The sequence below is a fragment of the Podarcis vaucheri genome (genome assembly GCF_965113315.1).
Source record: "Podarcis vaucheri genome assembly, chromosome: 7".
Lineage (NCBI taxonomy): Eukaryota > Metazoa > Chordata > Lepidosauria > Squamata > Lacertidae > Podarcis > Podarcis vaucheri.
Genome location: NC_138765.1, coordinates 89,478,755 through 89,599,616, shown reverse-complemented (window position 1 = coordinate 89,599,616; position 120,862 = coordinate 89,478,755). Strand labels below are relative to the sequence as shown.

The 120,862-nt window shown below is 45.5% G+C and overlaps 3 protein-coding genes and 1 long non-coding RNA gene across 10 annotated transcripts; 3 read left to right on the top strand and 1 right to left on the bottom strand.

Moving 5' to 3' along the window:
* Positions 1 to 43,361: 43,361 nt before the first annotated feature.
* LOC309535822 (S-adenosylmethionine synthase) lies at positions 43,362 to 52,108 on the top strand. Of its 2 annotated transcripts, none has more exons than XM_082229241.1 (9): positions 43,362 to 43,598; positions 46,751 to 46,828; positions 46,942 to 47,064; positions 47,162 to 47,274; positions 47,385 to 47,528; positions 47,679 to 47,897; positions 48,317 to 48,499; positions 49,289 to 49,422; positions 50,634 to 52,108. In XM_082229241.1, the coding sequence occupies exons 1-9, from the start codon at positions 43,517 to 43,519 to the stop codon at positions 50,734 to 50,736; spliced, it is 1,179 nt and encodes a 392-aa protein (XP_082085367.1). In that variant the 5' UTR covers positions 43,362 to 43,516; the 3' UTR covers positions 50,737 to 52,108. The 2 variants fall into 2 exon arrangements, with proteins under 2 accessions (XP_082085367.1, XP_082085366.1); XM_082229240.1 differs by lacking the exon at positions 43,362 to 43,598 and adding an exon at positions 44,028 to 44,217.
* Positions 52,109 to 62,191: 10,083 nt separating this feature from the next.
* Positions 62,192 to 86,191, top strand: VDAC3 (voltage dependent anion channel 3). Of its 4 annotated transcripts, none has more exons than XM_082230512.1 (10): positions 62,192 to 62,348; positions 70,284 to 70,407; positions 71,446 to 71,517; positions 73,394 to 73,443; positions 79,005 to 79,157; positions 79,925 to 79,977; positions 80,290 to 80,517; positions 81,410 to 81,560; positions 83,763 to 83,820; positions 85,662 to 86,191. In XM_082230512.1, exons 2-10 carry the CDS (start codon positions 70,377 to 70,379, stop codon positions 85,751 to 85,753), a joined length of 888 nt encoding a protein of 295 aa, XP_082086638.1. In that variant the 5' UTR covers positions 62,192 to 62,348; positions 70,284 to 70,376; the 3' UTR covers positions 85,754 to 86,191. The 4 variants fall into 4 exon arrangements, with proteins under 4 accessions (XP_082086638.1, XP_082086641.1, XP_082086640.1 ...); XM_082230513.1 differs by lacking the exon at positions 62,192 to 62,348 and adding an exon at positions 66,927 to 67,073; XM_082230515.1 differs by lacking the exon at positions 70,284 to 70,407 and having other exon boundaries at positions 62,221 to 62,348.
* A 1,206-nt stretch (positions 86,192 to 87,397) lies between these two features.
* Positions 87,398 to 115,540, bottom strand: IKBKB (inhibitor of nuclear factor kappa B kinase subunit beta). 3 transcript variants are annotated; one of them, XM_082230002.1, is made up of 21 exons: positions 115,360 to 115,539; positions 113,770 to 113,864; positions 112,849 to 112,966; positions 110,525 to 110,594; positions 109,188 to 109,276; positions 106,259 to 106,348; positions 105,350 to 105,474; positions 103,587 to 103,694; positions 101,918 to 102,047; positions 100,443 to 100,637; positions 99,793 to 99,907; positions 97,075 to 97,198; positions 96,068 to 96,219; positions 95,098 to 95,159; positions 92,901 to 93,010; positions 91,146 to 91,195; positions 90,336 to 90,435; positions 90,001 to 90,148; positions 89,468 to 89,511; positions 87,979 to 88,069; positions 87,398 to 87,640 (listed from the first exon to the last, which is right to left on the bottom strand). In XM_082230002.1, exons 1-21 carry the CDS (start codon positions 115,459 to 115,461, stop codon positions 87,569 to 87,571), a joined length of 2,190 nt encoding a protein of 729 aa, XP_082086128.1. In that variant the 5' UTR covers positions 115,462 to 115,539; the 3' UTR covers positions 87,398 to 87,568. The 3 variants fall into 3 exon arrangements, with proteins under 3 accessions (XP_082086128.1, XP_082086127.1, XP_082086126.1); XM_082230001.1 differs by having other exon boundaries at positions 89,468 to 89,595; positions 115,360 to 115,538; XM_082230000.1 differs by lacking the exon at positions 87,398 to 87,640 and having other exon boundaries at positions 87,674 to 88,069; positions 89,468 to 89,595; positions 115,360 to 115,540.
* LOC309536544 lies at positions 93,024 to 96,077 on the top strand. Its single transcript, XR_014221602.1, has 2 exons — positions 93,024 to 94,691; positions 95,809 to 96,077. It is a non-coding gene; the product is annotated as an uncharacterized lncRNA (long non-coding RNA).
* Positions 115,541 to 120,862: the final 5,322 nt, after the last annotated feature.

The window sequence follows — 120,862 nt, the reverse complement described above, 5'->3', positions numbered from 1 at the left end:
GGTACTCCGTGTGGGAATGTGTCGGGATTTTGACGGTACCTTTTTGTGTAATTAAACAGACTATTTGGGACAGACGCACAGAGGGGAATAAGGAGATTGTGAGCCCCTAAAGGGAGAGAATTAGCATTGAAAAGTTTAACGATTAATCAGGTGTAAAAATGCAGGGGAAGAATGGGAAAAGGGGAGGGGGAACACCAGGCGAAAGGAAAATCTCTAGACAGGAAGAAATTAAAGACCTGGATTTTCTGTGGCTAAAAATTAAGGAGGAACTTAAGCAGAACGAAAATAATATAGAAAATAAATTAGAGGAAATGCAAGAGAGGATAGACAAAAGAATAGAGGGAGCTATAGGAGAGCTTGGAAAGAAAGTTCAAGAGTTAACAGTTAAAGCAAAGACATTTGAGGAATCTAACAAAAAAATTCAAAAAGACATGAGAGAACAGAAAAGGGAGACAGAGAAAATGAAGGAGGAGATGCGAGAGCTGAACAAATCACAGGAGCAGATATGGGACAATATAGCGATGACTGAAATGCGACAAAGACAAATGCACTTAAAATTTAGAGGCATAGAGGAAGAAACGAAAGAGAATATCAAAGAAAAAATAATTACCGAATTAGCAAATTGGTTAGAGACCAAAGAAGAGGAGGTCGCGTACACAATAGAAAACGCCTTTAGGATTAAAATGAGAACACACCAGAACAAAACTAGGAAATCCATAGGGGATTGCCTAGTAATGTTTAACTCAATAGGAATGAGGAACCTGATACTTAAAACAAGCTACCATAAAAAACGAATCATAGGCGGTAGACCAATAATTGTCCTGAAAGAGATCCCGGTCAGGCTACTACGTAAGAGGGAAGGTTATAGACATATAATAGGTGTCCTGAGAAGGAACAACATTCAATACAGATGGGAATTCCCTGAGGGAATTGCTTTTTTTTTCAAGGACAAGAGATTTAAACTGACCAGCTCACTAGAGGTAGAGAAGTTCCTGAGAAGATACGAGAAGGAGCTTACCAAAAAGGAGAGTGGAATATTAGATAGGAAGGATGTGAGGGAGGGGGGAGGTGAGGGAGGGGGGAGGGCGAGGTTACAGAGAGGGGAGGAGGAGGGAGAAGGAGAGGAGGTCGAGGGAGAAAGTGTAGCGGAAGGGGAAGAAACAGAGGAAGAGGAAGAAACAAAGAACTAAAAATTGGATATAAACGCTACGCTTTTCCTAAATAATGTCTTTAACTTTTTTAACATGGAATGTTAACGGTCTAAATGAGAAATCAAAAAGAAATAAAATAGTGAAAGTTTTGAAAAATAAAAAATGTGATGTGGTGTGCTGCCAAGAGACCCATGTGGCCAAAAAACACAAACATATATTGATTAATAAAAAGCTGGGAAAGGAGTTTATTAACTCAGAGGTGAATAAAAAGAGAGGGTTGGTCATCTATGCTAAAGAGAAACTGGAACCCAAAGTAATATGTAAAGATGAGGAGGGGAGGATCCTAGGGATCCAAATTACCCACCAAGGGGAAAGATTTAATGTAGTATCGATATATGCCCCTAATACAAATAAAACCGAGTTCTTTAAAAAACTGGAACAAATACTATTAGAATTAGAAAATTATAAACTAATTTTACTCGGGGACTTGAATGGAGTACCGGAACCCAATATTGACAGAAGTGAAAAAAGAAGGAAAGGGAAGCAGGGGAAACTCCCAAAAACCTTTGATGATCTCCAAGAAAATTTAGATTTAATAGACATTTGGAGATACAAAAACCCTACAGAGAAATAGTTTACCCACTTCTCTGGAGTACATCAGAGCTGGGGTAGAATAGACCAGATCTGGGCCTCCAGGGAGCTATCGCTGAGAGTGGGGAGGTGTATAATAGAGCCCAGAACACTATCGGACCATAATTCAATTTTTCTGGAAATAAAGGGCTCTCCATCAGGTCCTTACAGATGGAGAATGAACAATTATTTACTGGAACAGGATGAGATCATTGATAAGGCAAAGAATGTTTTGAAAGAATATTTTGACCATAACCTGCATAAAGAAACTAAAATTAATGTGGTTTGGGATGCTAGTAAAGCAGTCCTTAGAGGCTTTCTGATCCAACAGAATAAATATAGGAAGAATTTGAGAGAAGCAAAGAAGGAAGAGTTAGTTAAGCAATTAAAAGAAGTAGAGGACAAATTAACAACAAACCCTGGGGATGAGAGGTATATTCAAATCTATAAATTATTACAAACCCAATACTCAACACTGCTGAATCACGAAATAGAGTGGGAAATAAAGACGATGAAACAAAGGTACTTCGAATCAGCAAATAAAACTGGTAAGCTGCTAGCGTGGCAACTGAGGAAAAAGCAAAAGCAAAAGGTGATTAACAAAATCAAATTTGAAGATCAAATAATAGAGGATCCCAGTGAGATTAAGGGAAAGTTCCTTCAATACTATGAAAATCTGTACAAAAAGAAAGAGGCAGAAGATACAAATGAGATAGGAAGGTATTTGGAAAGGAACGGGAAGGAAGATCTGTCAGATGAGGAAAAGATAATGCTAAACGAACCAGTAACCATGGATGAGGTCAGGGATGCAATCAAGAAAATGAAACCTGGAAAAGCCCCTGGCCCAGATGGCCTTCCTCAAAAATATTACAAAACCCTAGAGGAACATCTGATCCCGGTACTCTGTAGTGTAATTAATAACATCCTCCAAGGAGGGGAAATACCTGATTCGTGGAGAGAGGCACATATCACACTAATACCCAAAGCAGACTCAGATACACTTAACATATCAAACTACAGACCAATATCACTGCTCAATAATGATTACAAGATTTTCGCAGGAATAATGGCAAACAGATTAAAGAAATATCTGAATAGAGCAATCCATAAAGACCAAGCCGGATTCCTGCCTGGCAGGCAGATAAAGGAGAATGTGAGGCATGTAGTTAACTTAATCGAATATCTGGATCTTAGGATTGATATCCCTGCCGCCCTAATCTTTATAGATGCCGAAAAGGCCTTCGATAATGTATCTTGGGAATTCCTCATTAAATGTATGGAGAGGGTAGGAATAAGAGGGCCATTCTTAGAAGGCATTAGAGCAATTTATTCAAACCAAAGAGCGAAACTTATCATTAACGGTAATTTAACAAACTCATTTAAGATCACAAAAGGTACAAGGCAGGGGTGTCCATTATCACCCCTGTTATTTATTATGGTCCTGGAGGTTATACTGAATAAGATTAGGAGAACTTCGGAAATAAGAGGGATTAAGATAGGCAAAAAAGAATATAAAGTCAAGGCTTACGCCGATGACCTAGTAATATCAATAGAAGAACCTCTAGAGAGGATAAATGCAATCATCGATGTAATGGAGGAATTTGGGAGACTATCTGGGTTTAAACTGAATAAAACAAAAACAAAAATGCTGGTAAAGAACTTAGATGAACAATCAAAAAATAAAATTGAACTAGAATCTGGGATAAAGATATCAAAAAAGGTTAAGTATCTGGGTATTTGGCTTTCAACGAAAAATATAAATTTGGTGGAGGACAATTACAACAGAACGTGGGGAGAATGCAAAAGAGATCTAGACAGTTGGAGTAGACTACACCTCTCATGGGAGGGGAGAATGGCTGCCATCAAGATGAACATCCTCCCCAAAATGATATTCCTATTTCAGAACATCCCGGTAATCAGGGGTACAACAATGTTCAAGAACTGGCAGAGGACCCTTTCCAGATTTATCTGGCAGGGTAAAAGGGCCAGAATCAAATACAAGTTGCTCACTGATAAAAGAGATAGAGGTGGGTTTGCGCTCCCGAATTTACAACTATATTATGAGGCCTCGTGTTTATGTTGGGTGAAGGAATGGATAGTACTGGACAATACCGACTTGCTGGACTTGGAGGGTTTTAATGCTAGGTTTGGGTGGCATGCCTACCTATGGCAAGATAAGGGAAGAGTGCACAAAGGTTTTTCTAATCACATCATAAGAGGAGCGCTATTGGAAGTGTGGAATAGATGTAAGAACTTGGTAGAAAAAGAAACCCCATTATGGCTGTCACCCATAGATATTCTAGTAATCAAAAAAGTGAACATGGAAGATAGAAGATGGACCTATGCTGAACTCTTGAAAAGATCTGAGAAAGGATGGGAAATTAGACCTTACGAAGAGTTAAAAGACAAACTAACGGGGTGGATACAATTCCACCAAATTAATTCTTTATGGAATGAACACAAAAAAGCTGGAATGAGTAAAAACAAATCCAAATTCCAGTTAGAAATAATAGAAGGGAAGTCTAAGCTCCTAACTAAAATGTATAACCAACTACTAGACTGGGATACTATGGATGAGGAAGTCAAAGAGGTTATGATCAAGTGGGCCATAGACATAGGACACCCCCTAGAATATGAAAAATGGAAAAAATTATGGACCAAGGATATGAAATTCTCAGCATGTGTCAGCCTCCGAGAGAACATGGAAAAGATGATGTACCGTTGGTACATCACCCCAACAAAATTAGCTAAAATGTATAAAACCGGAGATAAGACCTGTTGGAAATGTAAAAAGAAAGAGGGAGACTTCTTCCATATGTGGTGGTCTTGCACCTTCCATGTTTCCGTCTCATTGGTATTGCCTGAAGTTGTGCTTTTACTATCTCCCTCTTAACAAACTCCCAGCCATCATGAACTCCCTTTCCTTTTAGTATTACTGTCCATGGGATCTCACCCAGCACTTCCCTAAGTTTTATGAAGTTGGCTTTCTTAAAGTCAAGAAATTGAGTCCTAGTATGCTTGGCTGCTCCTTTCCGCTGTATAGTAAACTTCAGAAGAGCATGATCACTCGCGCCCAATGATCCTTCCACTTCTACCCCACTAACCAGGTCATCAACATTGGTTAGGACCAGATCTAAAATGGCTGTTCCTCTTGTTGCTTCTCCCACTTTCTGGACAATGAAGTTGTCTGCAAGGCCAGTGAGGAATCTCACTAGATCTTGCCTCTCCAATAAGGGACAGCAAACAAAACCCCAGAGGGCCGGAACCTTTCACAATTCCTTGTGTTTTCTTCGCCAGGACAAGATGTTACATTTTCTGACTCGTGATTCGACATATTTAGGCAGTCCTCCAACCGAGCGCAGCTCCTCAGCAGCAACAGGCCACTCTAAAGAGGCACCAAGACAGGGCCTGGATCCTACAACAAATCCAGTCACCAACTTTGTGCCCATATCTATTCAAGGAACACTTTTACAGGACCTTATAGTGTCTGCAGCAGCATCAAAAGGTTCAGTTCACTTGAGCCGCCTGTCGCACACTCTTAATCTAGCCTACCCTGCAGGGACCCTGTGAGGATGAAATGTGGGTGTGGGGAGGCCTCAGTGCACAGCACCTTGAAGTATTCAGACTGCTATAGCACAACAAAACTGGGAGAACACAGCAAGAGAAAGGCATGGAAAGTTTTGGGATTTCAGCAGGATGTTACAGCATAGGCACTGAATGGAAACGAAGCAGTATGAAAACCACAAAACCTTTACAAGCGCAAGAAGTATTGAAAGTAGAACTGTGTGTGACCGCCCCAAAAACACCCTGAATGTGCAATGTGGAGGGGCTGCATTTATTTTATTTGTATTTTATTTATTTATTAAGTTTGTACACTGCCCTTCATCTGAAGGTCTCAGGGAGGTTCACAGCATAAATATACAATATAAAAAACACAAAATATATCATAAAAACAAGAACAGAACAAACTAATTACAGGAGGTTAATCAAAGACCTGGTTGTAGGGAAACATTTTTGCCCAGTGTCTAAAGACCCATAATGTCTCCCTGGGGAGAGCATTCCACAAGCAGGGGGCCACTGCAGAAAAGGCCCGTTCTCATGTTGCCACCCTCCAGACCTTGCTGAGGAGGCACACAAAAAAGGGCCTCACATAGTGTTTGCAGGGTCCAGGTAGGTTTGTATGGAGAGAGGCGGTCCTTGAGGTATTACTGAGAGGTTTAAGACCTTCTAGGTCAAAATGAGCCCTTTAGCGTGGGCCCAGAAACTATTTGGCAGCCAGCCGTCAGGTCAGGATTGGCATAATCTGCTCAAACCGTCTTGCCCCGGTGAGCAGCCTGGCCACCAAATTCTGCACCAGCTGAAGCTTCTGAACCGTCTTCAGAGGCAGCCCCACCTGTAACGTGTTGCAGTAATCTAACCCAGAGGCTACTAGAGCAAAGACAAGAGAAGTAAAGCTGTTTCTCTCTGTTCAGATGGGGCAGAGCTGGTCCACCAGCTGAAGCTAATGGAAGGCCCTCTGGGCCGCTGAGGCCACCTGAGCCTCAAGCTTCTCCACATTTGCTATTTGCCTTTCTTCCGGCTACATATGCCTTTCTTCCCTCCCCCCACCCTGTCCACACAGTTATGGGTGACCACTGGTGCCTGCACCTTAGTCAATGGTAACAAATGTTCTCTCTCCATTTACTGTGTAAATTAAAATTATGCTCAGAGAGATATTTTATTTATCAACATCGCTTGGTTGTCCTCAGACAATTCTATTGGAAGGTAACCAGGGTTGTTGTTTCCAAATGCCAAGATATATTACAAGGTGTGTTAATAAGCTTGACCATTAGGCAGTAAAGAGATGTGAGCAGCTGCTGCTGAGCCCATGGTCAGTTTGTTTGAGAGAGGTATCCACTCCACTTTTCTTGAGTTTTCTGCGAAATGTGTCAAATGTGCATACTTGGTTGCTTTTGTGACACAGTTCACATATAAATGCACATGCGCTGTTTGTTTGCTCATTCATTCTTTTACTCATTCATCCATTTAGTGAGTTGTTCAATGAGTGTGCGTGATCAAAGGCTGAATAATTTTTGGAATCAGCCTTAGAGCACATTTGGCTCTAAAAAGCGCACTGACAAAGGACAAGAGGAAAGGCTATCTGTGCCATCCTTACAGCTCTTTTGTTTCTTGGCAGCCCAAACAAACCCCAGGCAGGGATCTCGATGCCAAATCACCTGACGCTGAGCCACCGTGTTGCCTTGGCAACGAGGGGAAGGCAGCTTGAGAAGGGACTTGGGCAGGGAAAGCTTTGGCCAGGGTGGAGGTAGGACTGAATCATCGCCTCATTTGAGCTCCCCCTCCGCCTGCCACCTTCTTACTGCATCCCGTGATGACATGGTTGTTGTTTATTTCTACGGGAGGGAATACCCTAGATCAGGCTTGTCCAGCTTCCAAGAGACTGTGATCTATTCCCACAATAAAAAAAACTGGATTGACCCTATACTCCCCAAATAAGGGGCAACAAGGTGAGTTTGGTAGGTCAGTCTGGATGATGTCCTGAGTCCCTTCCAGCTCTTGGGATCCTGTATCTGTGGGGGTAGAATGTGTAAGAGCACGTTTTCCAGACCAGTTCCTTCTCTGGGCAATGGCTTTGGCTGACTAGTTAAGCACCATGAAGTTGCTCTGCACAATAGAACAGAAGAGTGGGCCTCCCCACACCCCAGCCAGCTCACCTAGCAGCTAGGTAGGAGAACAATGGCCACAGCTGTGTGTGAATGAGCTGGGAAGAGGCTGGAAGGTGGAGACACAGAAACATGCCTGCTTTGTGCTGGATCCAAAGCTGTGACTAATGGAGAAGCAAGATCATTTGGTGTGTTAATGCTGTGAGCCCCTCCATCCTATGCTCAGGGTGTGGGTGTGGGTGCATAAAACCAGATATCCTAAAGACTCCACAGTCTCCACTGACCTTCATTCCAAGGAACCCGAACCCTGGGAAAGTGCTGGCGCCCCTGGAGTCTCTTGACACTCAGATATTGGGATGGTGTGTAACACATAATTTCCCACGCTACAGTAAATACAAGGATAAATGTAAGCAGTCGGGGACTACAGTTCGATTCCTTCGCAATATGTATAGCTGCAAATTTAGAAACAATTTCCATACTTCAAAAAGAAATACAGTGGTACCTTGGTTTTCAAAAAAGCTTAGTTCCCAAACAACTCGGAACCCGAACGCTGCAAACCCGGAAGTAGGTGTTCTGGTTTTTGAAATTTGCCTTGGAAGCCAAACCTGCTCTTGAGCTTCCGTTTTCACTGTTGCGCAGCTTATTTGAGGGCCCCCCCCATCATAATAAAGGCTTTTTTCATTCTGTTTGTTTCCTTGAGCAGCTAATTTAAGCCCCGCCCCCATCATAACTAAAGCCTTCCGTTTCTGATTGCAGTGTTCTGAGGTGATATTTGGTGCTTTTGTTTTTGCTATTTTTTGCATTTTTGTTTGTATGGCTTTTTCATTTTTATGACTGTGGCTTGTTTTTCGTTTTATGGTTGGTTGGTTGGTTGGTTGATTGATTGATTGATTGATTGATCGATTGATTGACTGTGGAAATCAATAAAAGCCCCCCATCCAAACAATGACTATCATCATGCAGGTAAGAAAAAAAAATAATTTTAATTTTTATCTTCTACAATACTGTCTTATTTATTTTATAGTACAGAACATTGATTATTGCTTTCATTTTAGGGATCAATGGTCTAGTTAAATAGTAAAATTCATGTTAAATTGCTGTTTTAGGGGTTGTTTTTAAAAGTCTGGAACGGATTAATCCATTTTCCATTACTTTCTATGGGAAATGTGTGCTTTGGGTTTGGAACAGACTTCCAGAAAAGTTTAAGTTTGAGAACCAAGTACCACCGTACAATACAGCTCACCACAGTGAGGAAGAATGTGACCAGGTGAGTCATGTGCCAACTCAGTGTGTTGTTGATGGGCAACATAAAGGGTTTATGCTCTTTGGTTCTTGTGGTTCCTAAACTTTAAGATGGACTTGGACTGGGAAGCCCTGCAAACAGAGGGCAGCTTCAAACAGAGGACTGTCCTCTGCAGAGTAGGATTCCAAGCCACTCTCCTGCTGGGGGAAGGAAAAGAGGGATGGGAGACTGCCTTCCACGAACTTCCTTAAGTTCATTTACCTTAAGATCCAAGGGAATCAATGACTGGATTTGCTCTTCACCCATGCCATCAGTAAATAACATAAACTTCTGTGGCAAAGGTAACAGTTTGCATTTGAGCTAGTAAGTATTCCTTGCTGCAATTGGCTGTGTTTTCCTACCCTCCAGCCACCTGCTAGCCTAAATGAAATATATTTAAAGTTTACAATTGTTGGAGTGCTCCAGAATTCTTCATCAGGGCAGAATAGGAGTGGAAAGGAACTGGCTGGGCTGTTACACAGGCTTGGAAGGGACCCATAGGTATTATGCAGAATCACCTTTCTGAATCCTATAACAATATTAACGCAGCTGAAGGTTAATTTCAAGTTAAAAGCATTAGAGGCCAAACTGGGTAGCTTGGGGAATGTGTTGATTAGATTTGCAGGTCAAGCAACAGAATGATAAAGACAGATCCCCTTCAGCGTGCTCAGGGCTCCTCAGATCACCTGTTCAGTCAGCATTCATCATGAGTTGCTTCCACAACACTCTGCAGTGGTCACACTTATGTCTTTATCGAGTATTCTCGTTTGTTTATGACAATCATCCTGAATTTATACAGATTTGCTTGCAGGGTCTTTACACATCTTCCTGTTAATTATTTGTTCCCCATGGTAAGCATAAAACGTCTGTTCTTTTTTTAAATCTGCTTTAACTCAGCAAAGCTTAACTTCTGGCATGAACTGGAATCCCCCCTCCCCTTGACCCAGCAAAATGTCTGGAGGCACCTTCAATGGTCGCAGAGAAGCGGAGCTGGGGATAAAGGCCAAGTATTGAAACGACTCCTGTTCCTGAGCTCACATTTTCCCTGAGGAGTGTTATTGCCTTTGGAAGGACGGGGATCTGATAATTTCAAACACTAAACATTGTACTGTTTGTCAAGACTGCACAGACTGTACTTTTCGCATTTCACTGCCTATTTAACCCCATTGTTTACAGCTCCCTGCTCTACCATACACAGGTGTGTCTATGGTTGCTGCAGAAAACTGCTAAGTTTATGCTTTTCAAATCTGGTGAAAATAATTCTAGTCCATGAATGTTTGTGCCATGCATTCTGTCTTTAAAGTGTCACAAGATTCATCATGGCTTTTAATGTTTATCGGTGGGCCGTTTCTCCTGGGCCGTGTCCAGAAAGTGGTGTTGGGGGATGAGTGTTCAGACCCCTGGGCTCTCACTTGTGGGGTGCCTCTCCCCCATGCTTTTCAACATCTACATGCAGCTGCTGGGAGAGATCATCAGGGGGGTTTGGGCTGGGTGTTCATCAGTATGCCGAAATCAGAAGCAGTGAAAGCAGTGAAGGTTCTGTATGAGTGCCTGGAGGCGGTTGGAGGATGGATGGCGGCTAACAGATTGAGGTTGAATCCTGACAAGACAGAAGTACTATTTTGGGGGGACAGGAGGCGGGCAGGTGTGGAGGATTCCCTGGTCCTGAATGGGGTAACTGTGCCCCTGAAGGACCAGGTGCGCAGCCTGGGAGTCATTTTGGACTCACAGCTGTCCATGGAGGCACAGGTTAATTCTGTGTCCAGGGCGGCTGTCTACCAGCTCCACCTGGTACGCAGGCTGAGACCCTTCCTGCCTGCGTACTGTCTCACCAGAGTGGTGCATGCTCTGATTATCTCCCGCTTGGACTACTGCAACACACTCTATGTGGGGCTACCTTTGAAGGTGACCCAGAAACTGCAATTAATACAGAATGCAGCAGCTAGACTGGTGACTGGGAGTGGCCGCCGGGACTACATAACACCGGTTCTGAGAGATCTGCATTGGCTCCCAGTATGTTTCCGAGCACAATTTAAAGTGTTGGTGCTGACCTTTAAAGCCCTAAACGGCCTCGGTCCTGTATACCTGAAGGAGCATCTCCACCCCCATCATTCTGCCCGGACGCTGAGGTCCAGCGCCGAGGGCCTTCTGGCGGTTCCCTCATTGCAAGAAGTAAGGTTACAGGGAACCAGACAGAGGGCCTTCTCGGTAGTGGTGCCCACCCTGTGGAACACCCTCCCTTCAGATGTGAAGGAAATAAGTAGCTATCCTATCTTTAAAAGACATCTGAAGGCAGCCATGTTCAGGGAAGTTTTTAATATTTAACACTGTATTGTTTTTAATACTTGATTGGGAGCCACCCAGAGTGGCTGGGGAAACTGGGCGGCGTATAAATTATTATTATTATTATTATTATTATTATTATTATTATTATTATTATTAATCGGTGCAGCTGTTGCTACCTCCATGTGTGATGCTTGAGAAAACAGGCCCCAGGGGCTTGGGAGGAGATGGGCTCTGGGCAAGCAGGCTACGCAGGGTGTTTATAGATGCTTATATGAGCCGAGAGGGCTCTGCCATTAGGCAGAGTGAGGGGGCTGCCTCAGGCAGTTGGTGGGGGCAGTGAGAGAGCAGGTTGTGCCCCTCTACCTGCCCTGTGCCTCTTAAGAAAGCCTGTTGATGCTGCTATCTTGTCTCTGGTGTGGAAATATGAGATTCGTAAGATTCATTTGTCAGTCCTGTTGAATTGCACGCGTGTATCTTCTCAGGCAGCAAAATGTCTTGAAGCAGCCCTGCAGAGTAGCTGGTGTGGGGTTCACTGGCCAGCGCTGCTTCCATGCCTTGCCCCTTTCCTGAACCTTTGATCTCTTTGCCATCCACAAACTTGCCTACCTTTGATCTCTTTCCGGCTGAAAAGAGGCCCAAACAAATGATTCATGCAGCTGGCTATCAAAAGGAAAAAGAAAAGAGAGGGGGGAGAGGGAGAGGGAGAGGGAGAGGGAGAGAGAGAGAGAGAGAGAGAGAGAGAGAGAGAGAGAGAGAGAGACTGCATGTACAGGGTCATAAGAGTTCCTGCGTGAGAAACAGCAGCACACAGGAATGAGATAAGGCCTAATGCAATGCCTGTCTTGCCTGCCTGCAGAGGGAGGTAGCACAGTAAGTTGGTGCTCACAGGCATCTGCTAATTTTGAAAGCACCTTTGAAAGCGCCTTACAGTGTTTGTTACACACCAAGGAGCAATCATGTCTTATAGTGTGGCATCAGCTCTGGAACACCCTGCCTGCTCCAGATAATATTGGGTTGGAACCTTTGTTGCATTGTTTTAGGTGCCTGCTAAAATAAATTGTTTAGGCAAGCCTGACTAGACATGCAATTTTATGATGTATATTTGTTCTTAAGCTCTGTAGATTTTATCTCCATTTTGATCATTTTAATAGGTCTACTTATTGTTAAAGTCTGCTGATTTTATCAATGCTTTCCTTATGAATAAACCACTTAGAGCTTTATTGATATTTTGATTAAACAGGCTATAATTCTTTTAAAAAATGAATAAATACAAATTTTATCAATGCCTGGTTTCTAGAAAATGAAGCATCCAATGGCAGCTCATCATCTGATCTGTAAGCACAGGAGAACTGGTCTAGGACGAACATTATCTTTGGAACACAAACATTTGTCAAATTGCTTTAGCTGAAAAGTTGTCAGGAAGAGTGAAGGCTGTGAAAGGTGAAAAAAATCACTTTGACACTGTTTGGTTTTACAGTGGTACCTCGGGTTACATACATACATTATAGGAAGCTGCTGAAGAACGCCCTGGGGCCAAAAGGTGTTGGGCTGTTGATAAAAATCCCTCAGCATCTTGAAATGTGGCCTCATTCTTGTGTGATCTGCAGGTGGGTGGGGACACAGGAATTGGGGCTTTTGCCTTCCGTGGTAGAGGTGGTACACTTTCCTTGTGCACAGAGACACAGTGCTTGGTCAAGCTTTACCCGCTGAATTTCTGCTTGTCCTAGAGCTCCTAACAGCACAGGATAGCAACACTATTCCCTTGGAAATGCTGCACTTTGAAGGCTGGCGCATGGAGGCATGCTGGGGCGATACAGTAGGAAGGGGAGGGCCCTCCAGGCATGTTCAGAGGCTCTCTCATCCAGATGGCGGAACATGAATGGCAGTCGCAGACTGACAAGGGAGCTGCTCCCTGAGCAGAGGCAGGCCTGGGCAGCTTGTAACTGACCAGGATGAATGCAAGGTCACCATGTGGGGAGGCCCACCGGGGAGCTAAGCAACCACCTGTTTCTTTGCTGACTGCAAAAAGGGGACAGCGCGGAGGAGGCTTCTTAATGTGCAGCTGCCTTTGGTTCTCCCCCCCCCCCGCCACCCCGTCACAAGGAGGCCCAGCACGAGGGTGAAGACTGGCCTGCAACATGAATCTGGAGGCTGGCACCAAACGGCTCTGCATCTGACGCAGGTGTCGGTTTCACGGCCTCCCCGCTCACACCTCCCAGATCTGTCCTCTGAGCTGCTGGTGCTCCTGGAACGAGAGGGTACAGTAGCAGACGTCACTTTGCCAAGGCTGGCAGATTCCTGGACACGTGCCTTTCTCCTCTCTCCAGGAACTCAGCCTGAACTCTCTTTGCCCTGAGCTGCTTGTACCGTAAGTGGATCCCAGGAATGAAGACGTGGAGCACAGGAAAGGACAGTGTGTGTGTGTGTGTGTGTGTGTGTGTGTGTGTGTGTGTGTGTGTGTGTTTGACTGCAGAAAGGTGCTTGGCAGAGTTTGCCCAGCAAGTAAAGTACTAACACCCAATGCAGAATATAGATTCCTCCCACATATGAAATGCCAGTGTTCCAGTCCACACAGGCATTATCCAATAACTTTGCAAGAGCTTGGAGTCTGTAATCAGATTTCCATGTGTGTTTTCCCTTTAGAGCCCCCGCAGACGCTCTCTTTGATCAGATCAGTAGCGCTGAAGGGGTGCATGCTTAACCCTTTCCAGAGTTTGTGGGCACAAGGCACCCATAATTTATGGATTTAGTAACTGTTAGAATTTAATCAAGGTTTGGGGTGTTAAACTGCCAGCCCTGAGCTCCCAGATCCAGCAGGGATTCAAGGCTGAAATAACAGAGGCCAGCTTCCTCACGAGGTGGGCACCTGATGATGGCCAGGTGCTTAACCTAACAAAAGATGAGCCATCAGAACATTCAGTGCTGGGCAGAGACAAAAAGGGGTTAGGATTTCAGTTGTGGATGGTGTAGGCTGGGGAGAAATCCTTTTCAGTCTGTAAATGGTGACAAGGAAGAAGAAGAGGGGCAAAGAGCACCACATGGGCCAACTGTGACAGAAAGAGAGAGATCGAGAGAGAGAGAGAGAGATCGCACATGGCTGAATTCTCTGTTCTAAAGCCTACGCCTGCTGTGTCTATGGGAGAAACCAGAGACCCTTTTGGAATGTGAATGCTCTGAACTGTCTGCATTTAGATGCAGGTTGTTTATGAGTGTAAATAAACCATATATAACAAAGACACCACTGTCTCCACTAGGCCTCATTTCCAAAGGAAACAGACCTGGGTAAAGTGTGCCTGCAGCCCCTGGAATCTTGTGGAGATTGGGGAGGTGTGTAACTCTATTTTAATGATCTAAATGCTTTTTAATATCTACATGAAGCTGCTGGGAAATGTCACCAGGCGATTTGCCATGAATATGCGGATGACTCTCTAGCTCTCTGTCCCAACTGAATCAGGAGAGGCGGTTCAGGTGCTGGATCAGTGGAGGTGGAAGTGAGCTGGAAGTGGACCAAGAAACTTAAACTAAATGTAGACATGATGTGTTTCGAATTCTTGGGTCCAAGAGGTGGGGTGGCAGCCTGCTCTCGATGAGGGCATAGCCTGGGGTTACTCCTGGATCCCACATGGTCACCGCAGGCTCGGATTTGCCTCTGCAGCAAGCAGAGCCTATTTCCAGCTATGACTGGTTCGCCAGCTATGGACTCTCTTAGAAAGAGATGACGTAGCCACACTGTAACTACAGCCAGACTGTAGTTCCTTGCAGATTAGAAGGCTGCCTGTGCTCTGTGTGATATTGTCCTTGAAAACTGGTGCGGAAGGCAGCAGACAGGTTTTGGTGGGGCAGCTGCTCAAACACATTTGAAACATGTTCTACAGCAGCTGCATTGGGGCTCTTAGTTTCCAAGCCCAATTCACGGGGCTCATTTTAGTCTTTAAAATCCTAAATGACTTAGAAAGTAAAGTCATGGATTCAGAATATATGCAAGTTAACCAGTTAGTCATTTCTCACAAAGGTCATGTCCTTTCAACTTCAAACTGGGCAAGGTGAACAAAATAGCAAAAAGACAGGAACTGGCAGGAAATAAACAATGAAGCAAAGGAATAAAGTTGTTATGACACTTATCCAGGAAACCTCCCCCCCCCATCACCATAAGTTAATATTAGCCCCAAATAGTACTTAAACACCAGATTTGTAATTGTTGGGTAGCTCATAAGCTCCAACAGGACCCCCTTTTTGTCGTACACTCTCAAGAATCCGTTTCATGCTGCACTGGACAAGGGGCCAAGAAGCAGGTGCGAGAGATGCTGTAAACCTTCCTGGAGGACAGGCTATTGGAGGGAGAGACTACTCTCAGCATGGAAGGCACACATCCCTGACCCCTGACTTGGATTCCATTTACTCAGGACAGGTATACAGCCCCCACCCTCTTTAGTGTGGGCCTGTGGCAAGTTGCTGTGCCTACTCTTCAGGCTTCGGGGCAGTTAGGAATTTGTTTACTCTTAAAATCAAGGTATGCATGATTTGCTGGCCACAGAACTGTAATACTGTCTGAAGTAGCACCTGTCATTTTCATTTCAAGCAATAAACCAATCTTTTTTTAGTTCCTGATGTGTGTAACTTCTTTACAATGGTACCTCGGGTTAAGTACTTAATTCGTTCCGGAGGTCCGTTCTTAACCTGAAACTGTTCTTAACCTGAAGCACCACTTTAGCTAATGGGGCTTCCTGCTGCCACCGCGCAATTTCTGTTCTCATCCTGAAGCAAAGTTCTTAACCTGAGGTAGTATTTCTGGGTGAGTGGAGTCTGTAACCTGAAGCATCTGTAACCTGAAGCGTATGTAACCTGAGGTACCACTGTATTGGGCATAAGGTTAAAGGCTGAAACACTTGGAAACAAGTTCAATTGAGTTCCATGGGATTTGCTCACAACACAAGTAAGTGCACATTGAATTACAGTCCTAGAGTCACAAAGCAAAAGTCACATCCCCTGGAGGCAGTGAAAGATTTTTACATAACAGGTCCTTTTCTTGTGCACCAGACCGCACCAGATGCCTTGAAACAGCTGCTGAGCCTAAATCAAATGCTCCATGAGCTTGTCTGCACAGGAGAGGAGGGAGGTTGCTGTGCTGATAGAACAGGCTCCTACATTAAATAGGGCCCGAAGTCTGGAATGTGGGGGCTTTCCCTCCCACTGAACATCACCTATGGCGTTGCTGTGTGCAATTTGTTGGCTATGACTCAGCAGAACTCAGCAGAAAATAGGTTTAAACCTTTCTCTTTTTCTCCCTCTCTGTCTCTGTGTGTACAGGGAGGAATTTTCAGTCATGATGACTCAGACTCTGTGCTTTCAATCTCTATCCACTTTCTTCGTTTTCACACAGTTCATAATTCTATTACCTCTGTCACATTCCACCTCTTAGTTCTCTTTTGTCTGAGCTAAAGAGCCCCAAATACCTCAAGCACAATGAAGGGGCTTGTTCTTCGTCTTCTTTGGCGATCCCTCGTAGCCGAGTAAGATTGTCTTCCATAAACACGGTTTTAACAATGAGTCCATAAGTGACTGTGGAGGCCAATTCTGAATCCACACGTCCTTCCACAGTGGGCTTGTGACACCCTAAAGACAACAGAAAGCTTTTTGCACCAATCTTCCTTATTAGGAAAGGTGCTCCAATCCCTTGATCATTTCCTGCGCGTTGTTTGCTCTCCAAGGTCCTTTCTAAGATGCAGTGGTCAAAACGGTACCCAGTGTTCCGAAAGGGGGGGGGGTGCTGCACCTTGTAATAACCTTGTAGCAACATTATCAGCTCAAGCCCAGCAGCAAAGCCATATGTGCCCTTGCATTCATTATTATTATAATATTTTTTATTTGTATCCCACATTTCCCCCAGACTGGGAAACAAGGTGGCTTTTAGATGAATATGCAACAATGCAGCTAAATTAGAGAAAGCTAAAAACATAAGAATATAATAATTTAAAAGTAATTCAACAATAATAGATCCTTTTAATATATTATTTTAATTCTATTAAAAATAAAAATAATACCAAGAATAAAATCATCACAGCATTAAAAGGGTGTTGGAATAAAAAGGTCTTCATCTGCTGGCAGAAGGAACAAGGAGGGAGCCAGTCTAACTTCTCTAGGAAGGGAGTTCCAAAGTTTGGGAGCAGCCACCAAGAAGGCCCTCTCCCTCTTACCTGTGAGGGTGGAGGCCTGAGAGAAGGGTTTCCTCTGACCTCAGAGCCTGGGCAGGTTCATATGAGAAACTATGGTCTTCCAAATAGCCTGGACCTAAGCCATACAAGGCTTTGTTGGTCTGTGTCCGGAACCAGACCATTAGCCACTGGAGCTGTTATAACAAGGCAGCCCTATTTATTCCTATTTAATTGCTTGTGACAGCAGACTGACAGTGTGTAGAATCTCTGGGTCATCTAGAAATATCGTTGGCCCTCTGGCCCTTTGGGGAAAGCTCATAGCCCTGCGGCAGAGCACATGCTCTGTATCCAAAAAGGCTCCACTTTCCATCCCTGCATGTCCAGGTAGAATGGGGAAGGATTCCAGCCTGAGATCCGGGAGAACTGTGACCACCAGTGTCACCAATATTGAACTAGATGGATTAATGGTTTGACACAGTAGAACACATCTTTTTGTGTTTCTGTGTGTCATCACATGCGACCTGAAACCAGGCTGAGAAGGAAGAACGGCCGCAGGCCTGGGACAGTTTTGACCACATGCAAAAGTTTGTGCCGCTGATATGAGGGGCTGGTTTACATCATAGAAGCCCTTCCCTCATGCGCTTCCTAAAACAGGGTTGCCATACAGTGGTACCTCGGGTTACATATGCTTCAGGGTACATATGCTTCAGGTCACAGACTCCGCTAACCCAGAAATATTACCTTGGTTAAGAACTTTGCTTCAGGATGAGAACAGAAATCGCGCAGTGGCGGCAGCAGAAGGCCCATTAGCTAAAGTGGTGCTTCAGGTTAAGAACAGTTTCAGTTTAAGAACGGACCTCCAGAACGAATTAAGTTCTTAACCCGAGGTACCACTGTAATTCAAAAAGTGAAAATTCAGACACAAAAGTTGTTGAGTTGTTGAGATTTTTTGTGGAGTTTGTTTTTGGGCAATATCTCAAAAAATATAGTTTTTAGTCTTTACCATTTTTGTAAGGAAATCGTAAAAAAAAAAACCACCTACGCTTCTCATATGGGCTGCCATACACATGAGATTCCCTGGATTGTTTAGACACTTTTCGTTAATTCCGCCCGGATGCCATTTTTGACAGATGAATCCCAGCTGTGTCAGGGAAATTCCAGATGTATGGCAACCTAAAGGCATTTCTTCTTAGTCCTGGATTCTCTGTTATCCGACAGTGTCTGCACTGCAGCATTTCCACCATCTTCTCCATACTGTTACATTGCTATTTTAGAACCTCTTTCCAGGGCTGAAGGAGAATTTCCTTGCTCCACCAGCCCCACTTCCACGTTCAGGCACGGGACATGGCTGCTGTCCCTTTGCAATGGCCTGCAAGGGGAAAGCCTCCCTATCTTATTACACTGAGCAGGCAAGCAGGGCCAGTCAGAGGGAGACAAAGGCATTAACCGCAAGGGGCAGAAAAGAATCACTGGAATGGAAACTGTCACACATGTTCTTTGGGGAGGTGAGGGTCCTGTTTGTGCAACCTCTGCTGTGGTTAATCAGAAGTCCAGTTTATTCAGCAAATTCTCCTCTGGTCCAACTCTAGTTAGTTGGGCCCACTGAGGTGAGAGCTGCATGTTACTTTTGCAGAGGTTTGCAACACAATGTTGCAGTGTATCCTAACTTTGGTCAGCTTCAAGCTTCTTTTTGACGTCCTACAGACATTACCTGGAATTAAGGCAACTGGAGCAGAGGGAAGCAATATGACTGGGGATGTACACAACTGGGTGGGTGAACTACCATGATGTATTTTTGCTTTGTAGGCACAACACAAAGTGCTGGGAAGGCAATGTTTCTCAAAGTTTTTGAACAGAGGTGTGAGGGCTTCTAAACATCCAAACTGTTAATATTTTACTGGAGAGACACATTTATTGGAGAGACACAATTGCAAACCATAAATGTAGGTTTGCACAATTGAAGTTGATTATATAAAAAGCCCAGATTTTATTGCAATTAGAATAATGCACTAAAATGTGGGATAAACACCTGGTTGATAGGAAGATGTATCACTTCATTGGGGCAAAATTTTCATTTCCCCCTATGTAAAGCACCATGTACTTTGGCTATATAAATAAATAATAGCACCCAGCTCTTATACTTTCCAGTCTATCTTTGAAGGGAAAAGTGGTGGTGAAAAATATCAGCATCAGTATGTGGGAGTTGAGCTCCTAGGAATAAAATAACTGCCAGGCTGTTAAACTCATACCAGCAAATTCAGGGGAGGAGAGAGAGAGAGAACATTGAAACAATTTGCATTTAAAGGTTAATTTGCACTCTCTGAAACAATATGAGAACCAAGGCTGGATCTAGACACATTAAAAAAAGTGTTTCAGGGAAATGCATTGTAAACCTCAAAGTGGGAAAACACGTTGGCAAACGACGGAACTCCACAGCACCATCTGGTGCCCCAGTGTTAAACGTATATACTGTAAAATGCTTTTTCTTTACTAATGTAGCTGAGTCCCCAAGCAGAGCCATCCTTTTGCAATGCAGTCACTGTCAAATTCCAGAAGCAAAATTATTGTTTTGCAACAAACCAGGTTCCCCAAAAGATTGGACTTTCCTCAGTAAGGAACAGGAAAGTGGGGGAAATAAGTCTGGCTTTGGTGCAGCATCTAACCTCCTCACAAACAAATCAGGATGAATGCTCAGTAAACAGTTTGGCTGGAAGTGCCCGGCATTATTAACTCAGGAGAAGAAGTAACAAAACACTTGCAATCCATATGTATTGTGCAAGGCCTCATTCAGAACAGCAATTATACCTCTTTGCCCAGATAATTTGTGGAGCAGTAAAAGTGATAGCAAGAAGGAGGGGTGGGGAGGGGGCAAATATTCCTAGGAACTGTCTGGGATAGATTGGGCTGAATGCCAAGTCTTAATACCACCTTGTTCTTTTATTGTGCTGCAAAGAAAACTCGTCAGCAAAATTAGGACTTTCTCCCCTCTCTCTAATGTGATTTATTTTACAGTTTTGAATAGGATTAACCGCAGCCCATCTGTAAGAGATTAGAATGATCTGCACTGTCAACAGAAGAGAGAACTCACTGCAACCCCCTCTTTCCTCACCTCGGCTGACGGCCTCCTTCCTTTTAGCCCTGCTTCCATAGGCACACTCCGAAAGGCCTTTCAAATCCTCAGTTACCAGGGCAACGGAGATGTTCTGAAGCCTGAGGCTGCTGGCAGTGAGGAAGAGAAGCTGGACCCCAGTGCTGGGGTAGCCAGGCTAGTCTTGGACATGCAGAGGGAGAGAGCTACTCCCCTGAGGGGACCTGTGATTTGGAAAATGTAAAAGGTGGGGCAATCAGCTAGATGCCCCCTTGGCCTCACCCCACAGATTCTTCTTATACCACTTAGTTGTGGCATAAGAACTTAAGAAGAGCCTGTGAAAAGCTTTTGGGCTGGTTGGTGCAAGCCAGTAATACCAATAATTTAGGAACCTTCACCACCGTCATGACTGTTAAAATAGTATGTGCTGTGTTGGAATGTTAGCCCCAGCAACGAGAGTGGATTATATATGAAATTGGATAATATTTATGAAAGAATCAAAGTTTAAATGGGTAAAAACGACAATATGTTATATTTTTAGAGTAAATGGAAAATAAGGGAGTTAAACTTAAACTGCAATTGAAAGTACAAAGAAACACATGAAACAAGGTTATAATTTGCTGATAATTTTATTGTTAAGAATGCACTATGTGGGAGATGCGGGGAAGTCCGATAGAAATCTGAAATAAGTTGTTGAAATGGTTGTGATTTTCTGTTTTTTCTTTCTTTCTATTTTCTATGTTCTTTCTTTTTTCTGTTTTATCTGTAATTTGGAAAAAAATGTAATAAAAATTATTATAAAAATAAAATAAAATAGTATGTGCTGTGGAGATGACTTGGGAGCTAACATTTTGAGTAGAGGCCATAGCTCAGGGGTAGAGCAACTGCAGTGCATGCAGAAGGTCCCAGGCTCAATGCCTGGCAGAGACTCCCTGTCCGAAATCCTGGAGAGTTGCAGCCAGTCAGTGCAGACAGTATTGAGCTAGATGGACCCAGGCTCTGACTATAAGCATTTCCTGTGTTAGGTAAAGGTAAAGGGACCCCTGACCATTAGGTCCAGTTGCAGACAACTCTGGGGTTGTGGCGCTCATCTCGCTTTACTGGCCGAGGGAGCCGGCCTACAGCTTCCGGGTCCTGTGGCCAGCATGACTAAGCTGCTTCTGGCAAACCAAAGCAGCGCACAGAAACTCCATTTACCTTCCCGCCGGAGTGGTACCTATTTATCTACTTTCGAACTGCTAGGTTGGCAGGAGCAGGGACCGAGCAACGGGAGCTCACCCCGTCACAGGGATTCGAACCGCCAACCTGATCAGCAAGCCCAAGAGGCTCGGTGGTTTAGACCACAGTGCCACTTAAAATAGGAAAATAATGGGTAGCCTCCATTAATGGCTAATAAGAATGAATTTGATGAGAAAAGAAATTAATTTTTAAAAGAAATTACAGGGTAGCTTTAGACACATCTTTTGCCTGTTACCATCTTATACTCACAAAACGTGTTGATGGGTAGAAGTGTACCATGACATTGTCCAGTGGGAAGATTTATGTGAAACAGAAACTGAAATACACATTTCTGTGATGTGACACTTTCTCATTTTCTGAATCGTTAAGTTCAGTTCTTGCACTTCCACAATAGTTTTCAATTTTTTTCCACAAAAGGAAGTCTTCAAGAAAATTCACCAGCATTTTAGCAGTTTTTAGATTAATATATGCCTTTTTTGCAAAGCAATTTCCCGAAATACAATTTATTTTTGTATGATATTTTCACTAATACATGCACTTTTATGCATACTTTACTGCAGTATATGCATTTTTGTACACAAGTTGGCTGGGGAGCTACACTGCAAAATTCTGAGGATATACCAGAATGGCTTATTGTTCTCATATTGTATCAGATATTGCAAATTATGTAGATTTGCCTTTAAATGTGAGCTGCATCAAATTTCTTCTATCTGCTCAAGAAATGTTGCAGTGCAGCAGTGGTACTAAGGTTTGTCACATGAGCCGAACAACAGATTCACAACGTCTGCTGGAGAGCCTGGCCTCAGCTGGCTGTCTCCTTCCCTCCTTGCGGCACCTTTTCCAACCATACTGTGTTAGGAGACAGTGCCCAGGCCAACGTCCAGTGGCAAGCGTCACTGCCAGAATGACGCCTCAAGACACCTGAAGGCAGACCTGCAGTGGGACGTTTTTTATGTGTGGTGTTGTGTTATGTTTTTATATGTGTTAGAAGCACAGAGTAGCTAGGGCAGGAGTCCTCAAACTTTTTAAACAGGGGGCCAGTTCACTGTCCCTCAGACACTGTTGGGGGCCGGACTATAGTTTGAAAAAAAGAGTGCCTTCATTATACACCTTTAGGCAGCAGGCAAAAGCGTTCCATTTTAGCCAGGCTTTCAGTTAATTTGATTGACATCCTATGCCCTTTTTAAATGTGGTTCTTTTTTTTGGGGGGGGGAGATGTGTTATTGGGTTGTTGTTTTTATTTTGATTTTATATATATATTGTGGTTTTAGATTTTGTTCTGTGAACTGCCCTGAGACCTCCGAGTATAGGGCGTATATAAATTCAATTAACAACAAGAAGACGAACTCAGCGGCAGTCCCAAATTCAACCCCGGGCATCCCCAGGTGGCGTTGGGAGAGCCTCCTGCATGAAGCCCCGGAGTGCTGCTGCCAGCCAGGGTAGGCAATACTGAGCAATGGTCTGGCTCGGTATAAGGCAGGTCCCCGTGCCTCTTTCTCTTCCTCCTCCTCCTGTTGCAAGAGCTGGCTGCTTGTCGGGAGAGGCTGCCCCTTCTCTCCACCTCCAGCCCATGGGATCCCGCTCTGCAGGGAGGCGCCTGCGGGCTGAGGGGGCTCCAAGGACTAAGCAGCGTAGCTGGGCCTGCGATAAGGCGGGTGGAACGGAGAGTCTGGAGCCAAAGGGTTTGCGGTGCCATTGCCTGGCTGGCACCTCTGCCTTAGCGGGAGCGGGCAACTACGGGAAGGTGGAGGGGTCAAGAACAAAGTTCCACGGAACCTCGACAGGCAAGAGAAGGGAGGGAGCTATGCAGAGACACCCCTCCGCCTTAGCCGGAAACGACAAATCATCCCAGCATGCAATGCGGTCACAGAGAGGATGATTAGGCCGGGCGTGGAGTTGTTGCCAAATGCTTTCACTGCGTTCAGTCAGAATGCTTTGCCCCCGCTTTGCCGCTTGCTGTAGGCCTCCCTCCCCCGCCCCTCCCCCCTTCGTTCACCCCTGCCGGAGGGCCGGGTTCAGGACCCTGGCGGGCCGTATCTGGCCCGCGGACTGTAGCTTGAGGACCCCTGGGCTAGGGCAACCCAGCCAGATGGGCCAGGTATAAATAATAAAAAAATATTATTGTTGTTGTTGCTGTTATTATTACTATTATTAACAGGAACAGCTGAGCTCCCCACCCACCAGCATCTGCTGCCTGTGGCAGCTGCTCATTTTGCCTCCTGGTAGGGCCAGCTCAGAAGCTACAGTTAGAACTGGATATGGAACAACTGATTGGTTCAAAATTGGGAAAGGAGTACGGCAAGGCTGTATATTGTCTCCCTGCTTATTTAACTTATATGCAGAATTCATCATGTGAAAGGCTGGGCTGAATGAATCCCAAGCCGGAATTAAAATTGCCGGAAGAAATATCAACAACCTCAGATATGCAGATGACACAACCTTGATGGCAGAAAGTGAGGAGGAATTAAAGAAGCTTTTAATGAGGGTGAAAGAGGAGAGCGCAAAATATGGTCTGAAGCTCAACATCAAAAAAACGAAGATCATGGCCACTGGTCCCATCACCTCCTGGCAAATAGAAGGGGAAGAAATGGAGGCAGTGAGAGATTTTACTTTCTTGCGCTCCATGATCACTGCAGATGGTGACAGCAGCCACGAAATTAAAAGACGCCTGCTTCTTGGGAGAAAAGCAATGACAAACCTAGACAGCATCTTAAAAAGCAGAGACATCACCTTGCCAACAAAGGTCCATATAGTAAAAGCTATGGTTTTCCCAGTAGTCATGTATGGAAGTGAAAGCTGGACCATAAAGAAGGTGGTACATGACCCCAGTCAAGCTAGCAAAAATTTATCATTTGCCCGACAATAAGTGTTGGAAATGTAAAGAAACTAAAGGTACCTTTTATCACCTTTGGTGGACGTGCCCTAAGATTAAGGCTTTCTGGGAAGTGATATATAATGAAATGAAAAAGGTACTTAAATGTACTTTCCCTAAGAAACCAGAGGCCTTTCTCTTGGGCATTGTCGGCCAATTGGTGTCAAAGAAAGATAGAAATTTCTTTATGTATGCTACGACAGCAGCAAGAATACTCATCGCAAAGTATTGGAAGACACAAGATCTACCCACTCTGGAAGAATGGCAGATGAAAGTGATGGACTATATGACACTGGCTGAGATGACTGGCAGAATCCGCGACCAGGGGAAGGAGACGGCAGAAGAAGAATGGAAGAAATTTAAAATCTATCTTAAGGACTATTATAAACTTGATGAATGATAGAATGTCGAGGTTTTGAGGAAGAAAGGGTTACAGTGATATAAGATTAGACTGAAGGAAAGATTAAGAGGACATATGTTTGACAGAACTATTTGGAGGTTGCTGGAAAATTTTGGACATTGGGATGCTGAAAGGGGAGGTATGGGGGAGTCCGAGAAATAAGGTTTATGGAAAAAAAAGTTATGAAATTATATGTGTTTGTATGTCCTTTTATATGTTTGTATTGTTTTAAAAACTTTGTAAAACCAATAAAAATTTATTTTTTTAAAAAAAGAAAGCTGGACCATAAAGAAGGCTGATCGCCGAAGAATTGATGCTTTTGAATTGTGGTGCTGGAGGAGACTCTTGAGAGTCCCATGGCCTGCAAGAAGATCAAACCTATCCATTCTTAAGGAAATCAGCCCTGAGTGCTCACTGGAAGGACAGATCATGAAGCTGAGCTTCCAATACTTTGGCCACATCATGAGAAGAGAAGACTCCCTGGAAAAGACCCTGATGTTGGGAAAGATGGAGGGCACAAGGAGAAGGGGACGACAGAGGACGAGATGGTTGGATAGTGTTCTCGAAGCTACCAGCATGAGTTTGACCAAACTGTGGGAGGAAGTGGAAGACAGGAGTGCCTGGCGTGCTCTGGTCTGGGGGTCACGAAGAGTTGGACACGACTAAACGACTAAACAACAACAAAAGGGCCAGCTCTGTCGGGCAGAAAGAATCATCATCATCTACCCCACATCTGCTCACTAGAGCTTCCTCTTTAACCAGTGGTGTAGTATAGTAATGCTTTGTGTTCTGATTTCAGGATCCACTGAAATTGGTTATTTATGCTAATCACCTGTTCTTACACCTTCTGAGGCAAAGCTTTGTCCATTTCTGGTACTTCCACTTCTGCAGTCTTTCTATTCCCTTGAGCTAAGAAAGCGAAAAGTGCCATGTTAGCAGAAACAATCTGAATGACTGACAATCTGGGCGGATACGAAGGTTCTTCCTTCTACCTCTGTTGGTGAATATCGGCCTCAGTTGAATTCCGCTATAAAAATAGCTTTATAGATCAGCAGAACACTTAAAGGGGTGGGAGCAAGTATCCATCTCAGCAAGCTGCCCTTTGTACTTCTTGGTGTTGCTGTATTTCATAAACATAAGGTTGGATAGGAAATGTTGGTTTACTGATTGAAATTGTCTGCCAATAATTGCCAGGGCTGCTACTCAACACGTTTTTTTATGGGTCCACTTAGAGTTCTGTGCAATGGCAATTTCCAGAGGGATTGCTGTCTTAAGTTTTTTGCTGCAAAAACAATGAAGAGACAGTAAAAAAGAGACTGAAAACATTGAGAAGCACCTTAAAGTGCAATACATTTTTATCATTGCATAAGTGCCTGGCATGCTCTGGTCCATGGGGTCACGAAGAGTCGGACACGACTAAACGACTAAACAACAAACCAGGGGTATCCAGCTTTTTTTTAAGACAGTGGGCCTATCTGAGAAAGTGTTGTGGTGACCAATCACAAAACAACTGTGGAGGTGGGTGGCTTAACATTAAAAGGTTTCTGTGGGTGACATGGGCATAGCCGGGGGGGGGCAACTGCCCCCCTAAATCAATACAAATCAGTGCAAATCAGAGGTTCTGCCTCCACTAACAAAAGCCTGTCCCCCTAACAAAAGCCTACATAACACATAAGACTTCTACATTTTAAGGAGCAGAAAGAGAGACAGTGCCACAAAATGTTGTGGGCAGGCTCCTGCATCAGTCTCCCCTGTCTGAATCAACAGGAAAAAGGGCACCAACATCAGCTGCCACTGTGCTCACTCACTCTGCCCTTCTCCTCTGTTCAGAATGGAAAGGGGAGTGCAAGCAGGAACTGAGCAGGAAAAGCAAACTGTATCGAGTGCATTGTGAATTTCTAAGGGGGTGTTTATCTGATACAATTCTCCCAATTGGAGAACAGAGTGTTTGAGGACCAGAACATTCGCAGGGACACAAAAATGCTTGTTTACAAAGCTATTGTACTACCAACTTTACTGTACGCTTATACAGTACCACTTACAAACACCTCAAAAATAAGTCATGCCAGACCAATCTGATTTCTTTTTTTGATGGAATTACAAACTTGGTGGATCAGGGGAATGCTGTGGACATAGTGTATCTTGATCTCAGTAAGGCTTTTGACAAGTCCCCCACGATATTCTTGGGAGCAAGCTAGTAAATGTGGGTTGAACAAGGTAACTGTTAGGTGGATTTGTAGCTGGTTGACTGGCTGAACCCAAAGAGTACTCATTAATGGTTGCTTGGCATCCTGGAAAAAAGTGACAAGTGGGGTGCTGCAGGGTTCTGTCCTGGGCCCGTTGTTGTTCAACATTATAAATGACTTGGATGAAAGAATTGAGGGGATGCCCATCAAATTTGCAGATGACATCAAACTGGGAGGGGTAGCTAATGCCGCAGAAGACAGAATCAGAATTCAGAATCTTTAACAGACTGGAGAACTGGGCCCAAGCTAACAAAATGAATTTCATTAGGGACAAATGTAAGAGTCTGCACTTAGGCAGGAAGAACCAGATGTACAAATATAGGATGGGGGACACCTGGCTTACTAGCAGGACCTGTGAAAAGGATCTAGGGGTCTTGGTGGACCACAAGCTGAACATGAGTCAGCGAACACGCTATTCTAGGATGCATCAGCAGAAGTGCTTTCCAGGTCTTTGTTTACTTTGCCTTTTTGCTTTTTTAGCCATGGGGGGTCCCTCCTGGATTGTTAGCAGGCTCTGCATAATTAGCTGAGCTCTAAGTGGAACGCGGGTGGCGCTGTGGGACGCGGGTGGCGCTGTGGGTAAAAGCCTCAGCGCCTAGGGCTTGCCGATCGAAAGGTCGGCGGTTCGAATCCCCGCGGCGCGGTGCGCTCCCGTCGTTCGGTCCCAGCGCCTGCCAACCTAGCAGTTCGAAAGCACCCCCGGGGTGCAAGTAGATAAATAGGTACCGCTTACCAGCGGGAAGGTAAACGGCGTTCCGTGTGCTGCGCTGGCTCGCCAGATGCAGCTTTGTCACGCTGGCCACGTGATCCGGAAGTGTCTCCGGACAAGCGCTGGCCCCCGGCCTCTTGAGTGAGATGGGTGCACAAACCCCAGAGTCTGTCAAGACTGGCCCGTTCGGGCAGGGGTACCTTTACCTTTACCTAAGTGGAAAGATACCTGTGAAGCTGAAAGCATTTGCTGGTTTGTGTGAGGGCTTATCTTCATTTCTTATTGGTTAGGAGGGAGGAGGGAGAGAGCAAAAAAAGCTGGAGACACTGTGCCTGAAAATTATTTGCAAAATTTGTATTCAGCTGACCTACCCCTGGGAAGATGTTATGTCTCCACCGGTATATTCAACTATATGATGATTTATTGCACAGCCCTACCGGTCATGTTGTGCGGATGCCTGATTATTGTCTTCCAAAGCAACTACTCTATTCCCAACTTAAGAATGGAAAGTGAAATACTGGTGGACAACAAAAGAGGTTTAAAGACACTCTCAAGGCAAATCTTAAAAAATGTATTATAAGCACTGATAACTGGGAAACACTGGCCTGCGACTGCTCCAATTGGAGAACAGCCGTTACCAAAGGTGTCATGTACTTTGAAGAAGCATGAACTCAGGGTGAAAAGGAGAAACGAGCTAAGAGGAAGGCACATTTGGCAAACTCTCACCATAATCAACTACACTGTGGAAGGATGTGTGGATCCAGAGCTGACTTCCACAGACACCTATGGACACACGGTTAAGACCATATTCATGGAAGACAATCCTACTTAGAATCATAGAATCATAGAGTTGGAATAGACCACAAGGGCCATCGAGTCCAACCCCCTGCCAAGCAGGAAACACCATCAGAGCACTCCTGACATATGGCTGTCAAGCCTCCGCTTAAAGACCTCCAAAAGAGGAGACTCCACCACACTCCTTGGCAGCAAATTCCACTGTCGAACAGCTCTTACTGTCAGGAAGTTCTTCCTAATGTTTAGGTGGAATCTTCTTTCTTGTAGTTTGGATCCATTGCTCCGTGTCCGCTTCTCCGGAGCAGCAGAAAACAACCTTTCTCCCTCCTCTATATGACATCCTTTTATATATTTGAACATGGCTATCATATCACCCCTTAACCTCCTCTTCTCCAGGCTAAACATGCCCAGCTCCCTTAGCCGTTCCTCATAAGGCATCCTTGATAAAGATGTTGAATAAGACCGGGCCCAAGACAGAACCCTGTGGCACCCCACTAGTCACTCTTCTCCAGGATGAAGAGGAACCATTGATGAGCACCCTTTGGGTTCAGTCAGTCAGCCAGTTACAAATCCACTGAGTGGTAGCATAGTCAAGACCGCATTTTACCAGCTTCTTTACAAGAATATCATGGGGCACCTTGTTGAATGCCTTACGTGGCTGCAAGCGATTGCCAAAGAAGAAGAAGATTTCCCAAGACCCTTCATGAATGCCACAGGAGGTACTGGATTGGACACTGGCCCCCCTAGGGCACCACTTTGGCAATTCCTGCTTTTGTGGATTAGAGTCCGTATCATTAGCTGGTCAGCAGCTACTCAGTGCTGGATGTTCCATTTAACCATGGTGGATTAAGCAGGCTCAGAGTTGGCTTGCATCAGCTTTCCTGAGCGGCTGTTCCAAAGAATGACTTTTTCCTCTAAAGGAAAAAAAAGTACAAAGTCTTGTGGCATCTTAAAAACTAACCATTTTATTATGGCATCAGCTTTCATGTCTAAACAAATCAAGATTGTATCATACAACCGTGAGTTCTAAAGAAAGGGGGGAAAGAGACATAATTTAGATGAGAACATGTTCAGAAGACAGCAGTAAATGACAAAATAGCCTTTGCCAAAAGTGTTTGTGCCATACAAAGTGAGAAGGTAACCTAAATAAGCTTGCTTCATGAACCTTGCTGGCCCTTGGGCAGGGTGGGCATGTGCCCTACTTTAAAGGGCAGTTTTGTGTTTGAAGGCACCCTCTTGTTTTAAGGACTAATCAGTCTAATTAAGATTAAAGATAAAGAACCTCAGGAAGAGAGAGCGGAAGGGTGGGGCCTTAAAGTAGCCCATCAACACTGAGCAGATGGCTGCAGGCACACAGCTCACCTGGGCACAATTTCTTCCCAGCTATGGGAAATGTGCTGCATTTCTGTGTACATTATAGTAACTCTTTCTAAATGTGAATCTGTATGCTTAAAGAATATGCAAATCTGTGCCCTACTTTGCTTGCAGAAGATCCCAAGTTTGATCCCTGCATTGATCTCCACATAGGGCTGGGAGAGATCCCAAAGAGTTGCTGCCAGTCAGTGTTGACAGCACTGAGCTTGGTGGACCAAGGGTTGGACACAGTGGTGGGAGAAGGCAAGAAAAGAGACAGCTTGAATTTGTTCAGAAAGAGAAAGGAATCTGAGATTTTCAGGTAGCAATCTTGGGAGGCTTTAAGTGTGTGCAGTTGTGGCAGTGATGGGTGGGCGGGTGGAAAGACAGAAGTCTGAGATGGCTTTGAAGACCAGCACTGAGAAATGAATTAAATAGACAAATACTACAGAGGGCACCCTAAGCCCCCAGAATTCTCTTCTTGCATAGAAAATGACCTTGGAGAACGCTCTCTGAAACTACCTACCTACTAGGGAAGGTGAGGGAAATAATACCCCTGGTTGATGGATGCCTTGTTTAATAACTATAGTCATGTGCCCACATGGGCCAAACAGACAATTCTGTCAGAATCTATGTGCTTTTTTTCATGCACACCCATCAGGGAAGACCACTGTACTGTGGGCAACTCTTATTAATTGCTCAATGTCAGGGCTGCCTCAGGTCTCAGCTCACAAAAGACCAGCGCCAAGTTCTTCTTATATACAAGGATGTTTATTTCAGTTCATTATTGGTTCCACAACCGAGGCGTGCAGCCCCTTGTCTGTTAGCCTTAGACCGTAGAAGTCCCTTCTGAGTCGGTCCCCCCCCACACCAGCTTAAGATGCTCCACCTCCTCCTGTCTTTCCTTTTCCGCAGGGTCTTTCTCCCCGCTGGAGTTCCGCCCCTCCTAGATTTTTCTGACGCTGAATCTCCCGACGGCTCTCCCTCCCTCCTGCGGGCTTTGGGACCTGGCTCCTCCCCCGGGCTCTCCGTTTCCCCGCGTGCTTCCACATTTGAACTTGGCGCGCGCGCCCAGTTTCCAACCCTTCTCCTGAAGGTAACGTCACTCCTCTCACTGCTCCCCTCCCCTTCCGGGAGAGTGGCTTGTTCTGACCTCTCCTCCGTTCCAGCCAACGGAGCTGCTTCTCCTGACACACTGGAACTCCCCCCCCCTTCGCTACGCTCTGGAGGGGAAGCCGGCTTTGATCTCCAGCTGCTGCTTCGGGATTCCCTGTTGGCTCTTTCCCCCTGATGAGTCCCCCCTGGGGCTCCTCTCCCCCTGGCTACAGGCGCCCCCTCCTGGGAATCCCCTGATTCGCTGGAAAAGCTCATGGAGTCCCTTGGGCCACAGTCCTCCTCCTCGCTGTCCTCGGAGTCTGTCCAATGGTCCTCCCTCTCCTGCCTCCCATGTGCCTCTGCCCCTGAACCCCTGACACTCAATATTCCCAAAGAGTGAAGCATGCACAGGGAGAAGTTCTCCTATGGCAACTTTCCTCAACCTGGTGCCCTCCAGATGTGCTGGATCACAACTCCTACCAGCCCCAGTTATCACAGCTGGAGATTCAGTCCAGCACATCTGGCGTCAAAGGATGACAAAGGTTGTATTAAGGAATAATCACATGTGCTCTGAAATCTCTCTGCTTAGTATATTTTGACCTTTCTGTCTGTTTTATGGGGTGTTTTCCAAAGCTTGCTGGAGTATGGGGCATATTCTGAAAGGAATGTTGCTCCTTTCGAAACAAAGGCTATCCAACAATTAAACTTCTGACCCTATAAACTAAAGCACAAGCCATTTCTCTCCTGGGGCCTTCCTTGAGTCACTTCCTGTCTGTGTGCAGCTGCTTCTCCCCATCTTCAACGTCAGTAATTATAACAAAGGTGTGTGCTTGCATTTTGAAGCATGGAACCAAAGACGTATGTATCACACAGTGAGATATTTATCTGTACGTACAGGCAGAATTACTTCTCTGATGCAACATGTGCCTGCCAAGAATTAATTTGAAGTATTTCTGTAGTTAAATATTACCTAATCCTTTTTAGTGATGTATACACTGAACAATTGTTATAGAAGATTTATTTAGGATGTAAAGAGCAATGCTTCAAAGTGTTGTTCGGTCAAACGAGTATGATTCTTTCCTCTGATGTCTATATGTGTTATTTCTTTAGCATGGCCAACTTTCTTACTGCCAGGCTATCTTTAACAGCAGCCTCACAGGCCAAAATCAAGCAGGATAATATTTTCCCACCTTTTCATCCTCCACTCCCATGTTGCCAGTTTGTGACCGAGGTATTCCCTCAATTCACATGTGACAATGAACTGGGAAATGCATGTTTTCCCCAGGATCCTTTCTGCACTCTCTTCTGAGCAAGACACCAGGTGTGCCTGCCACACAGCAAGCTGGCAATCTTGGAAGTGGAGGGTGGGAAAAACATTAATCCACTGCATTTCCCCATCACTTTCCTAACTGCAAAAAGCTTTTTAAAAGTGAATTTGTTGCACCAGGACAACAGATCACTTTAATCAACTGTGACTTTGCAGACCAAAGTATTCTTGTAAAGAAGCTGGTAAAATGCGGTCTTGACTATGCTACCACTCAGTGGATTTGTAACTGGCTGACTGACCGAACCCAAAGGGTGCTCATCAATGGTTCCTCTTCATCCTGGAGAAGAGTGACTAGTGGGGTGCCACAGGGTTCTGTCTTGGGCCCGGTCTTATTCAACATCTTTATCAACGACTTGGATGATGGACTCAAGGGCATCCTAATCAAATTTGCAGATGACACCAAACTGGGAGGGGTGGCTAACACCCCAGAGGACAGGATCACACTTCAAAACGACCTTGACAGATTAGAGAACTGGGCAAAAATAAACAAGATGAATTTTAACAGGGAGAAATGTAAAGTATTGCACTTGGGCAAAAAAAATGAGAGGCACAAATACAAGATGGGTGACACCTGGCTTGAGAGCAGTACATGTGAAAAGGATCTAGGAGTCTTGGTTGACCACAAACTTGACATGAGCCAACAGTGTGACGCAGCAGCTAAAAAAGCCAATGCAATTCTGGGCAGCATCAATAGGAGTATAGCATCTAGATCAAGGGAAGTAATAGTGCCACTGTATTCTGCTCTGGTCAGACCACACCTGGAGTACTGTGTCCAGTTCTGGGCACCACAATTCAAGAAGGACACTGACAAACTGGAACGTGTCCAGAGGAGGGCAACCAAAATGGTCAAGGGCCTGGAAACGATGCCTTATGAGGAACGGCTAAGGGAGCTGGGCATGTTTAGCCTGGAGAAGAGGAGGTTAAGGGGTGATATGATAGCCATGTTCAAATATATAAAAGGATGTCACATAGAGGAGGGAGAAAGGTTGTTTTCTGCTGCTCCGGAGAAGCGGACACGGAGCAATGGATCCAAACTACAAGAAAGAAGATTCCACCTAAACATTAGGAAGAACTTCCTGACAGTAAGAGCTGTTCGACAGTGGAATTTGCTGCCAAGGAGTGTGGTGGAGTCTCCTCTTTTGGAGGTCTTTAAGCAGAGGCTTGACAACCATATGTCAGGAGTGCTGGGCTCTGCTTCATCCAAAAAATGTTTTGGACTGGCATTGCCACCTCAGCAACTTGTGTTGCTATATTATATTTACTTATTTTTAATTTTTAAATACAAATATAAATTAGTACCTTAGCAATTACTACTAAAAAATGGTAAATAATAATACATCAATAATGTAAGATACAGTATATAAATACAATACTATCCTAAAAGATAAGAGATATCTATTTTCAAGATAAAAACTTTATTTTCCTGAGTTTATAAAAAAGAATTGGACACATTGCACTGCACTGCACATATTGCACTGCACAGCACGGGTCTTTCGTGCCAACAATGCAATTACCTAATTTTTGCCTTCTTTCCAGACATATTTTAATAAGATATCTCCAAAATAAAAAGAAAATAGGGGCCATAATTAACCAGACAAAGTATGTATTGTGAATAGAAACTAATGGAAGTATGAGGCCTTCTCCCAAAGCAGTTTATTTATCTGGAAATAGTATTAACACAGCGATCACTAATCTGGTGGTCTCCAGATGTTGTGGACTACAACTCACATCACCCACAGCTAACATTGGAGGATCGGGAGGGCAAAACATCTCTAGGGTGCCGGTATTAATAGAGTGTGGTATTAATCTGTTCCTGGCTTTTAAACGCTAGCTCATTTGGCTGCATGTTGTAGGTAAGAATTGTCTCATCCCTGTCATGACCTCAGAGTCCACAAACAACCAAGATGGTGTGAGGGTTGCAGAGTCTGTTGCTAAAGAGCCAGACCAGGTGCAGGGCTCTGCTCCTGGTGTTGGAGATCAGAAGATACCGGTAATTGCAGGGAGAGAGCCTGGACCCTTGAGTTTGAGGAAGCAAGCAGCTCCCACTTCGCCTCACCAACCCAGCACTGCAGGGAGTGCATTAGGTGAGAGGCCAGGGAAGTAGTACAGTATCTTTGGGGGGGTCGAGGAGAAAGGGTCTGTGGGCAGAGGCTTATAAAGGCTTGGAATTCTCTCAAACTTTGTTAGACCAAGTTGCTTGCTCAGATGTATCCATGATTCCGTAACTTTAAAACCACCACCACGCAACCCATCCCAAAACTTTCCATCATGGTGGCTGCAATCTTTTGTTCTCGGAGGAAAGTGTCTGCTACTTTGGTGATTTAACGGATGCAAAAAGTGCCAGTTCCATTTCTTGATGACTTGTTTTTGGTGTGACCATATGTATGTCACACTGGGTTGAGAGTGGATGGCCATTTTGCCAGAGTATAAAAGGTAGCTGCTCCCCACAACTTGTGGAAGAATTGTCACTCCGTGGTAGAGCACAACCTTGGGTTGCTGAAAGACCCGGGTTCATCCTCTGGTGTCTCCAGGCAGGGCTGGAAAAAGGCCCGTGTCTGAAACCCTGGAGAGCTTATATCACTAAGAGCTTATGCCAGTGTAAGGGCCGCCTCATTTGATCCCTATGGCTTAAAAACTGGGCTTGGCAACTGGCATCTGAAATGCTACATATGTCAGTATTTTGTTTTCTCCTCTGTTCACTGATCTCTGTAAGAGCTGGGACCCTGATATGCCACACCCACAAGCATATAATAAAAAGGGGTCCGTTCCGAAGCATATCTGGTACATATGATGAGAGTCCTGTTGCTCAAAGCTTAAGAACACAAGACAATAATAATTGGTTTGAGGGATCAGAGCAAGCAAGACCCAGCTAATCTGCTGTTCTGCTTCCAACTGCAGTCCGCTGGGTGCCTCTGGGCCGCCTCAGGCAAGGCAGTGAAGGGAACGCACTCCCCCTCTTGATCCTCAGCACCTGCTATTCCATATCAACTTCCTCTGTGCTTGTTTGCCTCACTCTTGAGCTGCTTACAAGGCTTTCACCACACTAGACCTGCATGACTGTGTCCCACCAAAAGGGGTCAGACTTTTGTCTTTCAAATTTCAGTGGAGCTCTGTGGGAGAACACCCCCCCCCAACTCTCGCCTTCCATTCTGGGCATGCGCTAGGTCATAGTTGTGACACCCAGTGGTGCCCCCCTTGGCTTGGCATCCAATGCAGAGGAACCGGTCATGCTGCCCTAAATCCGCCTCCACACCTAACCAAACTCCAGAGGCAGAGTTAGGGCAGTGCAAGCAGTTCTGCCACATTGGGCTCTGAGCCTAGGGGGCACTGCAACTATGGTGTAGTGAACTGGGCAGAATAGAATGAGAGAGGTGGGCGGAGGTGCCAAGTTTTGTCCTCGCACAGGGCACTACTGAATGTTGAAAGTCTTCCCCTGTAAACACAGAGCACCAAATGTATGTTGTGGCCTCTCAGATACTTGAGGCAAGGGCTGTCGCTCAGTTAGAGCATTTCCTTTGCATGGAGAAGTTTCAGGCTCCATCTCCAGGTAGGGCTGGCAGAGACCTCTGCCTGAAACTCTTGAGAGCCGCTGCCAGTCAGTGGATGATACTGAGCTCTGAGCTTCCTGGGCGCCTGCTTTTCCCCTTTAAGGCAGCAAAAGCAGAAGGTTTGTTGAGCTCCTGGTCAGCTGTGTTTGGCTTGGCAGGCCTGTGCCAAGAGAATATACACAATGGTGTAAAATAAGATTTTGTGGAAGGTTCCATGATCTTTATGGGCACACAGTGATGCAGCTGGATAATTTTAGTTACAGAGGAGCCCTTTACATGGTAATGCCATTAAAAAAGTCAGCAACCTAAGGTGCCTCCAGCCTGTCACTATTTTGCATGACAGATTTAAGCACATACTGGAAATGTGGGTTTGGGCAAGTAGTACTTGAGTAAAGTAAAGTACTCCATTGCTCCTGCAGAGCAAATCCACTTAAAAAAACCCAGAAACAGATTTTTTTGTGGTTAGGAAAGTGATGAGAAAATACACTGAAAAGTATGGGACAAGCAAATGATTAACAGGAGCATCCTGTAAGCATCCTGTAAGCAAATTGTCACATAAACTCCTTGCAAAATCAAATGTTCAGTAAAGACTGGTCATAGTCTAACCACTGCGTAAGCTTTGTGCAAGCAAATCAGGATGAATAAGCAGGTCATGTGGAGCAGCCCTTTCTAGTTACATATTCTATTGATGTTTGAAAACCTTTTGCCTCCATGTGCTGGGCTCCTATTTCTCTTTACTCATTGTCTGCATTTGGCAACAGTTATCCTGTCTTACATCAGCCCAGATGGACTACCTGCATTGCCTCAAGGTATCCTAACCTGCCTACTATGGCAAAGCAGGTCTGTCTGCTTCTTTGAGATCTTGCAGACGCTACCTGGAACTAAGGCAGCTGGTTCATCCGGGGATATATGCAGCTGGAGTGCCCTGACCTATTTTTGCTTTGTGGATGGAACAGAAAGTGCTGGGAAGGCAGAGGCAGTTCTTCTCAAGCTTTCCAAGCGGAGGTGTGGGGGCTTCTAAACTTCCTCTGCTTTCTGCCTCCCAACCCAAACAACACAGCACCAATCATATATGCTCCACAAGTACAGAGAACCTTATACTGTACACTGGGGGGAAGTGACAAGTAGGGTGCTGCAGGGTTCTTTCCTGGGCCTGTTGTTCTTCAACATCTTTATAAACAACTTGGACAAAGGAATTGAGGGGATGTTCATCAAATTTGCAGGTGACACCAAACTGGGAGGGGTAGCTAATGCCACAGAAGACAGAATTGGGATTCAAAATGACCTTAACAGATTGGAAAACTGGACCCAAATGAACAAAATGAATTTCAATAGGGACAAATGTACGATTCTGCACTTAGGCAGGAAGAACCGGACACACAAAAATAAGATTGGGGACACTTACTAGCAGTACATGTGTCAGGAACTGAGAAGAAGAGGAATGGTGGAGACCCCCTCCCCAGCCTGACCCTTCCAGAAAACTGGGAAATAATGGGAGAGGAGGAGGAGGAAGAGGAAGAACCAGGAGGGCAACAGTTGATGGACACAGTGTCTTTAGAAAGCATCCAGACCCCCCCCTCCAGAACCCGACGGGCATTGATAGTAGAGCAAAGGGCCCTCAGTGCCACCCATGGAGGAGATGATGACAAATGAGGAAGTAGGAGAAAAGGGGGTGGAGAGTACTTCAGGGCAACACCATTATTCCAAGAGGCTGCATTCCAAGCCTCTGTAAATATTGAATAAAAAGGACTTTTCCTTGTCTGATCCATTCCTGGCAACCTGCCATGGGGGTCGGCCTGACAATACATGAAAAGGATCTGGGGGTCTTGGTGGACCACAAGCTGAGCATGAGTCAACCGTGTGATGCAGCAGCAAAAAAAGCTAATGCTATTCTAGGCTGCATCAACAGAAGTCTAGTGTTCAGATCAAAGGAAGTAATAGTACCACTCTGTTCTGCCTTGGTCAGACCACACCTGGAATACTGTGTCCAGTTCTGGACACTACAATTTAAGAAGGCTGTTGACGAGCTGGAATGTGTGCAGAGGACAACCAAGCTGGTCAAGGGTCTGGAAATGAAGCCTTTTGAGGAAGTTCAGCAGTTGACCAGAGTCCCTCAGAAGGCTGCGGACTCTCCTTCCTTGGAGGTTTTCAAGCAGAGGTTGGATGGCCTTCTGTCATGGATGCTTTAGCTGAGATCCCTGCATTGCAGGGGGTTGGACTTGATGACCCCTGTGGTCCATTCCAACTCTACAATTAGATGATTCTATGATTCTGCCAGTATCTTACAGGAGCAATTCAAGCTTACTGAAAAAATTAGGTTTGTGCAATAGAAATTGATTAAGGTGCTTGGTCACCCTAGCACAGCAAATCCACTTTAAAAAAAAATCAGACTTTTTTGGCTATAGGAAAGTGACAGGAACATGCATTTAAATGTGTGGGATTAACAAAATGTTATCAGGAAGACACAGAAACACCCCACAAGCAAAAAGGATGAATTGCTTTTGTAAAATGGATGAATGCAAGATTGAAATTCATTGTCATATAACCTCCCTGTAAACAAATCAGAATAAATTCTGAATAAACACCAAATATAATTTAACCTCCATGGAAGCTTTGTGCAAGCAAATCAGAAGAAAAGTCAAGAAACAGGTCAACTGGAGACCACAGTGTTATGTATTGATTCTACTATGTTCAAGAGGCTCTCAACTGGCTGTTGAATTTCTAGATTGCTGCCATTTTCAGGTGGGATTCAATCACATCAGCAAATTCAGGTTGCATAATTACAGTTGATCGGGCATCATTGCACAACACACCTGATCCCACCCACCGATTATTGGAACTTTTTGCAATAACAAAAGTCATGGAGAACTGCACTGGAAAGTATGGGATAACAACTGTATAACCTCCCTGAAAACAAATCAAAATGGATGCTCAATAAATAGTTCACATTGTGTAACCTCCTTGGAAACTTTGTGCAAACAAATCAGGATAAGTGCTGGATAAAAGGACTATGGAAGCAACCAAAGGCTGCATGCGCACAACACATTTAAAGCACTGTCCTTGCCAAGAATTGGAGAACTGCAGTTTATTGCTCACAGAGCTAGAATCCCCAGCACCCTTCATAAACTAAAGTTCCCAGGATTCTCTGGAGGGATGTGTTTTTCTTAAGCTCGCTTCTTCACACATCATGTTGGGATGGTGGGATCATAAATCCAACTTCAATCCACTGTCCAAGTCTGTCCACTCTGGGCTGATAGGGAAGGAGGAGCCCCTCCCTCAGGATCCTATCCCTCTTCAGGAACTAGACCCCTCCCTTCCAAATGCTCCTTGTCCAAGGCAGACCTGCCTCACAGCTAGAGAATAAGTGTGGCAAGGCAAAGGCTCTGTTGCATCATATGGGGCAGCCTGACATGCCCCTGAGGCCACACACCACATCTCATAAACAAACATATGGGCAGTCCTTTCTCTGGTCGGTTGGCCTTTCCTGTCACCTGCCAGGCTGACTCTGTCATAAGTGGGTCTTCATTAATTTAAAAGAGGGAGCCAACCCACGCCTTGGGTTGTGCTTGCCAGAGGCAAGTTTAATGAAGGAGTGATGTTTCTGTCACTTGAAGAGTCTATCTAAGGAAAAGGACATTGGATCTGTGCTCCAACCAAGTGCCTGGCACTATCACAGCAGACAAGAAAGCAGGGCTGCTTAGCTAGGGTAACTGGCTGCAAATGAGAAAGGCAGGACTCTTCTTATTGTTTGAAATGGTAGTGTAGGAGAGCAAGGTTCAGTTGGCACAGCTTTCTTGTATGACAAGCTGTACCTCTTGAAGTCCTGGCTGTCTGCGTGTGTGCATCATTGCTGCCGGAGGTTTCCAGCAGCTGCCATTCAGAAGCAGACTGCTTCAGACTGTGGAGTCAAAGCATAACTATTGCAGCTGGTAGCCACGGATAACCTTGACCCCCATGAACGTGTCTCTTCTAAAGCCATCCAAGTTGGTGGCCTGTGGAAGTGAGTGCCATAGCTTAGCTATGCACTGTGAAGCTATTTCTTTTGTTTCACCTGAATCTTCCAGCGGTCATCTTCATTAGATGTCCTCAAATTCTAGTATTCTGAGAAAGGAAATATGCTCCCTGTCCACTTTCTCCTTGCCATACATCATTCTATACCCCTCTTTTATGTATCCTCATACTTGCCTCTTCTCCAAACACAAACGCCCCGAATGCTACAATCTTCCCTTATAAGTGAGTCATTCCACCACCTTGATACTTTTAGCCAGGGCTTTTTTTTAGAACTAGAATTCATTTCCAGCAACTCTCAGGTGGGTGCCATTGCTATGATAAGAGAAGAAGGGAGACGTTCATGGTGAGTTCTGACACATCTTTTTCTAGAAAAATAGCACAGCTTTTAGCTGCTCTTTCCCAATCCCTTTTCAACTCTACAATATCCTTTTTGAGGTGAGGTGTCCTGGACTGTAGGCAGGATTCCAAATGTTGCACCAGAAATTTGCATAACCGAATGATGATATTGGCAATTTTATTTTAAGTTCTTTCCTATAAGGATCCCTAGCATGGGATTTGATTTTGCACAGTTGCCAGACACCACCAGTTCAGATCCCATGAGCACATAGGTAAAATGAAGACTCCCGCCCTCTCAGCAGGCATTACTTTGCACTTGTTTCACACGTTCAGTTGAATTTGCCATCTTATCTCCCATTCACTCAGGGCTCCTCCACACTTTCCATGTCCCACAATTTATTCCATTTGTCCCATGATTTCTAGGCATGGGTCGGAGAGGTTTTTGTTTTGTCCCACTGCTTTCCCCAGGGAAACCTACTCACTGCTGAATCAGAACAAACTTCAATCTGCAAAAATCCAAATGGCATTTGTTCTGATTCAGCAGTAAATGGTGGATTTTCCCAGAGAAAGCAGGACGAAAGACCAACCCACGCCTAGGAATTATGGGACAAATGGGAGCTATCTGCAATCACCTTTTCTTTTAACAATCCTGAACAATTTAGTACCTTCAGCAAACTAGGCCACCGTATCATGGGCGTAGCGGGGGGGGGGGTAGCTGCCCCCACTAAATCAAGTAAATAAATAAAAATACTTAACTAAAAGTAGAAATTGTAGAAAATTTTTGACATATTTTTTAAGCGCCTGAGGTCAGAAGAAAGTAGTTTAAAACAATTGCCGTGGAAACATTTTGTTCTGAATCTGCTAGACCAGGGGCCGGCAACCTAAGGCCCATGGGCCGGTAGTGGCCCATGAGCCTTGTCTAACCAGCCCATGGTGACCCCTGCTGCCGCCCCCCGCCACCGTTTGCTCTTACTGGAGTGGTGTGGCGCAGAGATCGACTTCCAGGTTGATGGTGCCTGTGCGCATGCACACAGGTGCTCCTCTGACCCTGAAGTGCGCCAGAAATAGCATGTGCGCATGTGTGCAGGACGGAGAAGCGCCCGTGCGCATGCACACACACTATTTCCAGCGCACTTCTGGTTCGAAGAAGCGCCGGAAATAGCGTGTGCGCACGCATACAGGTGCTCCTCTAACCCGGAAGAGCACATGTGTGCAGTGGCATAGCGTGGGGGGTCAGGGGGGCCGGCCGCAACATCTGGGGGTTAGGGTTAAGGGGCGCAAATCCACGGGTTAGGGGGCGCAAATTACTTGCCTTGCCCTGGGTGCTGACAACCCACGCTACGCCACTGCATGTGTGCACACGCTCCAACCCATCCTCCGACGGACGGAGCATCGACTGGCCCATCTTCCAATTAAGGTTGCTGACCTCTGCTTTAGATGCACCAGAATGACCAAGCAGATTATTGGGGTGGGGTAAGCACTGAGTCCCCACCCCACCCTGCAATGCTGCTTTCTACTCAACTGCTGTACAGCGGTACCTCGGGTTAAGAACATAATTCGTTCTGGAGGTCCGTTCTTAACCTGAAATTGTTCTTAACCTGAAGCACCACTTTAGCTAATGGAGCCTCCTGCTGCTGCTGCGCTGCCGCTACCCGATTTCTGTTCTCATCCTGAAGCAAAGTAACCTGAGGTACTATTTCTGGGTTAGCGGAGTCTGTAACCTGAAGAGCCTGTAACCTGAAGCGTCTGTAACCAGAGGTACCACTGTAGTTCACTAGCATACAGTTTATCCTTGTGTGTAAAACTACTGTAGTTCATTTGGCTGCACCTGTTTCTGTCATAGAGTCTTGTCCCCAGCACTTCCTCTGACCTGATCTTATTTCATTTTAAAACATCTCTCTGCCCCAAAGGCTTGCACACTAATAGCACTTTTGAGAAAGATATATTGCACCATGGGAAAGGTTTTAGCTGCTGTAGCTTATTGAAGAGCTGATGCTGCCACAGCCCCCCCCCCTCAGCCAAGTTGTACCATGCTGTGCCGCCTGCCTGTTGACCTGGCCCTTGGTGAAAGAATCCCCCCTCAGCGAAGGGGGGTTGCCCCTCCTCACAGGGGTGCCCACTTGAATAAAAACCCCACCGCACATAATCAATCATTTGAATGGCAATGTCCATCAACTTGGCAGGGCCACCCCCTCATATATTTTATTAGGCAGGCCAAAGAGTTGGCTCCTATGCCTCCTCAGAATTTTGTGCAATGTCCATATTTTCATTGGAGAAATGTTGGGAGGGATGGAGTTATCTGACCCCCGAGTCATCTGAAGGCAACCCTGTAAAGGGAAGGGTTTTTTAAAAAAATGTCTAGTGCTTTATTGTTTTTATGTATGTTGGAAGCTGCCCAGAGTGGGTGGCAATCCAGTAAGATGTGTGGAGTATAAATAGTAATATTATCCTTATGGAGTGGGACGTCCCTATTTTCAGCAGAGAAATGTTGGAGGGTATGCTGTATTGGAAGGACTTCGGTTCTAAAATCTCGCCCTCCAAGGACTGCTTCGGGCATCAGTTTTACGGAGAAAGGAGGCCTTCGATCCCCTGCCCGTTTACTCTGGAGCCCCATCGAGTTCATACCACGGCATCCTTTCAGCCTACGTCTCAAAGCACGAAAGCGCTCTCTCTATACGTCTGGATCGAATGCCCAATTTATTTGAAATTGTGTTTGTCCTGGGGGCGCGCTCTCCAGTGTGCCGGCTCGGAGGGAAGGGAGCGCCCTCAGTTTTGCGGGCGGGCGGGCGGGCGGGCGGGCGAGGAAGTGGCCACCTGAGGCGAGCGACACTGGGAGCGACGAGCCGCGTCTCGGCTCGCCCTCGGGACAATGCGCTCGGCGGGCGCGGCGCCCTGGTGGCGGGAGCTCAGCCCCTCGAAAAGGGGCCCGCGCGGCCAACATGGCCGCCCGGCCGGCGCCTCGCGCTGCAGGCCTCGCCTCGTCCTCGGAGCCCGCGCCGGGGAAAGGCCAAGCAGGCCGGCCGGCCGGCGCCGCCCTGCGGAGATGCGGGGCAGAGGGGCTTCGCTTGAGGAAGGAGGAGCCAGAGGGCGGCGCCCCCCTCCCCTGGGCAGAGGAGCAGGAGGCGGGGCTTCGCCGGGAGGAGGCGGGGCCAGGCGCTATAAATGCCGGCGCCGGAGGGCCGGCTCCTCCATTCCGGCGAGGGGCCAGAGCTTCTTCACTCGTGCTTCTCCGGCGATCGCTCGCTCGCTCGCTCGCTTGCTTTGTGGGCTCTTCCACGGCGCGCTCCGACCACGCTTCCGCCTCGTTCTCCTCAGCGACTCTCCTCCGGCGCGATGATGAACGGTTTCCGCGACAGCAGGATCGATGAGGGCACCTTCCTCTTCACCTCAGAGTCGGTGGGGGAGGGGCACCCAGGTGAGCGCCCTCGCGGCAGAAGGAGGCGCGCGCCCCGCCCGCCCGCGGGGGGCGAAAAAACCGGCGGAGGGGCCGGGGGCGCGCGCGCGGCCGGCCGACGGCTCTCTCGCTGATTGGCTGCCGTGCTGTGGCGCGCGCCCTCCGGCTGCCTGGCTGGCTCGCGTCCGGCTCCCGGAGGCCCGTTTCGGCGGCTGAGGGCGGGGGCAGCGCCACGAGGGCGCCCGGGGGGGGGCTGGGGTCTCGGGCGTCGCTTCCAGGCTCCGCTCGGCCGCCCCGGACAGGAGCGGGGGTTCCCCGCTGGATTCCGGGGGGGGGGGCAGGGTAACAAAGGGAAAGTGCGCGATGGCGGCATGGGAGGGAGACGGTGAGAGCGGGCTCGGAGCGCGCGCTCCCGCCCGGTGTCGGGGACGCGCCCCGCATTGCAGGCGACCACGTGGTAGCCGCATGGCGCGATCTTGGGAGGGACGATGGATGGTAGGAAGGGAGCAGCTCCTGAGAAAAGGGATTTCGTGTGTGTGGAAATGCAAGAAAGAAGCCGGAAGCCCCAAACTGCAGCGGGGGTGGGGGAGACAAGGACCAGGCGCCTGCCTTTTACATACAGAAGCAGGTGGGCTTTCGTGTAAGTACGCACAATCACGTATCTGTCTACGTTACACAGAGTCAAAAAGCAATTCAAAACTACACAGAGCGGAAGAATTCGTTGTCGGCTCAAAAGGGTCTGGGTGCCCAACGACGCAGCAGCAGGAGGAGGAGACTTGCGCTTTCATTGTCCTCCTCCGCCATGATGTCTGGGCAGAGCCTGCAGCATAGATAGAGGGCGGGAGTTGGAGAAGGCTGTCCCCGATCTTGGTGGCTGGGCATATGTGCTTTTTTGTACTCTTCTAAAGATAACCTTTGCCAGGAGGCTGCATGGGAACAAGGGCTCTTTGATGCAGGGGAATTCAGCTTTGGCCATTTCCTTTGCTGCAGGAAAGGGGGGGGGAGGTGTTGCACCTCTGTTTCTGCCATGTGGCGGTTGAACCCATGTGGCTCCATTGAAGAATAGCACCTTGTAGTGTTTTCAGTTGGGGGGACGACTGCTGGATATCCAGCTTCTTTTTGCCTGAGTAGTATGCAGAGAACAGGGCAGAAAAGCATCGCTGGTGCTTTTATTCTGTTTTCCAAGACACAGTGAATGACATCTGTTCTTCTGACTTTGAAATCCACAATTCTAAGTGCCTGTTCTTTATACTTGCTAGACCTTTGTTCCCTCTGTAACTCAGTCCCCTAGGGAGCTATTTTAGTTTCTTGTTTTAAAATTGCCCACTATTTTTATGTGCTTAAATTTCTGTAAAATATTGTGATTTGGGCTTTCTGACTATGTTCAAGTTCTTTATACTGTGAAATTAGTCAAATGAGTATGTCATGCAACTGAACTTTATGTAGATTAGGCATTTGTATTGACGACTTAGTACCTCTTGATAGAATAAACACTTTAAGCACAACATCCACCTTTGGCACGACTGCTAAATCTGTGTGTCCTGTGTGTCGTTAGAGCTTCTTCGTTTCTGGCTTAGGTGGAACTCCAAGCTGGAGGTCTATTTTATAATACTGTAAAATGTTCATTTAGTACTAGTGGTGTGTGCAGCTGTGTATCTTCTGTCTCAGACTTAGCCATATTTAGGAATCCTGTGCTGGTGGGAATTTATCCTTACTTGTTCTCTCTGGATTAGATATAGGATATAGGATGACACTAGTCTGCATTTATAGCCTGCAGCCTTGTGTGCAGACAATGCTTCTGGCAGTAACCTGTTATACACATTAAACAAATTGATGGCTTTTGAAGTATTCCTTAGAATTTCTGTTAAATATTTCTCTTAAATAAAGACTTCATGTGTCTAGAACACTAGCTGAAGTGTTGGTGGTGGGGAGCCTTATCTGTGGCACATTGGGGCCTCAGAGGTAACGAGATGGCTAAATCTTGACCATTGAATGAAATGGTAGATCACATCTGAAGAATGGCTGTTAAGGACTATGTGTCAGGCTGTGTTGATCACTGAAGCATGCGTAAGGGGTTGTAAAGCATTTTGGCATTCCAGACTTGAGTGCTCTATAATAAATTTCATTGCAGTGTGGGTTGACTTTGCTGGTTTAAAGCAGTTCCAATTTCAAAATGGTAAGTACAGTCGTACCTTGGAAGTTAAATGGAATCCGTTCCGGAAGTTTGTTTGACTTCCAAAACGTTTGGAAACCAAAGTGCAGCTTCTGATTGGCTGACTTTGATGTTCAACTTCCAAAGAATGTTCACAAACTGGAACACTCACTTCCGGGTTTGCTGCATTCAGAAGCCAAAACATCCGAGTACCAAGGCATTTGGGATCTAAGGTACAACTGTAGGATTAGATTATGTAAAGTTCTACAGAATTGAGTGGGTGTTTTGTAACCAGGTCCTTTCATTCTGCTTATAGAAACTCCGAGTCATCAATGCAGTATTGGAGCGATTGAATCTTAATGCCAAGATGCATGGTTGGGTGTGAGGCATTATTTGTTAAGGGCAGCAGAATAAAAGGCAACATTATTTCATCTCAAACAGTGCAGTTTCCATGTGGAAACCAGTGGGTAGGAAATACAGAGAGCTGCAAGGTTTAGTCAACCAAAACTAGCTTGAGAACTGCGGGACACCTGTGCAATTCTGAGGATAATTTTGTTTGTGTGCCTAGAGGGAATGGGGAAAGCTTGAACTTGTGCTATCAAGCATTGGCAAGTTTTGCTTAATTATAATTTTCCCCACTTCATTCATTGGTGCCTAATTACTTCCCAGGGTTTCTGCTGAACCATTAATTGTGAATGCTTTGTTGAATTGTTGGTATAAGTCATTAATGTCAAAACTAGCAGTTGCAACAGGTCAGCAGGAACCAGTGGCTGTTCCTAAACCAAGGTCTCCTATAAAGTCCTCTATCCATGTCTGTTACCAGAAAACAAGCAGATCAAGCTTTCCTGGGAAAGGGAGTTCCATATTGACACAAACAGCTGTTCTTTAATTGGTTGATGATACCAGGAAAAAAGTGGTAAAAGGCTCAAACCTGCATGGATGTTGGCTGAATACTTTTTAACATGTGAAATAGTGGCAACCTTGAGGTCTGAAAAGTAATGGAAGCTGTTTCTGATTTTAGATAAGATCTGTGACCAGATTAGTGATGCTGTCCTTGATGCACATCTAAAACAAGATCCGGATGCCAAAGTAGCGTGTGGTGAGTTCCCTTGACCATTGAGGGAAGAAATGGAATCTATTGGGAGTGGGGTCAAAGAACTGCAACTCCTCTGTACTTTGAGTTGACAGTTCTGGTTCTGTATTATTTTGCAGAAACTGCTGCAAAGACAGGAATGATCCTTCTGGCTGGGGAGATCACATCTAGAGCTGCGGTTGACTATCAGAAAATTGTTCGTGAAACAATAAAGCACATTGGCTATGATGATTCCTCAAAAGGTAAGCAGATTGGATTGCTTCTGGCCGTTTTAATTTTGAATAGAAATGTTGACCGTTAATAAGATTGGGACTTACAAGCATTATGTATGCGTCCTAGGTTTTGACTACAAGACATGCAATGTATTGGTTGCCCTGGAGCAGCAGTCCCCTGATATTGCTCAGGGAGTTCATCTTGACAGAAAGGAAGAAGACATTGGTGCTGGGGATCAGGTCAGTGTTATAAGAGGCTGCGGATTACTCAAAATTTGTTTGTGGTGTACATTCTTAAAACTTCACCTCAGGAAGCTGAAATTCATATCTTGGTTTGGTTACAAAAATAGGGCTTGATGTTTGGCTATGCTACGGATGAGACGGAAGAGTGCATGCCCCTGACTCTTCTCCTTGCACACCAGCTGAATGCCAAACTGGCAGAGCTTCGTCGTAACCATACCTTGCCCTGGCTACGACCAGATTCTAAAACTCAGGTAAATGTCTTTAGCTTGCGTTTTCTTAACATTGAAAGGTCTTGAAAATGGAAACCATATTCAATCTTCTATTAAGGCCTTTTAAACTACAATCAAAGTGTATGAAGAACTTGGACATGAAATAATGCAAAAATTATGTTTTCCTTTTAGGTGACTGTGCAGTACAGACAAGACCGTGGTGCAGTCATCCCTATTAGAGTCCATACAATTGTTATTTCTGTTCAACATGATGATAAAATTGGGCTGGATGAGATGAGGGATGCCCTGAAAGAGAAAGTGGTCAGAACTGTTGTACCTGCAAAATACCTGGATGATGATACGGTCTACCACCTGCAGCCTAGTGGCCGTTTTGTAATTGGTGGCCCCCAGGTATGATGGAGGTTGGATTCTTGTCCCTTGCCTAATCTGTACAATTGATGGTACCTTATTGGAAGATCTCAGCTACACTGTTACAGTTCAGAAGCATCATGCTTTTATGACAAATCAAATGCCTTTGCTCCATATGCCATCTAGAGTTCTAGTGTCACACAGCACAGTTCTCCTTCTGGTAGCTTTGCCTTGCTATAGATTAGGGGTGGAGAGCCTCTGAACTGCCACATGTTATTGGACTAAAACTTCCTCCCCTGATCATGGGCCACGTTGGCTGGGGGCTGGTGCGAGTTCACAATATGGAGAGCTACGGGTTCCTCATTCCACTCTTATAGACAGGTCGTGTTGTGTCCAGTCAGATGAGATGGACTCTGCAGGAAGGTTGGCAATTAAATAATGGAAAAAATTGCCAATTTCAGGGAGATGCTGGCTTGACTGGCCGGAAGATCATTGTTGATACCTATGGTGGCTGGGGAGCTCATGGAGGTGGTGCTTTCTCTGGTAAAGACTACACAAAAGTTGACCGTTCAGCATCTTACGCTGCTCGCTGGGTTGCAAAATCCCTTGTGAAGTCTGGTCTCTGTCGGAGAGTGCTGGTTCAGGTATGTTCAGTCTGTTGTTTCTAGGCAACAAGATGCATTTTCCCAAGATTTGCAACATTAGTGTTTTCTTCAAATGAGTATTTGGGGTTTAAGATGTTAGACTTTGATAGTGTAGTTGCACAATTTATTAGAAGCTGGGAAATGTGTACAGTTGGCACTTTCATGATTTTTAGGCAGCTGCAATGCAGCAGAGATGTAAATCAGGTGCTGGTCATGCTCAGCTGTATAACAGCTGCTTCTGAAAAATGCGGTCCTTGTATTAATACACCCAGCACCTCCATGATTCTTGCACCTGTAATCAATGCCACAGTAAATCTCAAATGCTGCCTTGCAGTGGCCATTGCAATCCTTACCAGGTTTCTTAGACTACAGATCCCATCGTCCTTGACCATTGGCCATGGTTGCTGGGGCTCATGGGCATCCCAGCAGCATTTGGATGATGCCACATTTCCAACTCCTGCTCTGGCAAGAGTTACTTGGGTGCCATGCAGTATTTGCCAACTTGATGTGTGGCTGTGCTGTTACGTGTCTTTTCAAAGCTTGGGTTCTAAAATAAACACAGTCGGAAAGGTAAGTTGGATGAAATAAGCATTCAGAATTCATTATGGAGGTACAGCTTAAGGATTAGTAGTAAAAACAACTGGCCAGGGAGTGTGGGTTGAAAGGAAAGTTGAGAGGAAAATATTGGAATAATGGTGTGTGAAGAGGGAGAAGAGAAATGGGATACCCTACAAAGTAGCTGAAACCACACATTTTAATGCCTTTGGTTTATATTAACTTTGCTCTTAGGTCTCCTATGCCATTGGAGTGGCCCACCCACTGTCAGTCTCCATTTTTCATTACGGCACCTCCCAAAAGACTGAGCATGAGCTGCTAGACATTGTGAAGAAGAACTTTGACCTCCGCCCAGGGGTTATTGTCAGGTAAAACATGGTGGTGCATGCACGTAATATTCAGACAGATAAAAAAAGAGGTAATAAGGATGGGACTAGGCATAAACAAGGCATTACCATTTGGCAGGCTGCCTTAAATGTACATGATGTTGCACAATCTCCTACCATAGACACTTGTCAAAACACCTAGTCTCCTGGGGAGTGGTGGAGACAGTTCCCCAGCACCGCTGTAAAGGAGCTTTGGGGTGGTTCATTTTTCTAGAGATAAAACAAAGTAGTGCTTGCTCTTTAATATGTAGTAGTTAAAGCAGAATGGTGTGCTAGCCTGTGCCTCTTTGTCACTGTATAGTAAGGCAAATTAGAGTTTATGATGTCACATGCCAGGGGAAGGCACAGAAAATGAGAAATATCTTAGAATAGCACATTTTGGGGCAAAGGTGGCTGATAACAAAGTAGCTTGTTGCTGTCTGGCCATGATCCCCAGCTAGTTTGGAGTTGCACCATTGGCATCCATACCCAAGATTGAAAAGCTATTCTCTTTTAATGCAGCAAGTGGTGTATAGATACAGTAATATTAAATACACCCTTGCAAATTGGCACAGCCCTTGTGGCTCTTGCATTGATTTGGAAAGTATGGATAGTGCAGGGATATGAGGATTTCTGTGAGTTGTTACAGACTCTTGGGCACTTCAGTCATGTGCTTTTGAGTATTAAAGCTCATTTTCCTGAGATCTTCTGGGTATTTTGGCCCATCCACTGACACCCAAGGCCAGCTATGTTGTACTGTCCTGGAATCAAAGTGTGAAGTTGTGGGTGCTTAGCTCTGCAAACATGGGCGTTCTGAGTGGTGCTGCTGCCGCCTACACTGACTAACTGCTTCTAAAAGCTCCAAGCTGGAAGTAGGCAGGTTTGGTTGTAATATGAGCTGATTATTCAGATAGGGAGTACCATTCCCAGTGGAGAAACTTGTGGTGATCTACAGTTGGATGTAGCCACTCATAATGGAGGGTAAGTATTCTGTAATGTCAGTTGAGCCCAGGGGCTTAGTTTCCTTGGGATGTATTCGCATTGGCACCCAGAATTGGGAGCGAATGGGTCCCATCTACTTCCTGTGTGCAAAGTAGCCGTTGGTCCATGACTTGGGACTACAGCATTGAACATCAAGTGGCCCCTTCAGTGTAGCTGGTTTTTGCTTTGCTTGATAAATGCCTTGTATTGAGTTACGGACTTGTATATTCCAGGGATCTGGATCTGAAGAGGCCTATTTATCAGAAGACTGCAGCCTATGGCCACTTTGGTAGGGACAACTTCCCATGGGAAGTGCCCAAAAAGCTTAAATACTGAATATGTTGGGCTTCTTTCCCCAGACCTGTTGGTGTACATTACAGAGAAACCTCCAGGCTTTTCTGTGGGAAAGAGCACCATTCCCTAAACTGGTCCTGTCCTCTGCTCTTAATTTGGCACATTCTGTCCATTGCCATGAATATTCGCCCTCCGGGGACCGCAATTGCACTGTGCTTTCTCCTCTTCCTGGTGTGCTTGACGTATGTGTAGAGCCAGTTGAGCATAGGCGCTATATGTAAAGCAGAAGAACAGGCTGTAGTCAAAACAGTGCTTCAGTCTAATCCTTTATATTGCCCAAATGCTAATGAGAATTTCCTTTCAACAATGAGCAAGATGCCTCCCTCCTAATGTGCACTGCGTGGTTTCACATAGTCTCTGTCCAGATATCTAGAGCAGGATGGTGCAATGATTGGACCCCCCCCCCCCGGATCTCTTGTGAGTGAGTCATCGCCGCCTTAGCAGATGGCCCTGCATGCTCCCCAAGTTCCATTTTGGAACTCGAGTCTTGTGTGGTTTTTTAATTGAGGCAATTTTGGTCCCACAACTCCTGGTATTATTCTCTTAAAATCAGTCAGCACCATACCTTAATCATTTTCTGCTCTTATCTTCTTGGGGGATGTACGTAATAAAGGTTTTTTTTTTAAAAAAAAAAATCCTATGCAGAGTTTTAGCACTAGCCAAACCTCACCATCTTTTATTAAGCGGGCCCTTGGCCAGCCTTGTGATGTACTGCAGAGAAGTCACAGGGTTGTACCTGAGGTCTGTAGGCTGCATACTTTTGGCACCTGGAATTTTTTTCTTTAGAAGAGCCAAGAATTTCATGTTGCACAAAACTCCCAGGGTTTATTTTCAAAGCCAGGTCCAAACTGCATTCTGAAGTACTGGCGTAGCTACAGAGAAGCCAGTTCCCTTCAGAGTGTAAGTGCATTTGGAAAGGACGTGGGGGAAAACCCTACATACTTGAAATTTTTTTATACTTGCTTATTTATTGTGTTTGGGATAGGGTGTGAGTACAGAGAAGCCCTGGTCTCAAATGACAGCTTTTTAACTTTATTTTGACACCATAAATTCCTTGACAGTACCCAGCATTCCCTGATAGGCCAAGGTGTCCTACAGAAAAGCCTTGGGTCACAACCTGCAGGGGGTCTGGCTTGTGTAAAACAGGGGAGGGCAGTGCTCAGGATAACTGGCCTTGGGAGAGGCTGGTGTTGTACAGAGAAACCAGCTTGTTTACCTGCCCATTCCATGGCAAGTGTCCTAAGCAGGAAGTGCCTTTTGCGTTCCATTTTTTTTTCTGGGCGTTTATTACGTATGTCTGGTTCAATTCCAAGTTGATTTTAAAGTTCTTAATAAAGTTCTAGGTTCTATCTTACTGTGTTGTGTGTCTCTGGTTTGAATGTCAAGGTTGGAGGTGTACTAAATCAGGAATAAGAGGCTCTTGCTATAACTTGCATTGTATACAGAAGAGGGGAAACAAAGGTTGAGCAGGATGCAGAAGTTACCTGCATTTTGGAAGTTTCTTGAATGCACACCATTCTTTATGAATTCATGCCTGAGTTGGAGCTTGCTGCCAATGCATTTGCTTCGCTACCTGTGTTAGGATTATTTTAATACTTGACTGAATCCACACCTGCAGAATGCACACTGTGCTGTTATCGACTTGTGCAAAATTGGTTATGCAGGTGGCAGCTTAAAACAGCTGTGCAAGCAACAAACATATAAAAACTATGGACAAGTAGTTATGGACATAGATCACCTGGAGCTGTAAGGGGAAGGAGCTAAGCTTCATATGCTGCCGGTAGCACCACCACCATTGTGGCAGCAAACTACAGTGGTACCTCGTTCCGGAGGTCCATTCTTAACCTGAAGCACCACTTTAGCTAATGGGGCCTCTGGCTGCTGCCGTGCCGCCACTGCGCGATTTCTGTTCTCATCCTGAAGCAAAGTTCTTAACTCAAGGTGCTATTTCTGGGTTAGTGGAGTCTGTAACCTGAAGCGTATGTAACCCGAGGTACCAATTACAGAGAAAGTAATGAAGGTGAGAAGAAAAAAGGGTGTATGAACAGACCACTTGATGTTGCAGGTACTGATCAACTTCCCAGATACCACCCACTTCGCTGGCCTATTCTGAGTGTTTGAAATGTTTCTATTCCATTCATATTTTTAGAGCAGGTTGACTTGCTGAATATGGCACCATCCTGCATATGGTGGGGTGTGCTGTCTAGCTGCTACTTTATTGAGCTCACTGATGCTACTTTCCAGATAGCCAGAAACTTTCTCGGATTCAAATTTTATTGCATTGTACAGCTTGTTCCCTCCTGCGAACCTGGTGCAATAAGGGTGAACATTCTGTGGTGCATTTGGGTTGAACATTTAGCTCATTGCCCAAGCCCACTGATTCTGTAACTGACTGGAGAGCACATCTGGCTGTTGCCGTCCTGCTCTATTTGGCCCAAATTCATTTCTTTTGTTAGCAGTTAATGGGCTTCTACCTCTGCAGGCAGGTTCAGATCTGAGCAGGAACAGCTGCCTGCTGTGTCTCCTTTGTTGCTGTAAGGCATCATTCAGCCCCACCTTCCTGTCGTCTTAGAACTAGGGGTCCCCTCCAGGCACAAGTGGAGTATAAAACATTCCATTAGGAAGCTTCAGGACAAGCACCATATGTCTGTTGGGGATGATGGGAGCTGGTAAAAGGCTAATTTTGGACAAAGCAGAGTCTGCAAAGTCACCAGGAAGCATCTATGACAGTAATGTGGCCCAAGGCCCACTGTTCAAAACTATTTGCCATCAGAACCGTAGCATAGGTCCTGAAATATGTATCTGGTGTTGAAGGTCCTGAAGAAGTGCATTTTCAGCATATGTCAGATGCTATACAATAATCATTAGATGCACCTTTGTGGGGAGGGATTTCTGTCATTTCGGAGAAGCTTTTCCCCCAGTCTGCCATTCCCTGTGCTGCTCAGGATAATCAAACTTGCTAGAATGCTGCTGTTACTAACATCTGTGAGGGATTGTAGGGAAAGAGACATGGTATCTGAACAGGGCTTCTAATATTTGCAAAAAGGCCAGTGTGACATCAAGGGGGGGGGGGGTAATCCCTAGTTCCAGGAAGGCATCGTGGAGAATAAGGCTATTCGCTGCAAGCCATGACTCTGATACCTCAACTATATGGATATCAGCCTCTTGAATTGGGCCTAGAAGCAAATAGGCAACCAATGTGCTGTTTTAAAAAGGCTCATTGTTGTGGGAGCCTGTCACACATTGTCTGCTGAGCCCAGTCCCTGACCTACTGCCTGTGTAAACTGCTTCCTCAGCTAAAGCCTTTAAGCTGCTTTCCCCACAGCTCTGGTTCTAAAGTGTGTCAGGCAGGCCTATGAGATCCTTTCTAGGCCTTGGTGGCAGCTGCCAGTCTGAACAGCAGCTTTGTGGCTGTGATGAGATTTTAGTGTAAGTGCAGGAACATGCAGAAATACTGTTTAAGGAAAGACCATTGAAGTATTTCCGCTTTGCCTGGCCTGTAAATTGATCTCTCCTGGTTCTAAGCTACTGGAATGTGAATTAATGAGTAACCTAAATACAGTTCTGTATCATGGGCTCGATACAGACCTGGGCTGAGTACTCTCCTTCCTTCTGGTGGATTGTAGCCTGAAGCTGCAGTTCTGAGAATAAGCTTCATTGTAAACTAATTTTGTAGTTAGCCTTTAAAATAGAATGTCCATTATTCATTGACACACTTCAGTGCATTAAAGTATTCATTGCATTAAATTTATTCTGTTGTTTTTCAGACCTCATTTGCAGCATTTTAGTGAAACAAAATGCAGTTGCAGTTCTAGGCTGTTGAATGCAGAAACGCAAACTTCTCAATTTGAGGACTAGTGTCTTTTATTGACAGATTCCTCCTTGCAAGTCATTTTAATATTTTCCGTTCCAGTGACTAGGGGATTAGTTATAATTTGCCCCTTAACAGGTTTCCTTCCTCAGCACCCCCTTTTCCCCTTTTATAGCAAAGTGGCTCTTATTCTGCAAGAAAAAATAATAATGAAAGGGAATCTGTAAGATTACACCTTGCCCCAAGCAACAAAATTAAGCAGCAATTTATTGCAGCTATTCTCATCAGGGAGCAATAAAATAGGAAACTCAACATTGGAGACTTTGCTGAATAGGATTTCACAGTGAGCAAACGTAAGAGGATCTTGGCTGTGGAGACTTGCTTGATAATATAGAGCTATTTTAAGTGCTGTCTAGAGGCTCCCTTTTTAATCCCACTTGCTATGAAAAAGCACTGCCTTGACCACGCTGGAAGAGAGCAGTTGTGATAGGACCGGGTTGCATGGAATACACTTGGTGAAAACAACAATACAGGCACCTGCATGTTAAAAACTGAAGGACTCTTATCAGTAGCTGGGAAATGCATTAAAAATCTGACTGTCTTGACCTGTAGCTGTGTCAGAGTGTTAAGTCCTCTCGGCTCTGAAATCACTTGGTCGTAGGAAAGACCCTTTAGCCTTAGCCTCTCATCTGCTACATGGAGGTAATGTGACTGGCTTACCTTACAGGGTTGCTTATAAGGATTATAAGCTAATCGATATGAAACACTTTGAACACACAAAAGCAGCAGATAAGTTCTACGTGTGATATTTTAGAGACCACTGTTGCTCGGCAAATCTCTCCAGATAGGGAATTCCATACATCTGAAGAGGCAGACTTGATCAGCTCAGTTGCTCTCATTCACAAAAGGTAGATCACTGGACAAGGCCTTTTCCACTGATTTTAAGGGAAGGAAACAGAGTTTTGCTTGCTTGCCTGTGTATAAAGAGCTTCTGGGAACAGCATTTTTAAAGAACCAGACGAAAGATTCAGCTCAGAATTTGTTGCCTAAAGGATCTCCATTGGCAAGTCACACTATAGAGTGGGTGACACTCAAGCAATAAACCTGCTCCTTGTGGCTTCCCACCATTCTTCATGGTGGTGTGTAGTGTTTCAGATGTGGAAACAAGTGGACGGGAGTCCCAGGTCATTCAGGGCTAACACCAGCATCTTGAATTGACCCTGGAAACTAGGAACTGGTGTAGATGAAAAAACGAGGCCTAGCACTTTCCAGGTAAAAAAACAACACAACAACCCGGCCACTTTGATATGCTACTTTAGTTCCCACATTTCTCTCCTTCCACACTTGGTGGTCACCCACATGTTGGAGTCTAGCTCCCATCAGCCCCCAGCGGCCAGCAGGAAGGATTGCTAGGAGTTGTGATCCAACAAAGGTTTCCCAGCGCAGCCCTTCAGCTTCCTTCGGGAAAGTTGCCAGCGGATTGTTTTTTGCAGCTTGATCTGAACCACATTTCGCAAGAACACCTTATTGCATTTAGTGGAGGTTACTTTTAAGTCTTTTAAGGGACGCGGGTGGCGCTGTGGGTTAAAGCCTCAGCGCCTAGGGCTTGCCGATCGAAAGGTCGGCGGTTCGAATCCCCGCGGCGGGGTGCGCTCCCGCCGTTCGGTCCCAGCGCCTGCCAACCTAGCAGTTCGAAAGCACCCCCGGGTGCAAGTAGATAAATAGGTACCGCTTACCAGCAGGAAGGTAAACGGTGTTCCGTGTGCTGCGCTGGCTCGCCCGATGCAGCTTTGTCACGCTGGCCACGTGACCCGGAAGTGTCTTCGGACAGCGCTGGCCCCCGGCCAATAGATGTGAGATGGGCGCACAAACCCCAGAGTCTGTCAAGACTGGCCCGCTCAGGCAGGGGTACCTTTACCTTTTACCTTTACTTTTAAGTCTGCATAGGTTTGCAGTCTTTATTATTTACTTGTGGATTTATTTCCTGCCATTTAACAAAAATTCAAGCAATGAAACTGGTTGCTAAAAGGAGCAGCAAAATCAAAAAGTGAACCTGCTAAGACTATACACTCCTTTGGCAGAGGCACTGAATGGAACAGGCAGGCATAGTGTGTCACCCTAAGTAGTTTGTCCCCTTTCCCCAACGTATTACTGCCTGAGTGCTCTTGTAAAACACTAATCTTGTTCTGCCCACTGAAAGTAGATCACAGGTGAGCACTGGGTCATGTCAAAAGAGGCAATGCATATTGTTGGACCCTGCACTGCCCCCTGGTGCTTAAAGGAATAAGTGTACAAAAAGATTTGAGCCTGACTAGGGACACAACAGGAGAAGCGGAGCGCAGAGACTGACAATGATTTCCTAAACCTGAGATCTGGTGGGCAGCCCCACAGTGGGGTCAGAGAAGTGGGTGAAAACTTCCACTGAAATTCCACAAAAATTCCACAATATCACAAATGTTCTGGGTCCCCCCCCCCATGTATTTTGCACTACAGCTTGTCCAGACAGCAATAATGTAGTATCGGGGAAGTGTCACAGAACTAATACAGCAGAATAAATTATCACCAATGCCTTATTAATATGCCAACAGCAATTAAAAAATATTTTTACCCTTATACGTCAGCCATCAGATGTCTTCTAAAAGTCAGATAGTTGTTTATTTCCTTGACATCTGATGGGAGGGCATTCCACAAGGCGGGTGCCACTATCGAGAAGGCCCTCTGCCTGTTTCCCTGCAACCTCACTTCTTGCAGTGAGGGAACTACCAGAAGGCCCTTGGAGCTGGGCCTCAGTGTCCAGGCTGAATGATGGGGGTGAAGCTGGTAGACAGCTGCCCTGGACACAGAATTGATCTGTGCCTCCATGGACAGCTGGGAGTCTAAAATGACTCCCAGGCCGCGCACTTGATCCTTCAGGGGCACAGTTACCCCATTCAGCACCAGGGAGTCCTCCACACCTGCCTGCCCCCTGTATCCCAGAAACAGTATTTCTGTCTTGTCAGGATTCTACCTCAATCTGTTAGCTGCCATCCAACTTCCAACCATCTCTAGGCACTCACACAGGACATTCCCCGCCTTTACTGGTTCTGATTTAAAGAGAGGTAGAGCTGGGTATCATCCGCATACTAATGAACACCCAGCCCAAACCTCCTGATGATCTCTCCCAGCGGCTCCATGTAGATGTTAAAAAGCATGGGGAAGAGGATGGAACCCTGAGGCACCCCACAAGTGAGAGCCCAGGGGTCTGAACACTCATCCCCCAACACCACTTTCTGAACACGGCTCAGGAGGAAGGAGCAGAACCACCATATAACAGTGCCACTAGCTCCCAGCCCCTCTAGTTGTCCCTAACCTGCTGGAGATCACCGACCAGTGCGACCATGGCAGTTTCATTCCCGTGATGAGGTCTGAATCCCGATTGGAAGGGATCTAAATGGTCTGCATCCTCCAGGCGTGCTTCCATTCCAAGAATGGAAGATCTGAGACTGGGCGATAGTTGGCCATATTGGCCATGTCCAAATATGTTGTTTTAAGAAGCTGTTTAATAACTGCCTCTTTCAGCGGGTCTAGGAAGGCTCCCTCACAGAGGGAAGCATTCACCACCCCGCAGAGCCCATTGCCCAGCCCTTCCCGGCTATCTTTTATCAGCCAGGATGGGCAAGGATCAAGGAGACAGGTGGTCTCTTTCACTCCTCCAAGCAGCCTGTCCACATCCTCGGAGGTAACAGACTGGAACTGATCCCATTCAACTTGACTAGACAGAACTCTAGCACTCTCCTGCCCCGGCCCTGCTTCCACAGTGGAGTCTACCTCTTTCCGAATCTGAGTGACTTTATCTGCAAAAAAACTTTGCAAAATCATTGCAGGAGATCCTGGGGGCCTTACCAGGCCCCAATGATGAAGGTGGTTCCGTTAGATTGCAAACCACCTAAAAGAGTCTCCTTCTGCTGTTTTCTGCAGATGCCACAGAGGCGGTGAAGAAGGTCCTCTTCGCCGTTGCTATCACCACTTGGTAGGCTCAACGTGTCCGGTCCGATTCAGAATGAGTTTTCCACCACTGGCACTTTAACCATCTCAGTGATTGTTTCATTGCCCTCTGCTCTGGGAATAACCACGGGGCTGTCTAAGCGCCATGCAATCAGAAAGGGCGCTTTGGAGCCAGACAGTTGATAGCCCTGGTTAACTCATTCCAGCGGGCCACCAGGGAATCAGCTAAAAGGGATAAAACGTCTCCTACCACTCTCTGGAAACCATTTGGATCCATTAAGTGGCAGGGGCGAACCATCCAAATCAGTCCCACCTCCCTCCCAGAGGGGAAGGGTTGCGGAGAAGTCCAGTTGCACCAGGAAGTGATCCAACCATGGCACTTCGTTTGTTTTGCTTTTACTTAGTGTCAGATCACCCACATTCATAGAGGTGAACACCAGGTCTAAGGCATGTCTTCGCCTATGAGTTGGGCCAAACTTATTCAGGGACAGCCCCATGGAGGCCATGCTTTCCACGAAGTCCTGAGCGCCCCTTGTAAGTTTGTGTTGGCATGGATGTTAAAATCCCCTAGGACGACCAAACTAGGTGTCTCCAGGAGAACATCCGCCGTGACCTGAAGCAGCTCGGGCAGGGAATCCTTGGTGCATCAGGGAGGTTGGTACACCAAAAAGAATCCTGTCATGCCCCTATTGCCCAACTTCTAGAACTTGCACTCAGAAAATTGGGTCTTCCCAATAGGATGCCTGGTGCAAGCTAATGACTTCCTAAAAATAACTGCAAACCTCTCCCCTGCCCATATGACTTGGGTTGCTGTGTGTAAGAGAAGGCTGGCAGACAAGCATTGGCAAGACAGGCCCATCTACTTCATCCAACCAAGTCTGTTACACATGCCAGGTCAAGTCCTCCATCCACGGTCAAGTCACCCCCCCCCCACAAAGACATCAGTCTGGAGAGACCCTGTGTATATACAAAGGTTTCACAAGGGCAGAATATAATGGTAGGTTTAGAGTTCAGATTCCTGAGTGTCTCAGCTTTCTGTTTTTAATAAACAAGTTTCTAGACTTCATAGCTGTGAAAATTGCTTGAAAATATGGGTCATGCCTGCTGAAATATCCAAAGCCACAGAGAAGGTTTAAAATTTGTTTATGTTCTTGCATTTCCCATAACTAGCAAAATAAAAATAAATAATGCAAAATAGTAAACATTGCAGAAGAAATGTCGAAGAATACATTGTGCAGATTTGTGAGACTACAGAATGGATAGCAGACTTCAACTTGAGGAGGAGGAGGCTGGTGCTTGCATCGCTTTCCTTTACATGTGCAGCATTAGGGTTACCACCTGTCAATCTGACAAATTACAGAGCTTTCAAAGCTGATAAAAGCAGGAAGTCAAAAAGGGGTTATTGCAGCAGCCATTATCTAGAGCCATGTCATTTTAAACTACTAAACAAAAACAAGACAACTGCTCTCTGTTGCCTAACCCTCCTCCTATCCATACAAAGCAATTCCAGTTTCCAGAGTTCAACCAAAAATTTCATAATATTTCTGCACTGTGGATGCTGGTCTGTTTGGGCAAATAGGACAAAGCCCCAAGAACCTCGGTCTGGAGGAACCCTGTTGCACTCCGGTCCTGCTTGTGGGCCCCTGTGGGGATGGCATGCTGGAGGCGATGGGCCTGACGCACTCTTCGGCAGCAGGGAGCAGGGGCACAAAACTAATAGGTGGCTCTGCCTCTCTGATTCCATCTACCATTTCCCTGCCCCCGAAATCTCTATTGTTCCTTTGCCCATAAAATCATAGACACAGGTATATTCCTAAATGATGTTGACATGACAGACACACCTCTGCAGAATACCCTTTGGATGCCTGTTCTATAAATGAGGTGATGGGACCAAAGTGTTGGGTGGGCTATACCACTTCAGACTGCTAAAATGGGTTAGGCTGGTAAGATAGTAGGAGCCATTCCTGGATTGGGATAGTTTGGACACAACTGTCCATGCATTGGTAATCTCAAGGTTGGATTACTGTACAGTAATGCATTCTATATGGGGCTACTCTTTGAGGTTGGGCAGGAGGCTTCAGCCAGGATATAAGGTAAGGTAAAGGTAAATGACCCCTAGACGGTTAGGTCCAGTCCACAGACAGCTTTCTGAGTTGTGACCAGCATGACTAAACCGCTTCTGGCACAATGGGACACTGTGACAGAAACCAGAGTGCATGGAAATGCTGTTTACCTTCCCGCTGCTATTTATCTACTTGCATTTTTGGGCGTACTTTCGAACTGCTAGGTTGGCAGCAGCTGGGACAGAGCAATGGGAACTGACCCCATTGCATGGATTCAAACCAACCTTTCAATCGGCAAGCCCAAGAGGCTCAGTGGTTTAGACCACAGTGCCACCCACTCCCTCTTGCCAGGATATTAAACCATGCTTTCAGGATTTGCACTGCCTGCCAATCTGCTGCTGGCCCATGTACAGGGTGTTGGTACTAACATACAAAGCACTAGCAGCTCAGGTAGTTTCATCCAGTGAGGAAAACAAAAACACAAAATTAGACAAATCAAAGTAATGGGCCTTCTTAAATAAGAACTAACAGATCACTAGGCCTGGATGGCAAGCCCCCAAGAATTCTTAAATAACAGAAATGTGCAATTGCTGATCTTCTAACAAAAATATTTAACCTGTTGCTGAGAACAGCCTCCATATCTGAGGACTGGAAAGCAGTCAAGGTAACACCATTTTTAAAAAGCAATCCAGGGCATTTTGCTGGAAATTACAGGTTGGTTGGTTGGTTAATTTAATGTCTGATTCAAGAAAACTGGTGTAAAGTACAGTGGTACCTTCGGTTAAATACTTAATTCGTTCCGGAGGTCCGTTCTTAACCTGAAACTGTCCTTAACCTGAAGCACCACTTTAGCTAATGGGGCCTCTGGCTGCTGCTGCACCGCCGGAGCACGATTTCTGTTCTCAACCTGAAGCAAAGTTCTTAACCTGAAGCACTATTTCTGGGTTAGTGGAGTCTGTAACCTGAAGCGTATGTAACCCGAGGTACCACTGTATTGTTAAAGATAGAACTACCAAGCATATAGAAGAAAAACTAGTATAACTTCTGTAAGAGTTTACTATGTCTTGTTAACTAGAGCTTTTATACATGTGTATAAAGGTGATCCAGTGGACACTGTACACAGACTCTCAAATTTTTTGGACAAAGTAACTCACCAAAAACTCCTAAGCTTAGAAGTCATAGAACAACAGTTCTCTTGTGACTCAGTAATTGGTTAAGAAACGAGACAATGCAGAGCAGGAATAAATGGACAAATGTTGTTATTGTTGGTATTATCTTTACTGTTCTCTTTTTTATCTCTAATTCATTTGTAATTGAAAATCAACAACAAAAAACAGGGGCAGCCCAGTCTGTGGAGCGTGAGACTCTTAATCTCCTGGTTGTGGGTTCGAGCCCCACGTGGAGCAGGTTTCCTGCCTCGCAGGGGGTTGGACTAGATGACCCCCGGGTTCCCTACCCCTTCGTCAATTCCACGGGCTGCTTTGCCCGCCGCAAGACCAGCCGGCGGCGAGGGAAGGCATCTGTGCGCTTGCGCAGAGATGTCGCAAGAGAAAGAGAGGCTAGTGCCGCCGCGCCTGCGCCTTGAGACGCAAGCTCCGGCAAGGGAGGCGGGGCCAGAGCCGGGCCCCGAGCGTTACGCCTGCGCAGTGCGCGGAGACGGAGGCGAGACCTTCAGCTTGACAAGGAGGGACGGACTGACGGAGAAGGCGGAGGCGGCGGAGGCGGCGGCCCTTGAGGTGCGCGGCGAGGGAAGGAAGGCGAGGGAAGGAAGGCGGCTGGCGGAGCCCGGCGACGCCCTCGCAACGGCGAGCGGGGCCGCCTGGGGCTTCGGGCGGAGGGCGCGGAGAGGGCCCGGCCTGGCCTGGGGCGCCGAGGGCCTGTGGGGAAGCGCTGCCCCCTCGCCGCCGCCGCCGCCGCCTCCGCCCTTCCCGGGCTGCCGAGCGAGCGAGCGAGGGGCTCCTCCGAGGGCGGGCCTCCAGCCCCCGCCCGCCCGCCCGCCGCCTGAGGGCTGTTGCCAAGGCCGCGCTCGCGAGGGGGGAGGGGGCGGCGGGGAGGCGCTGAGACCCCCCCCACCCCCATCTGCACCCCGCGGCGGCGTCTTATGTATTTGGCGTTGTGAAGCGCCCTGCGATCTTCGGCAGACAAAATGAGAATAAAAGCCAATGAAGAAATTGAGGCAGTGGATCCCAAAGGGAGAAGCTGGCAAGCGGGGCGGGAAGGTTCAAGGGCAACCAAGGAAACATCTGAACCTTTAGTGTAGTATGATATAATATGGCATCAAAGTATTTTTCTGAAAAAAATACTTGCGGAGTATGAATAGTTTCAGTACGAGAGCAAGACTGTCAAGTGTCAAGATACCGAGGGCACTGCTAATCGTGCTTTCCAATGTATAAAAAAATCAGTGTGGTGCCAGCAAATTTTTATTATGCAAGTGCGTTCCAGAGAAAAAGCTTTGAGAGCAAGAGGAAGCCACAGGTTCAAATCTCTGCTCACTGGATGGCTTTGGGGATTCCCACCCCCCATCTCTCTGCATAGGCTGCTTCACAGGGTTGTTGTCAGGTGAAAGTGTGCAGGCTTGTCTGCCATCTCAAGCTCTTCAGAGGTAGTGTCAGAAGCTCAGATATATAAGCTAGGCACCAAATGGCTCATTAAACCAAGGTTATAGCCACCAGAACAGAACATCTGGTTTCCATTTTGGGGCAAAACTGTTCTAAAGTCTTTATTTTTCAAATGATGGACTGATCATGATTGATTATCAGTTAAACATCTGACTAACAGATGACAACTTTGAGCCAGGTCAGGCTTCCTCAGTCTCAGCCCTCCAGATATTTTTGAGACTACATTTCCCATCATCCCTGACCACTGGTCTTGCTAGCTAGGGATCATGGGAGTTGTAGGCCAAAAAACACCTGGAGGGCCGAGGTTGAGGAAGCCTGAGCTAGGTTAAGAACTTTGAGAGCTTAAAGAAGAAAAGTCACTTTATCCAGGGACAGCCCACATATATATCAGCCTATTATAGGGTTGCCATACGTCCAGAATTTCCTAGACTACTATAGTTGGAAGCACTGTCCCAGCAGAAATCGGCAAAATGTCTGGGAGAATCCAGATGTATGGTAAGCCATGTCAGCAGTGCCGTTTTTGCTGATTTCCCAAAAAAATAGCTCAAAAGTGGTATTTTGTGTGTGTCCGGATTTTCACTTTTTGAAATACAGCAGCTGTAGCCTATTCCAACCTGTTTTTCATAATGGTAACAGACCATTCGTAACATAAGAATATTATTCACAACTGTGAACTGTGGGTTGGGGTAAGTGAAGACAAGCAACATTTCACTATAACATTGTTCACTGCTCCTGCTCAGGCTGCACAGAAAAAGCATATTGGTTCCTGAAATTCATTCTGATTGTGCAGATAAAATGTAACTGATAGAATTCTACAAGATGTGGCATTAGTGTGTGAAAACAGTTAGGACCCCAAGCTTCCCAGGTATGCACTTCCAGATGGTGGTGATGTCAGGCACCATCCTGGCAGTGCCCAAGCAGCTTCACTTGGTCACAAGTGGCCAGTAGTCTGGCGCCTGGCTAATTTTGAACACTGTTTAGAGAACAAGTAGTAAAGGTGGGCTGATAAAGATGCAATTAATAATTCTACATGCAGTTTATTGACGGGTGAACTATGGGAATGTGTGAAATTGCTTTGTGTGGCATCGGGTTGTTTATCAGTCTAGTTTGGGGTTAGCCAATGTAGTGGCCTCCAGATGTTGCTGGACTGAAAGTCCCATCAGCCCCAGCCAGCATGGCCCATAGCAAGGGGTGATGGGAGCCTGGTGTAGCTCATCATGGCCTCCTCTGACTGGTAGCAACTCTCCGGGGCTTAACATCACCTGCTTCCTGATCCTCCTTTTTTGTTTAAATGGAGATACCAAGAAATTGAACCTAGGACCTTTGCTGTGCAAAGCACAAGCTATTATGGTTTCTTCCTCTTCTTTTGAGCAGTGTTCAAAATTAGCCAGGCATCAGGTGCATTTTGCGAACTGTGCAGGTCCAATTGTGACCACATGGAGATCTTTGAATGCCAGGTGGCAACTGACATCTCCATCTGGCTGGCCCCTCCAGCTTTCTTAAGCAGGTAGGCAGAATAACTTAGTTATTGCATTTATCTCCCACCTTTTCCTCCAAGAAGTACATTGTTTCCCCCCACCCCCAATTAATCCCTACTATGACTCTTTGAGTGGGACGCAGGTGGTGCTGTGGGTTAAACCACAGAGCCTAGGACTTGCCGATCAGAAGGTTGGCAGTTCGAATCCCTGCGACAGGGTGAGCTCCCGTTGCTTGGTCCCTGCTCCTGCCAACCTAGCAGTTCGAAAGCACATCAAAGTGCAAGTAGATAAATAGGTACTGCTCTGGCGGGAAGGTAAACGGCGTTTCCGTGCGCTGCTCTGGTTTGCCAGAAGCGGCTTTGTCATGCTGGCCACATGACCCAGAAGCTGTCTGCGGACAAACGCCGGCTCCCTCGGCCAATAAAGTGAGATGAGCGCCGCAAGAGTCGGTCACGACTGGACCTAATGGTCAGGGGTCCCTTTACCTTTACCTTTACCTTATGACTCTTTGAGGTAAGTTAAGAGAGTGTGACTGACTCTATGTTCACTCAGTGAGCTTCATGACTGAGTGGGGATTTGAACCCTGATCTCCCAGGTCCTAGTCCGACACTAAGCACTATCCCACACTGGCTTCCTAAAGTACTTCTGCTATGGGGCAGCTCTATAAATTAAGTAGGTAAATAAATAAATATGTGGAAAGCAAAATGTCACCTAGAGAAGAATCTGAAATATTTTCCTTGAGGCTTAAATTTGTTTTATTCTGGATTGTTTTATTTGATGTTTTAATGTGTTGTGTTGTAAATCATTTTGAGTTTTTTTCTTTAAAATGTAAAGCAGTATAGAGATAAGGATAGTGCTTAAATATTCTGTTGTGGTGACCGTAACCCAGGTTTAAGGTGCCATTTGGCAATTAGTTTACATATCTGTGTTTCTAACTCTGCTTTTGGGTAACAGCAAAAGGGAATATGTGACAATAAAACCACAGTTAAAGGTGGTTCGTACTTGCTTGGTGTCAGCAGTTGTCAGTAGGCTTATTGGAATTCAGTGGCTTGGTTTAAAAATGTGTTGGCCTTCCTCTGAAAAGCATAGATTTTAAAATCTGCACAGAGAGAGTCTTGAGATGGTGATGTTCATTTGTACATGCATGGTATTTTCTGCTTTGATCTCTTTCAAAGAGCTCAGGATAGCTTGTACTGCCCCCTCATTTGGAGGGGCATGGTTATCCAAAGAGCTTTGAGGCTGAGCAAGAATTTTAAGCAAGGCCTCCACTTATCTGTGTCTGACAGACATGCTGGTAAATTATGGATGTAAGAGAGAGCAATGTTTAACTGGAGTCAAAAGTAAATCTTTGCAAGCTTAAGCCCTGGCAATAACTGAATTAGAGCGTAAACAGAATTCCTATTCATCCATCTTTAAATAGAAGAATGAGAGTTGTAGATAGACATACAACTTTTGTGAAATCTCCTGAGGTGTCACATTCGTGAAAATTTCAGTGGAATTGCTTGGAATCTCAGCAATTGGGCATTTTATTTTAAAGAAAAATATTACTATTCTGATGCAGAACTAAGGGTGGGAAGTTCCATACTGATAATTCCACAATAAGTGCTGTGGCCATAGGGCTTTTTGTGTGTGTCTGTGATACCTCCTGAAATTTGTAGTAACCCCACAATGCTTGTATTGGGTGGACATGGGGGTTGCCCGGCTCTTTTGGCTTCCAGGACTATTGTAAATCTGCAGGTGGACTGCATTCAGTAGCACCTCTCAATCTTGCTCAAGTGTATATATCTATTCTTGCAGTCGTGTGGGCCCAGGTTCATCCACACCTGCTTACCTCTCTTCTTCATGGTCATTCTAGTTGTGATTCCTTGCAGAGCAACTCCAAAGAGGGAGCTGCTGCTGCTGAAAATGAAAGGGTAGTATGGTTAAACTCATGCTGCTTTGGTTTGCTTCTGAAATGCCAACCTTTTAAAATGTTAGCGCTAACCAGGAAGTTGGTTTAGAGCTATAGGAAACGTTTTGAGTGGCAAAGATAATAGGAGCATTGGATTGGCAGGCAGATTTGCCAGGAGAGGCCAATATTACCTTATCATAGTTATAGATATCAAAGTGAATTTTGTCACTGTCTCAAGGAAGCAATTTTTTTACACCCAGGATAGACTGGAGAAGTGGGTGGGTGGTTTTGAGTGCTTACTTTAAACCCTGTTGTATGAGAGCTGTAAACAGGCAGGTCTTAGCTCAGCCTTCGTCAGCCTGTTGCCTGTCAGACGTTTTGGGCTACAACTCCCATCAACAGACAGCATAGCCATGCTGGCTGGGGATGACAGAAGTAGCCTTTGAGCTTCTCATAGTCGTGCTATGCAGCCAGGTAAGTAGCCACACACTAAGTATGCTGGATATGTTGGTGCCAGCACTGAACTTGGAATGATTTGATGTCAGAATGTCTGGCATTTGACTGCAACTTCTTGAAAAGCTGCACAACAATTGCAGTTTTGGAATATGAAAATCCAATCCATGTTTCATTCAGTATGTGGCATTGGCACATACAGAAATGGCTGAGATGTGAATCAATACAGGCTGGCTGGGCACTATACCTGATGGACGTTAAGTCTGTACAGACCCTGACAGGTGGTAGTGCCAAGGATTGTTTGGAGCACAAAGCCCCCACATAACTCAGTACTGCTTTCTTACAATAACTCTTTTGCCTTCTCTTCTGGTTCAGCTGAAAATTAACCAATTGGGAAACCTGTTAGAAATAGCACATTAATTGAAAGCAGAGTGTGCTTCAATTTGAAAACTTAAAAAAATAATCATGAATGAAACAATATGTTTGTAAAAGCCAATAAATTAGTACTCTGGTTTTCTCTCCACTGATCTCTTAGTCTCAAAACTGGAACACTGCAGATCAATAATGCTAAATATGTTACAATTTAATTTCCTTAAAAATACAATCTCTTATTTGAGGCAGGGGGTGGAAGAAGTCAAGATGTAAATAAACTTAATGATGATGATTATTACTATCATTATTGGCGCTATTTATAATGTTTCTTAATGTTCCTTTTCTTCTCTTTCCCTCTTTCTTTACTTGTTCTCCTCTCCTCTCTTTTTTGTCTTTGATACTGTTTGTTCTGAATACAATTTTATTGTATTGTGAATTTTTTAAAAAAAATCTTGGGAAGAGCAAAAAGAAAAGAACAAAATAATAATAATTGCTTCTAATGCTACCTTTGAAAGCTATTATGTCTACAGCAATACAAATTGTTCTTACAGTGGTGCCTCGCCGAGAGTCTCTTCGTCTAGTGGTTTTTTCGTCTTGCGAAGCAACACTATTAGCGGTTTAGCGGATTAGTGGCTATTAAAGGCTTAGCGGATTAGCGGCTATTAAAGGCTTAGCGGCTTAGCGGCTAAAAGGCTATTAGCGGCTTAGAAAAAGGGGGGAGCGGGGAAAAATCGGAACACTCGCAAGACGTTTTCGTCTTGCAAAGCAAGCCCATAGGGAAAATCGTCTTGCGAAGCAGCTCAAAAACGGAAAACCCTTTCGTCTAGCGGGTTTTCCGTCTTGCGAGGCATTCGTCTTGCGGGGCACCACTGTATCTAAAATATTCCTAAAGTGCAGTACTACAATGTACATGGATGGCGCACAGTAGGTCAGTATCTTTCATTGGGCTGGCTTGGTGGTAAAACATTATATTAGGCTGAAATGATGGATGCACGCTACAGAATTTCACCAGAAAAGGAAGGGTTGGGAAAAAGAAAACTCTGGTGATTAGTAGCTTTGTCTATCTTGGGAGTATAAATGTCTTCAGACATTTTCCTTTTCCTGCCTTGCATTCAGTTGACAAGGGTTTTTTATAGGCGCCAATTAGTATAGATCATAATTTCTGAAAATGAGGACTGGGGACCACCATTGGGCACTAGCCCACTGGAAGAAGCAAAGATCACCAGTGTTGAAGCAATGATTCTTCAACATCAGCTTTGTTGGAGTGGTCATGTGCGGATGCCTGATGATCGTCTTTCCAAAGCAACTACTCTATTCCGAACTTAAAAATGGAAAGTATAATGCTGGTGGTCAACAAAAGAGGTTTAAAGACTGTTTCAAGGCAAATATAAAAAAATGTAGTATAAACACTGACAACTGGGAAACACTGGCCTGTGAGTGTTCCAGTTGGAGAACAGCCTTTACCAAAGGTGACACTCGAACTCAGGACGTAAGGGAGAAATGTGCTAAGAGGAAGGCACGCTTGGCAAAGCCACACCGTGATCAACTCCCCCTGGAAACCATTGTCCCCACTGTGAAAGGATGTGTCGATCCAGAATTGGCCTCCACAGTCACTTAGGGCCTCATTGTTAAAACCGTGTTCGTGGAAGACAATCTTACTCGGCTACGAGTGATCGCCAAAGAAGAAGAACTAGCCCACTTCCAGATCAGTGTTAGCAATGCAGTCCACCCCCTCTCACAGGGGACAGATTCAAGCAGCAGCTCTAAAAGTCATGATAAACTGGGGATAGAGAGGTATAGGAGGAAGTGAATGTACAAGGAGCAGGGAGGAGGGATGGAAGAAATTGCCTGTACTTAGGGGTGGGAATAGGGCACAAATTACATGTGAACGCAAAAGGGAGAAGAAATCAAAGGGGGGGGGGAGTTAAAAATACTTTGAATGGTCAGGCTTAGGTTGGATCCATGCTTTTAGTGAATCTGCTTTATAGAAAGAATTGACTCACCTGAGTGAACTGAAGAGCTGGATTAGGAATTGAATGGCTGAATTCAGAATGCACTGCTGCCAGTAATTACAAGAGCTGACTGCATACAGATACTCCCTTTCCCCCCAAGCAGGAGGCTTGGAGCCTCTATAGCTGGCAGGCGTTTGATAATGAATCATTCTGAGTTTATACCTGGGATAGCTCAGCTGGTAGAGCATGAGACTTAACCCCATGGCCGTGGGTTTGAGCCCCACGTTGCAGGAGGTTGGACAATGACTCCTGTGACCCCTTCCAGCTCTACAATTCTGTGATTATGTGAGGTCCTTATTAGAAAAAAACACACACCTTAAAAAAGAATTCTCAATATTCAGGAAAATTAACCTCCTTAAACAATGTAACTTTTCATTCCCTCTGCCTATCCCATGAGTTTAAGGTTGTTCCTGAATTCTTATAGGTATCATATTCCCTTTTCCAAGGTTGTTCTGATGTATAGTAAGGTAAGGGTCCCTTCAAGTAGACCTGTCATATGTGAGTGTTATGTATAACTTATGTGTACATTTGAGAAGCCAGTTGTAAACAGTTTCCCAGTGCACATGCCCACATATCCTATCTCCCTGTCCCTATCCCCCACATATTGCACATACATGCTTTTCACACCTCTGGACTTATATGAAGCGGCTCCTTCCCTTCAGGGGTTAAACCTAGTAGGGTAGTGATATTAATTAATGTGTATTTTTTTAAAGTTTGCCTGTCATGCTGTCCTTGAAGGCTTGGTATAAACATTGCGTTACAGTGAGTATAAAAGTAGTGGTTGCAGGTATTATAAGTGATAGCTTTGATCTTTAATGATGCATGCATTTCCCCCCATATTTGACAGGTGTATATCAAAGAGCTAGAGGAGAATCCTGTAGGTTCACGTTGAGAAGTAAATGATTTAGGAGCTAAATTGTGAAATAAGAAGTCTGCAACCATGTTCATCTGTGGTCCTGCTAGACCCCCAGGTATCTATATGTATATGGAAGTTCAGATATTAAAGAAATTTTTTTAGAACCTTAATACTAAGATGATGTGTTTAAAAGCAAGAGTTATGTTATCCAGCAGCACAAAGCTACCTACACCCCCAGGTATTTATATGTATATGGAAGTTCAGATATTAAAGAATTTTTTTTAGAACCTTAATACTAAGATGATGTGTTTAAAAGCAAGAGTTATGTTATCCAGCAGCACAAAGCTGGCTTGCTGATATCCCACATGTCAGACTTGCAAAGCAGTCCTGCGTTTTGACCGCTGCTATCTTCCTGAAGGTGACATTGGAGAGGAATGTGCCAAGAATAGATTTCTTCTTCAGCAAAGTTCAGAAGAACCCCTGCTATGCTTTATGGGGGAAATGGAAATAGAAGCTTGAGAGTAGCAAGATAGCTATGCATAAGCTATGTTTCTCTGTACAGCCCAATAGGTCAACACCGCATAGGGTAGAGTCAACAGCCAATTTAATTTTTACCAATAAATTTATTTCCTTAAGACAAGGTTTTCCAGTACATGGAGTTGGGAATAATGCAACGAAACTACTTCTCCAAGTAATCAAGCAGCAAGTATCTTTAGTGGAGTTTGGCTTTGCTGTAAAAAGACTTGTCACTTCCCACAGGCCTGGCAATTTTCTGTGGGTGGCAGTGGGGTGGGGGGAGCCAATATGAATTTTGGATCAAAGGCTTTTAAGGTTGATGAGGAAGTTGTTGATACAAAGGAGCCATTCTGTTACTCTTGGAACCATACACAAGAGAAAGAAGTTGTTGGCTTAACAGACTGTGCCGTGGAATAAATATGTTGTTGAACTCGAACTATGAAATCTTTCTATCAAATTTTGGATTATTTTTTTGCCCCCGAAAAAATTCCTGATAGTCGAAAAGGAAGATTTATGAATAGACTCATGGTTCTTCATCATATGTGATGTGTAAGGTAGTGGCAAGAAATTGCTGAGAATGGTGTTCATACATGCTCATTTATTTCCAAATATGTACTGGTTTTTTTGCTTTTTCCAGACCCCATGGCTATCCCACCATCCTACTGTGACCTGGGGAAATCTGCCAGGGATGTATTCAACAAAGGATATGGTAAGTAGGACAATGGCCACAAATGCTAGCATTATGCATATATTCTCTAAATATTTTGGAAATCTGTTGCTAAAGGTCTTCAGATGTGTTAAGAATGGCATACCGTATTTTTCGCACCATAGGACGCACTTTTTCCCTCCTAAAAAGCAAGGGAAAATGTGTGTGCGTCCTATGGAGCAAATGCAGGGGGGAGGCAGGTGGGAAAAGCCCCCAAGAGCCAAACACAAGCTTCGTGCGCTCTTGCGGGCTTTTCCCCAGGAGGGAGAAGGGACTGACTGGCTGCATCAGTCCCTTCTCCCACCTCCCAGAAAAGCCAGAAGAAGCCGCGCAGCCCCTTTAAAGAGCTGGCGGCTTCTGCCGGTTTTGTGGGAGGTGGGGGATTCCCGCCCCCACCTCCCAGAAAAGCCAGGAGGAGCCGCGCAGCCCCTTTAAAGAGCTCACGGCTTCTGCGGGCTCTGTGGGAGGTGGGGGAAGCTGCAGTGGATTCCCTCCTCCCCGGCTCCCTTTGAAGCAGCAAAGTGGGAGGGGAGCAGCATACACTCGTGTAAGCAGCTCCTCTCCCACTTTCCTGCTTCAAAGTGGAGGGAATCCACTGCAGTTGCGAGCAGGGGATCCATGGCTCCGCTTCCTTCCCTCGAAGCAGGGTGCAGGGGGGAAAGAGGGCAGGAAATAGATGCCGGGCAGGAAGACACAACCACACTTTGACCACTGGAAAGTCCACCTCAGCCCCCCAGATTTCCACTGAGACGGCCAGGCTAATCTTGATGGCCACAAGTCAGGCTCAGCATTATTAACTGGACTTAGATAAGCCATGGTTCCCCTTCCTACCCTCCTCTGAGGCTCAGTTTAAAGCAGCAAACAGGAGCTGCCCGCTTTGTGGCTTTAAATAGTTCAGTGCAACATTTGATTCAGAATATTTTTGTGTGTGTTTTCCTCCTCTAAAAACTAGGTGCGCCCTATGGTCAGGTGCGCCCTATGGTGCGAAAAATACGGTGTTTTTGTTCACAGCTTTGAAGTGTTCTTGCTCCTTTGCCTAGTTTCTCTATCCTTCTTCACTATCAATCTGTCATCCATCCTTAAGAGTTTTTATTGGATTGATGGCCTTGCTTTCATCCCTTGATATTTTAGTTAATGCTTGTTTTATTTAAATGCTATATTTTATTTAAAGTGTATATTCATTTTCTCCAAAAATGCAACACAACTAGCTAAAAACTAGCACTAGCAGGAAGGAAAGGCCATTTCTTAAATTCTCAGATGAATGGAACCTCCTATTGGCTCACTCTAGGCTTATTAAAGCAGGCTCTGCGCCACATATTGGCTTGCATATTCAGCAAGGGATTGTCTCTGCAGCAATGCTGCAACTTTAGTGGAATTTTGAGAATATGAAGTGTGGCATAACATAGGTGAGCCCCATATCAGTTTCCCTGAGTTTAAAGGGGTTTGTTGTCTTTTAGCTGTTCTTTGGAGGTACTGTAATTAAAATGCACCCAAAGCGTCCAAATCTTGGCACGATTCCAAAAAGTGAACATGTACTCACATCCTGTTTATGGCCTTTCCATAGGCATCTGTTTGGCTGCTGTGGTAGTTGAGTGCTAGATCTGATCCAACAGGACCCTTGTAATGAGATGAGAAGCCATTAGTTCCCTGAATCAGAGTTGTTCAGTCAACCTGATGTTTCCAATGCCTGCCAAAATCTGTGGGTCTCTGTCAAGTGATTCCTAGAATTACCATTAGAGCTAAGCTGGCCTCTCTTTTTATTGGTGCTCATCTCAAGCACCTTTTAAAGGCAGATGCACCCAATTTGTTACTTCTTGGGCTTTGTTTCTCATTCATTTATTGTGGTATAAATAAGAAACTAATGTTTTGGCAATTTCAGGGTTTGGAATGGTCAAGCTAGAGTTGAAGACCAAGTCTTCCAGCGGAGTGGTAAGTAATGAGTACTTTGAATTATTGTTGTAACAGGAGAGTTTGTGGAGCACTAATATTACCTTTACAGCACTGGCAGAGTCAATGTACACACCTAACATTCTGCTTCTCCTGTATGTTTGGAGTGTCCTGAAGGTTATACATAGGACCCCTCCATGCAGTATTAGCTTTAGTGTTTTGAGGCTTGACTCCTGAGTGCTTGACATCTCATAGAGCAGCTGTTAGTAAACTGTGAAGAAAGGATTTAGAGTGGTGAAAAATGAACTGTCTACTTGTCTGCCATGTTCAGAATAGCTGTAGTGGGAGAGGTGATCATTTGAAGGAATTTAGAGCTAGAACTATGGCTTAAACAATCTGACTCTGCAAATGGAAGTGGCAGTGTAGATACTTTGATTGGTTCACCTTCACTGACTTATTAAAGATGCTAACTTCTAACGTGACTTCTCCCTTTTACATGCAACACTGATTTTTGGATGTTTATTCAGCTGGTAAGAGAACCACGTATTTGCTTTCTTGTTATATATCTCTCCTTCAGGTTTGTGTACTTGGACCATGGCTCACTGCCATTCCTAATCCATTTTAATGGCTAAGTAAATGTGGTTAAAGGTAAAGAGACCCCTGACCATTAGGTCCAGTCGTGGCCGAATCTGGGGTTGCAGCGCTCATCTCACTTTATTGGCCAAGGGAGCCAGTGTACAGCTTCCGGGTCATGTGACCAGCATGACTAAGCCACTTCTGAACTGCTAGGTGGGCAGGAGCAGGGACCGAGCAACGGGAGCTCACCCCATAACGGGGATTCGAACTGCCGACGTTCTGATTGGCAAGTCCTAGGCTCTGTGGTTTAACCCACAGCGCCAACCGCGTCCCGTAAATGTGGTTAACCAGACACTAAATATTGCATTGTGTACAGCTCCATACATCAGTAGCATTTGCACTTGAACTGTCAAAAGAATTGGAGACAGCAGTGTGATCACAGGCATGCTATTTTTGATAGCCTCAAATTTAGAAGTTAGTATTTCTGAGTAGTATCACTTGGTGACTAAATCTCTGAAATAGTTGGTGAGGAACTGGAGGCTCATGGAGAGCTCCCCATCCAGCCAGTAGCATCCCTGCTCACCTTGCAGCAGGACTTGAGCTTTTTAAAAACCTCCTCTTGGAATCCTAAACGCTGTGTGTGTGTGTGTGTGTGTGTGTGTGTGTGTGTGTGTGTGTTTGGTTGGTTGCTTGCAGGGTGTATGTGTGTGGGCTGTGGCTCCCAGAGAGGGTGACCCATGTGGAATGTGGTCCTTGGGCTGAAAGAGGTTCACCCCCTTTCTCTTAAGAGGGGTGCTCAAGGTTTGGCAGCCATTGGCCCCTCCAAATGTCACATGTGGAGATGAGAGAGAAATGGCCTTCACATGCTTGAAAACATCTATGACTTTTTCCAGGGCTGAGCTTGTACAGTCATACCTCGGGCTGAATATGCTTCGAGTTGAGTGCGTTCGAGTTGCGCTCCACGACAACCCGGAAGTAACGGAGCGCGTTACTTCTGGGTTTCGCCGCTTGCACATGCGCAGACGCTCAAAATGACGTCATGCACAGAAGCGCCGAAAAGCAGCGTGCGCAGACGTGCCATCGCTAGTTACGTTTGCTTCTAGATGCGAACGGGGCTCCAGAACGGATCCCGTTCGTATCTAGAGGTACCACTGTATATGAAAAGAGGGTGGTCCTGGAAGTTGCAGCAGTTTGTATATTTATAATGACAAGACTTCTTATGCATATTCATATTGCTTACTGTGGAACCTCAGGCATGAAATTCAGCTTCTTGAGAATGTCTGGGGAGTTAACTTTTTTAGCTGCTGACTCTCACACTTTATGAGAAGCCTGAAGATATGTGAGCAGCATCTTCTGAAGGCTCTTAAATGCAGGGATCTTAGAAAGACTTTTTAGTGTGGTGTGTGGCACTTCATTGCCCTCCTTGGAGTTCTATTCCTTCCCAAGGTGTTTGTTGGTTGTCATGCGCCACCCCTTTGACCATTAGTATTCAAGTTCTGCTCATAGAATCATAGAATCATAGAGTTGGAAGAGACCACAAGGGCCATCGAGTCCAACCCCCTGCCAAGCAGGAAACACCATCAGAGCACTCCTGACATATGGTTGTCAAGCCTCTGCTTAAAGACCTCCAAAGTAGGAGACTCCACCACACTCCTTGGCAGCAAATTCCACTGTCGAACAGCTCTTACTGTCAGGAAGTTCTTCCTAATGTTTAGGTGGAATCTTCTTTCTTGTAGTTTGGATCCATTGCTCCGTGTCCGCTTCTCTGGAGCAAAAGAAAACAACCTTTCTCCCTCCTCTATGTGATACCCTTTTATATATTTGAACATGGCTATCATATCACCCCTTAACCTCCTCTTCTCCAGGCTAAACATGCCCAGCTCCCTTAGCCGTTCCTCATAAGGCATCGTTTCCAGGCCTTTGACCATTTTGGTTGCCCTCCTCTGGACACGTTCCAGTTTGGAACGTTTCAGAAATTTGGAACGTTTCAGAAATTGTTTCAGGAAATTTATTTCTGCAAACTGCACAGTACAGGTAACTCACACCTTATGCAGGGGTTACGTTCCTGGCCATCATGTGTTTCAACAAAGTCATGTAAAGCTAGAAGGCCTCTATGCTGCTGTGGCCTTTCTTTTTGATCTGTCTGACATCATGAAGACTTAAAACTTCACATGTATGTGCTGAGCTGAAATGTCACGTCAAAAGCAGAATTTGGGGATTGGCTCAGATTAAGTGGAGCTTGGCACTCCAGACATATGGGGGTCTAAGCAACCATCACATATGACAGTTGTAAGATGAAAAGTAACATATGTTGTGTGCACTCTTGCTTTCCCCACTCAGATCTTGTTGCAGCTGCCAGGAAAATCCTGGTCTGATCATATGACTGCAAGATTCTTTCTTTTCTCTCCACTCAGCAAACAAAGAAAGTTAAATGAAATGTTTCTCCTCCACTGGCGCCAGCGCAACCTTTTTAAAGAGGATCTAGGAATTATTTTTAACTGGCCGCTACACACACACACACACACACACACACACACACAAAGTTACCCAAGATGTCATATCCTTCTTAAGCCAGGGGAAATCTGTGTTGAAGCTGAACCATGTTTCTGAACTAAAATTGCCTTCCTCTTTTCTTTTTTCCAATTGCTTCTCTTCCTCATTAGCTTGTAAGTTGTTGTCAGGCACTTGTATGTGTGTGAAATTGTACAGCATCTAAGGCAGCATTAGCATCTAGCACCAACAAGCTAATCACTGTACAAAAATAACCTAAAAAGATGGGCTGCGCCCACAGACTCATAACTTTAGATTAGGCAGTTGGCTATTTATCATCAGCTACTTGCCTGGTTCCTGTGGCACATAAAAATAGGCTTTAGGTGGCCACAAAAGCTTATAGGTGTCTGTGTGTGCCTCTTAGGCTCTAAATAGCCAACAAAGGTATACTGTAGGCAAGCTGACTAGAAGGGTTTTTTTTGTTGAATAGTAACATATATAGCTGTTAAGGTGCTACACTCAATATGCCAGCAAGTTTGGAAAACTCAGCAGTGGCCAGAGGATTGGAGAAGATCAGTCTACATCCCAATCCCAAAGAAGGGCAGTGCCAAAGAATGCTCCAACTACCGCACAATTGCACTCATTTCACACGCTAGCAAGGTTATGCTTAAAATTCTACAAGGAAGGCTCAAGCAGTATGTGGACCGAGAACTCCCAGAAGTGCAAGCTGGATTTCAAAGGGGCAGAGGAACCAGAGACCAAACTGCAAACATGCACTGGATTATGGAGAAAGCTAGAGAGTTCCAGAAAGACATCTACTTCTGCTTCATTGACTATGCAAAAGCCTTTGACTGTGTCGACCACAGCAAACTATGGCAAGTTCTTAAAGAAATGGGAGTGCCTGATCACCTCATCTGTCTCCTGAGAAATCTCTATGTGGGACAAGAAGCTACAGTTAGAACTGGATATGGAACAACTGATTGGTTCCAAATTGGGAAAGGAGTATGACAAGGCTGTATATTGTCTCCCTGCTTATTTAACATATATGCAGAATTCATCATGCGAAAGGCTGGGCTGGATGAATCCCAAGCCGGAATTAAGATTGCCAGAAGAAATATCAACAACCTCAGATATGCAGATGACACAACCTTGATGGCAGAAAGTGAGGAGGAATTAAAGAACCTTTTAATGAGGGTGAAAGAGGAGAGCACAAAATATGGTCTGAAGCTCAACATCAAAAAAACGAAGATCATGGCCACTGGGCCCATCACCTCCTGTCGAATAGAAGGGGAAGAAATGGAGGCAGTGAGAGGTTTTACTTTCTTGGGCTCCATGATCACTGCAGATGGTGACAGCAGTCACGAAATTAAAAGACGCCTGCTTCTTGGGAGAAAAGCAATGGCAAACCTAGACAGCATCTTAAAAAGCAGAGACATCACCTTGCCAACAAAGGTCCGTATAGTTAAAGCCATGGTTTTCCCAGTAGTGATGTATGGAAGTGAGAGCTGGACCATAAAGAAGGCTGATCGCCGAAGAATTGATGCTTTTGAATTATGGTGCTGGAGGAGACTCTTGAGAGTCCCATGGACTGCAAGAAGATCAAACACATCCATTCTTAAGGAAATTAGCCTTGAGTGCTCACTGGAAGGACAGATTGTGAAGCTGAGGCTCCAGTACTTGGGCCACCTCATGAGAAGAGAAGACTCCCTGGAAAAGACCCTGATGTTGGGAAAGATTGAGGGCACAAGGAGAAGGGGGCGACGGAGGACGAGATGGTTGGACAGTGTTCTTGAAGCTACAAACATGAGTCTGACCAAGCTGCGGGAGACAGTGGAAGACAGAAGTGCCTGGCGTGCTCTGGTCCATGGGGTCACAAGGGTCGGACACGACTAAACAACTAAACAATAAACATATATAGCCTGACATGCAAGGCTCATTTTAAAAATAAGTGGTTTATAGATGCTTTTAAATAAATTAATAAACAAACAGTAATGTCCTAGACCAGAGGTTCTCAAATGGTGGTCTGCAAGCTCCATTAAGATGGTCGATGGAGCAGTTGCAGCATGAGTCTTTCAACACTATTGAAGAAAAGAAGTGTTAGCCTCATGTAACACAACTTCTGTGTTGCACACTTGTTTAAAAATCTGCCGTGTATTAAGATTCCAAATGTGTAATTCTTTTATGCACACAAACTGATTACTTAAAATAATATTTGAAAGTAGGGCAGGATATAGATCAGGAAAGATTGAAACTGTATTATTAGAGAGCCCTTCAGTAAACACTCTGGTGGCTGTGTCTAGCACCCAGTATATTGTAACTTTTTGTACCTTATGAAGCGTTTGTTGTTAAATTGTTGGTTCCAGACATCAGAAAGGAGAAGTTAGATGTGGTAGGACCATGAAATCCAGTGCAGATGTGAATAAATGTTACAGGGTGATTATAAAGCATATTGTGTAGGCGGAACTAAAGCTTGCCTGGAATTGCATATTCATTTTAAAACATGATTGCATTGTAATTCAAATGTGGTATGTTTACAGGAATTTATCACCACTGGTTCCTCCAACACAGACACAGGCAAAGCCTCAGGCAGCCTAGAGACCAAATATAAGTTCAAGGACTATGGACTTACGTTCACTCAGAAATGGAACACTGACAACACTTTGGGGACAGAACTGTCCATGGAGAATAAGGTAAGAGGAAATGGAATCATGACTTCAGCATAGCAGGTAAACTAGAAGAAATTAAGGCTTATGGGGAAAGAATGGGTTGTGTAAAATCCAGACTGAAGTAGCTTTTTCTATGTTGTGGGGAGTTTTTTAAGTGGGGGTGAGGGATTCTGAAGTTAGTGGTTGGTAGTAATGTAATGTAGATTATATCTGGAGATATCTACAGACCATATCTACAGATAGACACCATTGCTGAAAAGGTCCTCTCACCATTTATCAGCCACCTTACCTCTGAAGGTAGGGAAAATTGGTGTTCTGAATATACCTTGACCGTAAAATGGTGCGGCTGCTTTATAATCTATCAAAAATTAATGCCTAGATGTGCTTTTGTGAGTTCTTGAGTTTCAATCCAAGAAATATAATTAGTATGTCAATGAATTCACATATGCAGAAACAACAAGTACTTGGGCTGCTAATTAGGTATTTGAGGCAAAAAGTGTGAGATAGTTTCAGTTATATGTAATTTGGGAACCTTCCATTTTATCACAGGTGGTACTAAATAATGAGGTAATGTAGAATGGCCTGGTTTTCAAAGACTGTAAGATTTGAAAACTTTTGATTCTCTAGGATTTCCATCATACATTTTGTTTCATTTTTCTGTGCTGCAGACTACCATAATTTACAAAGAACAAGAAATGCTAGATAGAAGCAGTTAAAGTAGGAAGAAAATACCACTTATTAAGTAATTATTTTTTAAAGACGAGTACTGTATTTTTCTTTTTTCAATTCAGCTGGCTGAGGGACTGAAGCTGACCCTTGAAACCATGTTTGTACCAAACACAGGGTAAGTATTCGTCCCTCCAGAGGGCTACTTTTAGCTGGGTGCTTTCCTCATAGGTGATGGTACCACTTGCAGACTGTTGTACTGGGGCTGCTAGCTCACATAGGAGGTGCTTTCCTATTCTTTTGCTTAAGGCTGTCTTTAAATGAATGTATTGAAATGTTGACAGTGACACTGAATCAATTATGTAACATCAGGTAGCACGCAGGGGTAATGCATGCCCAGTTTTCTGCTAAATGTATGGGTTTGTAAGAAATGCCTACTAGAGGTTATAGATGGGATTAAACTTGATTCCCTGTTCTTACACCTTCCCAGGAAGAAGAGTGGAAAGTTGAAGACATCCTATAAACGGGAGTATCTAAACCTAGGTTGTAATGTTGACATTGACCTCGCTGGACCAACCATCCATGGCTGGGCTGTTCTGGGCTATGAAGGTTGGCTTGCTGGGTATCAGATGGCTTTCGACACAGCCAAGTCCAAACTTTCACAGAATAACTTTGCATTGGGATATAAGGCAGCAGACTTCCAGCTGCACACAAATGTGTAAGTATTTCTTTGTGGTCGGGGCCAGAATGTACAGAAACCAGAAAACATAATAAAACATAATCAATAAAATATACAATATCAGCTTTCTGCTAAGACAGGCAATATGCATACGTGAAAGGGATTAAATTTGAGGTTGTATTGAAGATGACCTTTGCCTTCAGTGTTGAAGGTTGCAAACCAAGTCTTCGCTGACCACCTATGAAAGAGCACAATTCTTAGTCTCCGTAGATTTCTAGAGGATTTGCCAGGATCCAGGAACTCATTAAAAAGAAAATGACTGCACAGTTGAATTACTGTTGGTTCTCGCACATTATGCTAGCACCAAGGCAGTTAATTTGCATGGAGCAGGGTATATTCCATCATGAAGGCCCATGCTGAAGCTAAGGAGATCTGGATGGGAAATGGCTCCTTCCAATCTCCATTCACTTGCTCTTGCATTCAGAGTGCAGTTTAGAAAGGAACATTTTAGCTTATATTTGGTCTTTCTGCTTCATATCAGAAAGTGCTTCCCGCTCAACCCAGCTGGGGGAAAAATATCATTTATATGCTTTTCATTATATCAGATCTTTCCCTATGCCAGCTGATAATTGGTGCATCTTCATATATTAACCTAAGTCTAACTTTAGCTACAGAACCTCTAGTCTAGTAGGAAAAATGTCAGGACAAGAAGGGAATATATATGGATTTAACCATTTTATTCAAAATTGTTGTCAGCCACTCTTAGCCGTAAAAGCAGGGTGGGGTGGGGACGGACTAGAGAAACAGAAAATCAATACAAGCTAGAATAAGGCTGGGGTAGAGGTAAAGAGAATAAGGGCAAATATTTGCAATTGTTGAAAAACTTCTATAAAGGCAAAATGGAATCTTCATTTGATCTCTTAAAAAATAGGAATGATGGCACTGAATTTGGTGGCTCCATCTATCAGAAGGTTAATAACAACATTGAAACATCTGTCAGTCTTGCTTGGACCGCTGGCAGTAATAACACTCGGTTTGGTATTGCCACCAAGTACCAGTTGGATGATAAAGCTTCTGTCTCGGTAAGAATTTTGCCATCTTCCCAGTATGTTATACATGTGTGCTGATAATTTCAAGTTAATTGTATAGCACCGTCCCATTTTCCTTGCCTCTAGGCTTTATGCCTCAGATGTCATTGGAGCAGTCTTAACAATAGCAAAAGTTTTATGTTAACCTTTTCCTTGTGATTCTAGTATGAACCCTCAAGTGAAAGTTTCAGTATGGACTAGTGTCTTACAAAACAAATTCACTTGTTTGTTTTATGCTAGCTGTGAATTGTTTGTGTAGAATCAACTTAGGGAGTAGGAAGACTTTCACTGTTTGTGAGATTTTTGGTGTATTTGGCAGTGGTATCAATCCTACGTACTGTATTGAGATCTCATTTGGTAGATAAGTCTTCATCCAGGTCCAACTTCAGGTGGAGTGAGTGCTCTTATTGAATTTCCTACATATAGAACATGTCCTCTGGGAGAAGGGTTTGAACGTAGCCTTTCTGCATGCAGGGTACTGTTTTATATGAAGCAGTATTCCACCTGTAGGTTGAGGGCTTAGGTTTATCATCTTAGTAAGAATGAAGCCTTTTGTGTTTTTGAGGATTTTTTTAGAGACACGGGTGGTGCTGTGGGTTAAACCACAGAGCCTAGGGCTTGCCGATTAGAAGGTCGGCAGTTCGAATCCCCGCGACAGGGTGAGCTCCCGTTGCTTGGTCCCAGCTCCTGCCAACCTAGCAATTCGAAAGCACGTCAAAGTGCAAGTAGATAACAGGTACCTCTCCAGCGGGAAGGTAAATGGTGTTTCCATGCATTGCTCTGGTTTGCCAGAAGCGGCTTAGTCACGCCAGCTCCCTCAGACAATAAAGAGACATGAGTGCAGCAACCCCAGAGTTGGCCACGACTGGACCTAATGGTCAGGGGTCCATTTACCTTTACCGTAAGTTTTGTTTAACATCCAGTCATCCTTCCTTCTGGGTAATGTTGACTATATTGCATGTGATCATTTCCTCTTCGTGACACACGGGAGAATGGATTTTGACTACATCGATGCTTAAGAGCAATAACATTAATGTTTCCATTACTGTAGGCACCATTCCTTTACCCAGGGCTGGTGAAGTAGAGACTTTTTATGCTCAGAAAGCAGTTGCCAACATATACCGTATTTTTCGCCCTATAGGACGCACTTTTTTCCCTCCAAAAATGAAGGGGAAATGTGTGTGCGTCCTATGGGGTGAATGCAGGCTTTCGCTGAAGCCTGGAGAGCGAGAGGGGTCGGTGCGCACCGACCCCTCTCGCTCTCCAGGCTTCAGGAAGCTCTGTGCAACCCTCGGGAGACCTGCTCCGAGGGTTGCGCAGAGCTGCCTGCAGTCCTGGGACCAGTGCAGCTCTGCGCCGCCATCCGGAGCGGGGCACTAAGTCCCGCCCCGCTCCGGATGGCGGCGCAGAGCTGCCTGCCGTCCCAGGACCAGCGCAGCTCTGCGCGGCCACCGTGAGCCGGGGGCGAAGCACCGCCCCGCTCCTGGTGGCTGCGCAGAGCTGCCTGCAGTCCTGGGACCAGCGCAGCTCTGCGCCGCCATCCGGAGCGGGGCACTAAGTCCTGCCCCGCTCCAGATGGCGGCGCAGAGCTGCCTGCCGTCCCGGGATCAGCGCAGCTCTGCGCGGGAGCCGGGGGCGAAGCTCCGCCCCGCTCCCGGTGGCCGCGCAGAACTGCCTGCAGTCCTGGGATCAGCGCAGCTTTGCGCCGCCATCCGGAGCGGGGTGCTAAGTCCCGCCCCGCTCTGGATGGCGGCGCAGAGCTGCCTGCCGTCCCGGGATCAGCGCAGCTCTGCGCGGCCACCGGGAGCCGGGGGCGAAGCTCCGCCCCACTCCCGGTGGCCGCGCAGAGCTGCCTGCAGTCCCGGGATCAGCGCACTTCTCCCCATCGCCAGCCCCACAAGCTCGGGGGACAGTGGGGAGGCAGAGCATGCCTTCCCACTGTTCCCCGACCTGGTTCTTCCAGCCCCGCACCTGGGGGGGAAATATTTTTTTTTTCTTTATTACCCCCTCAAAAAAACTAGGTGCGTCCTATGGGCCGGAGCGTCCTATGGGGCGCAAAATACAGTAACTACCAGCGTCTTCCATCTCTTTGTTGATAGATCTAGTTCTAGAAGACTGCTGACTCTTCATAAACTTTCTCAGGAAAGCAAGTAAAAACTGGTAACACTGTTGAATGTTCCTTTTTTTTCTTTCTAGGCCAAAGTCAATAATGCCAGCCTCATTGGACTTGGCTACACTCAGACCTTACGACCTGGTATGTAAACTGTTGAATGTATTGAATGCATAGCTTACCGTATTTTTCGCTCTATAACACGCACCTGACCATAACACGCACATCGTTTTTAGAGGAGGAAAACAAGGGAAAAAATATTCTGAATGAAACAGTGGACGTATCATTTTTGTGCTTCATGCTGTGGCCACAGACATGTGATCTGATGGTGAATTTGGGGTGACCCAATGCAAAAATCCTGAGAATCCCTGTGGATCCATGCTTTGTAACCACGTTTTTGCACCATTGCAGCCCCAGGCAACAGTGGGTGCGTGATTTTTTTTGGGGGGCAGGCTGTAGCCATGGACATGCTATGTGCTCTGATGGTGAATTTTGGCTGACCCAATGCAAAGATCCTGAGGATCCATGTGGATCCATGCTTTGTAACCACGTTTTCGCACCATTGCAGCCCCAGGCAACAGTGGGTGCGTGATTTTTTTGGGGGGCAGGCTGTAGCCATGGACATGCTATGTGCTCTGATGGTGAATTTTGGCTGACCCAATGCAAAGATCCTGAGGATCCATGTGGATCCATGCTTTGCAACCACGTTTTTGCACCATTGCAGCCCCAGGCAACAGTGGGTGCGTGATTTTTTTTTGGGGGGGGGACAGGCTGTAGCCATGGACATGCTATGTGCTCTGATGGTGAATTTGGGGTGACCCAATGCAAAGATCCTGAGGATCCATGTGGATCCATGCTTTGTAACCACATTTTAAGTGGGGAGGGAAGGAAAAACACAGAAGGCTAAGAATGCAGGAGAGGGCTATAACGTGAGGAAAGGAAGGCAAAAGTTTTCCCCCACCCACCCACACAAGCGTGCTCTCGCTCTCTCTCTCTCTCTCTCTCTCTCTCCCTCTCCCTCTCCCTCTCCCTCCCACCAGCATGACAGAAGAAAGCATTTTAACTGCATTAAGAACTATTTAGCAGCGAAACCTAAGCTTTGCCATCCCTTAAGAGGTACAGACACTGTAATCTTCCAGATCGCATGAATTTACAGGCAAAACACTGTTTAAGGATTTCATCCTTTTAAATGGAAGAAAGTATATTTGAATGCTGTGTGTCTCCAAAAACAAAAAGCAGGAAGTCAAATCAGAATTTTAAGCCGAACCTGTAATCTCTCTTCCCTTCACAAACATTGTTCCCTCCGGAGCAGGGAGAGGATAGAAGGACGGACGCTCTGCTTTTCCTCTCTTCTTGCCTGGAGGGGAGGGGCTTTCCCTGCTCTTTGTTCCGTTTGAGCAAACACAGCAAGGAAACAGAAGCGGGTGGGCAGTAAGACCCTGAGGCAGAATGCAGGAAAGCAACAGCTTCCTCTCTCACGGAGCTCCCTTCTCCCTGAAGCGCGGTTTGATTTTTGCCTCATTTTTCGGCTCCAGGGACCACACATTCGCTGCATAACACGCACAGACATTTCCCCTTCCTTTTTAGGAGAAAAAATTTGCGTGTTATAGAGCGAAAAATACGGTAATTTTGATTGCATCTTGGCCGTAGGACAAAATGAGTTAGAAAATTCCAGTGATACTTCCAGGGCATCATGGGGTAGTGGTTCCAAGCCCTGTAAAGAACAGTATGCGCCACCCTATTTTTGGATTATGCCTTGAGTAAATCCTGCCACAAAGGGAAGCTAATGTAGCCAGTGTGTGTCTAGAGAACAACTTGCCTGAGAAACCTCGGTGCATGGGAGTCTTACCAAAGAATTACCTTGAGATCTAGCACACACTGGTTCTCTCAGCTGCGAGTCTTCTTTTCTGACTTTCCCCCGTGTGCTCCCTTACTGGTTGATAGTCTGCTGTATTCTCTTAATAATGGCACTGTGTTTCTCCCAGGTGTGAAGCTGACTCTCTCTGCTCTGATTGATGGCAAGAATTTCAGTACTGGCGGCCATAAAATTGGGCTGGGATTTGAGCTCGAAGCTTAATGTAGGTTTTAATGAAGTATTAGATCTTTATTTGGAAGATGAAGGAGAAAACAAACCCCACATGTTCTGGCCTTAAACTCTTCCGTGAAACTTCAAAAATGTGAACTTGATATTCTTCCAAAGAATTGTTGTAACCCCCAACATTTGAAGTCTGGAGAGTGCAAACCTACCATGAAGGGCAATACTTGAAGGCATGCATGGAAGTTGTAATGGTTGTGCTACATTTCAGTTCAGTTCCTCAGTTTCTTTAAAATGTGTTCCTCAGAAGACAGCATAGCATCTGGTGAAAGGAAATAATCTCCCATCCTTCTGTGTTCCTACATCACATCCTGCATGTCCTGCACCTCACGACCTTTTGTATAACTGGTCTCTGTGCTGTAGTGAAAGCTTTGGTTTTGCATCAAAGTGGAAATAAATCAAAATCACATTTGGAAGTTACTCCTTGTATGGTTACTGTCTCTTTTAGCACACAGGTAAAATGCCAAAGACTAAGCTACAATAGGGAGACAAGGAGAGAGGGTTGTATTACATTTTGCTCTCATATCTAATTGGAGGGTGGCTGTATGTAAAGCACATTGCTCTGCTAGACCTGGCAATTAGAGAGAGGCATTTGCGTTACTCTGAATGTTCATTCTCTTCAGTAGATGGAAGGGAACCAGGCAACTGTCCCACTCGCCACTTGCACTGTAGGCTGGCCTATGCTAAAGCGTTGGACTAAGTCCTGTCTGGTAGTTTCAGCATGTAATTCAGCTGAGGTGCTTTGAGGTGGGGGATCCAAACAAGGGATGTTGGATAGCAGCACTGACCATCCTGGGTGGGGGGCTAGCCTTTCTGCCATTTTCTTTCTTGAGTAACAAGACTGGGGGTGCCTTTGGGGAGGAGAGTACTCAACTGATAATGTTTATCAAAGTCAAGTATGCCATCAGTTCTCTTCGGTGCCTGTGTGCTTTAGACAAAAGGATAGGGACATGGGGTCATATCCAGTGCTGCTGTTTCCCAAGTGCAGCAGACCTGCTTGCACAACAAAACTCTCCCCTTCCCATACTCTCAAAATCCATTCCAGAAGATTGGAGCAGGTTTGGGGGGTGTGGGGAGAGAAAGGGACACTCCTGTTCCATTAGTGGAACTCTGTGTGTGTAGCATTGAAACTCCTGAGGCATATGAAGCAACGTTTTGACCTTCAGGGTGCAGGAAAGATTAGTTTAGTCAGCACTGACTGATACAACAACAAGGGCTGAATTTTGTCTGGCCAATGTTATGACAACTAAGAACAAGTATTTCCAGGGCAGCATCTTGAGAGGAAATTTACTTGGACTGGTTCAGTGTCTGCCTGGTCTGAAGTTCTTTTCACGATCTCGGTTGAGTTCTTGTGCAGCAATATAGAATCATACCTGGGTAACCATTAAGTTCAAAGCTAATTGCAGAGACCAACTTACGGTACAAGTGGAAGAAGTAAGCGTCCCTGAATTGCTATCCTGATCTGTAATAGTGCATACTGACCCATATCCTGCATGTATGCTATTTCTAAAACTGGTGCTTCTAAGTTTGCTTCCAAGCCAGAGGTTTAATAAATACCAAGTGGGAAATGGTTAGAGTGGGCAATTTACGCTTTAGGGAGGTCTAGAGAGAATTTACACTCAAACATAGTTCACAAATGGTATATTTTATATATACAGATGATTAAGAGTAAAAAATGAATACAATCAGTCAGTGGGCAATAGGCATAGATTTCTCAACAAGGATAGCAGCCTCCATTCATAGCAGGCTACCAACTTTTAAAATGTTAGCTTTTAAGCGATTTAATAGTGGCCCTTTTCACATCTGGGTTTGTTCTAGGCCTTTCCCTCTTTCTTCCTCTTGAAGTTTCAACCAACTCCAGTCCAGAGCCTAAAAACAAAACAAGTGCTTATTAAGACACCTCATTCATAAAAACTGTGTGACTTCCTGTCCAATTCCCTCCAAAGTATTTTTCAGCTCAGGTTAGATCCTCTCTTGTGTGACTATAAGCTAGTCTAAATAACAGTGCTTTCTCGCTGGCTAGAAACAGGTTATTGGTGCTATCATGGGGAAGGCCACCTACCTTTCAACCATCTAACATCAGGTCTCTGAGAGAGGGGCAATGCCACCCACTGTCAAACTGACCTGCAGGGACTGTACTGGCAAAGAATCAGTCTCTCTGCTCCCCTCGCCCCAGTGACTTTACAACAGAAAACGTAAGATGTTACCATAAAGCTGTGCTCTTGATCCTTCATTGTGTGGTGCATCACATTCTCTAGCTGATTGCAGAGACTTCGAGATTCCATCAGTAAATCCTCACTAAAACAAATCAGAGAAAATTTTTAAGAATATCACAACAAAAGGATAAAGGAGGTCCATTTTTTCATCACAGGTCCATTTTTTCATCACAGCATACTTTTGCCAGGATTAGCAGAGCTGCTTCATGCCTTCACTAGGCTAGTGGGAACCTATTTTTGTTGTTTTGTTATTAAAAAGTGAATCATAAACTGCTTTAACTGCCCTCAGTTTGCTGTGTGACTAAAGGGGTGTTCTTCAAAGGAAGTGTAAAGCTTGCTCCCTTTGGCTGAATTTGTGAGAACAGATAATAAAAAGGATAACTAGTGATACAGTGCAAGTTTTAAAAATAATTCATTCCTTGCTTGAAAAAAAGCATGTACATTGCAATGCTGAACAGAGGATTGAATCTGTTTGTCTTTGAGAATGTTATTGGAAGCCAGTAAAGTATTTCCTTGTGAAGTCAGCCAGCTCCAACCAAGCATGCTACCAGTCACACACCTTTCTTCTGTCCTGAGTATCCATCACTGGTGTCAAGGTAACCTGTGACGAGTATTGCCTACGAGTTACAGCACATATGTAACATACAAAAATGCAACACAGGAACTTTAGACACATTTGTAAGATGACATAGTCTATGCATGCGCAAGGAAAACAGCAAAGGAAAGTATTACCCAGTTCAACTAACTGCAGACAAAAGGGTAATGCAGAAGAGGTACCTTCAATCATTTCAGACCCAGCACCCACTTTTTATCCAAACATGCAGTTGGGGTTCCAATTCTTACTCTTCTACCATATATTTGCATGGGGCTGTTGCCCTTGTTATGACCCACTCTGGATAATAATAATAATAATTTATTTTTATACCCCGCCCATCTGGCTGGGTTTCCCCAGCCACTCTGGACGGCTTCCAACAGAATATTAAAATACAATAGTCTATTAAACATTAAAAGCTTCCCTAAACAGATGTCTTCTAAAAGTCTGGTAGTTGTTTTTCTCTTTGATATCTGGTGGGAGGGCGTTCCACAGGGCGGGAGCCACCACCGAGAAGGCCCTCTGCCTGGTTCCCTGTAGCTTTGCTTCTTGCAGTGAGGGAACCGCCAGAAGGCCCTCGGAGCTGGACCTCAGTGTTCGGGCTGAACAATGGGGGTGGAGACGCTCCTTCAGGTATACAGGGCCGAGGCCGTTTAGGGCTTTAAAGGTCAGCACCAACACTTTGAATTGTCCTCGGAAACATACTGGGAGCCAATGTAGGTCTTTCAAGACTGGTGTTATGTGGTCTCGGTGGCTGCTCCCAGTCACCAGTCTAGCTGCTGCATTCTGGATCAGGCCGTGACACACTAGTGGTCCCAAACCACCTGCTGAAGACCAGTGCAGAGGTAACCAATAACTATGAGAGCAAACCATTGCCTTAAATATTACCTTTTAATCCCAGGATCCTGTAAATTACTGTGCAGGGCTGGAACCTGCAATGAGAGTTGACCAGGATTACTAAGGCGTGATGCGCTTATGCTGTCTGGGCTCCCACTGACAGGCCCACGCACCTTGCTCTGCAGGAGAGGAAGAACACAGATCAAGCTTTCTACATGCAATATGAAGAAATACACTATTTTCATTTAAAGGCATTGCTGCCAGTAACTGCCAAACAGCTGTCAGGATCCCTGAAGAATATCAGTAATACAAAGTTCACAACGCAGGGGGCAGCAACAGGAAAGGACGGGGCATGCTCTAGGGTTATACACTCAGTTAATGTGAGGCCCAACAAGTCCGGCCTAGAGCCCTCAGAATTTGTGAAGCCCACTGGTTTCTTAGCAGACAAGATGATGGGGAAAGGGTTCTCAGAAGATTTTGAGAGTTGGGAGGGAGCCGTGGGCACAGTTAATTCTACTTGATCTTCGCCAGATGGAGAAGAATCTGATGTTCCTAACCAGAAAAATATCTTCCACTTTACTCACACAGGCAATTTTCAACAGGTTCCACAGCTCTTTCTGCCGTTTATCCTGAAGCTCAACAACCATTTTCTCATCCTCATTCATCAGGCTCATCACCTCATCCACTTTAGGAAATAACTCCAGTGCCTTTTGCTTGCAGACAACTGTTTTACTGTAAAGAAGAGATAGCCTTCTAATCACGTGTCATCAGCTCTACTAGCACAAGGAGAGGGGGAGAGACAGAGAACTCTGAGAGGTGTGGGACAACGGCAGAGTTCCACTAAACAGCAGTCCCCCTCTTCAACTTTATTCCCAGTAACCAGGACAACCTCACTACAGTGGGTCTTTGGGTGTCCTACCTGAGCTGAGCATAAAGGAGGCCAACTTTCTTTTCAAAGGTCTGGATTGCTTGCAGAAGTAGCCTCACGACTTCTTGGCTGTCTCCACCAGTCCTTTGGTCTAGACAAAAAGTACGCAGAATCAAGTGGCATGTTAGGCAGAGGGTGGGGGCAGGGGCGAGAAAGCTCCTAAAAGACATAAGAAAGGAAACAGCCCCCATTACTGTTGGGCAACAGGCAAAGGAATTAAAACCCTTGAACAGCTTCCGCAAGATTGGATCTATTCTAGTATAAATTAATACCCCTCTCTGGATGTGGCATCACTGCCACTAATGCAGATTAAAATCACCGCTCTACATCTGGCGGCATTCTTCAACATTGCTCAGTAAAACTTGGAGCCAACTGGTAACAGCTAGTTCATCAGAGTGAAATGTGAATGGAATACCAAATGCTGTTGAAGTGGTTGCCAGAACGCAAATCACTGCTCTTTAGTATTCATCCCCCACCATGTCCACAAAAAAGTGGGGCAAAAGCATGTTAAGGGGTAACAATCTTCTCATTATTAGTAACGCACTATTCTGTGTTGTGTTTTGTACTACAGAAGTCTCAAAGGAGACGGGTGGGGGATGTTGATGCTAAAAGAACTGGGATTGTAAACATGCATCTCCACAGCACTGTCAAGGAGCACAAGGCTGGGGAAATGGTGAGATGAGAAAGCAGGGCTAGCACATGGTCTTGCGGCAATTCCTCTCCTGTGCCCCGCTGTAGTCAGTTTCCTTTGGAACAGATCATGCGGCAACAAGATTCCTATGCTACAAAGGCTTTTTTTACCTCTTGGCTTTTCTCTCAGTCTCTGGTACAAGTCCTTTGCTTGTCCCTCTCTATAAAAGAAACAGGAAAGACAAATTTTCTCCAGCACTTGTGAGTGTAGAAGCAAGCCCACCCACCCAACACCATGTTCAGACCAACTGAGTGCTCAGCATGGTTCACGACCTGCATGGCTTTGGGCAAAAATTGCTCTCTTAGCCTGTTACCCTTCTGTAAGAAGTGAGAATCCTAGGGACTTACACACATTACAATTGGTAAAGCACTTTTAAGTTGCAATGATAACTTCGAGCGTATCCCCTGTACAGCTTGCCCTTCTCTCCCGTAAATCCCATTTGGCTACAGTTCAATGCTCCACTTATTTAAATTATTTACAAAATAAAATTACTATAAAAATATCATTTAACAACAACTTACAAGAACAAACAGAATACTAACAACATAACTACATCAGCCTTTCTTTTGACATGATTTTCCTCAGTGCCTCTCCTGCCCCCCTTTTCTAGTATTCCTCTCTTACTGACAATGGCACTCTTCAGTATGGAGAGGGAGGGGGGAACAAGGAGCAACTCAAATTCTGTGCCATATGATCTTGCAGCCTCTCAGTGGAGTAAGTGCTGTTCATCTGCCAGTTTAGATTTAATCTCAAGGATTAAATCCGAAGGATTAACAAGACCCAGAAGATTCTTAATCTAAAATGCAAATTTCCTTAGCCAGCACAAGGTTCAGCTATACATTTCTTAGAATAGTGGAAAACCTATCCCTTAACATCGCCATTCCAAGTGACCAGCAGGATGCTCTTTGATTGCTCCCCCTGCACACACGTAACTAGAAAGACTAGACAAGAAGAAAGGTTCTGGCCAGTCCTCTTCATGATATGCTGTTGCTGGTTTTTTGGTGCATGGAGCTTTAACCCATTTGCAGCCTGAAATGGTAGGGTTCGGGTGAGACTCTGCTGAATGTATACAATGGCCTAGTGTCCGATATGGAGGGAGAGAGATTAGATTAGCCTCCCCCAGATCTGCCTTCCAGATTTGGATGAGTTGCACCAGCCTTTTCAACCTGGCTATGTTGTGTGTTGGCGTGGATAACCTCCTTTGGGCCGCATGACAGCAGTAGGCGTGGGTACCACCCGCATTTGTAGGGCACCCCCCCAAAAAAAATCTGCTGATCCCTGTGGATCAGATGAGGAGGTGAAAGTGATGGCTCCTCCCAGCTCAACAAATGGCTGCTCTGATGGCTGTGGAAGGGGCAATTTGCCTCCCATAGTCATCAGGCTACTGGGGCCTGGGCAGGGCAGAGAGGTTTAAGCTGCGCCACCCACTCCCAGCATGGTGTGTACCTTAATTTTTTCTTTTCTGCCACCACCAACAAAATTGGTGGAGTCTTGATGGGCAGGAGGCATAAACATTTGCTTGTGGGGCTGGATCAGTAAGTGCAACCTAGAGAAAGGTAAGCACCAAAAAAAACTAAAAATCAATTTTTAAAAATAGGTATATTTAAGTGCTGTGCCACTGGATTCAGTGACTTAGGTGTGCCTAACTTTCTAAGTTTCCTATGCTGTCCTTTAAATATAGGGCAACCCAAATAAAAGCTATCATGTCTGACGTGTTACACATGCATACCTGACCTCTTCCGAGGGTACATGTCTATCAAACAAGGGAGTTGTGATTTTATGCTGCCCCAGGATGATGGATACTGGAGAGAATGGTATTTAGGAAAGGGCTAAAACAACCAAAGGCACTACAAGCAGCTACTTACAGGGCATCCAGAGAGCTCCCTTGTTTCGGGCCCTGTGGGATTCTCTGCAGGTCCACAATGTCGGTCTGTAGGGCCATCGTCTTCTTCACCAGCTGCTCAACTTCCTCCTCCTTGGGAGGGAGGCAGAGGAGGGGACAAGGAAAGGACAGCAAACCAGGAACGGTTTGGTCATGTTGCAAGACATTATTTCCAGTAGCTTAGGCTGCAGGTAACCCAACTCTTTCCAGCCAGTCTTAAACAATCCCAGGCTAGCAGTGAGACAGTGGCATCATGCCCAAGCAAGCTGCAGGAAATGCCCTTTTAATACCAGGCACCTGCGCTCTGCCTTCTGCCACTGACTCAAAATTCACAGCCAGAGCTGGTGTTGTGAGGGGCTTGCAGTCTTGAGCCCACCTGATGACTCCTCGAGAGCAGCTTTCACCGATCTGGCACCCTCCAGATATTTTGGGCTACAACTGCCATCAGCCCCAGCCATGACAGCCATGCTATTGGGGGTTGATGGGAATTGTAGTCCAAAACATCTGGAGGGTGCCAGGTTAGTGAAGGCTGCCTAAGATCCATCCAGGGGAAACAAATTTCAAAGCCAACCAACCAAGTGAAACAAACAAATATACAGATGTTTTGTTGCCACACTGTTAGCTTTTGGACAACACACTGGAAGGTATAATTTTCAGAGCCTTTTGACAATACTTGAAGTTCTACCTCTGAAGCCAGCAAGACAGACAATGGTGTTGGCATAATTCTAGTACCTAAACCTAGGACTTCTCACCTGTGTGCTCCTCTTGCAAAAGCACTGCAGGTGCTGACAAGAAGGAAATTTGCATTCTGGCCTTCCTCTTACGGCTTGCCCTCTGCAAAGAGGCTCATCTGGCCTCCACATTAAGATCTTTAAGATGCCAGGCTCATGATTTGGAATGTTGTTTAAGGTCTTATTGCTGTTGGGTATCTTTTTAGCCAGATCAGTTTTGATTGTGATTGTGAATATTATTTGGACTTAGCTGTTTGTTTCAAAAGTCTCTCTAAATACCTTACCAGAAAAAGAGCCAAAAAGAATATATCACAACCATCACAATGGCCCATAAAAAGACCTAGCCAAACTTCTGCAGCTTGGGGGATGTGACTGAACTAATTCTAATGATTATTTTAAGTGGTTTGGCTGAAAGAGTTACATTTTTATATTGCTCATTTTTAACAGATAACAGTTTTTTAACAGTTTATTCATTGCTTTCCCTGTTAAGTCACTTGGAGACTAATAAGCTCTGTAACACAGTCCTAGTAAGTGGCCTTTGGTAAGCCCTCACTCTCAGCTTCAGCTCTCCATCAACAATATGGATGCAATACTAGCCTGTCTTACAGGGCTGGTACAAGGATACGTAGACAAGGTTTTTTAGAGATACTTGGAACACTTTAAAGCAGGGGTGGGGAGACATCAGGCCTGGGGATCCACTTTGCTTGTTACTAGAACACCAAGATCCACCACCCAGAACCTGATGCAAAAGATGCACAATGAAGAGAATTCTTAGCTCAGGAATTTACTGTATGTTCCAGAACAGGATGGAGCTCACAGTCTATACTGCCTGCTATCTACACTGTGGATGGCAGTGACTCTTGAGGGTTTGGGACAGGGTTCTCTGCCAGCCCTAGCCAGAGGTGCTATTCGAGATTGAATCTGAACCTTTGGCATGCAAAAGAGATCCTCTACCATTGAGCTCCAGCCCCTTCCCAAGCTATTTTCATATTAAAGCTGCTTGCCTCAAAAGGTTTTCATTTCAGCAGTATAATTTAGGACAGGTAGGGGAGAGTCATTTTGCTGCTGCCATGGTTAAGCAACTGAGAGTCAGAAATGCGTTCTGGTTTACTACAAATCACTCATAGAGATCTAGCCTCTGCCCACCTCTGCTCTCAAGTACTTGTTATTGTTTATTGTTACTGGGTCCTCTTAGCCTTTCTCCTCCTGTGACCACACAACTCTGTTAATCTCCAGCTAATTTTCTACCCCTTGCCCACAAGCTCTGAAAGAAACAAGGAACATCTTGGGTTTATTTCTCGTCCATTAATCTGCTGCTTCCGAAAGTCCAACAATTCAGACAGGATTGCCAAGAAATTGATCCCAGCCTGGTAACTCTAAGCATCCTGTAAGAGAGCAAGGCAAAACACTCATCTAAGCAAAACAAAAGATAAAAAAGTCCAAGCCTACCCGCCCACAGAGCTCCACCGTCTGCTCCATTTCCTTCCATGCAAGCAGCAGTTTCTCAGAAGCTGTAAAAAGAAAAGAGCTCTGGTTTTCAAGAGACCCTTCCTAAATCAGCAAAAGTATCACTTTGAGCCTTCTCAAGGAGTCACCATAAACATTAGATGCTGTGGCTGCTGAAAACCAAGTCTGATGGGGGAAGATGGGAATTTAGGGCAGGGCTGATGCAAGGCATGGTTTACTGAAAAGAGGCACTACATTGCAGAACAACTCATTTTTACAGGAACCCTTTTCTAAACTGAGCTAGGACTGAAGGGGTCTGTTGCTGTTCACACTGAGGAGGAGGTGATTAGAGAGCTCTGACATGCAATATAATAAAGATGGGAAGTCCAAGATCAAAGGCTGTCCTAGAAGTCAACAGGAAGCCTTTGAGGCACCACAGACAAAAGAAAAGCTTGTGAAGGCAGGGAGCTGTCCAAGAGTATTCAGATTCTCATCAGACATTGAAAATGGGGTGGGAGCACATGGGGCACAACTTCTGTCACTGCAGGGAATGCGGGGGTGGGGGGTGGAGAGCAGGCCAGGAACCGCTTTCCTCAACCAACGCCAAGCTATGCAATAATACAGATAAGGAGATAATCATAATTTCTTAAGCGTATAAAGCAAATAAGCACTATTAAAATTCTGTTGTTTGTTTAAGTTCTCTCTCCCTCCAAGAATTCCCTGCACAAAAATATCCTGGCTGATGAAGAAGGAGAAGTTTAGCCTAACCTGCTGTCACCCAGCCCATGCTTTCTGGCCTGGGGAAGGATTGAGACTTGCAATCATTTCTTAGCAGTCTCTGGTGGTCCAGTCAAGGAAGAAGTGCAAAATGTGATACTGTAGGGAGTGTGACCTGGCATCAAGGCAAACAAAACCCAGGGAAGAGGTCTGTCCTAGCAACTGTTTTCCTATCATTAAAAACAGCCAAACTCACTGATTCCAAATTCAGTTTGCTCATTGTACTTCTCCAAGTCAATCTGGATACTGGCTTTGAAGAAGTCCAGCTTTGCCTTCAGCTGCTGCGATAGGGAGGCCATCGTGTTCTTCATCTTGGAAAGGGTACTGTTGTGGCGCAGAAGGTTCCTCCTACAAAGCCAGGCAGAAAGAGAGAGAAAGAGTTGCCCCCTTGGAGTCCCAGCTGACCAGACCTTGTCTGCTCCCCTTGGCTTGGGCTCCACAGCCATCAGCACCACCCAGTGTCAGCACATTGACATGGCACACCTTTTAACCCGTAGTTCTTAGTCTCAAAGACAGTATTGTAAATTTATACGACTGTCTATCTATAAATATTCCTGGGGTGGCTTGCTAACACTGCAGCGTATAATTATATAAACCAACAAAAAGCAATAAAAAAACAGCCAAGAAAAAACAACAATAGAGACAGCATCAAACATTTACAGTCTGGATTAAACTAAAAAAGCAAAAAGCCTTGGTCAATAAAACCTTGGCACAGAAAAAGCCAAAGAGGACCCAAGCAGGAGCCTATTTCATATAACCTGTATTTAGAGTGGCATGCAATCCACACAGCTGGGGTACACAAATGTGGTACTGAGGGCAAAAAATTAGCCCCTTGGTAATTTCCGTGTTTCTCCTTTCCTTTTTAAAGCAAGGCTTCCAGCCCCAAGAACTACAAGCATAAGCAGAACAACACTGGGGAGCCCTCTTGAAGTTTCAGAAGGCAGGCCTTCCAGCCCCAGCCCCAGACTCTCTGCACCCTCTCACCCTGGGCTAGCCTAAGAAAGATCAATTGGCCAAATAAATATAATGCACATTTGCAGAAATGTCCAAGGCTTTGGAACAGAAGCGTCTCTGGGCACAGAACAGGGAACATTTCCCTTGTGGTGCAGACTTCACTTAGGCTGCTCATAGAACAGGCCAGCGAGGTCTGAGCCCAGTGGACAGAACTGGCAGCCCCAAAGGTAGCAGGATCCCATCACGCACATGGCTGCCCGCTGCCCGTGCTGGAGCTGGTGGAAGTCCTCATTCAGTCTTCGGATGGTATGCCAGACCTGGCCCCACACTTTGCGCAGATGGAGGAAGGAGAGGTTCTTCTTTGGATCTTGAACTGCGGAAGAAAGAAGAGAAGGATCGACAGGGAAGAGGGACACAAGTGGGGAAACCCAAGCCCACAGTTAGGATTTTGTATGCTTTACATGCCAAGTGCTGGTTTCTACAAAATTAGAATATGTCTGGACTTTTTCAGGCTATCCCAGGACTTGACTGGTCTCTTAATTAGCTGGATGCTACAAAAAGCTCTCTCAGGAGTCAAGTCCTGCAACCAGCAAGCCAAAACTACCCCCTGACTTGTCTCTTTCAGACCCTGCCTGCACGGTGAAACCGAATAATTAATCTAGTCAATCATAGGTGTGGGTTCTACCGCTGCCACAGACAGCAGTGGCAAAAATATCCACCTGTTGGCTCATCTCCCAGGAGATGCAGACACAACCAATGAATGAGAGAGCAGCCGTTGTCTGTGTCTTACACGCCTGTCATCACACAACTTACAAGTGTCCATTAGGTTTTGAGATAACGTATTTTTCGCTCCATAAGACGCACTTTTTCCCTCCTAAAAAGTAAGGGGAAATGTGTGTGCGTCTTATGGAGCGAATGCAGGGGGGGCAGGCAGGAAAAGCCCCCAAGAGCCGCACACAAGCTCCATGCGGCTCTTGCGGGCTTTTCCCCAGGAGGGAGAAGGGACTGACTGGCCGCGCAAAAGCTGCACGCTCTTTAAAGGGTGCGCGGCTTCAGCTGGCTTTTCTATGAGGTGGGGGAATTCCCCCACCTCAGAGAAAAGCCCGCAGGAGCCGTGCACCCTTTAAAGAGCGCACCGCTCTTGGGGGCTTTTCCCCGAGGAGGGCAGCGTCAGTCCCTTCTCCCTCCTCATAGAAAAGCCCGCAGGAGCCGTGAGTTCCTTAAAGGGGGTGTGGCTCCTGTGGGCTTTTGTGGGAGGTAGGGAATGCTCCCAGAGCTTATCAGGGCTGGCAGGGGAAGCCCGGGCTTTCCCCTCCAGCCCCGAGCAGCTCTAGGAGAAGCGGACAGGCTGCGCTACCCCAGAAGCCAGAACAGCTAGAGAGAGCACTGCTCAGCACTCCCTCTAGCTGTTTAGCTTCTGCCTTCATCCTGCTGCCCTGTGGAGGAGGAGGAGTTTGGGTTTGATATCCCGCTTTATCACTACCCTAAGGAGTCTCCAAGCGGCTCACATTCTCCTTTCCCTTCCTCCCCCACAACAAACACTCTGTGGGGTGAGTGGGGCTGAGAGACTTCAGAGAAGTGTGACTAGTCCAGGGTCACCCAGCAGCTGCACGTGGAGGAGCGGAGACACACACCCAGTTCCCCAGATTACGAGACTACCGCTCTTAACCACTACACGACACTGGCTCTCAAAGGAGGCTTTGCGCGGCTATCCCTGGCTTTTGCGGGAGATGGGGGAAGGGACAGAGTGTGGCTCTGTCTCTTCCCCCACCTCCCGCAAAAGCCCCCAATAGCCGTGCTCCCTTTAAAGAGCCGCACGGAGTGTGTGTGTGTGGCTCTTGGGGGCTTTTCCCCGAGGAGGGAGATGGGCTGCTCAGCGCTCCCTTTAAATAACTTTTTTTTCCTTGAATTCCCCCTCTAAAAACTAGGTGCGCCTTATGGAGCGAAAAATTTGTTAACTAACTTTGTCTACACAGGCAAGGAATTCCAAAAGCTCCTTATCTTGCCAGCATTTCCTGACTCTTTCAGTTCATTCCAACTTCTGCAGTAAAAACATTAGGGGCTGAATTAATTTGTTATTTCAGTCTTACTGATCAATATAAACGATGTTTCAAAAAACCAAGCTGAGTTTGGGGCTCACATCCGTCATGGGTCTGTGCGCTTTAGAATAATTCCCTCCTTGGCTTGGGGAGTGAAAGACTCAGCTTCAAATTCCCGCTTAGCCAGGAAGATCATTGGTGGCTTTGGGCAAGCCAATCCTCCTTAGGCTAAACTAGCTCACCAGGTAGCCAAGAAAATATACAAAAATATATTTTCTATGATGAAAAGCGTGTAATACAGAAATTGTGGAATGACACATCTAGAGGCTGCCACCGTGTCGCCTTGTGTTCAGTGTGGTATGTATTCTGCAATTCATGTATGTACAGAAACCTGAATTGTCATTGTATGGTGTCCCGAGTTCTTAAAAAAAATTTTTTTTAAGTAAGTTCCTAGCCCACACGGTTGCAGAGATAAGCTTGAAAGTGTGTCGGCAAAACCAGGAAGAATCTCACCAGCCAGAGAAGACCTCGGCTGCATGAGGACGTCTGGTGGCTGGAGGATTGCTCACTGCCCCTCCTCAGTCATGCCAGGTAAGGAAATATAAAACTATATGCTGGAAGTTTTTATGCCATAAATTGTTATTTTATGATACTTCATTTTCAACTGTATTTTATCATTTTATGTTGTAACCAGAATAGAGAATGCTTTTTATAAATATAGCAAATAAAACAAGGTGCTTAATTTGTACATGTTACACGTTTCTTGGAGCAGAACTTGGATTATTATTTTTGTAAGCACAGAGCACACATATATTTCCAATCAGTCACAAAGGCAGCAAGTATTCCTCACTATCTATTCACCTGAAAACAATTAATCCTCTCAACCCCCCCCCCCCAAGTAGCACTAAAACACAGAAAAGGGTCTTACGAATACTGTTAATGCTTTCTGGATGAGGTCGGGGAGAGATCTGAGGCCTGTATGTAATTTTTCGGTTGTCGAACAAGAAGAAGAGGCCTGTGTCAGCAACTGTGGCATCATTTAGCTGCAAGGAAATGAAGCACGAATCCCTTATTGTGGGGCCTATTACTTGGAAACACCTTCTACAATCATGCCCTATTCCAAAGGACTAAGAGCGGCCAACAGAAATAGGATATTAATAGCTAGTTCTCCAAAGGAGTCACTCAAAGTCATTCTACCAAGTGTTCTATCTCAAAGAAATAACATTATGTAGGGAAAAGATGCAGTGTTTTTAATACAATGAGAAAATTAGTACCTCATTCATTGCTACACAAGTCCTGTTCCTCATCCCTCAAGCCTCTTCTGTTTCCCTTGTTATCTTTCCTTGAGTGGTTTCCTTTGCTCACAAATTTACTCTCAACCAAACCATCTCCCACAAAAAGGGGAATCCATTCCCCTGCTTCTGCACTCCCCATCCCTTTAAAACAATGACAATTGCTTCCAAGGCTTTGAAGTTAAGGTAAAGGACAAAATTGAAATTTCACTAGCTGGGAGTATTACAAAAGCAACAGGAGCTACCGTAATTTGGTACCCATGGGTGAAAGTGTTATTGGACACACCTTGATGTCAGCCAGATACTGAGTGGCTGGTTTCTCAGAAAATAATGCCAACCCTCCTTCCTGAAGCAGCTCCTGCTCCTGCTCTGGGATGCCAGTATCTGCCTGGATCTTGGCTTTCACACTCTGCAAGGTCTCGTCCTCTGCCAGAGGATACACGTGCACAGTACCCGTTACCATGTCTAGGATCTGCACCAGCTGCAAAAGAAAAAAAAAACCAAAAAACAGAGAGAAACTGGAACCAGTACAGGACACATCCCAACTTGCTCCAGTTTGAGAATTTGTCCAGAAATAAAGGCCACCAATAGCAAGACCACCCTCTCTGCCAGAGTAAGAGAAAGGATAATCGGCAGGGGTAAATTCTGCTTCAGAGCAATTCAGATTCTGGGACTCCATGCGGAGGGAATGTTTTTGGCCCAAACAAGCCATTCTGAGGCGGTGCAACCAGATGGAGAACCATATATTAATCCAGGTGACCAGTTTCTCTCCCTTTCTCTGCATCAGCCAGAAAACTAAATGTATCTTTGGACACCAAGTGGCTTATAGGGAAATTTCAAACCTACTTCAGCAAAGCTGTGAAACTGCCACTAAAATGTTTTCACACTTATCTGTATTTAAATATTTGTCATGCCTCTTTCCAAAGAAAATCTCTGATAAACGTATTGCACAGTAAAAACAAAAACAAACCTAATATTTGATACATTACTCTGTAATATAACATACTGAATACAGTAATGCAACTCTCTCAACAAATAAATTTTTAAAAGTTAATAAATACTTGTCAGTTTAGCTAATTGGTGGCACTGAGTAAATAAAAATATCATTACCTTTCAGAAAAACAGAAAATACGTACACATATAATTTATTTATTTACTGTATCAAGCTCACACCAAGTGACGTAGATAATAATAGAGCTCCAGGCAGAATTTTAAAGACTGAATGGATACAGACAAAAATAAGGCATGAGGGAAACTGATTCACCAAAATTTTGTGACGGAAAGGCAAGAGTAAAACAAAAAGCTTTTAGGGCCTCCCTGAATGCCAACACTAAAGGAGCCAAATGAATATCAAGTGGAATAAAGTTCTGCAAGGCCATGACCTTGTCTTGGGTGCTCACCAACCAGCCAAATGGATGTCACCAGCAGAGACACAAGAAGGACCTCAAGCACAGACTTTGACTATGGGGTTTTATAGGAGTGGGAATTCTTTCGGTAATTCAGCTCTAAACCATTTATGGCCTTAAATGCTAACATCAGCTCTTCAAATGGAGCTTGGGAGTGCAGCAACAGCCAGTGCAACCGGCACGGAGGTGGCGCCATGTGTCCAGAACTCCCGGTGCCCATTTTGCAGCAAGAGACGTTTCTGTATAACAACTGCTTCAATAAGTCACTTTAGATTATTCCCTATTTTTTGCAATGTCACATCTAAAGGAAATAAAGCGAAATCTACAGGCACACCCCCCCATTAATAACACTTACTTTTAAATTCAAGATATCATCCAAAGCCTTGAAACAACCATTGGGGCCATATGTGGGGTCGGTGCCTCTCTGCCGCGCATGCCACTGGAGCATCAGTTGCAGCCATTTCTCCAGCCGCTCAGCCAAAACACTGAAGGAAAGCAGGAAAAAGAAAGCACTGGAATGAAGAAAATGCTGAGGTGGGGGTGCAGGGGGGTGATTCAAGCATCTTTTCTGCAGAGAAGAGCCCTAAAAGTTATGTTTAAGGGACATAACATATTCTGCAGACTTGCTATTCTCTCTCCATGGTTCCATTCACGGTCCCCTTAACAACAGGATGGATCCCATGTGATTCCCACCTCCCCAATTCCCTCAAATTAACTACCGTATTTTTCGCCCCATAAGACGCACCGGCCCATAAGACGCACCTAGATTTTTGGGGGGGAAATAAAGGGAAAAAAATTTATTCCCCCCCCCCAGGTGCGCTGCGCTACACCAGGAGCTTGGGGCGTGCGGAGCTCAGCGCGCCCCAAGCTTCTGCGTGCCAGCAAGGTCTCCGCTAGCGTGGGAGAGCCGGGCGCCTCTCCCAGGGCTAGCGGACCCCTGCGCTAATCCAGAAGCTTGGGGCGAGCTGAGGTCAGCGCGCCCCAAGCTTCTGCGTGCCGGCAAGCAGTCCGCTAGCCTTGGGAGAGCCGCGGGGCTCTCCCAGGGCTAGCGGATCGCTGCGCTACACCAGGAGCTTGGGGCGTGCTGAGCTCAGCACGCCCCAAGCTTCTAGGTGCGTGCAAGCAGTCCGCTGCCGCCCCAAGCCTCGCGCACCCGGTGGGACCTCCTGCCGGGCGCGCGAGGCTTGCAGGCATTCGCCCCATAAGACGCACCCCGATTTCCCCTTCATTTTTGGAGGGGAAAAAGTGCGTCTTATGGGGCGAAAAATACAGTAGTAAGCTTTTGGGGGCAGGGATCCTTTCCCCCTACAAATGTTATCCAAAAAATGAAGGCATGCATTGATGGTGGTATGTTTTAATTATAATTGTTGTTGGTTGCTGCATAAATTGCTAGATGTGGGGCTCGGATCAAGGAAAACCCAAGTTAAAACCTCTGCTTAGCTACAAGGCTCAATGGACGGCCTTGGACAAAACATTCACTCACCTAACTTGCCCCACAGGGAACCTCACCCTGAGCCACTTAGAGGGAGGGCAAGACTGAACTACAATAAATAAGCCAACTCTTCTTCCTATCTTATCTCCTCTCAGTCTCCTCTTTTTCAGGCTGAACATACCCAGCTCCTTCAACAGTTCTTCATAAGGCTTGGTTTCCAGACCCTTGATCATCTTGGTCACCTTCCTCTGCACACCTTCCAGCTTGTCAACATCCTTCTTAAACTGTGGTGCCCAGAACTGGACACAGTATTCCAGGTGTGGGCAAGTGGGACTATTACTTCCCTTGATCTGGACACTAGACTTCTGTATAGAATAGCATTTGCCTTTTTTGGCTCTAAATACATTCCTCAAGTCCTGGTTGACCAGTCATAAAATAAGCAGTGGAAGTTTCTCAACAACAACTCATTTGCATAAATTGCTGTCAGTTCATAACTGTGATTTGAGAGTTGCAGAACCAGAAACAAGGAAAGTCCCAGCCAGCCTGCAAAATGGGCAACCGAGTTTTTCTTGAGGTGTCAGTCGTTCCTTACCAGTTCAGATTGTTGGGGTGTGGCAGCTTGCTAGAAAATTTCACTTCTCCTGACAAGTCTTCATAGACAACAATATCCAGCTCACTTTTCTGCCGGACTTTTGCATGCCTAAGAAGAAGCACACATTGGGCTGGTTCAGACTTTAGCTTACCCTTATATCTGCACCAAGGCCTTTTGCTACAGCAGAGGAAGAATTTAGGAGCTTTCGGTTCCATTTTAAATTAATCACAGCTTGCAGTGTCATCCAAACCCACACAAATTGGTTAACTGAAACATGCCAACATCAAACCAGAGTTTATGAGGATGGCTTACCTCAACCAGCCATACTAAACATTAACCAATTTGCCTGGAAGAAAAGGCAAGCTGTGGTGAAGCTAAAATGGAAGCAGAAGCTTTCAGACTGCCCCTTGTGGCCACTCCAGAGGAAATGGGAGGGAGTGGAAGAGCCCAGAGCTCACCAAGCCCTTTCTGGTCACGCTAAGCCATACCTTGACCCCAGAGGTCCAAGCAGTGGTGTCTTCCAGATTGGATCACTACAGGGCACTCTATGCGGTGATGAGGAAGTTGCAGTTATTTCAGAATGCTGCGGCACAATTGTTAACAGGAACGAGGCCTTGCCAAAATAGTACAGCTCTGCTCAGAAGTCTGCACTGAGTGCCCGTTTGCTACTGGGCCAAGTTCAATGTGTCACTCTTAGAATATAAAGCCCTTAACAGCTCGGCACCCGTTTACTCGTGGGATTGCCCAACCCTTCATGTGCCCACTTGACTGCTCTGATCTGCAGAACTAGAACTGCTGCAGCTACCAAATAATATCCGTTCCGCATTTTAGTGTGGCAGCACTTGAGAGTCTGCCGCTCCTTTCTCCTGGCACCAGGCGTGTGTCTTCACTGCACTTCTTCCAGCACCTGCTTCAAACATTCTTTTAATCAAGCCACCCAGACACGTAAAAGCTACATGTGCTTTAATCTGTTTTTAGCTTACTGTTGATTTTCAGTAGTTCTGAATGTTTTCTAAATATCTATTTTCAACGGTCTTTTATTGACAATTGCGATGTTTTATTTTTTGGAAACCACTCCGAGGTTTTGTTACAATCAAACAGTCTGTGCATTAATGAAATAAATACATCTAAACACACTCATTACCACACAGAGAATTGTCTCTGAGGACTGTGTCTAAGAACTGGAGGAAAAGTTCTCTCCGTCTGAAGCCGATGGTGCTGTGCAGAAGACTAACTGGCTTGGCACCTGCGACATAATGAACACCCTTCTCTCCAGCCTCTGGAGTAGATTTTCAGCTTAAAAAACTAAGACTGTTCGGATTTTGTTTTGTTTTTAATCAGACACCATATGATTGTACAATTATACATTTAAACCATGGATGGGGGACCTGTGGTCCTCCAGGTGCCGTTGAACTATAACTCCCACCAGCTCCTGCCTCCAACGGCACCTGGAGGGCCACAGTTTAAATCAGAAGTCGCAAATGTAATAGTGAATAAAAGCAGTATGGCTAGAAGAGAGAAGACATCCACCAGAGACAGGCAGGATAGCCAAACAGGTGAGGAAATCTTGGTTGCTGCCAAGACATGTTATTTGAAGCTGGAGCCAGGCTCACCTCTCAGATGCAAAATGTGCCTCTTTTTATACACCGCTATAGAAATTATTAAGTTATTTCTTACAGATCACCCTGATCAGCATGTATTATCAGTTTTCAAGTGAAAAGGACATTTCCTAAGAACCCCACAATGGAGCCAGAGTTACTCACCATTGCACTGGCTGCCAGGAGGGCAGAAAAGGTCGGAAGCCTGTGATACATTCAAAGGCCAATGTGCCAAAGCTCCAGTAATCCACAGTCACTGTGTATTTCTGCTGCTCCAGAAGTTCCGGGGCCTGAAACATTGAGAACCAGGAAAAGACTAGCAGTGCAATCCTTTACCCGTCTACTCAGAAGTAAGCACCTTTGAGTCCTAGGTGGAATGCAATCCTACACCCCACAAGCTCCCAGCTTCCTAAAAAGGCTCCCTCAAACCAAGGCAGAACTTGAGATATGATCCCTTCCCTCTACTTCCTTAAGACAGACTTTATTTAAAATAGCATTTTAAATAAATTTTAAAACAGCAATGGCCAGGACTAAGGACAGGAAGGGCTCCATAACACAATGTAAATCTGCTGTGGAATTCACTAACACAGGATGCGGCGATAGATACTAGCTTGGACAGATTTTTTTTGTACGAAACACACAAAATACTATTCTTCTTATTATTAATTACATTTATATATCACCCTTCATGCAAGGATCACAGTATAAAAATGGGTTCATATCGGTTCAAGGTCTGTCACTGGCTACTGGCCATGAGAGCGAAATGGAACTGCCATGTATAGAGAGGCAATATACCTCCAAGGATCAGATCCTGGGGACAAATAGTACTGAAAGGCCATCACCTCCCTTGTCCCACTTAGAAGTGTCCAGATGGACCCTTGGTCGGACCCAGGAAAGCAACATTTTTGCAACTCATTTGAAATGCTTCTTCGGGATACTGGCTTTGGCTTCCTGGTTCCTAACAGCTCAGCTTCCCATCCATTTGTTGCCGCCTTTCATGTGCTGCTTCCACCCCTCCTGCCTAACTGTGCCCTCCTGGGTGCAAGCACACTATTTGCACTTGCAAATCCTTACCAGATACTGTAATGTCCCAACGAAGGAAGTGCAAAGGCTGCCTTGATCCAGCTCTTTGGCATACCCCAAATCAATGATCTTGTGTATTAGCTGAGAGAAAGCAGAGAGGGCAGTTGTGGTAAACAGAACTAGAACCTGAGAGCTTTGGCAAAAAACAACACCCAAAGGGCTGATAAATATATAGCACAAGCACAGAGTTGGGTCAGCTCTGGACCCAGCACAATATCCCATTCATCCTATCTCTGTGCTTGGAAGGATCGAGGACTGCGAAAGTATTGTTAAGTAGTGTGATCAAGTCTGGAGAGGGTTCCAAAAAAACAGCCTGCCCTTCAGAGCTGAAAGGGACTAAGCCCTACAGCCGACAACTTTCCCAAACGGAGAAGCAGGGCCAACCTGCCACAGCCCACCATATACCAGACCCCATGATTCACACCAGAGTGCCACAACCAGAGAGCAGCTGCGCTGCAAAGGGATGTCTGCACATCAACAAATTCAAAGTGATTTAAGATTGAAAAAGGGACACAACAAGGTTGCCCAATTTCTCCATTGCTTTTTATATCGGTCCTTGAAGTTTTGCTAAACATGATTAGAAAGGACCAAGAGGTTAAAGGTATACAGGTGGGAGCTAAACAGTACAAATTGAAAGCATTTGCTGATGATTTAGTATTGACTTTACAGGAGCCAGAACCTAGTACTAAAAGGGTATTGGAGCTGACTCAAGAATTTGGACAGGTTGCAGGTTTCAAGTTGAATAAGATGAAAACCAAGGTTCTAGAGAAAAAATTAACTATGAATGAGAGGGAGAAGTTTCAGGAGGAGACAGGACTAACATTGGTTTAAAAAGTGAAATACTTAGGGGTTAACATGACTGCTAAAAATGTGAACTTATTCAAGGATAATTATGAAAAATGTTGGACTGAAGTAAAAAAGGATTTAGAAGTATGGACAAATTTGAAGTTATCATTGTTAGGCCAAATTGCTGTGATAAAAATGAATGTGCTGCCAAGGATGTTATTTTTCTTCCAAACATTGCAAATTTTGGATAAGATGGATTGTTTCAAGAAGTGGCAGAAGGATATTTTCTAGATTTGTTTGGCAGGGCAAGAAGCCTCGAATAAAATTTAAGATATTAACGGATGCTAAAGAAAGAGGTGGATTTGCCCTGCCAGACCTTAAACTTTATTATGAATCAGCTGCTTTTTGCTGGCTGAGAGAATGGCTGCTTCTTGAAAATACTGACGTATTGGATTTAGAAGGTTTTAACAATGTATTTGGTTGGCATGCATATATGTGGTACGATAAGGTAAAAGTACATAAAGCATTTAAAAATCATATTCTTAGAAAAGCATTGTTTAATGTTTGGATAAGATATAAGGATTTGTTAGGGGGGGGAAACCCAAGATGGTTGTCACCAATGGAAGCGAAGGCACAGAAAAAACTCAGTATGGAGGCCAAATGGCCGAAATATTGGGAAATTCTGGAACAAGATGGAGAGAGAATAAAATTGCAGAGCTTTGAAAATTTGAAAAACAAAGTGCGAGATTGGCTCCATATTATCAAATAATGGAGGCATACAAATTGGACAAAAAAGTTGGTTTCCAGGTGGAAAAATCAAAATTGGAAACAGAATTGTTAGATCCAAAAACCAAGAATTTGTCAAGAATGCATAACTTGCTGTTGAAATGGAACACTCAGGATGAAACGGTGAAATCAGTTATGATTAAATGGGCACAAGATGTTGGACACAACGTAATGATGGCTGACTGGGAACGGTTATGGACCACAGGTATGAAATTTACGGCATGTAATGCCCTAAGAGAAAATTTAATGAAAATGATTTACAGGTGGTACATGACACCAGTTAAGCTTGAAAAAATCTATCATTTGCCCGATAATAAATGTTGGAAATGTAATGAGACTGGAGGTACATTCTTTCACCTTTGGTGGACGTGCCCAAGGATTAAGACATTCTGGGAGATGATATATAATGAAATGAAAAAGGTATTTAAATATACATTCCTTAAGAGGCCTTTCTCCTGGGCATGGTCAGCCAATTGGTGTTAAAGAAGGATAGAACTTTTTTTATGTATGCAACAACAGCAGCAAGAATGCTCATTGCGAAATATTGGAAGACACAAGATTTACCCACCAGGGAAGAATGGCAGATGAAGTTGATGGACTACATGGAATTGGCGGAAATGACTGGCAGAATCGGAGACCAGGGGGAAGAGTCGGTGGAAGAAGACTGGAAAAAGTTTAAAGACTATTTACAGAAATACTGTAAAATTAATGAATGTTAGAAAAATGTTGGAATGAAGTTATATGGCTTTAGTAGAAATGTTACAAGGAATTAAGTATAAATAGATTAATAGAGCTTTAAAGGGAAAAATATGGTTAGAATGTGTTAAGACAATTATAGGATAGAAAACAGAGGAAGATGGAAAGGAATTGCTGAAACGATTAACAGAAGTGGAATACAAAAAGGGAGGTGTGAGGAGGTCGAGGAAATAAGGGAAAGAAAGATAAGATGTTGAAATTGGATTGTGTTTTAAATGGTTTTTGTTTTGTTTTGTTTTGTTTCCTTTTTTGTATTGTATTGTATGTTTTTTCTTTTTTGGTGTTTTGTAGTGTTGTGTTTAATTTGTTGAAAAACTAATAAATATTATTTAAAAACAACAAATTCAAAGTGATTTGAGCAAGACCACCAGAACATGCTGCAGGAAAGCAACTCACATCACTACAAACCTCCAGCCAGTTTAGTCTTTTCTTTTATAAGTAACTCTGCTAGATCAGAATCTTAGCCGAAGCACACCCAACCCCTATTCACAGTCTTCTCAAACAGCGCCTTTGGCAGGAGGGATACAACTCTGCCCAGCTCCCTGCGTTAGTGGTGACAGGTGGGGAAGCTTAGCAGAAGAGCATCACCCACCCTCTCTTTTCCTTGTTGAAGGACAATGTTTTCTGGTTTCAGGTCTCTATGGATGATCCTGTTCTCGTGCAGGTATCTGAGAGCAGAGGCTGAGACGGAAGGGGGGTGGAGAAAGAGGGAAAGAGAGAGGAATGTATTGTCATCACCAAAATCTATCCGTATTAATCAATTAGTGCATTCTGTTGTTAACGCGGAAAAGCAGCAACAGCCCTGTAAAGGCTGAGAGCCAGTGCCGTATTTACCTATAAGCTAAACAAGCTACAGCTTAGGGCCCCACTCTCTTGGAGGCCCCCAAAAAATTAAAGGGAAAAAAACCTGGATGTGCATTTCCAAAACATAAGGTAAAAAACAAATAAAATAAGACCTACATACAGCAACAGTGGCAGGTCCATAAATTACCATATATCATATATTCAACACAAAAAACAGCGACAATTTGTTTTTGACAAAGGACAGCTGGACATATCAAGGGCCCCATTACCTTCAGTAGCTTAGGGCCTCATCAGACCTAAATCTGTCCCTGCTCAGAGCACCAGAAGTGCAGCATCTGTCATTAGAAGTAGAGCAGCAGAGTTGGCGTGCAGCAGCCAGAACACACAAGCACAAGGTGCAGTAGCCTAACAGCTGAGGCCATCCAGACCAGCTGCTAGAGCACATTTCTCCTGAGAATCTGTTTTGCTCTGCCCTGATTTCTAACTCCTACTCTTGCCAAGGGATAATAAAGCCCTTGCATGTATGAGAACATACTTTTTTTTGATAAGGACATATTCAAAAGATGAGATAGTACCCGAGACATAAAATCTGATAGGGATCTGCAACCACACCACCCGGGGGCACCAAATCCTCATTGAAATGAGGAGTTCTTGCACATACCTGTTCATTTCAGTGCTCTTGTTCCCTGACAGGTGTCTGCATCTCACTATGCTGTCCTTAAGGTAAAGGTAAAGGGACCCCTGACCATTAGGTCCAGTCGTGACCGACTGGCTGAGGGAGCCAGCGTACAGCTTCCGGGTCATGCGGCCAGCATGACTAAGCCGCTTCTGGAGAACCAGAGCAGCGCACGGAAATGCCGTTTACCTTCCCGCCAGAGCAGTACCTATTCTCTACTTGCACTTTGACGTGTTTTCGAACTGCTAGGTTGGCAGGAGCAGAGACCGAGCAACGGGAGCTCACCCCCTTGCGGGGATTCGAACCGCCGACCTTCTGATCGGCAAGCCCTAGGGTCTGTGGTTTAGCCCACAGAGCCACCCGCATCCCGATATGCTGTCCTTAATTCCACTCAAAACCCACTGTCTGAGGCTCCTTACCTCCCCACAGAGCCACCTCTGGTCACTTACCAATGTCTGACAGCAAGATAAGGATAGCTCTTTCCCGCAGGCCACAGCAGTTCTCAAGCTGATTCAGGTGCTGAAAGATGTAACGAGAGACATGAGAAAGCTTTCTGTCGAGCTTCCATATGTATTAACCATTATGTGGTTAAACGGTTAAAAAAACCCCCAACTTAGACTGAGTTTTAGCACACACAAAAAACTTAAAGCAAATCCTTATTTTTTGATGAATAGCCTTTGGACTACAATGTAACCTAAACAGAAACTCTCTTTAGAGAAAAATTTCGTCCAAAAGCATTTTTTTTTTAAAAAAAAACTGATTTAAATCAAGAAAATCTGATTTAAATAAAAAAATCCATTTTAAAAAATTTTCTTTAAAAATTTATTGATTTTTATCCACCCTGATGGGGATTGTACCTGAGGCCTTGGGATTATCAGCACCATGCTCTAGCCAACTGAGCTATCCTGAAGGCACAATATCTCCACATCAGGGAAAAGAACACACTTTTCAAAGTAGCTTTCCACAGAGAAATTGATATAGTGGAACTTTCACTCATGCTATCCTCCACCTGCATTCTTAAATAATGTAAGTAGAATAATATAAATTTAGACATTTAGGATTTTAATGCAACAAATAACATATTTGCCTGATATCACTCTTTTGATATCAACACAGGACTTTTTCCATAGATCAGCATTACAGATCCCTTTTTGCATTTTAGAAAAGTTTTATAAAATAACTGGGTGGGCCTGTTGTCTGGCAATTTATTATTAAGTGCCTAAATTTGAACCAGTCTCTCTCACTCATACGAGAGGCATGGGAAGATATAACTAAAGGGAGGAGAGTTGAACACACGCGAGTCCCGATATGTAGCATTTGTTTTACAAGTAGCTGTGTGGAATGGCCCACTGGGAAAAATCCTGGGTATGAGTCCAGTGCCACTTATTTTTAAGAACTACTCAATTGTATCTAGAGGCCATCTCACTGAGTATTCAGTTTCCAATAGAAGCCAGCCAGATACCTTCATGCCCTGCTTATATATTTCTCAGAGGCAAAGACACTTATTTTATTCCCAATATCAAAAGTATACTGTCTCTAAACATGAAGGTTCCATCTGTCTACTATGAATAGTCTTTCATTTATTTGGTCCCAGCCAAGTTTCAGTTGTCATTGGTTATAAATGCATGTCACTTTTGTGACGCTTCATTCTGAGTCTTGTATCTCACAAAATTTCCCAGTACACTTTCTGGTGTTGGTAAATGCTGTACTTGTATTGAAGGAGCGTCTCCACCTCCATCGTTCTACCCGGACACTGAGGTCCAGCACCAAGGGCCTTCTGGCAGTTCCCTCACTGCGAGAAGCCAAGTTACAGGGAACCAAGCAGAGGGCCTTCTCGGTAGTGGCGCCCTCCCTGTGGAACGCCCTCCCACCAGATGTCAAAGAGAACAACAACTACCAGAGTTCTAGAAGACATCTGAAGGCAGCCCTGTTTAGGGAAGCTTTTAATGTTTGATGTATCATAGTATTTTAATATTCTTTTGGAAGCCGCCCAGAGTGGCTGGGGAAACCCAGCCAGATGGACGGGGTATAAATAATAAATAATTATTATTATTATTATTATTATTATTATTATTTCCCCATAAGAACATAAGAGCAGTCCTTCTGGCATCCTGTTTTCCCCAGTTTCTCTACCCTCCTGCAGAAACCAACCACATATTTCTAGCAACCTTCTCTGGGAGCAAGACAGCAACTGCAGCAGGAAGGTATTCAAGCAGAATTCACAAAAAATGTCCGGCTGGATCAGGCAGACGGCCCATTTGGGCCAGCCTTCTCTTCTCCTGCGGCTGCCAACCAAATGCCTCTAGAAGCCTCTAGAAGCCGGACCTGAGCGCAGCAGCAGCAGCAGCAGCTCCCTCCACTTGTGATTCCCAGGAATGTTCAGGGCCTCCTGCTTCCTCCCTACAGTGGAGGAAGTCTTGACCACCTGCCTCTCCACCATCTAGGCCTCAATGGGCATTCAAGCATAAAACAGCACCAACACTCTATCCCTGCTCTCAAGGGCTTTGGAGCTAGCCTGTCACTTGCTGCCTGCAGATACTCGTACCTTGTATGTAAGCTTAATAATAAATATCTCTTAAATGATAACTTCAGAAGAAACCACTAATGGGTGGCACATTATTTGAGAAGAATGAAGCTCCTCCCTCTGTGCCACAAACTCAGGCAAAGCCCTCACTATGACTGGGAATACAGAGCAGCCGTTTGATTAAACCCAGTCCATTTTCTCAGTCTCCCCCCCCCCTTTCCCCCAAAGCACAGGACACCCCTCACTCACCCTCCTGAGATCTCCTCCCTGGCAGTACTCCATAGCCAGCAATGGCAAGTCATTCAGGGCAAGGTTTTGCATCCCTTCTGGGACATCCCGGGCAGCCACCACATTGGGGTGGTTTAGCCTGAGGAGAAGAAAACACAGTAAGATCTCAGGTGGATCTATCACTTTACCTTTAAGCAGTGGCTTTCTAACTTTCTGAGGAACACTTTCTACATTGGCCTGTCTTGCTATGCAATTCCTAAATGTCCACCACGAAACGTTTGAGTGTAGAAACAGATTCTGAAGCATATTCTTCAGAACAGGTCATCCTGTTGGGCCCAACAATCCCCCCAGGTGAACTGACAGGCTGCTCTAAAACATTCTCCTGGAGCTTCATGTTGCAGGAGGTGGGGTTTTTTTTAGCTTTTTAAAATCAATGTCCTTACCATTCTCATCAAGACAAAAACATGAAAGTAGATTCTGCATATTAAACTCTTTGGCGGAAGCATCGTGTTGAGCAGAGTCCCACTGGGGCCTGCTGTCACTGTCAGTCAGCTGACTGGTACTGGCAGCAAACGTCACTTGCCACTTTAAGGCTCCTGGCTGTGCTTTGCAGTGTGTCTCTACCTGTGCTTCCCTTAATGCCACATATGGCTTGGGCAGGTGGGCACAGTTTGGGGGAAATGGCCTTGTGGACCAGACTGGGACCTGTGCAGGGCCTGATTTGGCCTGTGGACCAGAAGTTCCCCGTCCTCACCTGGAAAACCAAAGCCTGGCTTAATGCTGCAACACCTTCCTACTCTTCTGTTCTCAAGATGGGGCAAACTAAAAGATAACTCTGTAAATAAACAGGATTAAAATCCTGGTGCTAAATGCATTGACTAGAAGGCAAAGTTCACTGCCCATGATATTTACACAAGCCACACATCTTCCAATACTGCTCACCGTTTCATGATTTGTATTTCTAAGCACCATCTTTCTCTGTTGCGTGGGCTGAGCTCCTGACGACACTGTTTGATAGCAATTTCTTCCCCACTCTCCTGTTAAAAAAGGGGGAGTTTATTCATGTGAACCAAGTGCTCTGACCTTCAAACTCTCAGAACCCTGACAGTGTTAGTACTGCTGCAAATGCTGCAAAATTCCTGTGCCATTGTTATATGAATCTGAGAAGAAGGAGGAGGAGGAGGAGGAGGAGGAGGAGGAGAGTTTGGATTTGATATCCCGCTTTATCACTACCCTAAGGAGTCTCCAAGCGGCTCACATTCTCCTTTCCCTTCCTCCCCCACAACAAACACTCTGTGAGGTGAGTGGGGCTGAGAGACTTCAGAGAAGTGTGACTGGCCCAAGGTCACCCAGCAGCTGCATGTGGAGGAGCGGAGACACGAACCCGGTTCCCCAGATTACGAGTCTACCGCTCTTAACCACTATACCACACTGGCTCTCTGAGGAGAAAACCAAGTGCAGACTCTATCAGGATTATTTTACAAATGGCCCTTTTGTTGTATATGCACACACACAAGTTACTGAAGCCAATCTACTCAGTAATAAATCTGCCAACTGTTGGTCAATTTACTAACGTGCCCTGTTTCAGAAGCCAGTGCTGGAGCAGTTATTGCAGAGATAACAGAACACGGACTCAGAGCAGTTAGGAAAGAGCCAGCAGCACTGGACATTGTTCGGCACAGAGCTATGTGTGGAATGAGCACAGAGGTGTGTGAATCTGTAAATGAGGGTGGTATGCTCCCTGTACGTCCTTTGGTAACCCCACGCGTAGAAGTGACACCCATTATTATGTGTGGCGAGTGGCCTTAGCTCAGTGGTGCAGCAGCTGCTTTGCATGCAGAATGTCCCTGGTTTGATCCCCGGCATCTCCAGACAGAGCTGGTCTCCAAGCCTGAAGAGCGGCTGCCACTCAAGTGTCCACAGAGCCAGGCAGACCAATACTCCGACTTGGTGCAGGGCAGCTTCCTATGTCTTATGTACCATCTATCTGCAGCCGGGGGTTTTTTTTATTAAAAAATCATATGTGGAAATACCTTGCGGGTAGAAATGTTGCCATGTGTAAGATCTCCTAAAACTCCAAGAGTCCACACATTCAGGATCCACACTGCCGTTTTAGGTGAAAGGGGATCCTGGATGTCTTGGCACAGCAGCGCAGCCCTAAAAGCGCAACTGGAGGCAAATGGCGCCTTCAAGTGCCACCTGCCCATTTCATCGGACCCAGGACATAATTGTGGAGGACACATCGGGCCAAGTTGCCTCTTTTTAATGTATGTCTGGAGCTTCCCGAGGTGGCCTCCTGCCCGGGGGGGGGGGGGCTGCCACGGAAACCAAGCGGGAGGCGAGGCGGCCGAGCAAAGTCTTCTCCTTCGCCTTCCGAGGGGCTGTTTCTAAAGGCGGACCCGGACGCGGCCGCCGGACTTCAGAAGCGGATCCCGGAGGCCTCCGAGGCGCCCCTTCTCCGTGTCGCAGGCCCGAGAGCCGCGCGCGGGGTACACGTGTGCGTGTGAATGCGTGGGCGCCTCTCCCCCTCACCTGGTTCCGCCAGCGGAGGACGTTGCCGAAGCCTCCGGTGCCCAGGCGCTCGCGCATCTCCCAGGGTCCGCAGCTGCCCGGGGGCTGCAGAGGCGGCGCCATGGCCCAGGCCTCCCTCCTTCCCGCCGGGCCTTCCTTCTCGGGCCCCGCCGCGGCTTCCGCCTTGGCAGAGAGGCGCCTGGAGGCGGGCCGGGCCGGCGCTTAAAGGGGCCGCCGCCGCCGCCGCCTCCTTGGCGCGGAGGGAAGGGGCGCTTCGTCGCCGCCCTTGTGGGACCGCGGAGAGCAGAAAGAGACAAGTAACACAAATGAAAAACAGAATGCGATTCAAATGCCTGCTGGGATTCAATAAAGAAAGGCATCAGTCCCGCGCTGTCCCCCTCCCCGCCCAGCACGGGCTTCATCTGCCGCAGACCCCGGGCGTGGGGGGCGGCCAGGCGGCTCCCTCTGTCCGTCTGCATGGAAATGCGGACTTCCTGGGCAGCCGGGGGCGCAGAGCCACCAACTCCGCTCCCAGCAACATGGCCTGCACTTGCAGCTCGGCTCCCCCTCGGCCTCCAGGAATCCCAGAAATTTATCTAATTAGCTGGCCACTTGCGAAAGGAAAGCAACACCCTTGGGCTTAGGCTGGCATTTGCAGAACCTTCCAAGGGAGACAAGAATGCTCCACAGAAAGAAGCAACAGACAGCAATGGTAGCCTGGCAGGGGGGGGGCAGGGGGGGAGGGCACCTCCTCAATACCCAACGCAGTTTGGATAGCTCCAATTCAGGAAGAATGTGGGGAGGGTGGTACATTTCTGCTGGTGGCAACAGGGTGTCTTTTTGGTCCATTGGATCCCGGTAGGAGACCATGTGCAATCAGGGTGGGGACAGTATGTGTGATGCAGAGAGCAATGAGTAGTTCTGGGCAAGAGCTGTTTGGAATCCGCATTCACTGAGTAGGTACAAAAGTTCCACCCACAGCTGCTTTCCCAGGAAATCGTTCAAGCGTCTCTCCCACTCCAGCTCATAAGACACAGTAACCACAGGGCACTTGGGTACCATGTGATACTTGAACACCTACCTCCAAACTTTTGTGGGCAGGAGCATCACCTGCCTGTATGATACTCAAATATCTTTCAAATGAAATTGCAGTGTTTTCTTTGACTGTATTACAAAACTAAAAGATGCAAAGGCTCAGGGGCAGAGGAAGGGGGTGGGGGGCGGTCCGCCCTGGGTGTCACCACTGAGGGGGGTGACAAATTGCTGGGTGGCACTCACTGAGGGGCCTGCAGTGCACCTAACCCACGCGTCTCTCCTGGGAGAGACGCGGTGGCACATGCGCTGCCCCAGGTGCCCGATCGGCTTGCTCTGCTGCTGCAAAGACTTGGCAAAGAATTTCTAAACAAAATTTGGATTGTTGGTGGGTAGGATGGTCAGTCTGCACAGGTGATCAATTGCTGGAACAGCTAATGTTCCTATGGTTACCCATATTTTCACAGCAGGGAAGGGCTGTAGCCCAGTGTTACGCTGAGATGGCGAGATTATCCGGGAAAATTCGGAACCAGCAGGACCAGACTTTCCTAAAGGAATGGAAGAAGCTTTTGACGTATTTGGAAAGTAACTGTAACCAATTGACATTGCTTGTAGGGTTAAAAGAAGTTTTGTAAGGAATAATATATAAATTATTGTGAAAAGAACTAAGAATAGGTATTAAGATTTGAATTTATAGCAACAACTGTAGTAACAAAATGCATAATTAGAAAGGATTTTAGAAAACCATCAGTTGAGGTTGAAGGAAGTCTAAGGCTGTGATAGCCAAAGATTTTGAAATGATGTTTAAAAGGATGATATGCCGGGAAATATGTGTTAAAACCAATAAAAAATATTTATAAACAAACAAACAAATAAAAATAGAGTCACAGAATTTAAGAGTTGGGACCGACCCCGAGGGTCATCTAGTCAGCTAAAGCATCCATGACAGATGGCCAGCCACCCCTGCTTGAAAACCTCCAAGGAAGGAGAGTTCACAACGTCCCAAGGGAGTCGGTTCCACTGTCACAGTGTAGTGGTTAAGAGCGGTAGTCTCGTAATCTGGGGAACCGGGTTCGCGTCTCCGCTCCTCCACATGCAGCTGCTGGGTGACCTTGGGCCAGTCACACTTCTCTGAAGTCTCTCAGCCCCACTCACCTCACAGGGTGTCTGTTGTGGGGCAGGAAGGGAAAGGAGAATGTTAGCCGCTTTGAGACTCTGTAGGGTAGTGATAAAGCGGGATATCAAATCCAAACTCTTCTTCTGCTTACTGTCAGAAAGTTGTTCCTGAGGTTTAGTCGGAATCTCCTTTCTTGTAACTTGAAGCCATTGGTTGGGTCCTTCCCTCCAGAGCAGGAGAAAACATGATTGCTCCCTCTTCCACATGGCAGCGTTTGAGATATTTGAAGATGGCTCTCCTTTCTCCTCTCAGTCTCCTCTTTTTCAGGCTGAACATACCCAGCTCCTTCAACCGTTCCTCATCAGAGGAATTGGTTTCCAGATCCTTGATCATTGTGGTCGCCCTCCTCTGCACATGTCCCAACTTGTCAACATGCTTCTTAAATTATGGTGCCCAGAATTGGACACAATATTCCAGGGGCAGCAGAGGAGGCGGCAGCGAGAGTGGCGATGGGGGAGGGGTATTTTCTGCCTCAAGCAGCAAAACGTATTGGGCTGGGTCTGTCCCAGGTCTGATCCTTGACATCTTAGGCAGGAAACGTTCCTAGTCTGCACCCAGAATATAGGAACTCCTTCTGTTGAGTAAGAGTCACTGCCAGTCAGTGTAGGACTGTAGTTCTCAAACTTTTTTCTCTGGGCCACACTTCCAGAATAAAAATTTGCTCTCACCACACTGAATATATTTGCATCGTATCTTTTAGTCGTTTTTTTACACATGATCGTTGGCATTTCTGCTGTTCCAAAAGCCTTTCAAAATATTCATGTTTGCCAGATTTCCATATTTTGACGTCTTTTCGTCTTGTTTGGGCCCATATTGGACTTTGAAAGCTTCTTACCACAGATCAAACCTTTAGGCTGAGGGACACAGTCATCTCCATTCCACCTGAAACTGAGACTCAGATAGCTATCCATATATTGTTGACAAACTTCCTTTTTTGGAGGTTTGCTTGGGCCTGCTACTGGTGTTGAATAAAACGGGCCTCTCCAGCACTCTGTAGGAATGGTGATTCTCGATCAGAACTAGGATGCTCCTCAGTATCACTTGATGCTCTTGCTCTCATTTTGAAAAGATACCTATCCATATTCTGCAAATAATTGTGTGTGTGTGTGTGTGTACTATATTATACTACACATAAATGCTTAAATGTTTCTTTGATTGTCCTTGAATCTTCTTGTGCTTTGAACTGGTATAAGGCAGCTTCCTAAGTACCTTAAAACAGCCATAGTGTGTGTTTCAGAAACTGATTGGAGAAGGGTTGCAAGGGGAAAGGGGTTTCAACCTCCCCCCACAAACAATTGTTACTCAAGCTGATATTAGAATGGGGGGAAAGGAGGATAATTTTTTTCTACTGAAGGTCTAATAATCTTCAGAGAAGGTTTAATAACTATCTGTGAGAGTCTAGAAGCCATTTCGGCAAGCAAAATGTATGTAACTTAATACAGAATAATAACCACAACCAATTTAATTGGAAAAATGTTGCAAAGGAAATGTTTTGCCTTGCTCCCCTTGCTCCAGTCAGATCTTGATTAAATGCCACACCTGCATTTAAGGTTAAAAAAGGGGGGCTTTGGGAGCTCCAGTCACTGGACTCCTGCATTTCATGTGGTTTGCGCCTCCACTTAGGCCAGGTGCTCCTGTTCATGGAAAAGGTTTTTCTTTGAGGGCCGTCCAGGCTGTTGTCTGCAGGAAAGCACGAGGGCAGGGATTCTTAGGGCTCCACAGCGTATCTTTCTTTCCTCTCTCAATAGCAGAAAGGCTCCCACCTTGCTTCCAGCTGTGACTTTTGTTCATAATAATAATAATAATAATAATAATAATTTATTATTTATACCCCGCCCATCTGGCTGGGCCTCCCCAGCCACTCTGGGCGGCTTCCATAAAAACCAAAAATACAGTAAAATATCACACGTTAAAAACTTCCCTGAACAGGGCTGCCTTAAGATGTCTCCTGAATGTCAGGTAGTTGTTTATCGCTTTGACATCTGCTGGAAGGGCGTTCCACAGGGCGGGCGCCACTACCGAGAAGGCCCTCTGCCTGGTTCCCTGTAGCTTTGCTTCTCGCAATGAGGGAACCGCCAGAAGGCCCTCGGCGCTGGACCTCAGCGTCCGGGCAGACTGATGGGGGTGGAGACGCTCCTTCAGGTATACTGGACCGAGGCCGTTTAGGGCTTTAAAGGTCAGCACCAACACTTTGAATTGTGCTCGGAAACATACTGGGAGCCAATGCAGGTCTTTCAAGACCGGTGTTATATGGTCTCGGCGGCCGCTCCCAGTCACCAGTCTAGCTGCCGCATTCTGGATTAGTTGTAGTTTCCGAGTCACCTTCAAAGGTAGCCCCACGTAGAGTGCATTGCAGTAGTCCAAGCGGGAGATAACCAGAGCATGCACCACTCTGGCGAGACAGTCCGCAGGCAGATAGGGTCTCAGCCTACGTACCAGATGGAGCTGGTAAACAGCTGCCCTGGACACAGATTTGACCTGTGCCTCCATGGACAGCTGTGAGTCCAAAATGACTCCCAGGCTACGCACCTGGTCCTTCAGGGGCACAGTTACCCCATTCAGGACCAGGGAATCCTCCACACCTGCCCGCCTCCTGTCCCCCAAAAACAGTACTTCTGTCTTGTCAGGATTCAACCTCAATCTGTTAGCCGCCATCCATCCTCCAACCGCCTCCAGACACTCACACAGGACCTTCACCGCCTTCACTGGTTCTGATTTAAAAGAGAGGTAGAGCTGGGTGTCATCCGCATACTGATGAACACCCAGCCCAAACCTCCTGATGATCTCTCCCAGCGGCCGCATGTAGATGTTGAAAAGCATGGGGGAGAGGACAGAACCCTGAGGCACCCCACAAGTGAGAGCCCAGGGGTCTGAACACTCATCCCCCACCACCACTTTCTGAACACGGCCCAGGAGGAAGGAGCGGAACCACTGTATAACAGTGCCCCCAGCTCCCAGCCCCTCAAGACGGTCCAGAAGGATGCTATGGTCGATGGTATCAAACGCCGCTGAGAGATCCAGCAGAACTAGGAAACAGCTCTCACCTTTGTCCCTAGCCCGCCGGAGATCATCAACCAGTGCGACCAAGGCAGTTTCAGTCCCATGATGAGGCCTGAATCCCGACTGGAAGGGATCCAAATGGTCCGCTTCTTCCAGGCGTGCCTGGAGTTGTTCGGCAACCGCTCGCTCAATCACCTTGCCCAGGAATGGAAGATTTGAGACTGGGCGATAGTTGGCCATCGTGGCCGCATCTAAAGATGGTTTTTTAAGAAGCGGTTTAATAACCGCCTCTTTCAGCGGGTCTGGGAAGGCTCC

What these genes read in the sequence shown, in the direction of transcription:
- LOC309535822 (XM_082229240.1), top strand. Translation starts at nt 44,043, where the DNA reads ATGGCGCGATCTTGGGAGGGACGATGGATGGTAGGAAGGGAGCAGCTC. An exon ending in AGAAGCAGGTGGGCTTTCGT is followed by an intron (nt 44,218 to 46,750) that starts GTAAGTACGCAC and finishes TTCTGATTTTAG; the next exon opens with ATAAGATCTGTGACCAGATT. An exon ending in GTCGGAGAGTGCTGGTTCAG is followed by an intron (nt 48,500 to 49,288) that starts GTATGTTCAGTC and finishes CTTTGCTCTTAG; the next exon opens with GTCTCCTATGCCATTGGAGT.
- VDAC3 (XM_082230512.1), top strand. Translation starts at nt 70,377, where the DNA reads ATGTTCATCTGTGGTCCTGCTAGACCCCCAG. An exon ending in TGTATTCAACAAAGGATATG is followed by an intron (nt 71,518 to 73,393) that starts GTAAGTAGGACA and finishes TGGCAATTTCAG; the next exon opens with GGTTTGGAATGGTCAAGCTA. An exon ending in ATGTTTGTACCAAACACAGG is followed by an intron (nt 79,978 to 80,289) that starts GTAAGTATTCGT and finishes ACACCTTCCCAG; the next exon opens with GAAGAAGAGTGGAAAGTTGA.
- IKBKB (XM_082230000.1), bottom strand. Translation starts at nt 115,461, where the DNA reads ATGGCGCCGCCTCTGCAGCCCCCGGGCAGCTGCGGACCCTGGGAGATG. An exon ending in CACGGGCAGCGGGCAGCCAT is followed by an intron (nt 96,220 to 97,074) that starts GTGCGTGATGGG and finishes CTGGCTTTGTAG; the next exon opens with GAGGAACCTTCTGCGCCACA. An exon ending in CGGTGGAGCTCTGTGGGCGG is followed by an intron (nt 93,011 to 95,097) that starts GTAGGCTTGGAC and finishes CTCCCTCCCAAG; the next exon opens with GAGGAGGAAGTTGAGCAGCT.